This window comes from Pseudonaja textilis, chromosome 10 (assembly GCF_049901715.1).
Source record: "Pseudonaja textilis isolate UNSWEBS1 chromosome 10, rPseTex1.2, whole genome shotgun sequence".
Lineage (NCBI taxonomy): Eukaryota > Metazoa > Chordata > Lepidosauria > Squamata > Elapidae > Pseudonaja > Pseudonaja textilis.
In genome coordinates, this window is record NC_141999.1 from 1,796,376 (window position 1) to 1,937,897 (window position 141,522).

At 45.7% G+C, this 141,522-nt stretch overlaps 4 protein-coding genes across 10 annotated transcripts; 3 read left to right on the plus strand and 1 right to left on the minus strand.

Moving 5' to 3' along the window:
- Positions 1–3,184: 3,184 nt before the first annotated feature.
- Positions 3,185–16,671, plus strand: CCDC28B (coiled-coil domain containing 28B). Of its 3 annotated transcripts, none has more exons than XM_087939532.1 (6): positions 3,185–3,329; positions 5,344–5,530; positions 7,751–7,920; positions 10,361–10,515; positions 13,238–13,260; positions 14,830–16,671. In XM_087939532.1, exons 2-6 carry the CDS (start codon positions 5,373–5,375, stop codon positions 14,882–14,884), a joined length of 561 nt encoding a protein of 186 aa, XP_087795658.1. In that variant the 5' UTR covers positions 3,185–3,329; positions 5,344–5,372; the 3' UTR covers positions 14,885–16,671. The 3 variants fall into 3 exon arrangements, with proteins under 3 accessions (XP_087795658.1, XP_087795657.1, XP_026558508.1); XM_087939531.1 differs by lacking the exon at positions 3,185–3,329 and adding an exon at positions 3,427–3,551; XM_026702723.2 differs by lacking the exon at positions 3,185–3,329 and having other exon boundaries at positions 5,101–5,530.
- Positions 16,672–17,661: 990 nt separating this feature from the next.
- IQCC (IQ motif containing C) lies at positions 17,662–23,007 on the plus strand. 3 transcript variants are annotated; one of them, XM_026702722.2, is made up of 5 exons: positions 17,662–18,040; positions 19,033–19,176; positions 21,344–21,662; positions 21,881–21,999; positions 22,378–23,007. In XM_026702722.2, exons 1-5 carry the CDS (start codon positions 18,005–18,007, stop codon positions 22,414–22,416), a joined length of 657 nt encoding a protein of 218 aa, XP_026558507.2. In that variant the 5' UTR covers positions 17,662–18,004; the 3' UTR covers positions 22,417–23,007. The 3 variants fall into 3 exon arrangements, with proteins under 3 accessions (XP_026558507.2, XP_087795654.1, XP_087795656.1); XM_087939528.1 differs by lacking the exon at positions 17,662–18,040 and adding an exon at positions 18,045–18,336; XM_087939530.1 differs by lacking the exon at positions 17,662–18,040 and adding an exon at positions 18,613–18,745.
- Positions 23,008–24,225: 1,218 nt separating this feature from the next.
- Positions 24,226–37,882, plus strand: DCDC2B (doublecortin domain containing 2B). Of its 2 annotated transcripts, none has more exons than XM_087939527.1 (11): positions 24,226–24,619; positions 26,706–26,763; positions 27,836–27,912; positions 28,673–28,804; positions 30,446–30,592; positions 32,086–32,122; positions 33,180–33,233; positions 35,133–35,310; positions 35,990–36,093; positions 37,113–37,175; positions 37,699–37,882. In XM_087939527.1, the coding sequence occupies exons 1-11, from the start codon at positions 24,342–24,344 to the stop codon at positions 37,705–37,707; spliced, it is 1,137 nt and encodes a 378-aa protein (XP_087795653.1). In that variant the 5' UTR covers positions 24,226–24,341; the 3' UTR covers positions 37,708–37,882. The 2 variants fall into 2 exon arrangements, with proteins under 2 accessions (XP_087795653.1, XP_087795652.1); XM_087939526.1 differs by lacking the exon at positions 37,699–37,882 and adding an exon at positions 37,373–37,476.
- A 5,265-nt stretch (positions 37,883–43,147) lies between these two features.
- CSF3R (colony stimulating factor 3 receptor) lies at positions 43,148–86,901 on the minus strand. 2 transcript variants are annotated; one of them, XM_087939525.1, is made up of 16 exons: positions 86,774–86,901; positions 67,725–67,824; positions 67,303–67,605; positions 66,067–66,190; positions 65,605–65,789; positions 63,683–63,837; positions 63,209–63,359; positions 62,746–62,822; positions 61,814–62,027; positions 55,345–55,533; positions 54,949–55,050; positions 53,916–54,062; positions 51,805–51,945; positions 48,999–49,089; positions 46,996–47,077; positions 43,148–45,636 (listed from the first exon to the last, which is right to left on the minus strand). In XM_087939525.1, exons 2-16 carry the CDS (start codon positions 67,816–67,818, stop codon positions 45,121–45,123), a joined length of 2,571 nt encoding a protein of 856 aa, XP_087795651.1. In that variant the 5' UTR covers positions 67,819–67,824; positions 86,774–86,901; the 3' UTR covers positions 43,148–45,120. The 2 variants fall into 2 exon arrangements, with proteins under 2 accessions (XP_087795651.1, XP_026558607.2); XM_026702822.2 differs by lacking the exon at positions 86,774–86,901 and adding an exon at positions 72,017–72,138.
- Between the last annotated feature and the right edge of the window lie 54,621 nt (positions 86,902–141,522).

Consider the following 141,522-nt stretch of genomic DNA (forward strand, 5'->3'; position numbering starts at 1 on the left):
GGTTCCAGCCAAAGAAGCAGGCCTCCTCTCTCTCTGGGCAGCAGCCATGCAGGAAGATGGGGGAGGCAGACCGTCATTTTTGTCACCACAAGCAAAGGCATCTCGTAGTGAGGAGGAAAACAACGAAGGAAGCCTGTATTTTTACCAATTTTTACCACGTGGCTAAACAGTTTAAAAGTGATCGATGATATAATGCTGAATGATGCCAAAGCTGGAAATAATGAGGAAAAACTGCTGGACTAAATGGCTTGGGTATAAATCAGAAAACAATGTCATTTTATATCAAACTGAGATTTCTCAGAATAATGCCTAAGACAGAAATCAAACTGACTATATTGATACGTATTGACTATATTGAGAAATGAGAAAGTGCAATTGTAATAGCAAAACATGGACTGGGTTGACTGGGACAAATTGCAAGCTGCTCATATGCAAATTTCCAACTGGACTAAAGCAAAAGAATAAAGATTACTAGTTTCCACAATATGCTCTTCAACCCCTATTTTCAAAGACAACATCAGGAATCTGCTTTGAGTTCCTGAACTCTGATGTGTAACCGGAGGAACCATGGCAGGGTATCAAATGTGAAAGTTAAAACAGCGCTAAAGATGAAGAAACAGAAGAAGGCACGCTGGATGTCAGAACAAACTCTGGAAATTGTCAAGAAAAAAAAAAAAGAGGCCAAGCCAAGAAAGACAATATCTTGGAAAGACTAAAGAGTTTGAGAAAGTAAAGACAAGGCACAATGTTACATCTGTAACGACACTGAAGGTAGAAACAGACATGGAAAAAGATCTTTGAAGAGATCTCTTAACTCAGAAAGAGTTCAGATTGTGGTAAAGGACATCAGTGGACAGACAGACCTGATGGAAAGAAAGGTGGAAGCACAGAAGAGATGTGGAGATCAAAGTGGGTGGTCAACACAAAATGGGAGTGTTCAGAACCCTGCACCGCCGGCATGAAAGTTTGCCTACCAGTAAAGAGGGAAAAGAAAAGAACTAAAACACATCAAGGAAACCCTCAGAACCCTCAGTGTGTGATGACCCAGGGTGGTATACAAAAGCAACACAGTCACAAAAACAGGTGAAGTCTCTTTAATTCCTTCAACTTGGCTTTAAAGCTCCAATTATCATTGACTGGAGACAAAAAAACCACCCCCACAAACAGTAACAAAAAGGAAGAACTTCCGTTCAAACTCAAAATACATATAAAGTATAAATAGAAAAAACAACACAAACAGCACTGAAGCAATTACTGAGACAAGGCAGGATAGGGGCTTGAAGATGTCCACAGATATCAAAATGCACACACTGGGAAGGACGCCAAACTCAGATGATAATGGACAGACTAGAAATATTTTCACTTTGTTTCCAGCACTGGCCCATGCGCAGCCTATCCTTTTAAACAGTCCTCACAGCTGCAGCCCATGGAAGGGATCAGGGCCTTTTCCTCCTCCATAGACCACGCCATTCATGCTTCTCCCTTATCCGCTCCTCCCTGCAAGCCCTAGGATGAAGGGGGGGTGGGCCTGTGTCTTCCTCTGACTGCCCAGCCGGCCTGCGCCCTTCCCCAGTTTCCTCCACAACCTCCGGAGCCACACTTCCACTCCCTTGGAATCAGACTCCAACAGGGGCATGACACTGTGGCTATCCCAGCTGGGCCTTCATCAAATCTAGAGAAACCCAGCAGGAGCACCTCCATAACAGAAAAAGAAGAGAACAACAAAATGAAGCAACGTTGTCATTCCATACGGTGCAGAAATATCTGAAAAGCTCAGGAGGATTTTCAACCAACACGGCGTTCGTGCACACTTTAAACCCAAGAATACACTAATGCTTGTCCACTCCAAGTATAAAGTACCCAAGCACAATATGATATGTGCAATACAATGCAGTGAGACGTGCAGATCTGTACATTGGAGAAACAAAATTACAACCAACACATGGCTCTCTCAACAGCTGGGGAGGGATACAACCCCATCTACTATGTACAGCACGGTGCTTTCGGCAGTTTCCAAGAAGGCTCCATGGCCGTTTGCACTGTGGTTCAGGTGACCCTGAGGGCACAGATAGCCTTGCATGGCCACAACACACAGAGGGTGCTAACGACCAGATGGCTGCAAGGAATACAACTCCTTCCATTCCCCATCATCCAGTCAGAACTGAAGAAGCTTCTTAGACGAGAAGCAAACATTTTCAAGGAAAAACAAAAAAAACAGTTGCCTTTTGAAAAAGCTCCTTTAGGACAACCAAGACCAGGATGACAGGCGATGAAGTGAGATGAGTGCGAAAGAGGGCTCCAGGCTGCCCTCTGAGCAAGGCCAGGCAGGGCCTCCTCTCCTTATTGATCCAACCTGTATGCTGAATATATACAGATGGAAGTTGGACTGGAAGAAGCTAAGTGGGGTTTTAAAACTGGAGGAAGAAACGTTAACCCCGGTTGGGTTGAGAACATTGTGCAGACAGCTGAAGACCCAAAGGAACTGCCAGACCTAGTAAGGGAAGTAAATCAAGAAGCCCAGGGACGAAATGAGACCAAGATCAAAGTTGATACACTAGCAACAATTAAAGCAATCAACCTCAGGAACGGTTGAAATGAAGATTCTGAAATAGTTTTTGCCTTTTAGCATTACCCATCTGTCAAGGAACAGGCCGTCAAAAAACATACTAGTCCTCACCTTAATAGTTTGCTTAGTGACTGCTCAGAATGAGGATGGCACTGAAAAAAGTGACACGACCATTTTTCACACAACTGTTGCAGCCGCCCCCCCCCCCATTGTCAAAAGACTCATTTTTATGTCACTTGCAATGTCCCAGGGTCAGGTGATCACCTTTTGTGATGGACAAGTAAAAACTACCAGGAAGCCGTGATTCACTTAACATTGTGCTACTAACTTAACGACTGCAATGATTCCAGAGGTGGGATTCAGCCGGTTCTGACCAGTTCTGGAGAACCAGTAGTGGAAATTTGGAGACCCGGCAGATACCGCCTTGGATTGGCCCCACCAACCCCATCTCTTCTCTGCCTCCCATCGAGTCCCAGCTGATTGGCTGGGTCTCTTTTGGTTGCCCTGCACAGGAGAACGGAGCTGGAAAGCAGGTTAGTGGGGAGGGGGATTTTGCGGTATATCCTTTCCCCTGGCACGCCCGCCACGCCACGCCCACCACGCCCCGCCCACCGAACCAGCAGTAAAACTACATTGAATCCCATCCCCTGGTCCAGCCCCGCCTGCAGCTGCAGCGGCCGTCCGCTCGGCTGGGGACTCCCAGGCTCGGCGCCGGAGAACCGCCGCGAGAGAGGCCGGCGAGGCTGCCCGGGAGCCGTGAAAGGTTCTCTTTGTTATCCCAGGCGGGCGGGGTGGGGTCCTCTCCGCTCCCCGCCTGCTCTCAGGCCGGGCCGAGCGCCGCCCCCTACCCCCCCCCGGCTGCCCTGCCCTTGCCCGGACGCCGCGGCCGGATCCCGAAGCGGAGGGCAGCAGGAAGGCCGGGCTGGAGGGTGGCGGGCCGCTTAGCCCGGACATGGCCCTCGCGGGGAAGCCGGCGAGGCTGCGGGTGAGCTGAGCTGGCCGGACCGGGATTGACCCCGATCGGGGGGGGGGCTCCGGTGCCGCGTTCGGGCTGGCTGGGCCGGCGCCGCCAGGCTCTCCTCCGCGCAGCGACCCTTTCCGCGCTCCCGCCGGGGCGCGCGTGTCTCCAGCTGCTCCCCTGGCCGGCGGTTCGGCTTCCCCATCGGGGGCGGCGGGAGGTGGGGGGCGGCTCCTGCCTTTGGAAAGCGGCGCCTCTTTTGGGGGAAAGAAAAGGAGCGGAGAACCGGTCGGGGACGCCCGGGAAGCTTCAGGGGGGAAACGAGGCGGTGGGAGAGCTTTGCAGCCTTTGCTGGCTCACGTGAATCGGCCCTGCGCCCATCCTGAAGGGCTCCTGCCCCGGGCTAAGCTTCCAGGGACGCGGCTTCCTGGGCTCTTTCCTCGGGCGAGCCTATGTGCCAAGGAAACAGATCGAGACGGGAAGGTCATTTTGTGAAATTTGAACGTCCTGACAAAAAACCGGAGTCCTCTCATTCAAAGAGGGAACCTAGAGGCCAGCTTTCGGTCCCTTTGATCAAAGAAAAAGCAAGAGAAAAGTCGGGCAGGGCAAAAATAAGTCAGTTACATGGAGTTAAACGTTGCATGTTACAACACACCTGTGTCCATTTAAATGAGGTCTGACGAAAGTGGGGGCATAAATTTTAAGAGGTGAATGACAAAAAAAAAAGAGTCATAAAGTAGTTCGGAATTCACAGAGAGACAAATCAGACCAACTCCAAACATCCCATCCTATTCTGATCTGGGGAACAAAGACAGTTTTTATCTTGAAGCTTGGGAATGTTACAAGTTCTCAATTAAATCATTAGCATCATTTTAAAAAGAGAGAAAAATAAGTTAGATTAAAATACAAAATAACTATGTTAGTTAGCACTTGCAACAATACTACAAAATCAATGTTGATACTACAAAATCCATCCTGTGTAGATTTCACCCCAAAACATGAACCGCTGTATCCAAATCGCTGGTCACTATCAGTGGTGAGAAAAAGCCCTCGCCCCAGATTTAGGTGCAACCATCCTGTGGAAGCAGGTGGGCAGGACACAGAGAAAGAAGGTGCTCCATCTGCCCTGCAAACTCTCTCAGCTGTGTTTGCTACATGCCCCCCCCCCAAAAAAAAAACAATCCATAAAGGGAGGTGGTTGGACCACCCACGATTTCCAGAGGCCAGCTGTTCCACTGGTTAATTGTCCTCACAGTTAGGAAGTTTCTCCTTAATTCCAGGTTGTGTCTCTCCTTGATTAGTTTCCATCCATTGTTTCTTGTCCTGCCCTCCGGTGTTTTAGAGAATAATTTGACTCCCTCTTCTTTGTGGCAGCCTCTCAAATACTGAAATGATGCTATCATGTCACCCCTTATTCTTATTTACCTTAGATAACCCCAAAAGAAGGGGAAAAAGGGGAAAAGAGAAAGACACAAAAGTAGTGACTTTTCCCGACTTTTTTCAATGTAGTAAGATAAAAAAATATATTTGTGTCCTCAATCTTTTGCTAAACATTTCTAAATATTTCAAACCATTTCTGTAACAGCAAAATCATTCTAGTCATCAAAGCCTAGTGTTTTCATTTTTGAGCAAAAAGTCCAGAAGCAGTTGCCAGCATGAACTTTCCTCTTCAGAAAACGTTCCTAGTCCTCATTGTCCTTCTGATCCATGACCTGTGAGGCTTTCCTCAAGTATGGAATTCAGTGCAGGCTTTCCAAAGTCATCGTTCGGGGGTTACTTTCGCTTGGCCTCCTCCATCTTGCTTGCTCTTCTCTTCCAGGTTGGGTGACTGATAGGGAGACTTCCACAATGGAGGAGAGGAAGAAGAAGAGCCCGAAGGCTCACCTCACCCAGCCGGTGCCTGCGAGTGCGCTGCGCAAGCTGCCTGGTCCGGCCAGCAAGAGTGCCTCTTTCTCGCTGGGGACGCCACACCTCCCATCTCCAAGGCCAAGAGCCAAGTTTAAGAGGTCAGTGTGAGGACGGGGCAGAGCAGGCCTCTGAGGGCAAGGCCTGAGAGCATTGGGCCAGGCCAGGCACTGGCATTCTGGCAGCATTTTCAGGAAGGGCAGTGTCATGCCCCTGTTGGAGTTTGAATCCAAGGAGGAAGATGAACAGCCACCAGGGAGTGGGAGTGTGGCTCAGTTGGCTGTGGAGGAAACTGGGGAAGGGCAAAGTCCGGCTGGGCAGAGCAGGGAAGAGGTAGAAAAAGGGAGAGGGAATTCAGAGGAAGACCCAGGCCCACCTCCTGTTCATCCCAGGGTACGTAGGGAGGGATGGAGAAGAGAGCAATGTGGGTTGCATGGCTTACGGGGGAGGAAAGGGCCCTGATTCCCTTCATTAGCCACACCTGGGAAGAGAGTTTAAAAGAAATGCATGCTGAGTGTGGCATCTGCTGGGAGCAAACATTTATCTTGTGTTGACTTTGGTTATCTGCGTTCCTGGCATCTTCCCAACTGTGTTGAGTTATTGCTGTTCCTTCACGTCTGGAATTCTTGCTCCTGCCCTGCCAAACTAACTACCTCATTTTGCCTTGATTGGACTTATAGTTACAGTTTTTGTTGACCACGTTTTGGACTTGATTCTCTGCAGCCAAAGGCTGTTCTGGGGGGAGTTTTTCTCCAGCCAGAAGGTAACCAGGATATTGGGGGCAAAGTTGGAGCTAATAAAGGGACTCCGACTGATTGTCTGACTGTGTTGCCTTTGTGCCATGCCGCTTTGGGTCATCACAGGCAGATAGAATCTCACATAGATGGAAGATTCATTTATTTTCTATCGCTATTCCAGCCCATGTCAGAAGCTGGCTCAGAGCATCATAAAGCACTAGAACCAACCCCAGCAAACAAGGATGAGAACAAAAGGCAACAGGGAAAAGCATTTGACTATTTTAAACAAAAGCATAATAAGTAACAGGACTCTTTCACCTGGGGGCAGCCATCTGAGCTTGGAAAAGTAGCAGAGTCAGGGCTGGGTTGAAACTTCAGAATTGACAAAAACTTTTCAGAAGCCAATTAAAAACTGCTCCAGTCTTGCCACTAAGAAATCTTTCTAGTCCTGCTGATGAAGTCACGAGGAAACAACCCCAACTGGGGTGAGACACAGAGCTGAGCCCACATGGGTTCTTCCTCAGATAAGTGTTACTGACACCCGATGGGGCTCTGTGTGCATTTTAAACCATTTTGTGACTCACACTTGAGTTCTTGCCTTAGTGATGGGAATACCAGCATAACCTGCTTCAGATCTCATTGAGCAACCAGGGGTTTGAAAGCTCATCCTGCAGTGATGGGTTTGAGTCAAGGGTCTGAGGGGGCCCCTCAGCTCAGTTAAGATACTTCTTTCACATTCTCCTAGCATTATACAGCACAGCTGGCTGGAGAATTGTGGGAGTTGAAGTCCACCAGTCTTAAAGTGACCAAGATTGGAGACCCCTGTTTTAAATGAAGCATATTGCAAATGCATTATTATTACCACCTGAGTCTGCTCACATTTAAACTCCCAGCAAAGAAAAAGGATGTCCCGAAATCACAATTCCCAGCATCCCTCAGGGTTGGAACAGCTTCTTGCTGGGAGTTTAAATGTGAGCAGACTTCAGGTGGTAATAATAATGCATTTGCAATATGCTTCATTTAGAACAGGGGTCCCCAAACTTGGCCACTTTAAGACTGGTGGACTTCAACTCCCACAATTCTCCAGCCAGCTATGCATTATATAATCACAATTCAGTAAAAGAAAACTTTAATAGGGCCAGTCGGGTCCAGATGTATTTGCACAGCATGTTTGATGTGGTCACCAAGCTAGCTTCCTTTCTGAGTTTGCGCATTGCAGTGAACTCTATAAGTCACAAAAAACCATTCAGAGTTATAACCAGACAAGCCTAGGTTTGTGCAAATGCAGGTATATGTATGTGCAGAGTTGCAGGAGAGCAGGTGGGAACACGGAGGCTCAGCCAGCAGTATAAAAACACCCCACCAGCAGCTTTTTAATGGGCAGTCAAAATGCCAGTCCTTGCAAGTCACCCTTCAGGCAACTCCAAAGCTTTTTCTGCAGGGGACGACAGCTGCTGCACCAACCGGCCAGCCGCTTGGCCAGTATGGGGGGGCGGGGGGGGGGAGCCTGCTTTTGTCTCGAAGCCTGGCTGTTTTCCTGCCATTATCGCCTCAGAGTTCACCTGTCCTTGTTTTCTGTGGCAGAGCAAGCAAGGAGACATCACGAGCCCCCCAGCTTGGGGGCAATGCGGGGTCCGTGGTGGGCACCCCCCTGCAGCATTCGTTCCTGACCGACGTCTCTGATGTGTATGAGATGGAAGGGGGCCTCCTTAACCTGCTGAATGATTTCCATTCAGGGAAGCTGCAAGCTTTTGGTAAGGCCTTTGATGCTGGGATATCTCTAGGACAGAGGTCTCCAAACTTGGCCACTTTAAGACTTGTGGATTTCAACTCCCAGAATTCTCCAGCCAGAATTGAAGTCCACAAGTCTTAAAGTGGCCAAGTTCGGGGACCCCTGCTCTAGACTGTGCTATGCTGGGCAGAGAGAGAGGAGGCAGGTTTAAATCCTAAATTATCTCTAATCTTGTCTAGCTGGTTTAGAAAGGCTCTTAGCCATTTGTGAAATCAGAGATGAATTAAATGGATTATTTATTTATTTAGTCAAATGCTTACAATATAATAGAAATAAAAAAAACAGTAAGAATATAGGAAATAAGTACGAGTAAATGGGGACAATAGGACAGGGATGGTAGACACGATGTTGGGGAAATGACTTGTGGACTTTAACTCCCAGAATTTCTAAGATAGCCATGGCTGGTTCAGCAATTCTGGGAGTTGAAGTCAAGTCATAAAAGGGACCATAGTTCCCCAGCCCTGTTGTAGAATAAAGCTTTATTTTTTTATTTTTTATTTGTCAATTGCTTACAAGATAATAGGTATAAGTAAAAACATGGTTATGAATACATGGATACATATAAGAAAAATAAAAAATATATAAAAGAAACAATAGGACAGGGACTGTAGGAACATTGGCGCACTTATGCACGCCTCTCACAGACCCCTCAGGAATGGGGTGAGGTCAGTGGTAGATACTTTGAGGGAAAAGGAGTGGGGATGTAACAACAGAGTCAGGTAGTGCATTTCAGGCATTGACCACTCTGTTGCTGAAGTTGTACTGCAATCAAGTTTGGAGCAGTTCACCTTGAGTTTGTATCTGTTGTGTGCTCTTGTGTTGTTGCAGTTGAAGCTGAAGTAGTCATTGACTGGTAGGACATTGTAGCAGATAATTTTGTGTACTGCGCTTAAGTCCAACTGTAGGCGGCGTAGTTCAAGTTTGTCCAAGCCCAAAATCTCAAGCCTGGTGATGTAGGGTATTCTGTTGTGAGCAGAGGAGTGTAGTCCTCTTCTTGTGAAATACTTCAGGACTCGCTCAATTGTATTAATGTCTGATATGCAGTACAGATTCCAGAGAGTGGAGCTGTATTCAAGTATTGCTCTAGCAAAGGTTTTGTATGCCCTAGTTTGCAAATCAGTATTACCAGAGGAGAAGCTTTGTAATTAATTGGGGTTTCCTCCCTCTCCTTGGTTCCTCCCCTACCAATTCTCTTGTCTCTTTGATGTTAAATCTTGTTTGTCACTCCCTGGCCACCAATGCCCCAAACCTTGTCTAGATGCATTTCTATGTCAAACGGCTCCATTGTTAACCCACTTGTCTATGTGGAAGAAGCTGTCCTGTCTTTCTAATAATTCTCTTGCTGCAACAATTAGCATTCTTCAGACTTGACAGGGATAGAAACATTGTCCCATTATAAAGCTCGTTTGATTTTCCCCAGAAAATGTGGGAGAGCAGCTTTCCTTAGCAACTCACATATGGATTATATGGGGACATGTACACAAGCTCCAATGTCGGAGGAGGGAAATTTCAATCAAGTGCAAGGTTTATGCTCCTTTGATACTTTGGTTTTCTACTTGTAAAGCAGCATTTCTAAACCTTGACAACCATGTTGGTGGGGGAATTCAGAGAGTTAAAGTCCACACAACTTCAAGCTGCCCAGGTTGAGAATCGTTGTTCTGAGGATAATAGATATAGTTTGTGTTTTTACCAACGGATGCTTTCAATTTGTAAGAAAACGTCATGTTCTGTTTAATACACCTTGTGCCTGGTCTGGAGGCAATTATTGAGTTGAGTAGAATTATCACACTGTTAGCCATAAATGCCTCATATCCATGAGCTCAGAGTACCTTGCTCAAATAGAACCCAAGCCAGAAAAGTAGATTAAAATGTCTTAATTATGTACACAAGTAAGAAGAGGCACCTCACCGAGGAGAGGAGCAGCTTAGAACAGAAGAAAATCACTTTATATACAGTTTAAACTTCCTGGGTTTGGAACGAGTTTTCATTGGTTAGCATCATTTGAGATATCCCTGATGCAGCACACATGCTCAGTACCTTTAGTACGTAGCATGTAATATTCTATAGTACCCCAAAATATCATTAGTCTGATCTTGTTAATGCATATCCTCATATTCAGGAGGTTTTTACATTATAATGAGGCATAAAAAAGGTTGCAAGTAAGTAAAATTCAAGTCAGGGTCCACAACAGGTTTAAACCAGTTCTCTTATCAGACTGTACAGAACTTTCTTTGTTCCCTCAGGTACTGGAAACTTTAATCAAAGAAACTCCCAGTTGCTGGAAACATTTAATCAGTGCTGCTAGCCGCCACGAATACCTTTTTGGTAAGGCCAGCAGAATTAACCTTTTATTTCTTTCCCCACTCTTTGCTCTGCACCCCTATCCTCATCTGGGCCTGCAGGCAGGGAATGTTCTTTTGAGCAGCTGGAACATGTCCGGGAGATGCAGGAGAAACTCGCCCGCCTGCACTTCAGTCTGGATGTTTATGTGGAGGAACTTGTGGAAGACCAGAAGAAAACCGTAGCTGACAGGAATCTGGACCAGCTGCTGACCAATGTGAGTGTCCCAAGCGATTGACTTCTTCTGGTCTTCAGAGGACCCTTCCCTTTCCTGTCCTCCTCCTTTCTTTGGCTGGGGACTAAAATAAGTCTAAGGACCAGACTCTTCCCTCCTTCAGACGATAAGAATGAATTTTTGAAAACTGGCTATTTCAAAAGGAATTCTTTATTGAAGTGGAAAAAAGCAAGTCCACATTCAAAGCAGGGTCTGATATCCTTCTGGGCACGCAAGTAAAGGGAATTAGAACCCCTCCCCTTAGTCCGATGTGGATTTTGCCAGTACGCAGAAGCAAACATGTTATTTTCCCCTCGCCTCTGAGAACGTGGCTAAGAAGAGATTCCCGGGAAGTTTCTTTCCGTATTTATATGGCCATCTCTCCGAGGTGAGAAGTTTCCAGGCATCCGGGGCGCCAGACAAGGGCTGTAAATCGTGTCATACAGATTCAGTACAAGAGTTAGAATATTCAGGTTACATAAAAAAGAATTACTTGTATCAACACCCCCCCACTGCCTTCTTCTTCCATTGAAGAATGGCAGATACACGGATCTGACCATAAGTTGCGTGGTTCAGGATGACGGCTGGGCTTGATGGGAGAACAATTTGAAACAAAAGTGGACCTTGTCCTAGATGGGGGAAGGGTTGGGAGTGTCTTGTTTTGATGACCATGTCCTAGCTCCCCTCCAACCTGGAGAGAACCAACCGACCCAGGAAACCCCATCAGCAGTGCATCTGGGGGAAAGTAACCCCACCACTTCTCTCCGGGTCCAGTGCTTGCCTTCTCCGAGCTGTTAAATTGGTGGTGATTTATAGGTCCAAAATCCAGCCTTGTGATGGCATGTAGGGAGCGGGATGCCTAGGAGGGAGCGGGGTGTTCTCCAGAGGAGGGAAATGCTTTGGAACTTCGGGATAACACGTAGGCTGAGACGTTCGCCCCAAAAGTCCTGCCTCCTGATGAGGAGATATAATGGGATGGGGAAACAACCTCGGCAGACAGACACAGCCATGGCCGCAACCAGATAAAAGACAGCTTAGCCTGCCGCAGGAATGGAAGTGGGGCAAAGGGCTCAGAAGAGACCCACCTGCGATGAAATATTGTTGGGTGGATTCCCAGAGGGTGGATTCCCAGGACGGAGGGGGTGCATTCCAGAGGAGGAAGAGGCGATCCAGAGATCCTGTGTTAGAGAAAGAGGGTTCAGACAGCCCCACCCTAACTGTTCCCAGAGCAAATAGTTGATGCCAATGTCTTGCAGAGTCTGGCAAGATTCCATCCACAGACACGAAACAATAAAGAACTCTGCTTGGGAAAGTTGCCACATGCCATTCTTGGTTTTGGACTTGACATCCACCTTGCCAGATTCAGGACTCTGCTATTGGCATCTGCCATACAATCTGAGAACTCTTAGGGAGGGGCTGTATTCCCCCTCTTTCTCTCACACAGGATATCTGGGCTGGGTTGCCTCTTCCTCCTCTGGGATGCAACCCTCCGTCCTGGATACCCAACTCCTCACTCCCTTCCATCACAACCCTAGATTGAAGTGGGCTTGGTATTTTGTCACTTAGGAGGAATGCAACCCATCAAAACATAAAGTTGGGTTCACCGTTGCATGGATCCAGCAGCTCAGGATGAAATGGTGGGAGGCACAGCAGGGTGAGAGGAATGCAATCTCCAATGAAATGAAGCTAAAGCAGAGTTCAGATGGCTTCCTTTGAGGCAGAGCACGAGGAGGCCGGGTGAGCCCGGAGACGACGCTGTGCATTTGTGTCCTTGGCCAGAACAAATGGGATGCAATGAGACTGACTGGATTCCCACAACACCCTGAACATGCCCTAGGTTAGTCTAGCCGAGGATGGGTGGGGGGCTTAGACTGGCCCTGCAGAAGGGCCCTCCTCTAGGCCTCTGGAGAGGGAGCAAAATGGGCACCGAGAAGAGGTATGGGGAGGTTGCATTTTCTCTCCAGTTAACTCTGGTTACTCCAAACCCAAGTTGGCTTACCACATATACCACATAGGCAGTGATGGGATTCAGCCAGTTTGCACCACTTTGGGAGAACTGGTTGTTAACTTTCCGAGCAGTTTTGCAAACTGTTTGTTGGAAGAACTTATTAGGGCAGAGAACCGGTTGTTAAATTATTTTAATCCCACCACTGCACATAGGGCAATGATTGAAGGAACTGGGCATGGCTGGTCTAGTGAAGAGAAGGACCAGGGGAGACAGGAGAGCATCTTCCAATATTTGAGAGGCTGCCACAGAGAGGAGGAGGGGGTCAAGCTATTCTCCAAAGCCCGCCAAAGGCCAGACAGGAATAATGGATGGAAGCTGAACAAGGAGAGATTCAATCTGGAAATAAGGAGAGACTTTCTGACAGTGAGAGCAATTTAATCAATAGAATACCTTGCCTTTGGAAATTGTGGAAGCTTCATCACTTGAGACTTTCAAGGAAAGACTGGACTGCCATCTGTGAGAAATGCTGTAGGGCCTGCTTGGGCAGGGGGTTGGACTAGATGACCTACAAGGTCCCTTGCAACTCTGTTAATCTGCCCATATCTTTATCTTGTTTCGTTGTTTAAATTAAGCTCCTGGAATTATGGTCGGGAAGCTTCCTTCGTGCCTGTCCCTGCGCCTGGTGTAACGTGATCTTGGACAAGGCTTCTGGGGTTGTGCCTCTTGCATATGTTCACAATGCTTTTCTTTTTTTGCTTTTTCCATTTGTTTTTGCAGCTGGAAGAACTCAGCAATTCCATGTATCCTTTTTGTAGGGCCCAATGTGGTTCTCCTGGCAAACTGGCCTGGTGGTGGGGAAGGAAGAAGGATGTGAATGGGGTGCTATTTAAGAGAACAAGGTGGCTTCTGGGGAGGCAGTGCATGGGTGTCCATGGGGATGGGGAGTCCTTGTGTAAAGGACTTCATTGTGCTTTGCCCTGGACACTTACATCCAAGGGGCAGCCAATCTCTGGTCTACAACAATTAAGACAATATGACACAACATCTCTGCCACTGTACGACTTGTACAAAGTGTAGGTAGTTCTTGACTTACTAGCCTAATGTAGCCTGGAATTTCCATATGTCATGATGGTCATAAATTGAGACACCCACAGGATTTTACAACATTTTAAAGCAGATGCTGTGCCTGTTAAGATGCTGTGCCTTGTCCTTAAACTGGTGTTTACTGTCGTTTTCCAGTTTTTTAAAAAAACACAATAAATTGTGGTCACGTGACTGCAAACTGGCATAAACACAGGCTGGTTGCTGAGCATCCAAGATGCAGCCATGTGACTGCAGATAGGGACACAGCCATTGGAGCTCCAAATCTGGGTTGGAAGTACCTTTTTTCGAGGCTCTGGTACCTTTGAACAGTTGCTACTCAACCAGTTCTAAATTGAGGACTACTTGTGTTACAAGTGAGCCCCTTTCTCCTATCAACAACCCGCGGACAAAAATGCTGATTTATCTTAGAAGTTTGGTTACCAAGACATAGCAATACAGGCTAAAATGGCCCTGGGTGGCTCATGTATGGTGTGAGACCACCCACTCAATTGTTACGAGAGCCAACCTAGTTTAAGAGGGCTAAATTTTGCACCTGGTCATGGAGCTCACAGACTGATCTTGGGAACTGTCAGTGTGCAAACATTCCATGAGCCACGTCTGTGTTGCTTGGTCCTCCCAATTGGAGGACTAAACAATCTTAACAGATGTTAGTGCCCATCTTTTCAAGTAGACAGGTTGGTGTGGGTGTACTCTTCCAGGTTCCTCAATGTTAATGTTACATGCTCCAGATTCCATAGAGAGCTGCAATCTGAACTAAGTCAACATGGCTGATGTTCATAACAATATTATGTTTCATAGGATGAACCAATGGCAGAGACGTCCCTCGGTAGATGGGGTCAAATAGGCAAGACCAGCATTTCTCAACCTTGGCAGCTTTAAGATGGTGGACTTCAACTCCCAGAATTCCCCAGACAGCAAGTCTGTTGAAGTGCACCCATCTTAAAAGTTGCCAAGGTAAAGAAACACTAGTCAAGACAAGGACTGCAGCTGCACAATTGAAGCCTTGCCCTTTTGTTTACATGTATTGAATCTGTAAAAAATGGGGTGGAACTTTGGTTGTGGCTACCATCTTGGCTTTTTTCACCCCGAGATACAACCTTGCATCAGGAGTCCTTGCTGTTGGTCATTTGGACTGAGACTGATAGGAGCGGAAGTCCCAAACTTCAGGCAGCTGGTCTATCCGAGCTATAGAAGCCCAGAGAAAGTGCCAGGAGAAATGGCTGCTCTCCACCTTTTCCTGTTCATTTCTTAACCCTTTACCTTAGACAAAAGCTTCACCTGGCTGAAAATCCTGATGTGGAAGAAGCACCCAACGCCTAGAAGAGGCACTGGGAAGGGCCAGGCTGGCCCCCTTCTGATGAGGCCTCGAGATGGACGTCCCACAAAGATGTCTGCTTCTGAATTATTATGTAAAAACGTTAGGGGCTGCCAGATGGAAAGAGGCAGAAACATGTAAGCAGCAGGACTGGAGATTGGCAGGAGGCAGAAAGCTCAAGGGAAAAGAGCCTGTTCCGCATGGAAGAAAGCAAGGAAGGCAAAGGAGAAGGACCGGCTAGGATACTGATCTTCCACATTGGAGCCCTGAGTCGAGCTGAGAGACCCCCTTCTGTTCAGATTCACAAGAGAAGGAGGCTTCTGGTTTCCCTTTCCTTGCAGTGTCGCTCCAGGTTCCATAACTGACAGACCTTTCGCGAAATTTGATGAGCAGCAGACACAACACCAGTGGTGGCCTTGAATTCTCACTCCTCCTGCTGTATGAACTGGGCACCTCTCATTTTAAATAGTTTTGTTTTTGTAATGCTCCATGAGTTTGATCTCCTACATCCTGTGCCTTCTTTGCACATGGCCTTAGTCTGGGAGCTATGTATTATTCTTTCCAAGAACCCAATTAGTATATTAGGGGGTGGGACAATGGCTTTGGGGAGAGCTTGGAAAAAGCCCCCATTATTCATAATGATCCTTTTATGTTCCTCCTTTTTCACTTGGATCTATTGCTGTGGGGAACAGATGAATTCCGACCACATTGAACATGAAAGTGACTGGGGAATGCTTGTGCTAAGATGATTCTTGAGAACAGGATCTATCCGTGCATCCCCCCTGCCCCCGCTCCAGTCTCCCTGGCTGGGGACAGGCAGAGGCTGAGCTACTTGGTTTGCTTGTCAAAGGCTGTCAAATCAGGAAAGCCAGCGCAGAAACAGAGAGGTTGACTTGAGGACAGGTGGAGAGACCTTCTGTTCAGCAGTGGTCAAGCGCAGAATTCTGTCCCCAAAACCATTTGAATCTACTAACTAGCGTATTTCCAGAAGGCTTTGTCTGTATTGGGGACGATTTATTCCTTTGTAAGCAATTCCCAGAGAGAAGAGCTCTGCGTTGAGTTCGCTCCGAGCTGCAGACTCTGGTTCAAGTGAGCTAACAGTGCCATCAGTTCGCTTACAGAAACTCTTGGTCATAAAAGAAAAAAAACACATTTGAAATTATACTCTGTTTTTGGTTACTTTTATTGAGCAGGAGGGGGCTGCCCATTCTGAGATATTCCTGTAGAACAGGGCTGGGGAACTATGGCCCCTTTATGACTTGTGGACCAACTCCCAGAATTTATTTTCTGTTTTCTTTTGAATATTTTTATTGAACAATTTTCCTCATTTCATAACACAATTTTCGTTTTTTTTGCAACACTTCAGTATCGGTATACGTATGGTTTCCATACATTTTTGGTGTGTGTGTGTATACATATATATATTCCTTTATATATGTTATTCCACTAACTTATGTACAATATGTATTTATTATTCTGAATATTTTCCGCTTTTACGTTTTATAGTGCATATTTTACTATCCTACTGTAATATTTCATATCTTTATTTTTATATCTACTATTTATTCCAAATCAAATGGCATTCAGTTTCTCCTCTATTATTTCCATTGTCAGTCTATCCATCTCAGTGCACTGTAATACTTTATCACACTTTCCTCAGATGGTATAGTACCATTTTTCCAATTTTGGGCATAAACGACTCTGGCCGCTGTTATTAACTGTAGCATTAGATATTGTGTTTTTGTGTCATATTTCTTTGTTATTATGCCTATTAAGACTATCTTTGGTTTTAGCTCTACTTGTTCTTTGGTTATTTCCCCTATCCACATTCTTATCCTTATCCAATATTTTTTTACTACTGGGCACATCCACCACATATGATATGTTCCTGGAGTCTGTTTACATTTCCAGCATTCCCAGATCTTCCTGTAGAAAAAGGGCTGGGGAACTATGTCCCCTCTATGACTTGTGGACTTTAACTCCCAGAATTTCTAAGATAGCCATGGCTGGTTCAGCAATTCTGGGAGTTGCAGTCAAGTCATAAAAGGGACCATAGTTCCCCAGCCCTGTTATAGAATAAAGCTTTATTTTTTTATTTTTTATTTGTCAATTGCTTACAGGATAATAGGCATAAGTAAAAACATAGTTATGAATACGTGGATACATATTAAAAAAATTATATATATATAAGAGAAACAATAGGACAGGGACGGTAGGCACGTTGGTGCGCTTATGCATGCCCCCTACGGACCTCTTAGGAAAGGGGTGAGGTCAATAGACAGTCTTAAGGTTAAAGTTTTTGGGGTTTGGGGAAGAAACCACAGAGTCCGGTAGAGGATTCCAGACATTGACCACTTTGTTGCTGAAGTGGTATTTCCTGCAATCAAGTTTGGTACAGTTAACCTTGAGTTTCTATCTATTGTTTGCTCTTGTGTTGTTATGGTTGAAGCTGAAGTATTCATTGACAGGTAAGTCATTGCAATTTATGATTTTATATACTACGATCGGACCGAAGGCGGCGTAGTTCTAATTTTCTAGGTCTAGAATTTCGAGTCTGGTGACAGTATTCGATCATTTCTCTTTTTTATGGCTGGGAGAATTGATGGGGGGACGGGCCGCGAAGGGCTCTGCCGCCGTTGGAGCATTGCTGGCGGGGGAATTCTGGGAGTCGAACACCCCCCTCCCCCCCCGCATTTTAGAGTCGCCAAGCACAGCGGTCTCCAACCTTGGCAACTTGTGGACGTCAACTCCCAGAATTCCTCGGCCAGCTTGCACAAGTCTTAAAGTTGCCAAGGTTGGAGACCCCTGTGGCCAAGCAGCCTCTGCCTTCTGGCGGGACGTCGCGCGGTGAAGACGTCAGAAGCCGGCGCCCCGTCGCACACCTGATGGGCTGGGCCCTTCACACCCCCACTTTAGCCTGAAGAACCTGGCCAATTAGGGGGGGGGGTCCGGACACACCAGATTTCTGTGGACCCCCCATCCCTCCCGCTGGGAGTGATGGAGCCTGGAACTCAGCGCAGCTGGAAAGCGGACCCCCCACCCAAACAACCTCTGGCCGTGGGCGGGGCGCGTGTTCCCCTTCGCTGACGTCATCAGGGGGCGCGGTCGCCGTTGCTCGCGGGAGGATGCGGGAGGCGGAGGCGGCGGCGGCGCGGCTGCAGGTGGGCGGGGGAGGTTCGCGGCTCGGCCTAGGCCGGCGCCGGGGTCGGTGGACAGAAGCCCCGGCCGGGCTAAGCCCCAACGGGGCCGCCTCTGTCCGGGGCTGCGCCGAGGAATGGAGGGAGGGGAAGCTGCCGAGGAGCACCGAGCGAAAGGCAGCGCTGTGAGGCGCCGGGAGGACCGCCTTGGCTCTTCCGGCGGGCGCCGCACCCAGCCGCTGCCCTGGAGTGGAAAAGGCCTCCTGGCCTCTCCTGCCTCGCCCCGAATTTGTGGTCTCCCTCAAATTCTTCCGGGGAAGGTCTTTGTTTCAGCCCAGGCAGTCCTCGACATATAGCCACTCATTTAGTGACCGTTCGAAGATGGCAGCAGCGCTGAAAAAGTGACACATGGCCGCGTTTCACAGTTAGGACCGCTGCGGCTCTCCCACACGGCCGTGTGCGGAGAGTTCAGTCGCTTGGCAACACGCGGGCGCGTCTGTGTCTGTGTGTCGGCGTCTTTTGCGCCCTGACCAAGCAAAGCCGAAGGGGAAGGCAACGTTCACTTCAGAGCCACGTTCCTAACCTACCAACTGAAGCGATTCGCTTAGGAAGGGTAGCAAGGAAGATTGTAAAACAGCGCAAAACTCATTGCAACAACTGTGTTGCTTAGCAAGGGAGATTTGGGGCTCAATTGTAATTGCAAGCCGAGGGCTCCTTGTAGTAGAAATGGTGAGGGGATTAAAAGGTCCAGGTAACTGTAAAAGAGTTCTGGGCTTCCTTCCTCGCCTTCAGTATTTAAGAATTAGACCCTGGCATTGGAATGGGCACAGGTAAGGGCTGGCTTCCTCCTTGCCCTCGCTCCCCTGTCAAATGGCAGCTGAGAGAAAGAAAAACCACCTGTTAAGCATCTCCCTATCAACTCCTTTAATATTGGAGAAACGCAATCCGTGCTGCCTTGTTGTATGCCAAGACTGGTCATTTCTGTGCAGCTGTGATTGTGCTTTGTTCCCATTCAGGCTGTTGTCAGGGGTTACCTGATCAGGAAAAGGCTTCAAAGCGTAAGGAGTAAGTATGAGAGCATCGTCAAGGAAATTGAAGGGGACTTCGATTGGCTTCAGTGGACTGGCCATCTCTTCCCAAGACCAACATTTTCCTCAAAGGTAGGACTGTCGATAGGCTCATCTCTTAAGCAGAAGTGGGAGTATCGATCCGTTGTTGAAATGCTTCAGGGGGGAATTAAAGGTTTAGTGGTTAAGGCATCAGCTAGAAACCAGAAGGCTGTGAGTTCTGATTTTACCTTAAACATGAAAACCATCTAGACCAACAGATCCCAAACTTTGCAGCTTGGCAGCCTGGCTCGGGGGGAGGGGAAGAGGAGAAGTGAACTGTGCAAGCAGGCAAATACACACACAGCTCAATTGTGCGCTGGCCCAGCGTGGCCTGGTTGCAAATACACCACGGCCTGGTAATGGGCCAGAGGTTGGGGACCCCTGATCTAGATAACTATTTTTCAGTCTAATAGACTGTCATATTCCAGAACTGCAATCTACCTGGAGTGCCCAGAAGGTGTTCAGGTACAAGGTGTTCAGTGCTCAGAGCCATGGCCAGGGTAAGGAAGACTGAAACCCGACTGCCACTGAACAAGACACATAAGTTGAAACGGCAACTTTCTGGGCCCAGAAATATCCGAAGATAGATTTTTCAAAGATTTTATCTACTGATGGGATGAGAATGGCTCTTGATGGACCAAACAGATGGACCTGTGGCTGGATCAGTAATGGCCACAGAGCTCCACTTCGACTCAGACGCCAGTAAGGTGGAAGTGGGGTACTGAGATGGGCTGTTGTTATTAAAGATGAGCTAGTTGGACCTTTTCGGGTTGAAGATGCACTCAAAATCTACTCCCAAACCTACTTCCAGTTTTTAGAAGACACTTTCTTCAAGCAGTGGTTCAGGAAAAAATCTGCATCTTTCAAGAAAAACCATGATTTTTCTGCAGAACAATGCTCCGTTGCATGCATTGAAGTACTCCACTTTGTGGCTAGCCTGTCAAGGTCTTAAAGATGAAAGAATAATGACATGGTCCTCTTCCTCACCTGACCTAAACTGAGAACTAAATTGAGAACTTGTGGACCTCTCACAATTGGGAGATTTATGGGGAAAGAAAACAGTCCACCTCTCTGAACAGTGTCTAGGAGGCTGTGGTTGCTGTTGCACTAAAGGTTGACCGTCAACAAATAAAGAAATTGATAGACTCCATGAATGGAAGGTTTATGACTGTTATTGAAAAGGGTGGCTATATCGGTCACAAGTTTTATTTTGAAATGTCAGAAATGTTTATTTGTACCTTTTGAATTGTTTATTATTCTCAGTTTAACATATGCAAATAAATGAGTGAGATGGGCAAATTTTCATTTTTCATTTAGTTGCATGATAATAATTGCACACACAGATGTTTTTATAAGAAAGGCAAAACCTCAGTTTTACTTCCTTAAATATTCAGGTCTGAAGTTTATTAACATTTTGGATTGACCGAGAGCACTAGTTGTTCAATAATACAATTAATCCTCCAAAATACAACTTGCCTGATAACTGTTAAGATGGTAATTTGTGTTCATCCAACATGCTAAGTCAATGGTTGGTGCCTACAACATGCTGAGTTATGAATTACTTTGCATTAGACTAACATAATAAATGAACCAAACCGACCTTTTCATTATCTTGTCCTCAGATGACCCTATAAATTGAGTGAATGAGTGACTAAATCTCTGCTGTTTGAGCCGAAGCAGTGAAATGCAGCATTTTTAGGAGGCTTCTACTTGGTTTCTGTATTTCTGGGATGCCTGGATTGTCCTATTAAACTGGATGCAGAAAAGCACCAGACTTCTGTCTCTGGCATGAGGAAGTTCAGGAATTGGCTAGAACACTATGAATGTGGGGAGTAGGGGGTCCTGCTTCTTTCTGATGACATCGTTAAGAATTTTTATTGGTTTTTCTTTACTCCCCAATTAGGAATTGATAAATGCAGTTCTATCTTCTGTGTGCAAATATGTTCCCTCCACATAGAGATGAACTTCATGTGTTTGTTGTAACAAAACAGTCTGGTAGTATTCAGTATATAGAATACTGCCTTTGTTTACCATATACATTTTGCTTTTTGTTTGATGTGTAATAGGATGTGCAATGCTCTCTGCAACACAGAGCTGCACATTCAACTAGAAAATATCTTCCTCTGTACATAATGATCGTTCTCTTTTTAAGGGTAATCTTTTTATTTTGCATTATTGTTTTATATTGATGAATTTTATTTTTGTATTTTATTTACAGTCTTCTAAGAAATCAATAAAGCAATTCAACAGAGAAGAGGTTAAAGTTGACAAGCCACAAAAACAGGATGCACAATATTTTCAAGAGGCATCACAGCCTAAACAAATGTGTGACTTTGAGATGCAGTTTCCAAGCCGACTACTGCCTGAAGTGACGGCTGAACCCAAGATCGGCGAGGTAGGACAGCAAGCTCTGGATGCTCACTCAGGGAATGTCTGCAGCCTGCCAGCAGAAAATGAGGAAGGCGGGGAACCCAGCAATACCTCATCTGACTGGAGCAGCACAGTTCTGGGGATGGAGTCTCCCAGGTTGAGTCAGGGTAAGTTAGGTGCCGGAAGAACCCTGGACTTTGGTAGACTGAGCAGACAGTTACTACATCTGTACATCCAAGTTCCTGGATAGCATCAATCTTCTTCCTAACAACTTTACAGAAGCAGCATTGTGCGTGTGTGTGTATAAGTGAGATGGTTGCTTTGCCCAGCTTGAGGAGGAGAGAGGCAATCTCGTTTCTGACCGCCTTGTTCTTTGCTTCTCCAGAGTCTCCTTTCCCCAAAGCACCGGAAATGCCCAGAGGGATGCCTGACCTGCAGAACTACCGCAAGCACCTGGCCATGGAGCTGCTCTGGCTGCAGCAGGCAATTGCCAGCCGTAAGAATGTAAGGACACTGCCTTTGGGTTGCCTGTCGGACTTTTGTCTTGTGGAGCAGCCATAACCCAAATGCCAGCTGGTTTGGCCCAGTTCTTGTGATGACCGCTTCTTCTATAAGCTGATAGAGGGCAGGGGGAGGAGGAGAGGTATTTCGGCATTGTCCCGGGCTTGGGCAAAAGCGGGATCCCTGGGGGTGTGGAAGAGCGTGCATCTTTAAAAGTCAGAACTGTACTAGTAGATGCATTGGACAGGGGTTGAAACCATGAAGGGAATAAAGGTTCATGGTCTCCTTTGGAATATAGTGATTTGTGTCACTTTATTAGGATAGCTGCAACCTTTGATGTAGATTTTGTTTGCTTTCATTTGTTTTTTATTTCTCTCATAGTATTTGATCCTGAAGCGGAGATTGGGGAAACCAGCTTGAGAGCTCAGCAGATCTCACAAGTGATCTTTTCACACTGAACTGGAAGCTCACACTTTGACCTGCTACTTCCAGAAAGGAAGCAAGGGGCTGCAGGCAAGGCATCCGCCATGTCTCCTTAGAGAGGCCACAGTCGGAAGTCACCACTGAGACTTACAAAAGTAACTGTGAAAACTGGAGACTGCAAACGCTTTTCAAGGCTGGCAGACTTTTCGGAATTGCAGTTGCAGAAGCTTTTTTTGTGCTCTTTTGGTGGAGCAATGACGGAACGTCAGTTTTACCAGCATTTGCAAAGCTACAGTAGCTAGTAATCAGTGGGCCATGCAAGCTGCTGCCTCATGTGGCCTTTCGCCCCTGTCAGTTACATAAGAGCAGCTTTGACCAGATAGTTTTCAATTCCTGGAGATTATTCCAGGGTCCCGTATTGTAGCTGACTCCGGTATTCTGGTTTTTGTGGCTACTGACTGATTATTCTTAAAGTCTTTACTACATGGTTGGTTTTACTATTTTGCTGGCTTGTTTTTTAAAAAATTTGGATGCCCTCTATTATTAAATTATTATGAAGTTAAATAAAACATTTTCCTCCATGCCCCATTTTTGGCCTATGACTGTAAAATTAGGCAGTACCCCACATTTTTCAACTGTGCTGGGCAGTTTGAATCTGCCAGAGACATTATGGGTATTTCTCAATTTAGGATTACAATTGGGATCAGTTCCGTTGCTTAGTGGTTGTTAAATGAGTCATGCCTGATTTTAAGATCTTTCCGCCACATTTGTAAGTAAATCACTGCAGTCCCTAAATGAATCACGTGGTTGTTGAGGAAATCCAGCTTCGCCTGTTGACTTAGCTTGTTGGAAAGTTGCAGTGGGAAATTCTGGGAGTTGAAGTTCAGATGTCTTAAAAGATGCTGAGGTTGGGAAACGTTGCCCCGAATTAAACAAGGCAGTAGCAATACTCTAGTGTGATTTTTTGCCAAAGATCCCCAGGGTGGGTTACATTAGTTCAACAAAAGATGCCCCCTTCTGTGCAAGCTTGCACACTAAAGGAGAGAAAGCAAAAGAAAGCATTTAAAGAGAGAAGCTCCCCAAATGAAATTAGCAGCAGGAGTAATAACTTCTCTGGCAGGACTGGTCAGTCTCATCATCTTTTAGTTTTTTAAGGGCTTTTGGGAAGTTGCAGGATCTGCAATGAATATGTGGAACGGTGAGGGCCAAGAACAGAGAGGAGCCCTAAACACAGGCCACTGTTGCTTTATTAATACTGGTGGTTTTTATTTCCTTCCAAATCCACTTGTGTGTTCACAGTATCTGCAAAACAGATTGGCATTTTACATGAGCTGTTCACTTCAGAGTCATTTTGTAGCACTTGCATTTCCACCCTGGTGGCAGCACAAGGCCGCCCGTTGCGCCTGGGTGGGATGTGAAAAGCTCACTGACTGGGGAAAGCACTTCACGTTGTGGAGTTTATTATGTTTTTCGCCCAAGAACTCTCCCCAGACTGGGGCAGCCCTGGCTTACTCCCCAGCCATCTGCACTAGATCGAGCAGAGGCAGAAGAGTAGAGAGGAGCGTGTTACTGTCTTTGTAGTCCCACCTTCACTACGGCACCACCTCTGATCTCATGGACAGCGGAGCTGGCACCTCTGCTTCCAGGGCTGAAGGGGGTCCCGCTGTCATTCTAGAAAGAGGCTACTCATAGCTCCACAAAAGAGAACTTTCTGCCACAGACACACCCAAGTCTTTCACCAAGGGGAGGGCACGCCCTCTCTCTTGTTGAACCGACACTATGGAAACAGCATAGTTCTCCTCTCAGAAGGCAGCCTGGCACACTCAGAAGAGTGGTGCCATTTGGCTGCAGAAGCCCCCAAGGTGCCCCTCTGCCAGGGAGCCTTCTCAGACGAGCCGCCTGCGGTCTGCAGCCCGGGAGAGATGGTCTCAGGCACTGTGGCAGTGGCACCCCTTGCCAAGAATGTGGTGGTCTTTCGCAACGGGGATCCCTTTTTCCTTGGCCGGAAATTTGTTGTGAGCCACCGCCGGTTCCTGACTTTTGATGCCTTTTTGAATGAAGTGACCAGCACCGTCCAAGCCCCCGTGGCCATTAGGAGCATCTACACGCCTCGAGGGGGTCATCGCATCATGGAGCTGAGCGAGCTGCAGAACGGGTGCCAATACGTCGCTGCGGGTTTTGAGCGGTTCAAAAGGCTTGAGTAAGCAACCTAACCCCGTCCCTTTTTACTACAGTCATAAAAACTTAGAAGTGTATATATACCAGACATCAAGGGCGAGATGAGAATCTAAAATAGAGGCCATTAAAAAGATTTTAGGGGGGAAATGAAAATGTACTAGATTACAGAATACCCTAAATGTGGTAATGATGATTATGTAAAAGTACTATAATTAGCTGATGAATTTCGAACCTGATAATAGTGCCGAATGAAACGGCAGGGTTAATACACAAGAGCAGCCGAGGTGGACAATTGTTCTGGGCGCCCTTGCAGCCATGGCAGAATGAGGTAGAATGAGAGCCTCTGCAGTGGCAGCACCGGAGGAGGAGGAGGAGGAACACACGCTGTTCCTCCGCCTCCAGAACTGGGGGGTGGGGGAGGAGGGAGGGGCTTGCCACTCCAAGCCAGAGGCGCCTTCCTCAAGGACTGCTGGGGGCCAGAAGGGAGCAGGGGAGCGGGAGGGAAGAGGACCCATTCACTGGCATGAAGGTCCAAGGGAAAGATGGAGTAGATTCCGCGCAGGCTGTGACAGAGTGTGAGCCTGGCGGGTGGGGCAAGGAGAGGCCCTCCCAAGGCCCAGAGTTCCAGGGGAAGCCAAGCCAAGCCAAGTGCCAATCTGGCACCGGCAGGGGAACCAAAGCCCCTTCTTAGTAATTTACTTCTCCCTTGCAGCCAAGGACCAGTGAGAGAGACCCGAGTCAAAGCAGAACAGGCAGCCTGAGCAGGCTCTTGAAGCGCTGGGCTGTTCTCTAGAGCTGTCTGTCTGTTCTAGACTCCAAGGGAGGACCCAGGACCCTTGAATTATGACAACACCAAACTCCTGATGTCAGTCTTCAAGCAGCCCTTGTCCTTGTGGGAGTATCAAGAGGGCCGCCAGTATTTAAATTGCGTAGATACGCGGCAGCTTCTCCAGCACAAGATTTAAGTGGCCTTTGTTCAAAGAAGAGAGTCACAGCTCTGTAGAGCGCCTGGAATAGTGAAGAGAAGGCCTCCCCGTGGTGGAATCCTTCAAGTCCAGAATTTGGAGTTTAGAGAATTCATAGCCCTAATATTGTACATCTGGAAACCAGGTTGGAAAAAGCTGTAGTAGAAAGTTTCTATTTTTGTGGGGTTTTCTGGCATTGGACTTGAGGACATCTCCCCTTAAATCTCATTTCGTTCCTCGGTCCCAAAGCACAGAGAATTGCCTTGAGTCTTTTCACCGGTTGCACCAGAAGCCCCTGGCTTTGTTTCCAAAAAATGAGCAAAGTTTGAACTTCTACCCCTTGGACATCTTTCTCCAACCAGCCATTGTGGGGCCATTTTTGAGCTTGCCAGCCTACAGGGACCGACTCCTGCAGCAGGTGCCTAATTGGTGAAAGCTAAGGAATGTCGGCCTCACAGCCATCTCTTAGCTATAGTTTGGGATTAGTTGCTGTCTTACTGCACAGAATTTTGGGGTTGGTTGCCTTCGGCTGGCCAATTGTTTGAGCTGCCAGAAACATCATTTAAATCGTAAGAGTTGGGGGTTTGGGGTGGTGGAACTCTGCTTTTTTACTTCAAGAATGCATCACACGTGCAGCTCATCTTCCTTCTAGAGAAGGTGTCCATCCCACAAGTTTTATTGGAGTGTGTGTGAATTAAAGATAAATTCAAACTCTTCTTTGAATTAAAGATGTGTTGAAGGGACAGTATTGTTTGTCTTCTCTGGTTGATCCAGCTCAGTGTTTCCCAATCTTGGCAGCTTGTAGTATGTGGACTTCAACTCCCAGCATGGCTGGCTGGGAAATTCTGGGAGTTGAACCCCATCTGGAGCATATCTAATGACATTGGAGGTGATGGGAGTTGTAATCTAATCCATGTCTACGGCAAAGGATATGCTGGTTGTTTGACTGGAAAACACCCCTCAAGAGTTACTTTGCCTCACTCTTTGGCCACGTCCAGAGATGCAGCCACCAGGGCTTATGCAATTTGTCTGCAGCATTCATGGAAGGAATGGTTGGATATAGTAGTAGGTGAGTCTGCTCTGAACTGAGTCTTGAACTCAAAACCTCAGTGGCTCATGTTCTTCCCAAATCATTTTTGACAGCTATGCAAATGTTGGAATGAAGCAGCTGAACAAGCACCAGAAAAAAAATGGAGCCCAGGTGAGTAAGTGGCCACAGGTGGGCCAAAGCTGGTTTCAGAACGGAACAGTCTAGTTCTGCTTTAGGAAAGTCCCAGGATGAGCGGATTTTATGCAGTACCGGCCATTAAGTGAATCACGTGGTCATTAAATCCAGCTCTCCCCCCACCCCCCCATACACAGAGTTTGCTTGTCGGAAGCTGGCTGTGAAGGTCTAAATGGCCACCGTGTGAGTCTGGGATGCTGCAACCATGGTAATCACATGCCAGCTGCCAAGCGCCCGAATGTTGGATCACATGACCATGGGGTTGCTGTGAAAAAGGCCCTTTTTTCAGTGCTGTTATAACTTTCAACAGACACTAAAGCAGGGGTGCACTAAAGCCACATGTGGCTCCAGAGCTGTGGGCTGCCGACCCCTGCCCTAAACCCTTCTGGGGGCTCTGCAAAGGAATACTTGCAAATACAAAAGGCTCAACTATCGGGAGAGGCTTCGGATCCAGAAGCCGCCTGCCTATTGTCAAAGTGTTGTATTATGTACCAATATAATAAAAGCAACCTAAAAGAGGATATTCTGCCAAAGGAGGCAGAGGCAAGCCAGGGTCCTCTAAGGCCTTGAGCATGTTGGGCTTGGACTTTGGAGCCGGCTGGGGAATTCTGGGAGTTGAAGTCCATGTATCTTAAAGGTGCTGAGGTTAAGAAACATAGCATTAGAAGCAGTGGTGGGATTCAAAATGTTTTACTGCCGGTTCTGTGGGCGTGGCTTGGTGGGCATGGCAGGGGAAGGTTACTGCAAAACCGCCCTTCCCTCCCCCTCCCCACTAACCTGCTTTTCAGCTCTGTTCTCCTGTGCAGGGCAACCAAAGAAGACCCAGCCGATCAGCTGGGACTCAATGGGAGGCAGAGAAGAGATGGGGTTGGCAGGACCAGTCAGAGGTGGGATTGGCCGGTTCTTTGAACTATTTGAAATTCCCGCTACCGGTTCTCCAGAACTGGTCAGAACCAGCTGAATCCCACCTCTGACTAGAAACTACAAAGGGCAGATAATGATGGATTATTGTTGCTGCTATTGATGATAATGATGTTTTGGCATTCAGAATTATCCAGGTGTTCCTCAGAAGGTGATGGTTACGGCAGGATGGAAGCGGCAAACGAACCTTCCTTGTGTCATCTAGTGAGTGACTCTCCTTGGAAATTCCCTCTCGGGTTAGGAAAGGAAGAAATGGGGCAGCTCAGGGAAGGAGACCCACTTTGGTCCAGAGGTTAAGGTAGCAGACGAAACAAAGGTGGTGAATTCTACTCTCGCCTTAGCCATAGCTGGCTAGGTGACTCTGGGCTTGTCTCTCAGCCTGATCCACATCATGGAGTCGTCGTGGGGAGAAAGAGTAGGAGGAAGGAATATTAGGTATGTTAGCTGCCGTTTAAAATAAAGGCAGGATAAACATCTGACAAAGAAAGAAACAGCTAACTAAAGGCAGAATTGGCACAATTCATCGTCTCTGTAGCAGAAGAACAGAATTGTCACAGACCTGGAAGGGGCAGTGCTGAGTGGGGAGGTCCTCTTCAGAGGGTCTTCCCAGTCTTAATCCAGCCCTTACTGCCAGTAAAGCCTTTCCTGATAAGAAAAAAGAGGGCAAAGTGATCGGAAAACACAGGCAGGGTTATGAAAAAGGGACCAAACCCTTGTCCCCTCCCCCGGGTAAAGTTCTGCCAGAATCTGAAGTATAAATACAAATAAATTAAGACTCACAGAAGACTTGAGATACACTCTGCTTGTGGTGGAGTCCAGACGTTCACCTGTGCTCCATTCATACAATTGGATGAAATCCAGATCCCCCCACAGGTGAATGAGAGGGAAATAGGAATAGCTGGGAGTCTTCCCTTAGGAAGCTCCACAGGGAAGGAAGCCAGGATTTCTGCTTCTGCTATTCCAGCGTTTTCCGCAACGGAGACCTGCTGAGCCCCCCCTTTCGAATGGTCCTGGCCAGGAGCGCCTTGCAGGAATGGGGCATCGTCCTCAGCCGCTTGTCAGAAAAGGCAAATTTGCACACTGGAGTGGTGAAAAAGTAAGTGCTCTCCATGTTGTTTTACCATCCTTGTCTATTTCTTGGGGGGAGGGAGGGAAATCAAAGGCTCTGCCGCCCCCTTGCTGCTTCAGAACTAGGCTAGTTCAGCCCTCCAAATTCTCTGGCTTAAGGTCTGGAGGGGGCTGCCTCCTGGGGGTCTCTGTACACTGGGGTCCTGGCACTGAGTCCTGCTTCCAGAGAAGCGGAGGGACCTTGTCTTCCTGGGGTGAGGTGGGGGCATCAACACCAGCTGAGTATCATTTGGGGTCATTCTGCGCCCAGGGAGGTTGCTCACTCTGTGCTTTGCCAAAAAGCTTTATTTATATAAATAAAGCTTTTGGCATAGAAAGCAGAGTTGTGAAGCAACCTTCCTGGGCGCAGAATGACCCCAAATGATACTCAGCTGTGTTGATGCCCCCACCCCACCCCAGGATATATATATATTACCCTGGCTTTACTGAGTGGGGAAGAGCCCTTTTTTGGTAACAAAGAAGGCAAAGACTAGCCAGATTGCTCCATGTAGAGATTATTGATCCAGGGAAGAAAGAGGCTCGCGATTGCCCCCTCACACTCTTAATTGGAGATGGAGGAAGCAAGGAGTGGCCGGGAGGGGGTTCAGTGGTGTTGGAAGTACACCCCAAAAGGACAATGCCAGGAACCACTAAAGCAGTGTAAACAGCTTAAAACAACCCTTCCCCTTTAAGAATGTCAAGTTACCAGCAGAGGAAAAAACTCCAGAGAACTCAGGCTATAGAAAGTCTGGTGTACTGCCAAGAAGCACTAATGGCTGTTACAATGTCACAAGGCTTAACTGCAGAGCCAATTTCTGAAAACACTTCAACAGAGCAATAAAGATAAACAGGATTAGGCTAGAAACACAGAGGCACACCAGAACATTACCTTCCTGACAGGATTAACCCCATAAAGTGGGAAAAAACAAAAGGCTGTTGGAAGGAGATTTCTCCCGACAGACAGTTCGCCAAACTGCTCAGAAAGTTAGCTACTGGTTCTCCTGAACCGGTGCGAACTGGCTGAATCTCACCACTGAGCAGAGGGGTCATTGGATTTACTTTACGAATGGGTTTTTCTGACCCAAAGCTTTCTTGGTTTCCTCTTCAGTCTTTAAACAGGAGGAAACTTGTAGAAGATGTCATAGCCTTCTCTGGCTATGTTTACACAGAAGCTTACCTGGTTAGATAAAGCCCAGTAGGTGCCTTTGTCCATGTGATGAACTTGCCTAGTGTTCATCTTGGTTGGTTTGTGGAACCTAGGAGACAACTTAATATAGTTCCCCCAATTCAGCAATGGGTAAATTCAATACTCAGGTTAAGGGTATGTTTGCATACAATCCTTTTGTATGTAACATGTACGTACAATTATGCTGCAAAGTGCACGTAAGGGCCTAAAAGCTGATAACCATTGTGCTTCATATTACGGGAAATAGAGAAATTTGTCTGCAAGCTTGTACATATTTTCATGGAAGCTGGTCCCATGTACTTCAAATAAGCTTTCTTTAAGACTGCTTCTCAACCTTGACAGCTTTAAGTTGGGTGGACTTCAACTCCTAGAATTCCCCAGCCAGCCTTCCTCAGCTTCTTCCCACTTCTCATGAACTTGTTTCTGCTATGCTTTTCCTGCCAGGCTCTGCAAGCTGAACGGCGACCTCGTCTCCCGGGGGGAGGAGCTGGTGAATGGCGAATATTACGTGGCTGTGGGGCTGGAGAAGTACAAAGATTTGCCTTACTTTGAACTACTGGTGCCTCCCAAAATCCCTCATCGTCCCTTTCGGTAGGCAACTGAGGTGCCCCTGCTTAGCTCAGGAGAAAGATTGATTTAAATGGTAGCCAATCTGGCCCACATCCAGAAGACTGAATCAATGCGACTGAAATGCAGCCGCAGGCTCCTTTGTGCAGAATACAATTCCTTAGAACAAAAAGAAGAAGAAGAAGAAGAAGAAGAAGAAGAAGAAGAAGAAGAAGAAGAAGAAGAAGAAGAAGAAGAAGAAGAAGAAGAAGAAGAAGAAGAAGAAGAAGAAAAAGAAGAAGAAGAAGAAGAAGAAGAAGAAGAAGAAGAAGAAGAAGAAGAAGAAGAAGAAGAAGAAGAAGAAGAAGAAGAAGAAGAAGAAGAAGAAGAAGAAGAAAGCAGCATTGTCCAACCACATTCTCCAAATACCTCTGTGCTTCCAATCTTCCTTGTCCGAGAGAAACCAAATGAGACCTTGGGGAAACGTGGGAGGGCTCATACGTTGTGTTCCTTCAGGGGGAAACTGGTAAAAGAATGTTTGGGGCTCAGGATTGAACCGTGGGGTCCTTGGTGCCCTCTGACCTGGGTTGTTTTTCTTGCAGACGCTTCTTTACTCAATTAGGTAACATCCTCAGTGCTAGAAGGGAGGGGTGTCTTTTGCTGTCTTTTTATACACCAGTGGCTTGCCCTGTCAGAGTCAATCAAAAAACCAAAAGAAAACAAAAAACCCCCAAAGGCCAAAACACCTCCTCCTTGCCAGCAATCAATACCCAGATAAACACAGATCAACACCAAGTTCAATACTAGACCAACAATCAAGAAGCAAACAATACCCCAATGAGGAACTGCCAAACAAGCTAACAGTAAGCAACAGTGTCCCAAAGGTGCTTTTCTAAAAGACAGTTGGACTTTTTTGGTTTTTTTCCTCTTGAAAGCGTTTCTCTTCTCATCCAAGAAGCTTCTCCAGTTTCAGTTCTTCAGTTTTTTGGATGAAAAGTAAAACGCTTTCAAGAAAACAAACCCAAGAATGTCCGGTTATTTTGGGGGAAAGCAATTCTGGGACAACCATGACCTGGACGATTGAGAATCTCCCTAGGCAAATAAACCAATCAAGAAACTACCAAGAAGAGAGCCACGATCCCAGAGCAGGCATCTAGCACATGAAAAGGGAGCCAACGGCAGCTGAGAGACAGCGTGTGCTGGGCCTACAGACCCCGAGTGTCGAGGGAGTCCAGGCTAAGAAACTAGGGCCGTGGAGGGGTCGACTGTTTTTGCTGTCGCATCCACAGGATCTTGCAGGTGTGATTACGCTCCCCTGCCTCTTCCTTTTCTCTTCAGAAGAACTGGAGAGGTTCTTGTCTGAGTCGCTTCTCAGGCCACCCTCGTGTCCGTTCTCTTGTCCGTTGTCTGGGTAGCAACTCTCCCTCCTGTTCCTCAAGGTGATTCCTTCTTCCCATCACCCTGCAAGGTATCTCAGCGAGGTAGGAAAAACATCTTCAGTTGCTGTGGATATGAATGTGCTGCTTTTCTGCTCGTAGGAACTTTCCCGCTAACAGAAGGAGCTACAATCAGGGGGTAAGTAGCCATGAGAGCGGATTTCCTAAAGCAGCTCCTGTCTGAAAAGAAGCAAAAAATATGTTGCCTCTGGAGAAGGTGTGTGATGTGTCAATGTTCCTGTTAGACTTTTTTTTAAAAAGATATTCTGCTGTGTTTGGGATTAACGGATGGGACATATATGGCCCTGCCTCCCAGTGAGGGAAAATTCTTATGGCTTGAGCTGAGACAGCCCTGAAAATCATGGAGGAATTCCGCTCAAGTAGGAATTCCCCCCAGCCACATGGCTTCTCCCCCCCTTCCCAGGAGATCATGGAGCAGGCATTCCCACTCTTAGGAAAATCCCAGAAAAGAGGGGCCCCTTTTTTCTTCCCCTTACTAATGCTACTGCCCCTGGACGTGGTATTCGTTCAAATTAAAATGCTACAATAGATTGGAAGGCAAAAGGTTATAGTTGGTCTAAATGTTTTATTAGGTCTGGGGAAAAGCAGCATCTTGCAGAGCAAAGTGCCAGCCTCCATCACTGCAAGAGCTCCTGGGTCCCAAATGTAAACTAGAGCAGCCCCTGGCTCTATGTGCCCTTCCCCAGAAAGAGGGTCAAGCGAGGAGGGGGTGGTAGCACGGAGCTTTTGGCAGAGGGAGGCAAGATGCAGGGCTTGAAAAACAAGGGAGAGTCCATGACTTTCTCTGTGTACTGGTGGATGGGTTATGCATGCATGGTTGCCATTTGCCCTCTGCCTGTTCCAAAATTCCCCATAAGTAACCTAAGTTGTGCTGAAAGAAGAAAATTCATCTACAAGAGTCATTTGTCAGAGGGAGGGAAAAAATATGGTGGCCAAATATTTAATCTTTATCACTTGGAACTTTGGGAGGTTGTAGGCTGATACATTTCTTGATGTGCGATGATCACATTTTGTCTTTAAAAAAATAAGATGTGTACAGCATTATTACATTTCAGTATTTCATTATTTAATGTCTTACCAGTTTGGGGTTTTGCATTAGCTAAGATCAGAATCAGGAAAACCTCACAATGTTGTTTACCTGTTTAGTGATTTCTATTCCCTTCTATTCTCTCCAGGTGGTCTCTGAAGACGGAGCCAGCGACTCGGCACTCCTTGAGCCAGCGCAACAGGTAAAGTGAATTTGGAGGGTTTAGTCTGCCAAACTTAAATCAAAAAGTGCAGGATTTTAATGTTTCGTGTTGCCTGAAAGTGGGATTCTATATTCTCAAAGACCTCTAAATTACATTATATATGTATGTGTGTGTATGTATATGTATATATAAAACACTGAAGTTTCTGCAATAAAAATCTCATTTTGGGGAATATATTTTCTCCGCAATAAAAGGCTCGGTGGGCTAAATTCATTAATATTATGTTCAACCTGTGTATACTGAAAACCTCGAGCAAAGTTTGGGAAGTTGTCCTGCCTGCATCTTAAGATCTCCAGCTGATTGGCAGGAAATAAGGGGGAAGCCCTATTTCCTGAGACTTTCAGAAGTGGGCTCTTATCCACCTAGCCTAGGGCCCTTACATCTCCCTCACGATGCTGATTTGGGTCCAAATCGTAATCAGCAGGGGCATCTGCAGGCGTTTGTGGGTGTCCAAGAAGTCAAGATAGCAGCTGCAACCGCCTAACCAAGTTCCACCCTTTTAAGAAATACAATGCACCTAAAAGGGCTTGGATTTTGTAGCCACAGCTGACCTTTTGACTTTTCCAAATGTCCTGCTTTTTGTGTTCTTATAATTTTTATGAAAAGAAGATTTTACATTGTTAAGGGGTCATCACGTGACCAACCCGATTTTAGTTTTTTTGTGGCCGTTGTTAAGAGAATCATAATGGTGTTTAACTCAATTTGTGGTTGTTAAGTGGACCCCTGGTTCACCATGGGCATTTTTTGCTAGAAATTGGAAGTAAACATCAGTTTGTGGCAAAAAAGTCAATTGTGGTTATGTGACTACAAGAAGCTGTAGGTGGTTGCTGAGCATTTGAAACACAATTGTGTGACTGTGGAGGAAGGGGGCAGCCACTGTCACTTCAAATCTGGGCCCATCGTACCTGTTTTGGGGCCCATCATCACTTCAAATGGTTGGTAAGAAGTTGGCTGAGGACCACCTGTAGTAATAATTTAGCCTTTTGCGAAGCAGGGAGTCAGGCACACTTCTTTGGGCCTTGGGGATTGCTCACATCTGACTTGGGGAAGGGGGCTTAAAATCGCAAAGTGCTGGGCCAGAGCCTGTCCGGGGGTGGGGTCTCCCTAGAGCAGGTATGTCAAACTCGCGGCATCCTGGCATTGTCACATGACATATTGTGACTTTCCCCCCCTTTGCTAAACTGGGCATGGGCGTGGCCAGCGTATGATGCATGCGATCGAGTTTGACAGCCCTGCCCTAGAGCCAGTGGTAGTATTCAGCTGGGTTCGCACCGGTTCTGGTGACCTGGTAGCAAGGATTTGGCGTGGGTCGCTGAACAGGTAGTAACTTCTGGCTGGCCACACCCCTGACCTGGTCGCCCGGTTAACAGATAACAGATAATCAGAGTTGGAAGGGACCTTGTAGGTCATCTAGTCCAACCCACCACACGGTGATTACGCACGCATGTGGAGTGGGCGTGGGGGGGCGTGCACTGCCTTCTGGGTGCTGGCACGTGAGCGTGAACGTGCAAGCGTGTGCACAATTTTTGGCACAGGAGCCCCAAAAGGTTAGCTACCACTGGCCTGGAACAAGCATGGGGAAGCCGCTTCCCCTCCAAAGAGGCTTGGACTCCTTGCCATCCTTCCTGGCCTGGATGGAGCTGGGGGGCGAGTTGAAATCTCACAGCCCTGGGTGTGCGCCAGGGACTCCCCACTTTCCCAATGGCTACGGATCCAAAAGGAGGGGAGCTGTGGCACCTTTTCTGCAGGGAATGGCTTTTTTTATTTATTTTTGGCACAGAAAGAGATTGTGGAGTGGGGACGACTCTGAGAGGATGGAAATAGGAGCTGCTGGTGATGATTTGAACTGGCCCTGATGAACATTCCTTGAACTTCCAGCTGAAGCCTTGGCGGGTGCATTCCACAGGGATCATGCCTGCAGGAGACCCTCCGCGTCCCTCTGAGTCCAGGGCAGCTAAGAAATATCCTCACCAAGATAAAGCGACATCTGTCTTCCATGCCAAGCCAAGCCAGGTCAGACAAGTGAGCCAGGGCCCTGGCAACTATTCTGCCCAAGGTAAAAATAAATAAATGGAGAAGGAAAAACACGCATGTCTAGGCGTGAAAGGCGGAGGGTGGGCTATAACTGGTGAGGATGCTATGGTGATAGTGTCCGAAGTATGTTCATGAACTGGAAGAGAGCATGGTGACAAGGTCAGCCAATGAATAGACATAGCAACTAAGTCAGCCAAGGAGGACTGTTTGGAAACTGAAACTGGAAGTAGCCTTGGCGTGGCTCTGTATTAAGCTCTGCAGCTCTGAAGCTATGTTGGATGAACTTTGTTTCTGACTACTGAATGAGAATGGGAAGTTTCATTGGGACACTGACATTGATGTCCGCAGCGGCTCAGGAAAGTGAATGCCTGAAATGCTGGAAAAGGGCGAGCACAGACTCCACAGGGCTTCTCCCACAATGCCTTCAGTATCCATGGTTCTGTTAATCATGGTTTGTTTTGTAAACACAGGCAGGGCTTTCTTCTGCCAGATCAGTCATAAAGGCATCAAAGCTAATTTGTAGCCACCATCTGGATCTGGAGCAGGGGCGTCAAACGTGTGGCCTGTGGGTCACATGCGTCATGCGCTGGCCACGCCCACCCCTAGTTTAACTGGTCTGGAGCTTTCGCACAAGGAGGGAAGTGCACGTTATTCCGAAGGGATCTCATGTTGCCTTGTGTTTTATTTTTATTTTTTTTCAGAAGATGAAAGTGTTTATAAAAGGAGAGGAGGAAGGCAGGAGACGGTGGATGCGCAGGAAATTGGAGAGGATGAAAACACGCAGGTTGAATTGCCTGTAGACCAGGTAGGAGGATCTCTCAGTGCATGTATTTTGGTCTCCTGGCATTCACAAACAATCCGAATACAGAACACAGAATAACAAGAGTTGGAATTTCCGAGGGCAACTTCTGTTCCATTGGTTGAACAGAAAATGTCTCCTTATTTCTAGGTTGAGTCTCTCCTTGTTCAGTTTCCATCCATTATTCCTTGTCTGGTCTTCGGATGCTTTGGAAAATAGGTTCTCCCTGTGGCAGCCCTTCAAATATTGGAAGACTGCTATCATGTCTCCCCTGGTCCTTCTCTTCACTAGACTAGCCAGGCCCAGTTCCCGCAACTGTTCTTCATATGTTTTAGTCTCCAGTCCCCTAATCATCCTGCTTGCTCTTCTGTGCACTTTTTCTAGAGTCTCAACATCCTTTTTTATAGTGTGGTGACCAAAACTGGATGCAGTATTCTAGGTGTGGTCTTACTAAGGCTTTATAGAGTGATATTAGTACCTCACTTGATCTTGATTGTATCCCTCTGTTGATGCAATTTAGGATTGCATTGGCTTTTTTGGCTGCCGCCACACGATGCTGGCTCATATCTTTTACCCAAAAGGTGTCGAACCTTGGCAACTTTAAGATCTGTGGACAACTTCCCGAATTCCCTAGCCAGTCTAGACACCTGCCCTAAAGAATTGCAGTGCGGGTTCAGAGCTGTCCTCAGGCCTGGAAGTCTCTCTCTCTCTGGCTTGGTGGGCATGGCAGGGGAAGGCTACTGTAAAATCTCCATTCCTACCCCATCCCACTAACCTGCTTTCCAGTTCTGTTCTCCTGTGCAGGGCAACCAAAGAAGACCCAGCCAATCAGCTGGGACTCGGGAGGTGGGGCCAGTCAGAGGTGGTGTTGGCCGGTTCTCCAAACTACTCAAAATTTCCACTACCGGTTCTCCAAAACTGGTCAGAACCTGCTGAATCCCACCTCTGACCACAAGGGCAGCCTTCTCTCATTGCCTTGAATGGACGTGGCCTGAGTCCTTGTACCTTTCCCCCATTTTCCCCAGAAAGCTGCAGAGATTGTGGAAGAGGAAGTTATATCAAAGATCGAAGGAAGGCCATCCAAGAAGGTAATTAGCTTGTATTAATAAATACTTTAATCAAAGTGCTGGAGAGAAGAAAGAATAACGGGGTTTATACAACAACTGATTCATTTTAGTTTGCTGCAGGGAAAGAATGTGTGCATTTATGAAAAAACAAGCCAACTTAAAAGAAGGGCACCCTGTGGAGTCTTTAGTATGCTCTGAGCTGGGTGATTTTCTTGCAGGTATTTCACTGCCTGGCAAGGTAACGTCCTCACAGTATAGAAGGGAGCAAGTTTGTTTCCTGGTTATATGCCGTTTAACCCAGTCCAAGGACTTTAACCCTGAGCTGCCCAGAGTCTCTTCTGCTGAAGTGCAGTCTCTTCAGGAGAAAACAAAGTAGACCTGGTGTGCGTCCCAGCACAAATGTCTCTTCTCTGAGACTGAGCAACGGCTGATCCCACCTCACCCGGGAGTGCTCTAAATACCTTCGTTCCTCTGCCTTTGAAGTCAACAGACGTTCTCTCTTTGTCATTCCATTTACAATGACGAGACTCTCTCCTCTTCGTAGGGGTTGTAAGTGAGACAGAAGCTTCATTTGCAGTCACGGAGGAGAAGCTCTCGTGGATCTGAGAAGTGATTCTAATGAAACAGGCCAAGCAGGTTTGCCGGCGGGAATGTCTTGAACCAAATGTGTGGTAGTTTTGTGCAATTTTTGTCTACAGAATTTGTTCTTACAATAAAAGTAGAAACTCTATCTCCACCTCTCCGTCTGAAATGCTTATCTGAGACAAAGTTCCAGTGAGGGGCCATTGGGGGTAGGGTGGCGTGTCTGTCTCTGTGTGTGGGGAGAAACAGTCATGGGGATCAAGGGCTGACAGCTGTTCCAAGTTTAATGCAGAGGCCACCAATAACGGCATCAGGTAAAGAAGGTGCAAAAAGATTTCAGGTCCTGGAGTGGGGAAAGGGCTTGTCATGCCAGCAAACTGACACTGTTCAAACGCCAAAGGAAGGGAGCAGCGGGAAACCCCCAGGTGGGCTAGGACAGGGGTGTCAAACTCCTTGTCAACTCGTAAAATATTTCTATGGTCTTTTTAGAGTTGCCAACAGAAAGGGAGGAGGGAGAAGTGGGGCAGCTTGGAAATCGAAAGTGCATTCCATAAGTAGTTTTTCAAAGATAGTAACTAGGTGACGTAAGTTTCTGCCATGCAAAATTCTAACTGGAGAGCATGATGGATGACTCTGGGCTATGGATGTCTCTCCTTGGAGAACATGAATTATGATACGCCCAGGAGGTGGGGTGGGAGGGATAATCAGAGTCAAGGGTGACAATGAATGATGTGTCTCAGAGTCGGCTACCCCCAGGCAGTGCCGGACAATAAATCCTTTTGACGTTTCAGAAGTTTGGCTCAAGACTCATAATTTAATTGGGGGTAACTGCTGGAATCCTGACACTCCATTTCATGGAGGGCCGCATCGGGGTTGTGTTTGACCTCAGAGGTTGTGGCCTGATGCAGCCCTCTGCCAGCAAAAGCAGAGGTTGGAGTGGGGGCACCCTGGAGCTCTGTTTTCACTGGCAGAGGCACTGGGGGTTGGTCCTTTGATGTTTCCACAGGCCAGATTTAAGCACCCCGCAGGCTGGATCTGGCCCCTGGGCCTTGAGTTTGACACCTCTGGGCTAGGACGTTTTGCCTCCACCGCATGCTTGCGCCCCCTTCAGCCCCGCCTTCCAGTCACAGCCAATCGACAGCGAGTGTTCAGACTCAGCTGAGCCTCTTGCTGGCGTTTCTCCAATGCAGATGGACCCCCAGCCCTCCACCTTCTGCGTCTCTCATCACAGATGCTTCACTGAGCGACCATCGTACTCCACCGATTCGCCCCAAGGAAAAGCAGGCAGCCAATTGGGGCTCTGACGGGTGGGCCTCTCCTGAGCCATGGGGGGGGGAGTGGCAAGTGGGGCAGCAGCAGAAGCAAAATGCTTGGCCCAGGATTGGGCCTTCCGTGAAGGCGTGGTGGGGGGATGAGGACGACTGCATTAGTGGTTGTGTCTGTATATGTGTGACGATCCCCTTCCCACAGAGAAGGGTTGCCAGCAGAGAGAGAGAGTGTGTGTGCGTGTGTGTGTGTGTGAGAGAGAAATGCCACTGCCTGCCAACGCAGCCCCCTCAGCATCTTCACAGAGGGCCTGACCCTGAGGTGAGCATCTCACTACTGCCACCCTGCTTGCCGGCCAGCGCCTCCATGGCCTCAGGAGAGACCCACCCCTCAGAGCCTTGAGGTGTGATGGCTTGGCCTTGGGGTGAATCGCTGGAGTACAGTGGTCCCTCAGCGAAGCTCCCGTGCTGGGGGTGGGGGGAAACCAGAGGTCCATTGGTTTCGGAGAAATGCCCCCGGCAGAGTTTCGGCTGAATCTGAACGCTCGCTGTCCAATGGCTGTGGCTGGAGGGTGTGGGCGAAGGGGCCCATTCTGCCCACAGATGTCCTGTTTACATGGACAAAGGGGCTTTAAAGAAGAAAAAAGACGAAAGTGAAGAATGACTAGATTCTAGGTATGTTTTAAGTAGAAGGCTGGAATGGAGAAGCAACGTTCTCCATGGCCACCAGCCTCCTCTCCTGGTTCAATTTCAGTGCTAGAGTGCAGAAATGCCTGTGAGTTGGATACCTCCTTGCACAGAAGGAGTAAGGGAAGAAAGGCCTGCACTCAGGGGCATCACTTCAGTCCTTTTTATCCCCTTTGGAGGGGTGGGTCACTTGGGAAGAAGCCACATCGAAGGCCCCTGAGACAAGAGGCTGGGAGGTGTTACGAGTCCCACATTCTCTGACTTCAGGATGGAGAAGGTAAAAAACAAAATAAATAATAGTAAATAAATATTTTTAAAGATGGTTTAACAATAATAGACTGAAATGATAATGGAATCAGATATATTCACTGGAAAGGCAGATGGAACAAATATGGTAGTCATGAGGCTACCAGGAGACTAGAAAAGGGCTGATGTGGTTCCAATCTTCAAACGGGGGGAGGGAACAGATCCAAGAAACCACAGACCAAGCAACCTGACATCAACACCTGGGAAGATCCCAGAAAGGATAATCAAGCAGTAGATTTGTGAGTACCCAAAAACGAGCAAGACGATTACTAGAAGTCAACATGGGGTTGTCAAAAAGAAATCATGGGTGGGCAAACATTCTAGGGCTGATGTCTTTTTCACCTAATCCTTATCCTTCACTGGGCTGTATGATTAAGCCCCCCTTTTTATGTACAGCACAATAAAGCTCAATAAAACAATGCTTTTAGAAGACAATTTTTTGGGGTGGGGGAATCTCATCTGGAATCATAGAATCACAGGCCCGGAAGGGATTTTGGAGGTCTTGACCTCCCTGCCCAAGACAGGAGTCTTTATACCCTTTATAAAGCCTTAGTAAGGCCTCACCTGCAATACGTCATCCAGTTTTGGTCACCATATTACAAAAAAGATGTTGAGGCTTTGAAAAAAGTGCAAAGGAGAGCAACTTAAGATGATTAAAGGCCTGGAGATTGAAAAAAAAAAAGAACAGGGTTGCAGAAATTTGGTTTGGCCAGTCTAGAGACTGGGGTGGGAGAACGACATGATAGCAGTCTTCCAATAATTGAGGAGCTGCAGCAGTCCTGCACCACCGATCTTGCTCTCTCCTCTTGTGGCCTCATTGGAGGTTTTTAAGAGAAATTGGACAGCCATTTGTCCAGAATGATGTAGCATCTTCTGCTTGAGCAGGGGGTTGGACTAGAAGACCTCCAAGGTCCCTTCCAACCCTGTTATTCTATGTTCTAAAACTCCAAGAGAGTCTAGTTGCCTTTTGGAAAAAGCACCTTTGGGACATCCATGATCTGGATGCTTGAGAATCTTCGTAGATATACTCTCAGACTCTTCTGATTGGTTTGCTACTATTGTGAACATGGCTTATCTTCTGCAAAGCTCCTGATTTAAGGCTAGATTTACTACAGAGGTAAGACAGACAAACCAACCAGTTGGATTTCTACCCTATTTGTTGATGGAGACTTTTGAGACTTAGTCCAATGCGGGGTGGGGGGAATGGGGCACAGTGATTGCTAAGGATGCCTCAAGGAGCCAAAAGGTGATGCTGAACTCAGAGTTCAGGCCACATGACAGCATCTGTGGGCAGAACCACAAGCAATTGTGCTTGTTACCACCACGGCAGCTGACTCTGAGTTCCTCACTTACATAAATACTTGAAAGCATCATCATGACAATCCATTCTTTGGGACTACGGGAATTCATATCTCACGGAAGAAATATTCTGCAAAGAAACCAAATGTCAGCATTCCAATTAAATTCTCCATGCGATTCAAAACTCCAAGACAAAGTCCATCAAAGTAACTTTCTGACAAGCAAAGTCAATGGGGAAACCAGATTCAATTAACAACCTGTGACTAATTTTAACAACTGCTGTCAGTGTTCCAACTAAACTCTCCATCCTGATTCAAAACTCGGAGACAAAAGCCGTCAAAGTAAGAATTTATTAGAGAAGTCATGTTGGCACATCTGGGGCAAACCTGAATCTGAATTCCCGCATTTCCCCCCTCCACACTAAAACTCACACCCTGCCCCAATTTATGACTCCTCAGTCACATTGGCCAATCCGCCTCATTTCTGAACTCCCGCCAATTCCAGTCACTCCCCACCAAACTCCAGCAAGTGGTCCTTGATTTCTGGCGAAAGAACGTTGTGGCTTTCTACTCCCTTCATCGCTCTCCCGTTCCCACAGCTTGCCCGTCCCCTGTGGTGGCAGCCCTGAATCTGAATCAAGATGGATCTGGCGCTGACCACCAAACACACGCAGAATTCTTCTATGGTTCTTTTTATCAAACAGCCTTATCAACTCAAGTCAATTCATCCTAAAAGCATCCTAAAGGTTTTCCACCTGGGCTACACAGCGAATGGTGGGACTGCAGCTCCCCCTAGTGCTGAAATGAGTGTGGATTAAATTGAGCACCGACAGATAATAACAGAGGACTGCAGACCAAATGGAAAGCTTAAAAATATTTGCGCTGCAAATTGCAAAAAAGAGTTAGGAATTATACAGAAAACTAAGATTTTGCCTGGCTAATATAGTCATAGCTTCGAAGATACAGTGGCTAAAAGTATCAGTCACTGAAGGATTAAATAGAAGCAAACTGAATTCCAATGGAAATTTTTGCAGGATGAAGCTTCTATCCTATTTAAAAAATATATAAACCTCCTTCACACATTTATTGGTCCATTGGGAATGTATGTATTTATTTATATTTCTTAATTGCCCATCTCCCTTGGATAGGGGTTGGGTGTTGGTAAATGCTGTAGTATTACCCAAAATATTCTGGTGTATCCCCTGTGACATAGTGTCAGTTAAAGAACGCCCCCCAGGGACCAGAAAACAAACCTTCCCTGTAGCAGTACCTGCCCCCCGGGACACCAGTCCCTGAGCCCCACTTTAGCCTTGGTCTGCTGAGTCTTCGGACAAGCTTTCAAGATCGGATTCTGCTTTCAAGAGTGGGAATGGGAACAGTAACTGGAGCCTGCAGGGCACTTCTAATTCATTGGATTTGTTTTTTTTACCTTTGTGGTCTTTTTAGGCCAGGTGTCCCACTTGGAACCGGGCCCTGCAGACAGCGGGTGTGTCTTTGTGCACACAGCTCCATTTTCATAAGCGGCAGGCTCTCACCGCTGTGGCAGACAAAATGGACCATCATACGCACATGTGCGTGCCCCCCACCTCCGCTCACACAAACATAGCACTCATGCCTGCTGCTTGCATGGAGCCAAGTCCTCTCCCTCCCCTCCCTCCCCCACCCCCAAAGCCAGAAAGTTTGGGAGGAGGGACACTATTTTAGGCTTTGTGTATCAGTTGGTTCTTGTGGTTGATATTTTAATATTTTGTTGCCCAAAGTCACTAGGGTGATATGAGCAGCCATGAAAATCTATGTAAACCAGTGACGTGTCAACTAATTTGTAGCTATGTAACGGGAAGACAAGAATAAGTTTTCCTCAATTGAGGACAATCCAAGAGCACCTTTAATGTACAGTGTTTTATATACATGATAAATAATAGCAGCAGTGGTGGAAAAAGCACTTTGAAGGGATGAGGGAGTTCTCCACAGGGGCCTTACTCTTCACCATTCCTTGGAGTCCTTCTGCAACCGACCCGTGTCTTTGACAGTCCTCATTGCAAGCCAGTCAAAGTACATCATAACAACAGCCGTAGACTGCCAGGAAACCACTACTTCTTCCTCACCCTTCTCCACGCCCATTGCTTCCTTCTACTCCTTCCTTTATCAGGGATCATGCTGAGCTGTGGCTCTTTCTTGGCTGGTGCTTCTCCACAAGCAACTACATCATTTCAATAGGGGAGAGAGTTCTTCTGCTGACGTTTGGCAGTTTAGGGCAGGGGTCCCCAAATTTGGCCACTTTAAGACTTGTGAACTTCAACTCGTGCTGGCTATACTGGCTGGAGAATGCTGGGAGCTGAAGTCCACAAGTCTTAAAGTGGCCAAGTTTGGAGACCTCTGGTTTAGGGAAGGGTCCCCCTGATCCTGGGTAGCAGAAGACCCTCACTGACTTAACCAGTAGCCAAAATTGTACCAAAGTAATGGAGACGTGGCTCTTCCTGCCAAGGTAGCTGAGCTCTGCTGTCTTTTGGGATTCCGGACTGGGGAGTTCAGTAAATATTGGAAGTATCAATAGAATTTGCAGCTCAAGGTTGAACTGTGGAGTCCTTGGTACTCTCTGAGCTGTGGGCTTATTTGCCCACAGACATTTACCCAACCAGGTAGCATCATCAGCCTGGCAGCTGGGGATGTCCATTCTACAGGGGAGGCTTGTGGCTCATCTATTCGGAACAGAGCAGAACTCGTGAGAACGGAGGATATTCAGCAGGACTGAGCAGGTCTAACAGTTGCCAAAAGATGACGCAAAAGTGGCGGTGGGGAACTTACAGCCACTGGGCTTGTCAGAATATATTCATGAGCTGGAGTAGAGCCTGGTAACAAGGTCAGCCAATGAATAGACATAGCAACTAAGTCAGCCAATGAGGACTGTTTGGAAACTGAAACTAGAAGTAGCCTAGGTGTGGCTCTGTATTAAGTTCTGAATCTGTATTGAGCTCCGAGTCTGTCTGTGGAAAGTGAAACGGCTTCTCTCCTCTGGCTTGCCTGCTGAACTAAAGTAAAACAGAAACTAACTTGCTTGCTTGCTGAAGACTGGAGCTCTGCTCTGAACTTGCAACATGTTTCTATTTGAGTTTGCTCCCTGTTGGAGAGATCTACAACTGGTTTGTAAAATCTACTTATTATGTTTATAAAGACAAGCATCAGCCATCTGTGTTTATTTTTCTGGCGCTGAATTAACGCTGTAAAACTCTGAATAGGGCTGCATCTACAGCCCTTGCAGCACCATGTGCTAGACTCTGCAGTTTGGGAGTGCTGCAGCATTTGTATTTTGAAGCTGTTCAATGTGTTAAGACACCTAATTTTTACCTATCTCCGCGCTTCTTCCTAGCACCTCCAGATAGGCTGGTTCCCATCCCTGGAGACTCTCTCAGGTCACCTAGGTGCCTCTGGCAGCTTCTGAAGCAGAAATGAAAATCCAACACTCACACCCTCCCTGAGATGGCCTCCTGCTCCCCTCCAATCTTGGGGTCTCCAAACTTAGAACTTTAAGACTTGCGGACTTCAACTTCATGGCTGGCTGAGGAATTCTGGGAGTTGAAGTCCACAAGTCGTAAGTCCCAAGTTTGGTGACCCCCCCGCTCTAAACTAAAGCGTGGCTGCTTCCGAGTCTGGAGAAATGTGACTCTGCCCTGGGAACCCTGCCTACCTTTTCCACCTTCCTGGCCCCCTCACAGCCCAAAACACAAAATAGTGGCTGGCCAGGCCTCTCAGGGAGCGGAAGGAAGAAGAGAAGAATCCAAAGAAGAGTAGTCCACTCCCTTGTGCAGCCCTGAGACTCCAGCTGGGTCCTTATAGCTGTCGGAAGTTGCAGAGGTCTTCATCGCCATCAATTTTGAGCCCCTGCAGCAATGGGAAATCAAGCAGGGCCCCATCCAGGAAAACCGTCTCCTCTTGGAAGCTGGAGGGGGGGGCTTGCTCGGGCTGGTCACTGTGGAACCAGAGGTTCTTGTAGGGCTTTGGGCTGGGGGTCAGGCTGCGGAGCAGAGGCTGCCTGGAGCTGGAGCGTACGTAGATGGTGGGCGAGGAGGCTTCCTGCTGGGTGAGGTAGCTGCCCCCCAGCACCTTGGCATACTGAACAGGCTCTGGGTTGTTGATGTAGGAGGTTGGCCCTGGGCCCCCAGTTGGCGCAGCTCCTTTGGCTTCATGGGCCCCGGAGTCAGAGGGGGCTGCCGGACTGTCCTCCACGGCTGGGCTGGGCTCGCTTTTCCCACAGGAGAGGCACTTCTTCTCGTCTGCTTCAATCACGAGGATGGCAGAAACGATGATGGGGCTGAGCTCACACGCCTTGGGGGCCTGCAGAGTCTCCTGTGGAAAAAAGGCAGGAGAAGGGACGATGAATGATGGGAGGGCGGCCACTACGGAAACCTGGTCCTGGCTGAGGGCAAAGGAGGTGTGTGTCGCTGTGTGTGTCGCTGTGTGTGTGGGGTTCCGTCCTTGTACACCTTCGGTTGGGGCAATTCATTTCCAGCATCTCCTATCTATCACGGGGCAGGAAGGCTTTACAGGTAGTCCTTGTTTACTGACTGCCTTATTTAATGACTGTCTGAAGTTACAACAGTAGACCAGACAGTTTTGTGACCTGTCCTCGTGCAATGCTCACACGAGGGCTATTTGTGTGCTACACCACTAGCTTGCCATGAGCGAAGTTAACAGAAATAAAAGCCAGTTTGATCTAGTGATGAATATAGTTGGCTAGAAAGTGGGAGTCTGTGAGTTCAAGTCCTTCCTTAGCCACGAAAGCCAGCCAGCTGGGTGACTGTAGCCCAATCACCAGGAAGTGGTGAGTTCTAGTCCCACCTTAGGCATGGAAGCAGGTGGGGAAACTTTGGGCCAGTCAACTCTTTCTCACCTCACCTCACCTCACCGGGATGTGGTGGGGAAAATCGGAGGAGAAACGAGTCTTAGGTATGTCCCCCACTTTGAATTATTTGTAGAAATGATAAAGGTGGGATATGAATAAATAAATGTATAAGTTGTGGTCATGTAATGTTCCATTTAGCGACCAAACAAGAAATCAGGTCATAAGTCTGTCATGGTCACATGATTTTCCATTTAGCAATTGCAGGGATGGTCCCAATTGCAGCCACTACGTAACTCTCTGGCTATACCAGTGAGCAAGTCTTCAACAGACAGGGTTCCCTGGGGAAACTGGGGCGTCTCCAGTTCTTACTGAAGATGAGAATCGCTTGCTCTCTCTCAGCCAGCCTGCTTCATGCAGACATTATAAGAGTAGAAGGAAAGGACTCCACTTAACCTCCCGAGAAAGGACTGGATACACACGCATAAATAAACTGAAATAAAGCATCTCTAGCCTAGTATGCAAACTCTGCTTTGCAACTGAACTGGCCTGTATTTTACTTGTAGATACCCTGATTATTTCTGTATGCAAAACTCATCAGCACTGAATGATAGTCAATGCCCAGTATTTTGTATGAACACAGCTCAAGTAATTAGTTTGTGGCTCAGCGTGTTGTATGAACCCAGAAAACGGGGTTAATTGAGCTGTCAATCAGGACGCACAAATTTTGCAAATCCAGCAAATGGAAGTGGGCAGGGTCGCTCCCGGTGCTGATACAACCGGCTGGGTGGAAGGTTTGTAAAGCGGCAGCTGCTGCTGCTGCAGAAGGAAGAGCAGCCGTTTGCCTCGGTGGCTTCCAGATTTACCTCCTGCAGAACAGCGGGGGCCCACTTGCCCAGACTGCTGTTGGCCGGGTCAGGGACACTGGGCCAGAACTGCGTCTTCATCCTGGGGGAGAGTTGGAGAGGACAGAAGGAGAGAGAAGCAGCCGGTTAGTCTGGAGCTCTGATGGCCGGAGGGGAGTCAAGCTCTGTGCCCTGATATGGGCCATTCCCTGTTCTGCTCTTGTCTAATCAACACAGATGTCTGGAACATGGGTCAGGGCATTTCCTCTCAGGAGAAGTAGTTGTTTAGGAGGGAAATCCTGTCATACACACGCATAAACTCATACATACAGGGGTGGGATTCAATTTTTTTTAACAACTGGTTCTATGGGCATGGCTAGGTGGGCATGGCCATGTGACTGGGTGGGTGTGGCTTTTTTTCAGCATCCTGCCATTTCTTTTTGCTTCCTGGGCTTCAGTGAAGCCTCCGGGGGGCGGGGGGGGGGCTGTTTTGCTCCCAGGAAGCTTCTCTGGGGCCCAGGAAGGCAAAAAATGGAACATAGGGGGAGGGCACAGCAACCACCTGCTCCCCCCCACTTCCCCTTGCACACCCCTTTTTGCCTCCTGGGCCTCAGGGAAGCCTCCTGGGCGAAGCAGTAAGACAGCAAGGGGGATCCCAACACAGCTGATCATCGAAACAGCTGATCATTGGGAGGAAAAAAAGGAATGCCTTAAGGAGTGACTGGGTGGGGGAGAACGCAATCAGCAATGTCGCACAAGCGCGATAAGGACTGACTGGGAGGGGAGGGGCAAGCAGGGAGGGGCAGCAGGGCCAGCCAGGGTCACAATTTGCCAGTTCTCTGAACTGTGCAGAATCATAACAACCAGTTCTATAGAACCGGTAGAATACCATCCCTGCATACATATGAGTTTTGGATCTTGCCTTCACACAATCTGCAACACACACACACACTCTCTATATCATAATCTATGTCAGGTGTGGGGATCTATGGCCCTTTTATGACCTGTGGACTTCAACTCCCAGAATTCCTGAGGCAGCCATTCCCCACACCTGATCTATATCATCATCATCTAAAGTCACTCTCTCACAGTCACTTCTCTCAGACCAACTCTGCTCCTATGGCTTTTGTTGTGTGGAAAACAGGAGTAGGACGGGCTATTCCGTATGTTTGCTGCCTCAAATTACTTATAAAGTAATAAAAGTGGGAGTCTATGTGTGTATGTAACTGAGTAAGTTTGGGGTCTTTATACATTCTGGGTCGCACATATGACCTGTGATTTGACAAGTATTCTTTTGTTTTTACTAGCATTTTATTTTATTTTTAGCTTTTAGATAAATTCTTGAGAACATTTAGGGGCATTTAGTGCTTCCCCCTAAATTGTGGCACCAGTTTCTGTTCATTATTGGAGCCTCTCCTAAACTCCCCCTTACCTTGTTTCATGATTGGATGTAAAGAGGAGTTGATTTCAGTTTGAACGAAACATCAGGATGCTCCCTTCCCCTATGCCAGAGGTTTCCAAACTTGGGAACTTTTAGACTTGTGGTTTTCAACTTCCAGAATTCTCCGGTCAGCATAGCTGGCCAAAGAATCCTGCAAATTGAAGTCCACAAGTCTTAAAGTTGCCAAGTTTGGGGACCCCTTCCCTACGCTGTTATCCTTTCCTTCTAGGACTTGGCTAACCCTAAGTACCCCATGAAACAGGGAGATGTTCTGGCATGGGTTGACAACCCCCCACCCCACCCAGAGAGCATGTGGGAGTGAAGTTCAGGAGTGCCATCTCACTCTCTTTCAAAGAAGGACTGGTCCCCTCCTCTCTGCTGCCACCTTCCATCTTCACCTCCAAAGGGATCCAAAGGTCTTACGCAGCTATGGTCTTTGCCCTCCTCCACCTTTGTTGCTGTACAATTTTTTTCCTGCTCTGCCTCTGGCTTGCACCCTGCTGCCTCCTGCGCTTGTCTGTGGGAATCTAAACTCAGGTGCCAAAGCGACGCTCTGCAGCTTCTGACTTGCTTCTCCACATACCTTTTGCTCTTCTGAAAGCAGATGACCATGCCAATAACCATGGCCAAGAGCAGCCCAATGAGTAAGTACACAATGGTGATGTCCAGGTATTCTGGAAGAGAGAGAGAGCAAAGTGTTGGATGTGATCGTCTTCCACATATGGAAGTAAAAGTGGAACATTGCAGTGGGCCCAGTTCAGAGCATGTGTGTCCAGAGCCAACGGGCTGAATTGTTGTGTCTGCTGGTCTTTGAGCCAGTTGTCAGGCATCTGAATCTTGATCATATGACCGTGGGATTGTTGCAAGTCATAAAGTGTGAAAAACAGACACAAGTCACTTTTTTCAGTGCCGTTGTAACTTTGAACAGTCAGTAGACGAATTGTTGTAAGTCAAGGACTATTAGTGTTTACACAGATGGGCTTGTAACAACTGATGGATGTGAGTAGGAAGCCCCAGAGGAATTGGCCCCAACTAACTCTTCCTTTGAGCCTGAGAGTCCGCAGATAACAGCTATGGAAAAAATTCCATAACTCTTCAAGGATGCTATCTCTTTGGAATATTCAGGGAGAAAAAATATAATCTTGTTTGCTTCTTTCACAGTAAGAACAACAATATAAAAATGCTTTGGAAGACAACAGGATGAGCAGGCTTCAGTTTTGTGAATTTCTGATGCCTCCCAACATTTCTCAAAAGCAGGCCTCTCCAAACTTGGCCACTTTAAGACTTGGGGACTTCAACTCTTGGCATTCGCCAGCCAGCCAGTCTCCAAGTCTTCAAGTGGCCAGGTGTGGAGACCCTGCTGAAAAGCACCAGGAGAATGGGAGGATCAGGCTACGACTGACTCTCCCATTCAAGTGAGCCAGGCACATGGGGAAGGGAGGAAAGGGGGGCATTGTTATGGGGCACTGAATTAGAACCGTGAGCCATCTTTAGCCAACCATTCTGTAATCTGTTTTTGTTAAGCTTTTTACTCTCAGGATTCCTTCTCACTTTTAAAAATTATGAAGGACCCCCAGAGGTAGGATTCAAATTGGTTTACAGAGGGTGTGGCTTGGTGGGCGTGCTATGTGCACACACCCACAATTTGCTGCACACGCAGAGGTTTTCCTACTAACCTTCTGCACTCCTGGACTCTCCCTGTTTCTTTGACAGCTGATGCACGGCAATCCGCTGTGCCAGGCAATGCAGCTGAGTGTCAAAAGCAGGAAATAAAGGTCAGTGTGGAGCCGGGGCGAGCAGGTGGGCCCAGCAGCTGATTATCGGAGCAAACTGGTTTGCTCCCAGATGATCTTTGGAGCTACCAGTTTGGCTGAACCGGGCTGAACTGGTAGAATTGGCGAGGACACCCCCACAAAAGCTTTTGTTTGTACCAGTTATATTTATCAATATATACTGTATTAAAAATGTACAGGAACTGGGCCTGGCTAGTCTCGTGAAAATAAGGACCAGGTGAGACAGGAGAGCAGCCTTCCAATACTTGAGGGGCTGCCAAAGAGAGGAAGAGAGTCAAGCTATTTTCCAAGGCACCCGAAGGCCAGACAAGGAATAATGGATGGAAACCGATCAGGGAGAGATTCAACCTGGAAATAAGGAGTAAGAACACTCAACCCATGGAAGAGAAGTTGCCTTCAGAAGTTGTGGGAGCTTCATCACTGGAAGCTTTCAAGAAGAGACCGGACTGCCATTGGTCAGAGATGGTGTAGGGCAGGGGTGTCAAACTCAATTTTATTGAGGGCCACATCAGGGTTGTGTTTTATCCTAGAGGGCCGGGTGGACGTGGCCAGTATGATGACACTTGTGTCGGAGGTGGTGGCCCAAGTACTCTGCCAGTGAAAACAGGCTCCTGAGCTCCATTTTTGGCTGCAACGGCTTCCTGCAACCCTCTGCCAGCAAAAGCAGAACTTGCGTGAGCTCAGTTTTCAGCTGGGATGGTGTCCTGCAACCCTCTGCCAGTGAAAGCGGAGCTCGCAAGGGTCGTGCATGGCCCTCCTGAGCTCCATTTTTGCTGGCAGAGGCACAGCGGGCTGGTCCATCGCTGTTTTCACGGCAGCACCCTGGTCCAGATCTAAGCACCCCATGGGCTGAATCCGGCCCCCAGGCCTTAAGTTTCACATCCCTGGTGTAGGGTCTCCTGCTTGAGTGACCTACAAAGTCCAAACTCTGTTAATCTAATCAGGCAGGCAGTGGGGGCCGTGAGAGAACGACTTTCTTTAGTTCACATGAGGAGAAAGGGAGGGACGAAGAAACACACGCAGACCTGCAAGATTTGTCCATAGCGTCTCTCATAGGACTGGTGATAAAAAAGGGTGAATCCCACCACTGGGCAGCATCAAGGCTGGGGCTGAACCCGGGCCCAGGACCTTCAGCAATTCCAGCCAGATTTTCCAAGCCTTCCTTGATTTGGAGAATGAGGTGTCCAAAGCACCGCAAGAATGCTGCAGGTGGTGGCAAATGGTCCAGACTGCGGAAGGCCCCAGGCCTCCTATCCAAGCCCAGTGAGAGCTGTACTGCAGGATCAGGCTGGGGACTGATTACCCAGGACTCTGCTAAACCACCTACAAGATTATTTAACCATCACAACCAGGAGTGCTGGGGTAGCAGTCATGGAGAGAAATGGCCATGTAATGTCTCTAACGATCCCTTTGCTCAACGACCAAGATAGGGCCCCAATTGTAGTTGTACGTGAAGGACTACTTGCACCCTTTACACCTCTGGGAAAATCCTACACTCTCAAATGGCTTATTGACTCATAGGCCTAATGATTCTGGCTTTTCATTTCCATGGCCTTAGTTAACTTCCAACCCCTAAATGGCCAGGATTTTCCTTACCCATGTCCTTGGTGGTGATCGCAAGGCTGGTCCCATTGGTGCTCCCACCCATTGTAGAGGTCATGAGATGCAGGCTGTACATCTTGGAAGGCCGAAGACCTGAGATGGTCAGGTTGTTTACGGAAGCGTTCACAGCACAACCTGGAGAAAAAAGTGGGCAACGCTTTGTTATCGTTTCAGAAGCCAAAAGGAGGGCAGCCGAACAGTAATGATGGGAGGCCTCCTTTTATTCTTCAGACTCCTCCTAAAGGCTTTTCTCTCTCTGCTTGTGGTGATTGGGGTGGCATGAACAGCACCTCGGGCGGCAAAGTCTTGGAAAGATAGGGCAACCTCTAGCACTCCAGGAAATCATCTGTTAAAATCAATTCCTATCACCCTTAACCACTGGCAATGCCATACTCGTTAGTATCTTCTAACATATCTAGAAGACGCTATTCTTTCTCTTCTAATATTAATGACCCAAGCTGCTCGCTTATCTATTTATTAAATTTACATACCGCCCATCTCACTATCTAGAAATATTCAGTACAGGTTTTTACTGTCAAATCAGTTATTATCAAAAAGAGTGCAGCTTGTCTCTTTCTTACCCTTGGCTCCAGGCATGTCAAATGCCCAGGGCAAAGGGAGGGTGGGATGCCTGGTATGGCCCCTTATGACTCCTGGCTCCAGACTCCTCGGCCTCCTTCTTCCCTATGCTGCTTCCCCAATGCTCCTCCTTGCAAACTTTTTCTACCCCATTTCCTGCTCATTAGACCAGGGGTCTCCAACTTTGGCTTTGCTGGCTGGGGAATTCTGGGAATTGAAGTCCTCGAGGCTTAAAGTTGCCAAGGATGGAGACCCCTGCGTTAGCCTGAAGATATTTTTATTTGGACTAAGTTGCTTTCATCTGCTGCTTTTCCTCTGAGTTCACTTTTTGAAAAGAAAGATCCAACTTCGTAAAGGTAAATGTTTCCCTTGTCCAGTCATGTCCAACTCTAGGAGACATTATTCATCTCCGTTTCTTCACCGAGGAGCCAGTGTTTTCTGGAGAGCCTTTCTGTGGTCATCTGTCTAGCATGGCTACATGTCAAAGGCACCCAGAACACTGTTAAATTCCCACTTAAATGGTACCTATTTATTTACTTGCATTTGCATGCTTTCAAACTGCTAGCTTGGCAGGAGTTGGGACAAAGAATGGGAATTCACCCCATTGCCTGGTGCTCGAATCTAGAACCCAGATCATCAGCTTTCCAGCTGACAAGCTCAGCATCTTAACCACTGAGCCATTGTGCTTCCTAGTTCACTTTTTGAAAAGCAAAATTCAGTTTCTTCCTGCTCTTTAAATACATTGCTATCAAGTACAGCATGTTTATACATGTTGCAAACAATTTAGTAAGCAGGTTATGGAGGGGGAAATCTTTTGCAACTTCCTCTTTAAATTGATCAATGCCAGAGGAGGCGTAAATTGGTTTAAATCAACTTGATTGCATGAAATATGTTCATCCCTGAAGCACCGAGGGTCGTCTGCTTATTCATTTGGAGTGTATTCCTGGGGTGAATAAGCCAAGCTATCTTGACTGGTGCCGTGTGCCGAGGATTTCTAAGCAATCGGCCTTCTCCCCTCTTTCTCCACGCTCCTCGTTATTTGTTCTGACGAGAAATGTGTGGTTTGCAGATTATTGCACAATTCACACAGCTTTAGATGTCTTGGTGTCAGAAGCTCGAAAGTAATTTTTTATTGCAGAGGATGGAGGGAAGATTTCTGAGTTTATTTCTAAAGAGATATAAACATATAGAAGCAGCCCTGTAAGCCTTCTTGATAAGAGGGAAAGATAGACTGATTCATCCCATTTCATTTCAGGGGTCTCCAAACTTGACAACTTTAAAACTTGCGAACTCCATGCTAGCTAGGGAATTCTGGGAGTTGAAGTCCACAAGTCTTCAAGTTGTCAATGTTGGAGACACCTGCTCTAGGTCCATCAGACAAAAGGGGACAGAACTTCTCTTGGAGGCAGTGGCTGCTCTCTTCTTAGCTGAAATCCAGTTTCAGCAACTGATGAAGGGGTTGCCTGATTTGGGGAGGGGGTAAATCATCTACTACGCCGATAATTTCAGGGAGGGGCCAAACATACTTCTAGGTTCTTCATCCCGAGTGATCCAGAAGAGAGTATAGCCAGTGATGAACCCATTCCGGTCTTCAATAGGGAGAGGATTCCACCAAACCTCGGCTGTGGACACCCCAATGTTTTGGGGATGTACTTCTGGGCTGTTGGTTGGAGCTGTGGAGACAGGAAGGAATCAGAGGAGCATCAACCCTGGTCAAAGTGAAGAGTATGCTGAGGGTGGGTGGACCCATTGGGCAAACAGAAGAGACTAGACTTCATCTTGCCATGAGCAGAATAGAAGAGCTGGAAGGGACCTTGGAGGTCTTGTGTAGTCCAAGCTCCTGCCCAAGCAAGAGACTTTATACCATTTCAGACAAATGGCTGTCCAGACTCTTCTTAAAAATCTCCAGTGATGGAGCATTCACAACTTCTGGTAAACCATTTCATTGGTTAATTGTTCTCAGTGCAGGGAAATTTCTCCTTAGGTTCTAGGTTGCTAATCTGCTTGCTTAGTTTCCATCTGTTGCTTCTCGTCCTGCCCTCAGGTGCTTTGGGCAACAGGTTGACCCTCTTCTTCTTTGTGGCAGCCCCTCAAATATTGGAAGACTGCTGTCAGGTCACCTCTAGTCCTTCTTTTCCCTAGACTAGGCCTACCCAATTCCTGGTTTTCATAAGCTTTAGCCTCCAGGCCCTCAATCACCTTGGTTGCTTCTGAAGCGCTTCTGGTCACCCCTCCAAAAGTTTAAAACTGGATGAGCAAAAAGTTCTGCCTGAGTCAACTGACTACTTACTAAGAGTTCCTCATCATGCCATCCTCTGCTAACAGCAGTCAAAAGGGAAGATAGAATGCTTACATTATTATAATGTTGGAATTTAAGTTGATTATCAGGTTTAATTTGCATTGCTATTTTTCTTTACAACCCATTCCTAGAACAACAATACCTCCAGGGACGATTGGAAATTACCCAGCTTCCCCGCCCCCCTAATATAAAATTCAAACCAAGGACATTTTTGATTGAAAACCATTCTGATTTGGATGGATGCTGAGCTGAAGATGCACCTTTTTGCCGTGTGTAAGCTTCTATGGACTGCGGTACCCCAACTCGGTCTCTGTAGAGGGGGTAAACAGAGATGTTGTAGCGCTGGAAAGGTTTGATGTTTTCTGAAACAGAGAAGGGGCAGGGATTAGTACTGATTGAAGGTCTGGAGTGGGGGGGGGGGATACATTCCCTATTCCCACCTATTAAGCTGCTTGCTTTTACCTACAATTGATTGTAGGTAAAAGCAACGTTTGAAGGGAAGACAATGTTAACAAAGCAACAGGATGAATCCTCCTGGTTCAGATCTGACCAAAGTTGTGTAGCCAAGTTGGGAAACTTTGGCCTGACAAATGTCAGAGAGATTTGCCTTCGCTCCCCAAGGGTGCCCCCTCCTCCTTCCCCTGGGAGTAGATCACCTTGGATCAGGATTTCTCTGATGCTTCCGTTCGGTAGCTTTTGCCACCCAAAGTTGCGGTCTCTTGCTGCAGAGGTCACTTGGTGCCACTCAATGATGTAGCCAGTCGCTGGGGTCCTTGGAGGATCCCACCACAGCTGGAAGCTCTTCTCGTTGTGTGGGGTGGCCCGGACATTGAGCACAGGCTGACCTGAGAACAGTAGCAGAGAATGTAGCAGAAGTGAATTGAATTGAATACTTTATTTAGCTGAGTGAGATTAGATACAGAAAGATTTAGCGGGCTGGAGGCTAAAACATATGAAGAATGATTGCAAGAATTGGGTATGTCTAGTAAAAAGTAGGGGTGACATGACAGCAGTCTTCCAATATCTAAGGGGCTTCTACAAAGACGAGGGGGCCAAACTGCACCAAAAGGCAAGAAAAGAAACCATGGATGGAATCAAGGAGAGAAGCAACCTAGAACTAAGGAGAAACTGTTGTGGTTTGCCAGCAGCCGGTGCAGACGGCAACAGAATCGGACAGTGGGGAAGAACGGGGACCAGTCAGGTACTCTGGAGAAGACTTTGACAAGGGTTCTGTGTCCGATGCAGGGATGGGGCCAGGACCATCTGGGAGTGGGATGCTGCCTTTGGAGCCTTCAGAGTCTGGGAGCAGCGAGGCAGAGGACCCAGGGGAGCCTGTCCCCAGTGTGCGTGTGCACAGAGCTGCTAGAAGATGAGAGCAGCTGAAACAAAAGGGGTGACTCGGGAGTAAGGCTGGGAGGTGATTGCTTCTCCCATAAGGAATAAAGGACAAGCAAAGATGGCGAAACCTTTGCAGGAGGCAAAGTAGCTTGATCGGTTCCGAGTCATCCTTGAAGCTCTTTGTACTTTGGTTGGTTTTTCTTGTACTTTGGTCAGTTTCTTTTCTAGTTAATTCGATATTTCTGTTTTTGGCAGCATGCCACAGAACTGAAAGGTATGTGCTTATCTTGGGGGACTGTTTGAGATTAATTCCGGCTGGGAATGGAAACAATTCCCAGTGTTGCAATAAAATAGGTTTTGTTTTTAAAGCAAGTTTGTGAATAATTATGGTTTATGAAGCCTGGGTCAGAACAGAAACTTCCTAACAGTGAGAACAATTAACCAGTGGAACGGCTTGCAAGAAGGAGAAGGAGGAGGATCAGGATCAGGGTGAGATCACTGAATTATGGTTGCAAAGTATTTAAGTGATATCTACTTTAATCCCTAATCAGGTTGCCCTGTTGGTGAGCAGGTATGAGGGGCTGCAAGAGCAATAAATCCTTGCTGCTCGAAGCACCTTCTGCACACCCCTGGTGCATCCTGATGCCCACGGTTCCTGGGCTATGGGAGAAGCCAGAAAGCTCTTTCAGTTCAGGCCACTCGAGCTCAGCCCTCTGCCCATTACCTGCCATGTGATTTATGTGGAGGTGGGAGCTCCCCACAGAAGAGGGACTCAACCAATTCTCCAAAACGTCTAAAGGCAGAAGAAGAATCAATTGATCACTCATCACGGAGAGATCCAACCAAGAACTAAGGAGGAATTTCCTGTCAATGAGAACAATTAATCAGTGGAAGGGCTCGCCTCCAAAAGTTGTGGATGCTTCATCACTGAAGGTTTTCAAGAAGAGATTGGACAGCCATTTATCTGAAATGGTTTACGGTCTCCTGCTGATGCAGGGGGTTGAACTAGATAGAAGACCTCCAATGTCCCACCCCTCTCTGCTATTCTCTTATTCGGCCACAGAGGGAGCACTTGGGTCTTTCTGCAGCTGGGATGGGAAACGGCAGGTGCACAGAGAGAGGGCTAGGTGGAAAAGCCAGACTCCTTTGTGTCCCCACCCCAGGATGGTCCTTGAGGAGAAGACCCCCCCTAGACTCCTCCATATCTTCACTAATGACTTAGATGAGGGAATAAAAGGGGAACTCATCAAATTTGCAGGTGACACTTAGCTGGCAGGAATAGCCAACACCCCAGAAGACAAGCTCAGGATCAAAATGATCTTGACAGACTTGAACACTGGGCCCTCGCTAACTACATAACATTTAATGTGGAGAAGAGCAAGGTGTTATACTCAGGCAGGGAAAACCAAAGGTGCAAGTATAGATTAGGTGAAACCTGGCACAAAAACAGTAACTGTGGAGAGAGACCTTGGAGTCCTAGTGGACGATCACTTAAACATGAGCCAGCCGTGTTTAATACAATCCTCGGTTGTATAAACAGAGGCACAGAATGAAAGTCATGTGAAGTATTAGTACCGCTTTATAAAGCCTTAGTAAGGCCACACCTGGAAGACTGCATCCCATTTTGGTCACCACATTACAAAAAATATGTTGAGACTTTGGAAAAAGTGCAAAGAAGAGCAACTAGGACGATTAAAGACCTGGAGACTAAAACATACAACGAATGGTTGCAGGAATTGGGTTTGCCTGGTCTAGAGTAAAGAAGGGGACATGATATTCCAGTATTTGAAGGGCTGCTACTAAGAGGAGAGGGTCAATGTATTTTCCAAAGCATGAGAAGGAAAGACAAGAAGCAATGGATGGAAACCAACCAAGGACAGAAGCAACCGAGAACTAAGGAGAAATTTCCTAACAGAATAATCAACCAGTGGAACAGCTTGCCTTCAGAAGTTGCGGGTTTCCTTCATCACTGGATGATGCTTTTAAGAAGAGACTGGACAGTAAAAAGATAAAATACTTAATGTTACACATATTGACAGCGGTCAGAATAGCCTATCCACAAGTGTGGAAAGAACATATGGTCCCAACAGAAGAATTAATTTTACAAAAAATAGCAGACTTTGCTGAAACGGACATGCTCACACTAAAAATAAGAGAAAAAGAAGAATCTGAATACTACTCAGTTTGACATAGATGGTACATGTGGCTAAAAAAGAGAGATAAGAATTAGAAAGGATGAATATAAGAAAATTCTAAAGAAAGTGATATATAATGTATAAATGAATAGACAAAACGGTTAAAGATGAAAAAGAAGTAATTGTAAATAAAGGTAATATGTATTAATGATATGTACGACTAGATGATGGGAATGTAAGATAATATTATATGCTGACGCAAAAGCTGTTGAAAATTTAACTAAGATTTGTACTGGTGGAAAACCATAAAAATCTATTGTTAAAAAAAAAAGAGAAGAGGCTGGACAGTCCCTTGTCTGAAATAGTGTAGGGTCTCCTGCTTGAGCAGGGGGGTGGACTAGGAGATCTCCAAGGTCCCTTCCATCTCTATTCTGATTGATTGATTTGAGGGGAGGGCCATGCTTTGGGGTGACCAGTAGCGGTTGACCTTATTTCGGTCTCCCCCCAGATCAACCGACTTTCCCTTCGGGTCAAGGATAAGCCACAGGGCCCGGCATTCGACGCCGTTGGCTTCAAGAGCAAAAATGGCACTTTAGTATGAACAATGGCTGCCTCTCTTAGGGATGAGAGAGGAGATCAAGGCGATGCCACGAGGAGATGGCAGAGCACCGTTGCCTCCAGCACAGGCTTAACATGGATCAACACAAGCTCCTCACTACTGACAGAAAGCACAGCTTGCGGTCGACCAAGAGCCTGCCTACTATCTAGGAAAACTGGCTTGTTTTGAAAGGACAGGGCTCAGTTTCCTGTTTTGCTTCTGCTCCTTCTCATACATTGTGCAATTATCCCCTCCAGCAAAGCACATGGCAGAAAAACTCCCCCCCAGAGAGAGGCTCTTGGAAAATCATGCTTGGCTTTTGCCTTTGGCCTCTTTTCATTTGCACCTAGCTACGGCCTGAACAGATCGAGCCCTTTTTTTCTGCCACGGTCTTAGCAGGTTGCCTCCTCCTTGTCCCCAACTTCTACCAAAGCCTCTCCTTGACTCTTCCTTCATCTGTGGCTCCTCCATTCTCTCCCTCCTTAAACAGTGAGGAGCTGTGGGACTTTCAACGTGTGTAGGTACTGCAGATGTACTTTGCCAAGGACTTGGTCAGAAGGGGCAGCATCAGTCCAACGCCTATTGGGCATCAGAGGTTGGTGCAGGAAGCCCCCGGTTCCCTTGCTGTTCAGGGTGTTTTTTCAAGCATCTTCACCTGCTTTGGGCAGAGAGAGTCTGGTTCTTTTATATCAGCTTCTTTCTCTGAACCCGTTGGGTGTCTAGAAATCAAATCCACGGTCCAGCCTGGATTGTCTCAAAGAGCAGCTGGGGGCAGTAGGGGATGAAGCAGGAGAGAGCCAACTCAACTCTCCAACTCTTGTTTAGTGGGTTCTGAACATGGCTCCAGGGAACCTCAAGAACAGCACTGCATCCAAAAAACCCCACTGTGTCCAAAAACCCCCCTCTGATTTGCCTCAAGTATTGCCTCTAGCCTCATAATCTTTTGGATGTAGGTTTCACAGTCTTCCAAGGGAGAGAAATCCCTTTGGATACACCTGTAATTAATCTAAGCCTCACTACCTACATCCAATTTAACAACTGAATACTCCAGCAGATCACAAGAATACTCATGAACTGGCTACACAGAAGAAGCAGGTTGTCCTTCCCAGGATCAAACTCAAAATATTATCAACTGTGTTAATAAGAGAAAGCCTGTTCGGTATAATGGTGAAAGTGTGAGGCTAGAAAGGATTGGACCCTGAGTTCTCATCAGCCTTAGACATACAGCCAGCTGGGTGACCTGACTCAGTCAGGCTTTCAAAGCCCTTGGGGAGTAGGCAATGCCAAACCACTTTGGAAATTTTTGTCAAGAAAACAACCGGCAGTTGCCAATAGTCGACACATGCTCAAAGCCACAAAAAATAAAAATAAAATTAAGAAGCCGTTTCTAATCCTCCTAGAAAATCAAATTGAAAAGGGCACTCAGTGTTCATGTAGAGCAGAGGTCTCCAAACTTGGCAACTTTAAAACTTGTGGATTTCAACTCCCAGAATTCTCCAGCCAGCTGGTTGAGGAATTCTGGGAGTTAACGTCCACAAGCCTTAAAGTTGCCAAGTTTGGGGACCCCTGATGTAGAGAGTGACAAAAAAAAACCCCAAACCCCACCAGCTGCCTCCACCCCCATTTTTGATCACTCTGTCTTATCCCCAGACAAAAAAGATGCCATACTACAAACTCAACTTTATAGAAAACGGGTACACCCCGATCAAATGTTAAAACCTGCAGCAACCATTATCAGCCCACAGAATGAGGAGAGTAAGACTCCTTAGGTCTAGGGCACCCTACAGCTCAGGAACACTCTGAAGCAGGGGGCTTCAACCTTGGCCACTTTAAGATTTGTGGACTTCAACTCCCAGAATTCCTCAGCCAGCCATAGCTAAAGTTATCAAAATTGGAGTCTCCTGCTTTGAAGGACCGGATTTAACTACCTCCAAAATACACTCAAGAGCCCCCAACAGACACCCCAACCCCAATTTCATAAAACAATGTACTAGGACACAAAACAAAGAACAGAAAGAATTAGTATGCTAACAGAATAAGAATGTTATTCTGTATTCTGTTGGAAGGGAACATGGAGGCCTTCTAGTAGTTCAACCCCCTGCCCAACAGGAGATGCTATATACCATTCTGTCCAGTCTTTTCTTCAAAGGCTTCAGTGATGGAGCATCTCCAACTTCTGTAGGCAAGTTGTTCCCCTGATTAATTGTTCTCACTGTCAGGAAATTTCTCATTGTTTCTAGGTTTCTAATGCTGCCATAGATTTAAAAAATGTGTCAGAACACACCAGGAGATTATTCCACCCACTGGGGATCAAAGGTGGCCCACAAAACTGCCTGCAAACTCTGTGCAAAGCAAAAGACTGCAGTCCCCGTCCCCCAAAAACCGATATTGTATACAACTGCCAGGGCTGCAACCAAAATGACATAGGCCACACGTGAGATAGGCTACAACAAAGGATTAAGGGGCACAAGACTTCAATAAAGCTCGCTAGAAAATATCTCGAGCCTGTTGCTCAAATAAATGGGCTACTAATAGAGGCAATGAGTTGGGTACCGTCAGCCAGGCACCTAATTTGAAACTCCAGAACAAAACAGGTGAAGAAGGATCATTCATTCAACACTTAGATCTTCAAGACCAACTTCTGGGGTTTTCAGCCATGGCTGTGTTGCCAGCTGACAAATTCTGTGAGAAAAATTCTGGAGATCTCTTTGGTTGGGAATACATTATATGATCTGGAATTTAGTTATTCTTCAAAATGTACACGTCTGCAAATTTTACAATATTCATTAATTCAATAAAGTATGTATCTGAATAATGTCTGTATTCAAAAAAGGATGCATTTATTAAAATTAAAGTTACGTCAGGGAAAATCAGTTGTAGAAATTGATTGATTGCCACCAAGCAAGGTTTCAAATAAAAATATATATGTTTGGGGAAGTCTGTCAAAAGAGACAAAAGTTACAGTTCCCCCTCCCTTAAAAAAAAGGACCTGAAATGAAACAAACCAAATAGTACATTTAAAGAAATGGGATACTGAGTCAATCCACTTCCTACCGTTTTTCTCCAGCAAGAAGATTTCTGTGGGTTGAGATGCCCCTCTAGAGTTGTAGGCTGAGAGATAAACCCTTTTGGCTCCTGGGGGCATCAAGAATGTGCATTGCCTCTCCGTGGTGTTACACAGAGAGAGGGAATTGCTTGTGTGCTGGTTGATGCTGAGCGCTGCCCAATATCCCAGGATTTTGCCATTGGCCTCATGCGGCTTCATCGGCTGTAGAGCAAGATAAAGGCAGGTGGAAATGCAGCACATGGAAATCTGCAGCCTGTATCGTCTGCATTCACACAGTACATTTAATCAGAGGAGCAAAAGAGCTAGAATTTGCATTGGTTCAACACACAAACCTTTGTTTTCATTGGAGCCGGTCCTTTTATGGCTAAGTGGGTTTGTTTGGAGAGTTCAGGACATCGGACTAATTCATTTGTATGAACCAAGATTAGAAATGGGCTAATGCAATACAGGTAGTCCTTGACTTACAACCATTTGCTTACCGACCGTTCAAAGTTCCAATGGCACTGAAAAACTTTTCCATGAGCATTGCAGGTCGCAAAGGGTGACCACATGACCCCAAGATCATGTGATCTAAATCCAGAGTGTCCTGGGGTCATGTGATCACCCTTCGCAACCTTCTGATAAGGAAACTCAACGGAGAAGGCCATATTCATTTAACAATCATGTTACTAACTTAACAACTGCAGTAATTCACTTAATACCTGTGGCAAGAAAGGTCATAAAATGGGACAAAACTCATTTAACAACCGTCTTGCTTAGCAACAGAAATTTTGGGCTCAGTTGTGCTTGTTCACTGATTATCTCTAATACGACTACCCCATCTCCCTCCTGCTTGGCCGCCTGGCCAAGGTCTCCCACCCCAAGAGCAGCTGCTGGAATAAAGTTGCCTTCAGTCCTGCCTAGTGAGGCACCTGCTTACCTGCCACAGGAGTTGCACCTCCGTCCCCTCCTTTGCCTCTCGCAGTTCCCACCAGGCATCGAGCGTTCCTGAAGGTGCTGTGGGAGAGAAAGAGGCTTCAGCACCATCGGCATTCGGCTCCGACCCTTCTCCTTCTGGCAGCCCAGCTCTTCAAGGTCAGCTAAGGTTAGCCAGGGGCTCCCTAAGCTTCTGCTTGGAAAGTCACTCCCCCCACCCTGCCCAATTCTTCTTCACTAAACGTATTTGATAGTAAGCAGACATGATGTGATACGATCCTCCTCCACCGGACACTGTGTTCCAGTTCACTGAGATCGATGCCCTCTGGATATGATCAAAGGAAGCGGTTCCTCAACCTGGATAGGCCGACCTGTCCCAACGCCCTGGCTACCCCGGGGACTTCGAGGGCTTGGCTATCTGTGGGGTCAGCGGGTGGGAGAGACGCAGGACTCGTCCCCTTCCCCACCTTTCTCGTCTGTAGTGAAGAGCTTGGCTGGGCTCCAGCTGCTCCAGTAGCTGAGATGCAGGCGCCTGCAGCGCATGTGGAAGCGGTAGAGGCTGCCAAAGAGGAATCCACACTGCTGGATCCGCCGGCTGGAGGTGGTGATGTTGTGAACCTGGGATGAAAGGGAGAATGGGAGAAGCAGGCCCCCGGAAAACCTCCTTCCCTTGCCCCCTTCTCTCCCCGCAGCCCACAGGACCCCCAGGTTACAGGAAGAGGCCAGAAATGCTTTGAATGAAAAGGCCTTTGAGTTGAGGGCCGAGGTGTTATGGGTGGCCGTGGCCACCAGAAAGGGCCCAAGGCCTGAAGCACAGGGCTTGGGACAGGGATAGAAGGGGAAGCCATGCCAAGGGGGCCTTGGCTCTGACCCCCCACCCCACCCCCAGAGGGGTCCTACCAAGCAAAGCCATTCTGTTGTCAAGCCAAAGAGGGACTCACAAGGCTCCACTCCAGGCTGCCCTCCACCCGATAGCGCAGGTCGCAGGCCTGTTCCATGAGTTCGCTATCCTTCCCGGCCTCCCATTTGACCTCCATGCAGTCGCTCTCCTCGAAGAGGGGCCTGATGTCCTGGATGATTGGGGGCTCCAGCCAGGCTAGAAGGAACAATGTGCGGGTGAGAGAGAGCCTGGCACTTTGATGGAAGTATCTCAATGCCAACCTCCAAAGCTATGTCAAGGGGAGGTGGCAAGAAGAGTGAAATCACCACCTTGAACAACCAAGTTAAAAGGGTAACCTATATCAAGCAGTAACAGGAAGGGCTTCTCCCGGGGCCTGAAAAGATTGTGCCACCTGCACCAACGATACTTGGTGGCCTCCAAAGGGATGTCCATCAAAAGTGACATCTTGGATCTTTAGGGGGATTTGGAACAGATTTGATCCCCGCCTTGGCCTTTGGAAACCATAAATAGATCTGAACCTGCTCCAAGTTCCTGCTCCAAGTCTTGACTTTAATGAAGTTTCTCTCTTCTTTAGAGCAGGGGTCTCCAACCTTGACAACTTTAAGCCTGGGGGACTTCAACTCCCAGAATTCCTTAGCCAGCAGAGCTTGGAGACCAAGGTTGGAGACCTCTGCCTTAGAGGATGAAGAATGGAACACCCCCGAAAAGCTGTGTGACATTCAAAAAAGTGTCATTGCTGTTAGATATTAACATGAGATGCCAGGGCAGAGAGAAAAGAGAACAATAGCAACCAGTCTGCCTTCTTCCTTCCCAGAGGGGTTTTTTCTTTGTTGGCTGGGGAGCAGGGAGGATGGGGGTCTCTCTCCCTGGGCCTCCCAAAGGTGCTTTTTGAAAAGGCAACTGGACTTCCTTTGTTTTTCCTTAAAGACATTTCACTTCTCTTCCAAGGAGCCAGTTCTGAATTGTAGGAACTTCTTGGATGAGAAGAGAAACTTCTCCAAGAAAAAACAAAAACAAAGAAAGTCCAGTTGCCTCTTCAAAAAGCACCTTTGGGACGGAGGCAGAGGTAGGATTCAGCAGGCTCTGACCAGTCCTGGAGAACCGGTAGTGGAAATTTCGAGCAGTTCAGAGAACCGGCCAAACCCACCACTGACTGGCCCCGCCAACCCCATCTCTTCTCTGCCTCCCATGGACTCCCAGCGGATTGGCTGGGTCTCCTTTGGTTGCCCTGCACAGGAGAACAGAGCTGGAAAGCAGGTGAGTGGGTGGGGAAGCAGGGGTGGGATGCTACCAGTTCTGCCCGGCTCTGTAAGACCGGTAGCTCTGAAGAGCAGCAGACACAGAACCGGTTCTGTGTCTGCTGCTGCTTGGTCCACCCACCCGCCCGGGCTTTTACCTGACCTTCATTTCCTGCTTTTTCAACCTCAGCTGCTTTGCGTGACACAGCTGAGGCTGAAAAATCAATAAAAAAAGGCTTTTTTCAAATGATGCGCACCTGTGCGTAACTCTTATCAGCTGTCCGGGAGGCACGGCTTTTGTTGTATTACACACACGCATGCGTGAAGCCCGAATGCACGTGCAAAACGTAAGTACCGAACCGGTAGTAACACCGGTTGAATCCCACCCCTGGTGGGGAGGGAATGGGATTTTGCAGCTAACCTTCTCCTGCCACGCCCACCAAGCCACACCCACAGAACCGGTAGTAAAAATTTTTTGAATCCCACCCCTGGTTGGAGACTCTCGGGAGACAGTCCCCCCCACCCCCGGGCAGTTCTCTTGTGCGGAGTGATTTGCAAGGAGCATCTTTTCTTCCAGCTCAGGGAGGGACGGAAACTTTCCAGGCAGGGCAGGTTGCTTCTCATTTGGGCCTCTGAATATTGCAGCCCTCCCCGCTTCTCACAGACACCTAGGGATCCAGCCCCACTGGCTAGAAAAGAGGGTGCCCCTGCTCTCGGCACCCACCTAAGTCCATGGGGTCTGCACACAAGCGCTCTGAGGTCACGTTGCCCAGGGCATTTTCCACAGACACCCAGAAAAGCATTTTTTGATACAGCTGCAGCTCCAGGCGCTGAAAGGTGCAGGAGTGCTGGCCAGGCTCAGGAATGCAATCGGTGATGGGGGTCAGGGCCTTGCACTCCCTTGAGCTCCTGAAACACCAAGAACAGCTGTCAGGGGGGAGGGCTGGGAAGGAGCTGTGCTCTCTGTGATGCGCAGAGAGGCTAACAGAATGCAAGGCCATGTTGAAGGGAAAGGGCCCACCTCTTGCAAACCTTATTCCAAGGAGGAAGGGACTCTATTAAGCCAGAAATCCGGATTTCTTTTTTACAAGTTAAAGGTCAGGAAGAATGAGAATGAAGGGAAGCAGTCTACCCGCCTCCCTCATTGGCCCTCGCCTGGCCGCAAGGGCTCGTTTCCTGTCCTTACCGGAATCCCTTCAGGGCCACACGGGTTGGGAGGAGGCTGTCCCAGCCAGGGTCCCATTGGCAGGCCAGGCTCTTGGAGGTAAGGTTGAAGACGCAGGTGAGGTTCTGAGGTTGGCCTGGAGGGTCTGCTTGGCGTTCCCGTGGCAATGAGAAAAAAAGAAGCAGGAAAAAGTTTTCGGCATAATAATGACAATATTGCAGGCAGCAACAGTCCTGCGAGTGTGAGGGATTTACACTGAATGGTAGAGAATTAGAGTTGTCCTAACACAATCGACATTTGATGTTCCTTTCTAGTGACTTGTTCCAACACACAAGCCTCCTCACTTCTGCTGTCCCTCCTAACATCACAATTGGTATTTCTTTTTTTTATGAGCGAGAATTTCTTAGCTAACATACAACATCCACCAGTGAGAGCAGAGATGCCTATTTGGTCAATGGAAAATGTTTGAAGCTATCTCTGTGGCTTCGTTGCTACCTGGAGAATAACTAATAACTAGGGGTTGTAACTCAGCTCTACTCTCAACCAAATCACAAACATTCTAGAAAATATATCAACTGGCTGTTGCAAACCAGTACAAGCTGGGTCCAGCATGTGACTGGAAACACCAGCCCAACTCTGGAGGTTTTAAGAAGAGATTAGAGAGCCATTTGCCTGAGCAGGTGGTTGGAGGGGTGGGGTGGGCGGGGCGGGGCCAGCCAGGAGTGGGATTTGGGGGTTCTCTGAACTGCACAGAATCTTAGCTAAGGGAACCCCCAGGAGCCCACTCCTAGGTTGATCCCCCTCTTTATTTCTAGCAACCCCTCAAATATTGGAAGGCTATCATGTTTCCCTAAGTCTCTTCTTTTCACGAGGCTAAACAACCTAATTGCTGCAACCATGCTTTATATGTTCCAGGGCCCTTAATCCTCTTTGTTGCTCTTCTCTGCTCACTTTCCAGAGTCACAACATCTTTTTTGTATGGTGGTGATCAAATCCGGGTGCGGTATAAGGGAGTAGGAGTGTCTGCTGAGGGTCACAAAAAATGGTGACTGCAAAGATATGATCCAAACTACTTCGTGTCCACCATTTTGAGTTTTAAAATCACATCCCGCTTGTAAGGGATTTTGGTCCCAGTGTTGGATTATGAATGGTATTATTGATTATTACCTGTTATGATTCATAAACAGGCAATACAAAAGTTTCTTTATGATCGCTGCACAGTGGACACTCTCGTTGGATCCCTGCAGTGAGACTTACATCCAGCCTGGATCCGGGTAAGGTTCACAACCTGTGGGATATCATGTTCCTGCAGGCAGCAGCTCAGGGCAGTCACAGGTTCCTTGAAGGGGCCGAGGGTGATGTTGGAAACTTCCACTCCATCGCTTAAGCTGTACTGGGATCCTTGAAGTTGTTGGTTGCTCAATTTCCAAATAATCTGGATTTTGCTATCCTTTGCAATGGGACAGTGGTTTCTCCAGATGGTACAAGAAGCTGTGATGTTTCCTCCCAAGATGACAACTGAGGAGTTGACAGCCAAGTGACTGCAGGAGAAGGACCCCGCTGAAGATGGGGAAAAGATTTGGAAGCAATGAATGGCAAGGCGGGTGGCTGCCTGCCCGCCCAAGGGGGTGGCCGTCCCTTTCCCCAAGGCCGCCCCAGCTGGAGTCACGGGCACCTACCTCCTGGCATCCAGAGGAGGAAAAAAGTGTATCCCAGCATGTTTGCCCAGGAATCCCATGGGCTTCTCATAGTTTGGCTCAGGCAGTGTAACATTTAGTCCTGCAATTTACAGAAAGAGACATTCAGGCAGCTTCCAGCACTTTACCTTATGGCCTGCCCCTTGTGCAGGATTTGGTCGGCTGCCTGGTAGGAACATGGACTTGGCTGACTGTGGGGCCTCAAAGAGGAAAGTGGCAAAAGGCTCGGACTTCATCCTCCTTTTGTGTGCCACACAAAGGGGCATTAGCACCTTCTTGACAACATCTGTGCCTCTGCCCGCTGTGCCATCAAGTTTCAGTACGCTAAAAATATTGTTAAGTTGGTGGTTATACATTCTGGGGTTGCAGATTCAAGAAATAATAAAATAAAAATAATTATTTGTCTAGAATTTCAATAGAGTCACTGAATGGCTAGGCTAAACACATCCAACTTGCTTTTTTCTTTGATCCTTTTGTCTGCCCATCTCAGTCTGCAAAGCAGCTGTGGCTGGAGTTACAGAGCCTGGAGTGACCCTGGCTGCAGCTGCAGGACTGCTGTACTGACTGGACAGGAGCTTAAACAGGACTGGGTGGACGATTGGACTGTTTTTCGGTGCAGGGAAGGACCCTCTTCCCCATCCGCTACTTGACGTACAAATGTGAATTCAAAGGAGTGGTTTGTTTGGGGAAGCAGCCTCACCTGGTCCTGACCAAGGAGTCTTGTGGCTTATAGGCCTTCATCCTGGCAAGGACAGTGCCCAAGCTCCAAGAAAGCCTCCGGTTATGTGTGTGCAAGTATACCATGGAAACCTGAACCATGGACTGTGGACTGCTCTGTTGCATGTTTCATAAGGGGCAGTTCACCTGCTGGGCACACTTGCTGCGTTGATGCATGATGGCTATTATTAAGGGGCTTATATCTGGCATGGAGGCTGCTATGAAAATGCCAATCATCCTCCAAGAAAGGGGTTTTGGATCAATACCTGGTCTTAAGTGCTCTGATCCAATCCCATTATGAGCTGGTGAACTATAGCCTCCTGGATAAGAGGCTGGACACCTGTGTCGATTCTACCCTGGAGAGAAGAAGAGGCTGAATTGCTGGACCAGAGCGATGGGCTGCTGGGGTTTGGAAGTTGGAGGTTGGCCCACTGATGGTGAGAAAGGTCAGTGGCTCGCAACAGTCACCCAAATTGTTGGGTAGAAGAGCAAAGAGAACTTGAATCTGCAGAGGTACCAAAATTAACATAGAATCATAGAGATGGAAGAGACCTCAGGTTCTATTATATCACATGACCTAAAATAGACACCTAACATCAAAAACGTCATCAGAAAAGCACAACAAAGAATGTTCTTTTTGCACCAGCTCAGAAAGGAGCTGCTGATCCAGCTCTACAGACAAATTATTGAGTCTGCAACCCAACAAGACAGACACAGACTTCAGAGAGTAATTAGGACTGCAGAAAAAACAATGGCTACCAACCTGCCTTCTATGGAGGACCTGTACAAGTCAAAAAGAGGGCTGTGAAAATATCTACAGATCCCTCACATCCCGGACATAAACTGTTTCAACTCCTACCCTCAAAACGACACTATAGAGCACTGCACACCAGAACAACTAGACACAAGGACAGTTTTTCCCCAAACACCATCACTCTGCTAAACAAATAATTTCCTCAACACTGTCCAACTATTTACAAAGTCTGCACTATTATTACTATTAATCTTTTCATCTCTCTTTATAGCCCATCCCCTCCCACTGGTGACTGTATGACTGTAACTTTGTCGCTTGTATCCTTACGATTTATATTGACTGTTTCCTAGTATGATTTGATTGCTTGTTGTCCCCTATGACTATTATTAAGTGTCGTACCTGATGATTCTCAACTCTTGATTCTCTATCTTTTCTTCTATGTACACTGAGAGCATTTGCACCAAGACAAATTCCTTGTGTGTCCAATCACCCTTGGCCAATAAAAGAATTCTATTCTATTCTATTTTTTTAGTCCAATCTACTGCTCAAGGCAGGAGATCTTATACCATTCTGGTCAAGTGGTTGTCCAGCCTATTTTTGAAAACCTCCAGTGAGGGGGTACCCACAACTCTGGGAGGCAAGCTGTTCCATTCATTAATTGTGCTCAGTGTCAAGAAGTTACTTCAAGATCGGCGGCTAGGATTGTATTTGCAAAAAATTGGAAAAATGAGAAAATTCCATTGCAGGAAGAAGTTATAAAGAAAATATTGGAATGTGCTGAGATGAGTAGATTGACTTTTGAAATTAGAGAGCAAGAAGATAAACAATTTTATATAATTTGGGATCTTTTCTATCAATGGCTGAATGATGAAATACAAAAATAGAATATTTGAAATGTTAGACAATAAGGAATAATATTGATTTCATTTTTCTTCTCTCTTTTTTGGTATTGGATATTATATTTATATAATGGTTTTCTTTTTCTTTTTTTCTCTTATTTAGGATAGAACTGGCACGATTATATGATTTGTTTTAGAATAAATTACTTAAAATATAGTTATCTCACAAAGGCATGATCGAATAAAAGTATAGTCAAACTTCTTTTTCTTTAATAATGATATGATGATTTATAAGTTTGTATTGACAATAAGAGTTATTATATAAGGTAATTGCAATTGTGACTATGAAGTGAATGCACAAAACTGATGAACCAACCGACTCACTGTTTGTATATAAATATGGGAGAGCTGATGTTTTTATGTTTTGTCTGTTTGTTTGTATGTTAAAAAACAATAAAAAAAAGAAGTTACTTCAAGATCGCACCTCTCTTTAACAAGCTCCCACCCATTACTTCTTGTCCTGCCTCCTGGTGCTTTGAAGAAGAGACCGACCTCTTTCCGCTGGCAGCCCCTCAAGAACCGGAAAACAGTTATCGGGTCCCCTTAATTCTTCTCTTCAGTAGGCTAGACATACCCAGCTCCCTCAATAGTTCTTCAAATGGTTTAACCTCCAGAGCCCTAACCATCTTCGCTGCTCTTGTCTTCACTCTTGCTAGGGTCTCAGCATCTTTTCTTGTATTATGGTGACCAGAATTGGATGCAAAATTCCAAGTGGTGCCTCACTAGTGTAGTATAAAGCAGTATATCATTTCTCGTGATCTTGTTGCTGCCTCTTTATTGATGCTGCATTGGCTTTTTTGGCCTTTCCAGGACCTGCTGACGTGGACTTAAATGGTGACCCCCTAGGACCCTCTTACAGTTATGGAGGTTGAGCCATTCTATACCTGGGCGTCTTCCTGCCTAAGTGCAGGACTTTCTTTTCTCAACAGTGAATGGCAACGTGTGGCACAGAACTCAACCTGTCAAGATCCTTCTGAATGTTGAGCCTAGTAGCTGCTTTAATGAGAGAAAAGAATATATCTAGTTTTGTTCCGAATGCACTTGTAGGCTTGAGATCTTCACTCTTCACTTTGAGATTTGCTGTTAAATTAGTTTGTTGTTATACAAATGGATAGTACCTATTTAGCACCTAAAAGTAATTTTACTTTACTTTGTATTTTACTGTGCTGAAAAAAGTTTGGGAGTCAAAGCTTTTTTCATTTCCCCCTTTAGCCTATGCCTCTCCTTCCCGTTTCTTTCCCTTTCCAATTTCTTACTACCTTTGTTTTTATTTGTATTTTATATTATGACAATCTTAACCACCACCACCCCCCGCCCCGCAAAAAAAAGGAAGACAAGCAAAGAAAATTTGTCTGCTGATCGGAGCAACCAAGCTTTCCAATGTAGATGACCTGGAAGTGTGACTCCCCACATACCAACTACTAGGAGGATCCTGAGCAACACTTATCACCCACCCTTGAAAATGCTGTCAAACTGAGCCTCCATCCACCCTGCCCTTGCAACAGCAGCTCTCCAGCTGGAACCAGTAGACAAAGGGGCTCAGCCCGCCGCCCGCCCCCAGATGTCTGGTGTCAGCGTTCTCGGTTGGATGATCTTGCCAGAGGCCAGAGCAACTTCCCAGCTGCTCCTTGCCAGCCATTTTGGTTGCAATCTGGCCTCCTGGCATGCAGCACCCCCCCCCATCCCCATGTGGCTGTGGCTGGGCACTCAGGAAACGGGACCTTGCCAAACCCCTGCCCTCTGGCCACAGGACTGAGTCCAGCATCACGTTAGCGGCAGCTGCAGGCAAAAGGCACGCAGGCACCCCAGTTGGCACACAGCTACATTCTGCGCGTAGCCGTGGCCCTTAAAGCAGCGCGAGGGACCCTGGAAGGACGAAAGAGGCTGGGATGCCCAGCCCTTACCTTAGGCGAGCTCAGGTGCCACAACTCTGCTCGCTGGAGAGGACTCCTCTGCCAGCGAGCGGCCCCACTTCCCCTGGAAGGAAAATGATCCTCCCAACGCCAAAAGCTGTCGTTATTCTCTCTCTCTCTGAGCAAGGTGATTGCAAAATGCTGCTGAAAGCTTTTATCTGCCCAACTCTCAGGAAGGAAGGAACTCTGTGGCTGACCAGCTCACACGCGGGGAGTGTGCACACTCCTCCTTTGGCACCCACTCCCTCCCTCCCCCCGCCGGCTTTCATAGAGCCCGGCCCAGTCTCACTGGTGGAGCAAACCACACCTTTATGGCCCCCACAGGCTGGGCCTGCTCAGAAACCGAGAGAGCTGCCCAGGGGTGGGTGCCACGTGTCTGATGCTCAGGAAGAGGCTGGGTGGGCTGGAATTGTCCTTTCTCCCCAAAGCCCAACTACCTCACGGAAGTTAAAAATATGACAGGGAGACAAGGTAGCCCTCAAATTAGGGCTACAATTGAACCCAGACTTTCCGTTGCTAAGTGAGACAGTTTTAAGTGAGTTTCACCCCATTTTATGACCTTTCTTGCCACCATTATTAAGTGAATCACTGCAGTTGTTAAGTTAGCCACACGGTTGTTAAGTGAATCTATTTTCCCCATTGAGTTTACGTGTAAAAGGTCATCCCATGAGCCCTGGACACATGGCATATAGCAGGGTCTGGATTTTGATCATGTGACCAGGGGGAGGATGTAACATACGCAAGTATAAAAAATGGTCATAGGACTCTTTTTTTTCGGTGCCATTGTAACTTTGAACAGTCACTAAATGAACGGCTGTAAGTTGAGGACTACTTATAATTTGGTTGCGTTCAAATGAGACTGTCCTGTCCCTGTTGGAATCTGATTCCGAGGGGGAGGTTGAACAGCTGACAGGGAGTGGGAGTGTGGCTCCGTTGGCTGTGGAAGAACCCGGGGAAGGGCAAAGTCTGGCTGGGCAGAGCAGGGGAGAGGTAGAGCAAGGGAGAGGGAATTCAGAGGAAGACCCAGGCCCACCCCCTCTTCATCCTAGGGCACGCAGGGAGGAATGGAGAAGGGAGCAACAGAGAAGGGAGCAATGGAGGAGAAAAGGGCCCTGATTCCCTTCATTAGCTGCAGCTGGGAAACAGGATTTAAAAAGGGCGTTTGCGCACAGCACCTTGCTGGAAGCAAAGCATGAATTATCTTTGTTTGTGAAGTCTTATCTGGGTTCTGGCATTCTCCCAAGTGTGTGTGTTTCGTTATCTTTTGGAAGTCTGCAATTCCTTATCCTGCCCTGTCTCGTTAATTGCTGCAGCGTGCTTTGTGTTGGTTTTTATTTATAATTTATATGTACTTTGGGGTCGGACTGAATTTCTTCCCTTTAAAACCTGTTCTTGGGAGAGTTTTTTCTCCAGCAGATGATAACTGGACATTGGGGGCCAAGTTGGAGGAATTAAAGGGACTTTACCTACTTTTGTGACTTTGTTGCTTTTGTGCCACGCTTCTTTGTGTCATCACAGCGACCTTAACCAAGACAAGTCTGGATCCAGCCTATCCCAGCTCAGTAGGTGTTAAACTGAAAGGTTTTTATTACTTTTAGGCGTTGGGTGAATCTGGTCCGTCTGATTATTATCTGGCCATTCTAGAAAAAAAAAGATTTAATTCAGGAACTGGTTGTGTGAATGGAGCCTCGGCTGCCCTCAAATGCGAGGCTGTTGCTCAGAGGCAAGATGCAAAGTTAACCCTTGGCCAAAGGAGGAGGACAGAAGTCCTCCTGCCAGGATAGAACTGTGGCCGCAGAAGGCAGAGGGAAAGTCCAGCCCAAGGGACAAGCACCCCTTCAGGGCCTTCAGTGGAAAGGATGGGTTGTGATTGGGAAAAACAAGCTTATTGCCCAATTCCACAGGACTGTCAAACTTTCACTTCCTGAGCAAGAGGTTGTTTATTACATAATTTGGTGGTGTGCTCATTGCAGGCAGGAGTGGTTTCCATGAGCCTTGGAGAGAAAAGAAACGAGTTCTCATTGACCACTGCTCTGGGCTAGGCACACAATCAGCTGGTGCCTTGGCCAGGGAAGTGTTGGGTTCATCACGCGAACTCTGTACCTCATCCAAGAACTTTAGGGAAGGTAGCCTTTCCAAAAATACCGTGGATTCCATGCATGGATCAGATTTTTATAGGGACAGCAATACCAGACTCTTTGGGGGCAGTCTCTCTTATATTTAGTTTAGTATTTAGTATTTAGTTTACTTTATTGTCATTGCATCTCGTACAACAAAATCAAACACCATCTTCAGTGCACAACATGACTATGAAAATAAACACAAACATACATCCTTCACATTCTATATATTGAATTGAAAATCCCTTATATCGCATTAATATTGCACTATACAACAGAATTCAAAAGAGCTCCTGCCCTGGGATAGAAGCTGGTTTTCAGCCTATTTGTCCCTGTTTTTATTATTATCCTGTACAGTCTGCCAGATGGTAATAGTTCAAAAAAAGGGTTCCCAGGATGAGATGGATCTTTGAGCATGTTTTGAACTTTCTTAAGGCAGCGGGAGCTATAAAGCTCTTCCAAAAAGGGGAGAAGGCAACCATTGATCCTCTGTGCAATGACGGTCACCCTCCGGAGTGCTTTCCTATCTGTCGCTGTGCAATTGGCAAACCATACACAGGTGCAGTCAGTTAAGATACTCTCTCTGGTGCAGCGGTAGAAGGTCACCAGCAGTTTCTCACTCAGTTGTTGTTTCCTGATCAGGTTATATTATCTTTCAGGGAAGGAAAAAACAACAACAACCTAGCAGCCAGACAGAATGTTGGAGAAAAAAGAGCTGTTTTAAATATTGCCCTGACATGTCAAACTGAAAAAAATGCACATGCAGAAAATGTTCAGGTACTACCTTAACCATAATTTCAGGAAAAAAAAATTGTAAATTTTTACAGAAATGGGACATTCAACCTCTTTGGAGGAGCAATTCCCAGGAACCTGAAGGGCAGAGTCGATCTATTTCCAGGCCTAAATTGAATCTCACTTTTACACAGGGAGTTCTTGACTTATGACCACAACTGGGCCCAAAATTTCTGTTGTTAAGCAAGACGGTTGCTAAGTGTGCTTCCTCCCATTTTACAATGTTTCTTGCCTCAGTTGCTAAGTGAATCACTGCAATTGTTAAGTTAGTTATTAAGTGAATGTGGCTTCCTCAGGGGTGGGATTCTACTGGTTTGGACCGGTTTGAGTGAACTGGATGTTAAAGTTACATCTGGTCCGCCGAATTGGTATTTCAACTGACCGGCTGGCCCTGCCCCCTCCTCCCCCCCCAGGAGTCTCCATGCGGCCCATTTTCAATGGAGGTAAGTGCGGGGGCTGCGCGGAGATCTGGGAGGGGGGGGGAAATGGCCTTCTGGAAGTCCAGAAACAGGCCTGTTTCTGGAGGGCCTCTGGATCCTTGGAAGGGTGAAAATGGCTCAGGAAGCCCACCGGAAGCTGGAAACAGGGAGTTCTGGTAGGCCCCGCCCATCATGGCCTCGCCCATCCAATAACTGTGCAGCAAACTGGTTGCTGGGATTTTTGAATCCCACCCTGGGCTTCCTCATGAACTTTGCTTGTCAGAAGTTTACAGAACGGGACCACCTGACCCTGGGACATGGCGACTGTCATAAATACAAGCCAGTTGCCAAGGGTCTGAATTTTGGTCATGTCAAGAACTACCTGTAATCTAAAACCCTCCCTCCCTCACTGACGATCGTTGAAAGTTGGGGGTATGCAGAGAACATGTATTACATTGATTTGATTTGCCAGAACTGCTCTACCAGGGCTGGGATTCAAATATTTTTAAGACCGGTTCGGTGGGTGTGGGTTGATGGGCGTGCTTTGCACATGTGCACACAATTTGTGTGCATGCGCATGCCAAATGCGCACTTTGCGCCTGCGCAAAGGCGTTTGTGCAGGCACAGAGATGTTTTCTAACTCACCTCCTGCAAGCCGGCACTCTCCCGGTCGCTTCAGCAGCTGCCGCGTGCCACACAAGGCAGCTGCACTTCAAAAGCAGAGGATAAAGGTGAGTATGGGAGCCTGGGCAGGTGGGTGGGCCCAACAGCAGAGTGGCGGAGAGAACCGGTTCGGTCTCCGCTGCTAATCGGCACTACCAGCTCGGAAGAACTGGGCAGAACCAGTAGAATGCCACCACTGTACTCTACCGCTACTAGGGCCTAAGCAGGGGGTTGGACTAGAAGATCTCCAAGGTGCCTTCCAAGCAGGGGTGGGATTCTACTGGTTCTGTCCACCTCTGTAGAACCGGGAGCTCTGAAGAGCAGCAGACATGAACCGGTTCTGTGTCTGCTGCTGTTTTGCCCCCATCCCCGGCTCTTAGCTGACCTTTATTTCTTGTTTTTTCAACCACAGCTGTGTTGCACAAAGCAGCTGCAGTTGAAAAAGCAGGAAAAAAGTGCTTTTTCAAATGGTGCACACCTGCACGCAGCGCTGCTCAGCTTCCAGGCAGCTAGCTGATGACGATATACACGCGTGCGCAGCAAAACGTAAAATCACTGAACCGGTAGTTATATTGGTCGGATCCCACCCCTGCTTCCAAGCCTGTTATTCTGTTCTGTTATTCATAGACATCCCTCAAGAGATTATTTTAGCCACACTCTTTTAACTCTGATTTTTAAAATGTGCCTTTTTTCAGGATAATGAGATAATACAATGCAGAGATTTTGTGGATAACGTTAATCTCTTGAATGTGTGATGCAGAGGTTATGGCCAATTTCTCCAAGCCCTGGGTACAGTCCTCAGAGGTGTCCAAATTGATATGTTTAATGTGACAGAAGGGGAAAATGATTCTTTGGCTGAAATAATGATCTACATTGATTTTGATAAATGTAAACAAAATGAAATTTTGGCCCTACTTGTTATTTTTGTGAGTGCAATAAAAGGCAAGTGGACAGTCTTCCTTGTTTGACAGATTTGGTGCAGCAACTTTTCCAATGTGGAACACCTAAAAAAGATTTTATTTTAATACCTTTGGGAAAGGGATGCGCAGTTACTATGAAGCAGATATACAACACAGTGATAAGTTGCTCTGTGGGCAGACTACATCCACCTCCTCCTGGGCCAGACCAACCATCTGAATGGTTTGTAAGAGTAGCTCCCCACTGCAGTACAGAAAAGGTACAGGCAATCATGCCACAGCCTAGTTTTTTCAGAAATTGATGCAATTGTGACATTATATTGTGACATTAAAATGAAACTTTGGTCATTGATCATAGCTAGGGAATAAAAAAAAATACACAAATAGGCCTGCAACCCTATTCAGAAAAGGCAACATTCCTAATCTGAGACCATCAACAAAGGCCACAACACAAAAGACGCCTAGAACTGGGAAGAAAATGAGTGAACTTCAGCCAAGGGCAGCTAAGAGCCTCTATTAGGACTTGCCAAGTGGGGATGAGAATGGCAAAACATATTTACTTCTCTCCTGTGCTGCAGCTGCAAAAATAGCCACCCAGCAGGCCTCTTTCAGGTGACCAGGTCCCTTGTCGGTAAGGAAGAGCCAGGACAGCTCTTGCAGGGCCGCTATGAGGAATATTCCCAACCCTTGTCAGAAAAATCACTTTACTTCCCTCGGAGTTGGAGTCTGGCTACGCAGGTCCTTTGGAAGTGACTGAGACATATTTGGGAGCCCTGTTACTGGGGGAAGTTTAGCCAGTTGATCCTGAGGAAGGAGATGGAGTCTTTGTGGTTGTGGGTTGGCCGTCTGTGTTCCATCCCATTAGTTAAGGCCTGCCAAGAGATGGCATGTGGGAGGGACCAAATGGTAGCTAATGATTGTTTGAGAGAAGCAGTGATGCACCTCCTTCTCCCAAGGCCATCCTCGAAACCAAACATATATTATACAGTTTGTTCGGTCTCCAACCTTTTGGGCACAGGTTCTTGAGAAGGGGATTGGCTCGGAGGGTGAAATGAATTATTTCAGGCTGGGTTCAGGCTTGGATACCGTTCTGAGGCAGCCTTTTGTAGAGCTCAGGATGGGCTGACTCTCCTGGATTTCTCTGTGGTTTTCAGTGCTATCATCCATGGTTTCCTTCTGAATTGGTTTAGGGGTTGGGAAGTGCTGCTTTATGGAGGTTCTTCTTTTCCCACGGGAGGTTTCAGTTGAGGTGGGGGAAAGATTGAGCCTTAAGACCCTGCAATGTGGGGTGCTTCAGGTCACTGCCTTCTCCTCTAGCATCTCCACGAATCGTTTGATAGTTCGGGATGTGGTATCACTACTCACACTAATGGTATCCAGTTATCCACCTCCATCCCTGGCCAGCCAGGTGATGCTGTTGTGGTGCTGACTGAATGGCACAGAATATAGAATAGAATGGAATAGGATAGAATAGAATAGAATAGAATAGAATAGAATAGAATAGAATAGAATAGAATAGAATAGAATTCTTTTATTGGCCAAGGGTGATTGGACACACAAGGAATTTGTCTTGGTGCAAATGCTCTCAGTGCACATAAAAGAAAAGATACGTCAACAGTCAAGAATCATCAGATACAACACTTAATGATAGTCATAGGGTACAATAAGCAATCAAATCATAGTAGGAAACTCAGTATAAATCGTAAGGATACAAGCGACAAAGTTACAGTCCTACAGTCACAAATGGGAGGGGATGGGCAATAAGGAGTGATGAGAAGATTAATAGTAATAGTAGTGCAGTCTTTGTAAATAGTTGGACAGTGTTGAGGGAATTATTTGTTTAGCAGAGTGATGGCTTTCGGGAAAAACTGTCCTTGTGTCTAGTTGTTCTGGTAACAATACTCTCTAGTGTTGTTTTGAGGGTAGAAGTTGAAGCAGTTTATGTCTGGGATGTGAGGGGTCTGTAAATATTTTCACAGCCCTCTTTTTGGCTCGTGCAGTATACAGGTCCTCGCTTGAAGGCAGGTTGGTAGTAATTGTTTTTCCTGCAGTCCTAATTACCCTCTGGGGTCTGTGTCTGTCCTGTTGGGTTGCAGAGCCCAACCAGACAGTTATAGAGGTGCAGATGACAGACTCCATCATTCCTCTGTAGAACTGGATCAGCAGAACTTTGGGATATATGTTTTATGGTACAAGGAGTCTGCTTAATTTGGCAAGATTTCTGTCTACAGGTAGTCCTTGACTTACGACTACCAAGCCCCAAATTTCTGTTGCTAAGCGATGCAATTGTTAGGTTTTACCCCATTTTGCGACCTTTCTTGACACAGCTGTTAAGTGAATCATTGCAGTTAGGTTAGTGACATGTCATTAAGTGAATCTGGCTTCCCCATTGACTTTACTTGTCTGGAGGTGACAACAGGGGATCACATGACCCTGGGACGGACACGGCATCTGTCCTAAGTACATGCCAGTGGCCAAGCATCCAAATTCTGATCATGTGACCATGAGGATACTGCAAAGGTTGTGTGAAAAACGCTCGCAACTCACTTTACAGGACTACCTGTATAGGTGAGGAACAATATTATATAATATCTATATAATATTATAAGTATATAATATAATAATATATAATATCCATCTTAGAAGAATTTCAGTATATCTTTCTTGATCCAACCCTGACAAGACAGAGTGATTTTGGGGTTCTCCTTCCCCCTGGTGTTTGATGGTTTGTTGACTTTGAAGAAGGTTGACTTTCCCCACACTAAGCTGGTGTGGAGTTTGGGTGCCGTCCTGGACTTTGAGTGCTGCTTGACATGCAGGTGTCAGCCATGGCTAGTGGGATCTTTGCACAGGTTCATTGTGCAACAAAGGCATCCTTTCCTGGACTGAGAGGCCTCGTTCGTGGTCACTTGTGCCTTAATCTCTTCCTGTTTCGACTGATGTAATGTGCTTTACATGTGGCTACCCTAAAAAACTGCTCAGGATCTACAACTGACCAGAATGCGGAAATGCAAACAGTAGGGGGCACTTCTAATTCAGCCACGTTTCACTTTGGTTGCTACCAAAAAGCTCCCAGTTTAATTCCCGGTGTAATTCCAGGTGCTGATCATTAACTTTAAAAAACCTATGTTGTACAGGACCAAGTTATTTACCTCTCCCTGAGCATACCTGCCTGTCTTACCTGATTGGATAAGATAGGCACATTGCAGGTTGCTTCCCTGAAGTCTTGCCATCTAGAAGGACCTGCATTTCCTGTGGCTGCCCCATCTTATGGAACAATTCACCACACTGGGTTTTGTCTTGGTTTATGATTTTCTGTTTTATGGGTTTTCTTATAGTTCTAGGTTTTGTTCTTCTTGTAAACCACCCAGAGTTGTGTTTTAAGATGGGTGGCCATACAACTCTTTTAAAACCAACCAACCAACAAAGTGAACAATTCTTTCTTGTTTTGAAGAAATAAGTTTGAATAATGGCTCAAGACCCCAAATATTTAAACAAATTCTCCCCAAAATCCCACAGAGTTGTTGAATAGGAATTCTGTGGGACTTAGCATCAAACATTTCTTATACCATCTAAAGTAAGTCAGTTTTGTATGAATTACCAGAATACCTTGACCACTATTCCCACCCCAGCCTCCTCTTCTTTTAGGACACCATTCTTTTCACAAAGTGTATATCATCCTCTTCTTGTCCCAGATCTCAGGTATCTCAAGAGTAGCAATATCTTGAAGTATCTACCAGAATGTGTTCATTTGGTGGATTGCCACTATGGGAGATCTCAGACGCTTGGCATCGGGGGAAGTGTAAGCCGTGGTAGCCTTGTTCATGCTGCTCAGGATGAAAGGGAAGTTAATAGGTTCTGTGACAGAGGAAGGCAGGTGTCTTCAGCTAGCATGAAGAAAGCCAATTCATCCAGGTGAAGGAATTCCACAATCAAACTAGAACAGGGCTGTCAAACTTCCGGCCTGTAGGCCGGATGCATCACGTGCTGGCCCTGCCCGTTCTCGGTTTAGCAAAAGGGAAAAAAGTCTCGACACATCATATGATGCCGCTGTGATGATGTGAGTTTGATAACCCTGAACTAGAAGGAGGCATTGCAAACCAGTTCTGCACAGTTGTGAATAAGACTGTATAGATATGTCTCACAGGTGTTGTTTCAAAAGGAAAAAGAAGAAAATATTTTGCTTCTCATCCGCTCATTGGAGTCTTAGTGGACAACCAATTAAATATGAGCCAGCAGGGCGCAGCGGAAGCAAAAAAGCCAAATGCAGTCCTAAATTGCATTATCAGAGGTGTTAGATTGTAGGTTGAGTGAGGAGGCAGGATGCTTCGCGAAAGAAACCCTTTATTCAGCTCTGGTAAGACAAGACAAAGACGCAGCTGCCAGCAGCTTCCTTCCTTTAATGCGGCTGCCAGCAGCTTCCTGTCCAGCACTTCATCCACTGACATCGGTTCATTTTCCCACCTGGAAAATGAACCAATGAGTGAAGTCTTATATCAGACTTCACTCCCACATGGATACCTAACAAGAAGGATACAATCAAGATCATGTGAGGTACTAATACCGCTCCATAAAGCCTTATTAAGACCACACTGGATGCAATTTTGGTCACCACACAATAAAAAAGATGTTGAGGCTCTAGAAAAAGTACAGAGAAGAGCAACCAGGATGTTTGGGGGACTGGAGGCTAAAACATACGAGGAATGGTTGCAGGAACTGGGCCTGGCTAGTCTAGTGAAGAGAAGGACCAGGGGAGACAGAAGAGCAGCGTGCCAATATTTGAGGGGCTGCCACAGAGAGGAGGAAGGGGTCAAGCTATTTTCCAAAGCACCTGAAGGCCAGACAAAGAATAATGAAAGGAAACTGATCAAGGAGAGATTCAACTTAGAAATAAGGAGGAATTTTCTGACAGTGAGAACAATCAACCATTGGAACAGAAGTTGCTTTTGGAAGTTGTGGGAGCTTCATCACTGGAGGCTTTCAAGAAGAGACTGGACAATTACCTGTCAGAAATGGTGTACGGCAGAGGTGTCAAACTCAAGGCCCACAGGCCAGATCCAGCACATGGGGTGCTTAGATCTGGCCCGTGGGCCCACTCTGGAAACAGTGAAGGACTGGACTGTGGTGCCTCTGCCTGTGAAAATGGAGCAGCCTTCCCGAGGTCTGTTTTTGCTGGAAAAGGGCTGCAAGGAGGCCGTCGCAGTTGGAAAGGGAGCTTGGATGAGTGACACTGAGCTAGCCACGCCCCCTGGCCACACTCCCCTGCCCTCTCGAGGTCAAACACAACCCTGATGTGGCCCTCAATGAAATCATTTCCCCTGGTGTAAGGTCTCCTGCTTGGGCAGGGGGGTTGGACTAGATGACCTACAAGATCCCTTCCGACTCTTGTTATTCTGTTACTCATCCAAGAAGCTTCATCAGTCCTGGCAGAATGATGGGAGTGATGGAAGGATTAGTTCTGACAGGAAGGATTAAAAGGGTCATATTTCTTTGCAGTCATCTGGTTATCATTTGTATGGACATGGTTATAAAATTTACGTTCAGGCCAGGTGATGAGATCCTTAGATAAGAGGCATATCTCTAGCTATTGAGGAAAAAAATCAGTGCACACGATCCATCAAAAAACAGAACAAAACAAAACTGAATCATTCATGCTAGCTGGCATGAATGGTTGGGTAGAAGTCAGGTGAGAAATAACAGAAAAAATGAGTGAACCTCCGGGCGAGATGAGGAGGAGAATGCTGTTTGTTCTCTCCCTGCTACAGTGGCATCATTTGGACTGAGGGGGTGGTAACCCACATCACTGCATGGTTACTGGGTGCCTCATTAATCCCAACATAACAATGTATGTTTCCCAGAGTCCATGTGGCCATGATGGGAGATCAAGAAAAAGTCTGTAGCTCTTTTAATGCATAGCCAACAGGTACAGCAAGGATGCCAACTGGATCCAAAGCACTGCCACCTGGTTGGATTCAAATATGGTACACCTCCATTTTGATTTATGAATTTATAATTGATTTAATTGTTAAGTCTCAATGGATTATTTAAATTCATTTAAAATGATTCTAATAAGCCACAAAATCTATAAGATTGTTTCTTTGCACCGTTTAACTAAGACTACATCATCTTCTTTGAGAGGCCCATATTCATAACAATTTCTACTAAACAGAGTCATAGAGTCAAGATCATGTGAAGTGTTAGTAGCTTTACAAAGACCACACTTGGAATATTGCATCCAGTTTGGGTTGAGCAGAAAGAACCTTCAAAGAAGAACCTTTAAAGAACCTTCAGCAGGTTCTGATCAGTTCCGGAGAACCACAGTGGAAATTTTGAGTAATTCAGAGAACCGACAAATCCCACCTCTGACTGCCAGCCCCATCTATTCTCTGCCTCCCATTGAGTCCCAGCTGATTGCTGGGTCTTCTTTGGTTGCCCTGCACAGGAGAATGGAGCTGGAAAGCAGGTTAGTAGGGCGGGGAGGGAATGGGATTTGGCAGTGTCCTTCCCCTGCCACGCCCACCAAGCCAAACAACGGCCACCAAGTCACACCCACAGAACTGATTGTAAAAATTTTTGAATCCCACAAGTGATATTGAGACTGGAAAGAGCGCAAAGAAGAGCAACAAAGTTATTAAGGGACTGAAAGCTAAAACATATGAAGAATGGTTGCAGGAATTGGGTGGGTTTAGCTTAGTGAAAAAAAAAGGACTAGGGGTGATATGATAGCAGTGTTCCAATATTTGAGGAGCTATCACAAAAATGAGGGGATCAACCTATTTCCCAAAGCATGTGAAGGCAACAACGGATAGAAACTGATCACGGAGAGAAGCAACCTAGAACGAAGGAGACATTTCCTGACAGTGAAAGCAATTAACCAATGGAATGGCTTGGCTTCAGAAGCTGTGAATACTCCAATACGGGCGGCTTTTAAGAAGAGACTGGACGGTCATTGGTCCAGAATGGTATAGGGTCCCCAGGTTGAGCAGACCTTTCCAAGGTCTCTTCCAACTCTATTATTCTGTAAAAAATTATTAACTATATTAAAGGTGATTTTGAATGTGAAAATTGATACTGGATTTAATTTCCATTGATCCCAATAGAAATTGGAATCTGCTCCCATAAAACTCCAATTCTTCATTGTTCATTCATTTTATTTGTACACCATTAACAAACTAATCTTTAATCATAATAAAAAATGGAAAAAAGACAACGTCAAACATCAAATCAAATTAAGGGAAAAGAGACAGATAAAGACAAAAAAAATAATCTTATGCAGTATTTTATACTTATCAATAGTTGCTGGTTAACTAATGAATACACTATTATAAAATGATCAATGCAAAATGTTATTGTAAGCTATCACAACAGCCATAGTAACATAACATCAATTACTGAATTCTTCCACTAGTAGATATAGTAGATAGTAGATTTTGCCTTTTTCAGAACACTACCAAGAGCCAATCATTGATATAGAACATAGTTCATATAGTAGCAGAGTTGGAAGGCACTTTGAAAATCTTCTAGTCCCAACCCCTGTTCAAACGGGAGACAAATGGCTGTTCAATCTCACTGTCAGGAAATTTCTCCTCCGTTCTAGGTAGGATCTCTCTTTGATAAGTTCCATCCATTACTTCTTGTTCTGCCCTTGGGTGCTTTGGAAAATAGGTTGATCCCTTCTTCCCTATAACATCCCCTCAAATATTGGAACTCTGCTGCCACATTCTTCTCATTAGAGTAGACATGCCCAGTTCCCACAACCATTCATCATATGCTTTACCCTCCAGTCCTCTAATCATCTTTGCTGCTGTTCTCTGCACTCTTTCCAGAGTCTCAGTATCTTTCAACATTAACTTTAGTTTGTGATGAGGCATCCTACTAGGCCATAAAGGGTCTTCAAGATCTGAGTGAGGCTCCATGGGCTCTGAAGTCATCTATGGGGCAAGAGTGAACGGAAGATACCCTGGGAGACCACAGAACGTGCTAACTGGAACATGGAGTTGGCAAGAGGTCTTTTACAAGGTTTCCAACAAGGCAGCATGAGTCACTTCCCATAACAGAAAAACCTGTTGCAAGCCCCACAGCTGAAGAGCGCATGGGTCAAAGGCCATTTCTCCATTTGGGAAATGTATTCCTCCATGTCCATGGCTGGTTATAAGCACAAGCAAGCCACCCTCCACCTGAGACCTTGGGGGCTTGTGGGCAGTCTGTATTTCCCAGTATAGTAAAGCCAGTTGGATTTAGACACACTTAGTTGAGGTTTCCCCCCAAAGCCACATCAGACTGACCTACAGTCATGAAAGAGTAATCTTCCTTTCAAAGAAATACAGATTTCTAAAGTGGATCTAGTGTCCAATGTGGGGAGGCATTTAAAAGGTCCTTGCTATGAAGTATGCAGCCACAGCCCTTGGTCAGCCAGTCGACCCTTTCCCCTTGGCACTCCTTCCGATGGCTTCCCTCCCTACAAAACAGGGGTTTTCTTTCCAGGCTGCCAAACAGGTTTTTGGGACGAAAGTCACACCCATTTCCTACCAGACACAATTTCTGAATCGCTGCCTTTGTCCTCCAGCTGCTTTGTTAAGCGGGCTGAGGACAGGCACGAAGTGATCCGTGCTACTCTTCAAGCAGAGGCCCACTTGGATGCTCAGTGAAGCAGGGCAGCCCCAAAGCTTCCAAGTCAGAATCCCTGTGTTTTGGATGGGAAAATCTTGGTATTTGGTGGCATTGGGGTCCTTGGTGCTTTCTGAGCTTTGATGTTTTCTTGCAGACATTTGGTTATCCAATTAGACAACATCCTCAGTACTTGAAGGGCTTTGCTTTCTGTTTACATAACAAGCCTCTTCTAGCACTGATGATGTTATTACCTAGTTTGGTTAATGAAATGTTTCCAAGGAGACAGCCAAGGTCAGGGAGCACTGGGGATCCCTCATTTCAATATTCTCTTTTACTGGTGGTGTCGGCCAGCAGAGAGCATTGATTTCTTTATCTGACTTGATGAAAAGAAAACACAAGACTGTATTCATGTCCATCAATAAACTAACTCTCCCCTGAACTCCTAAAGGGGGCTTGGTCAGGATGTAACGCTGCAGCTACAAAACACAACATGCTCCAAACAAAACGCCAGTATGGAAATCAATTTCAGAACTGGCACATGGCAAGCGAGAGATGCTTAAACAGTCAGCAGCACCTCACATTCCAAGATCAAAACATGCATTATTCTGATGATATCTAAGTTTTACACTTTGAAAAACATTTTTTTAAAAAACAGATCCAACAAATTAGGCCCATTTTTCTGCAAAATCCACTAGGCCTCACATTACATATCCCCTGTCCCTTTCTGGTCTCCACATTTTCTCGTTGGGCAGAAATGAGTCAGTTTTGTAATTTGTTTGACTTAGAAAGTGATGCAATTTCTTGTACTTTCTTACAGAAAAAAACAACCCGCCCCCCAGTAACTATGGTGATGTGCATCATCCATCTCTGTGGGAAGAAGCTTCAAGGGACCAACTGCAGGGAAGTGTCAGATCAAAGAAACAGCACATAAACACACAAAACAAACATTGTTGCCTACTTCTTCCTCTTGCCTGGATTACAAGTAGAAAAAAACAATTGTTGTAAGAACATATGCCACAGGGGAAGTCCTATCAAAGGGGAGCCATAACCTGCGAGCAGCTGGATATAACGCAGTTGGCATTTCCATAGAATAATAGAATAACCGAGTTGGAGGGGATGTTGAAAGTTTTTTAGTCCAACTCCCTGCTCAAGCAGGAACATATGCAATTTCGGACAAAAAGTGTTGTCCAATCTCTTGTTCAAAGCCTCCGGTGTTGGAGCAGCTACGGCTTCTGAAGGCAAGCCGTTCCTTTAACCAATTGTCCTCACTGCCAGGAAGTTTCTACTTAGTTCTAGGTTGCTTCTCTCCTTGAAGAGTTTCCCTCAGTTGCTTCTTCTCCTGCCTTCTGGGGCTTCGGAAAATAAATTGATTCCCTCTTCTTTGGGGCAGCCCCTCAATATTGGAAGACTGCTAGGCAGGAGTAACAGAATAAAACGCAGAAAGAGTAGCTTTATTTTTGCCAGCTGATCTCATTGCTTAGAACTTCTCCCAGATTAACTGGAGAGGTTGTGCCTTTGAAAACATGAAACGTAAAAGGTCACCTGGCCAGATTTTTCATCTTTAATGGCAGCCCTTCCTCAGTCAACAGCAAAAGTAATGACCTTTGTCTGTGTCAGAGGTAACAATATTTTTGCTGTATCCTGGCCTTTAGATGAACAGGCCCAGCTTATTTTATTTATTCAGAGGATATCAACCCTTCATCAAACTGCCTCATTGCTATTTGCACTGCAAGAAATGATGTGCAAAAAGAAAGAGGATAAGCACAAAGAATGGTGAGAGAGTAAGTGCAGCCCGCCAACCACCCAGAGGTTGCTTCCACACAGCCAGTGGCTTCAGCTTTTCATTCGCTGGAGTATTTCCATACTTCTCCTTCAGGCAGGATGAGGTGAGCTCCTGCCAAAGAGAAACCCCCATTTACTGTCCCAAATGTGCTTTTCAAAAGGCAACTGGATTTCCTTTGTTTTTTTCTTGAAGGTGTTTCGCTTCTCTTCCAAGAAGCTTCTTCAGTTTTGAATGAATAGCAGAGGATGGAAGGATTTAAAAAAATCTCCACCATTCAGTCAGAACCGAGGAAGCTTCTTGGATAAGAAGTGAAATGTCTTCAAGGCAAAACAAAGGAAATCCACTTGCCTTTTAAAAAAGCAGCTTTGGGACAGCCATGATCTGGATGACTGAGAATCTCCATAGACACTCCATTTGTTGCTTCAACTTCAAAAGACTCTTCATTGTGTGAATTTTGAAGGTGATATGTAAGAAGTCCTTCAAGTTTGAAGATTACACACTGTGGTGCAGATAATCTGTGGACATTCAGGTGGCTCTCCACTCCCAGTCTGGAAGTGCAGTCTGTGCAACGGGGGCACCATTGTTGAAACAACTGTGGGTATTATCCTGTGATGCCACTCAAAGTTTTCTGGCTATTTTTGGCGGTGCCTATCTTCAAAACTGATGGAAGCTTCATAGCAGCTGCAACTTCCAATTCCCTTGGCTGGATTTTACAGTGGTTTAGGGTTTCCTTCACAGCACCTTTGTGTCACTTGCATGGACAGCCTCAAGGGCTTTTCAAGTCTCCGGTATATGACAGAGCAACTGGCTATCTATTCGGACGATGACATTCCACCCACTACTTCTAGGCTCTGATAATAAACAGGGATCCAGTGTTGGTGGACTGTGTGATGCAAGACCTCCGGGTTGGAGACAGAGTTTTGCTGACAAATGCCAAGGATGGAGCAAAGAGCATGTGGTGAAATTTCTCCAATTGTTTGTAGTGTCATGGATGAGTTCAGGATTCACTTCCATAGAGGAGGGAAAAGATAACCACAGCCCTGTAGACTTTCAGCTTTGTGGTAACATGGACACTGTGTTGATTGAGCACTCTAGAACAGGGGTCTCCAACCTTGGCAACTTTAAGACTTGTGGACTTCAACTCCCAGAATTCCCCAGCCAGCTGGAGAATAGCCAGTCAGAGTCTGGCTGGTCTTGTTGATTCTGGAGGCAATTTCTTTGTTCAAAGACCCGTTGCTTGAGATGATGCTTATCAAATATTTGGAGCTGTTTACATTGGACAGCTGGATGTAATCAACAGTGATTTTTGGTTTTACGGGGTTGGCATTTGGCATGGGCTGATAACATACTTCAGTCTTGTTCAGGCTGATAGTCAGGCCAAAAAGCATCAAAGATTTTCAGAATTTGTTTAGCATCAACTGTAGATCACTGTCTGTTAGCGCCATGATCAAAGATCATTAGCCCAGGAGTAAAAAACCCGTCTTGGAATAAGGCAAATCAGACCTGTATTGGTGGCCAGGATTATATTTCAGGATTCCACATTAAAGGCCTAGCAGTACCCCTGAGTGGTGGAGACAGTGGACTCTTTGTGAGTGTTGCAACTATTTTCTCTCTCCAAAAGTCTCTCTTCCAATGAAATTGTTGTTATTCTACACTCGGTGATGCCAGGGGCAGATCACACCCTAGCCCACCAAATTCATGGGAAATGCCTCTGCTGTGGCTGTCTCTGCTGTCTCAGTTGTTACTCATAAAAAGCAATTCATCCTGTCTGATTATACTTTTAAACTTCTCCTTAAAGTTGAACTATATAAAACTGCAAGATGTTTTTACTGATGTCATTTAATTGCATACATAATTTTACTGCTTGTGTCTCAATTAACTGTAGACCCTGAGTTTTCAAGTGTCATTTGAAAAAGAAAACAAAGGAAGGATTTGCAACAATATGAGGAAGCTACTTATCCTTGGCCTGGCCCTGAAGGATCCTTCCCTCTTGGGGGTGTGTGTGTGTTTGTTAACAGCTTTTCAAATGTTAATTCAGAAGAAGGAAGTGTGGGGGCACTTTTGTTTCTCAGAACAGGAGGGGCTGATGACACACGTGGCCCTAATCCAGGAAGAAGAGCCAGGTTTTGTGTGTTGGGAGGGGGCCAGGTGTATTTCTCCCTGTCACCCACATCAGTAGAAACCCCCAAAGAAGAAGTCATTATTTTCCACTGTTGCAGCATAGCAAACAATTGATGTGGCTTCCAGCAGTAAGAAATGTGGCAGTAACTTCTCATCAAGAAGTTGTGAATAAGGCTTGCAACAAACTTCTTCCCATCATGTATCACCACCAGAGGCTGCTGGTTTCCAGGATGTTACAATTCACTCCTTCCGGTCCTTTCAGCCTTGGTTTGAACATGTAAAATGTATCAGGTGATTCAAAAGCAGCCTCTAAAGTGGCCAAATGCTGGGTAGCCTCAACTCAAACCACAACTGAGCCTCCTATTTCTCTTGCCAAGCAAGATGGTTTTGCCCCATTTTACAATCTTTCTTGCCACAATTGTTACAGAAAGTGAAGCCCTGCTGTTAAGTTCATTGCCCAGTTGTTTAAGCGAATCTGGATTCCCCACTGACTTTGCTTGCCAGAAGATCACAAAAGATAGGATTGCCTGACCCTGAGACATGGCTAAACTTTGATCCTATGACCACAGGGAGGTTGCAATGGTCATCAGTGTGAAAAATAGTCATTGTTCACTTTTTCTCAGTGTTGTTTTTTTTAATAAAAGTTTTTTATTTTTTTAAATTGTATGCATCTTTTCAGGTTATAACTGTCAGCTGGTGCTCCATTCAAAATCCAAGAAAGAAATACTTAGACTCCATTAATTAGAGAAAAGATATCTTTTACTGGAAATCAAGTGGTAGCATCAAAGGAATTCTGAATCTGAGAAAATGACCGTGTAAATCACATATACAAAGTGATGGCAACGTTCCACCCGCAACGGTTCAAACTGTCCATCCAATAAAAAGTTGTGTATAGCATCATGTGGGCATCTCCAGGTGGTGATGAGGCCTCTGTCCGTTGACCTTGACATATTTTGATAAAGAGCTGTGCTTGCGCATAGCATAGGAAAGAAACATAAGCAAGAAACTTCCCCCTCAACTTATTCAGTTCTTTTTTGTAAAACCTCCAGCTCGCTTCCCATAACTATGTCCTCCCTCCTCCCCCTGATACTTATGACAGCCGAAAGATGCAAAGCAAAGGAAGGAAATCTTGAAGGCTGACATTCGGCCCACCTGCAAAAGAGATGTTAGCCATGTAACACAACAATACTATATTTTAGCGTTTGTCAGGATATTAGTACGAAATGACTTGATAAGCTTAGGAGCTTGAACATCCTTCTCATTCACCCATTCAGACTGGGAAGGAGGAAAATGTTTCCAGACAACTAAATATTGGAGCCGACCTCTTTGTTTCCTAGAATCCAAAATTTCTTTAATTTCAAAATGTTGCTCACCTTCAATTAGCAAAGGCACTGGGGGATCGATCTGAGCTGGTCTCAGGTCAGAGGTATGTTCAGGTTTTAATAAACTAACATGGAAGAGAGGGTGGATTTGTCGGAGGGTTTTGGGTAATTGCAGTTGGACTGCCACAGGATTCACAATTTGTTCAATTGGAAAAGGTCCAACATACTTAGGTCCAAACTTTTTTGACTTTTGTGTGGTCTGTAAATATCTGGTAGATAAGAAGATCTTATCCACCAGCCTGATATTGTTTTTGTGGAGCTCTCTTCTTGTCTGCAATTTTTTTATGAGCTTGATGGGCATAATCTAATGCTTTACAGGTTACAGGCCAGGTAAGCTGGAGTTGGGGTTATCCACTCACTTAATGACTGAATGTTAGGTTTCTCCTGTGGAAGCTCAGGCATGGGCATAAAGTCCTGTCCTGAAGCCACTTTAAATGGAGTAAACTCAGTACTACTATGAACCAAATTGTTCTATGTCACCTCAGCGAATGGCAGTAGGTCAGCCCAAACATCTTACTGATAATTTATATAACATCTAAGATATTATTCCAATACCAAGTTAGTTCTCTCACAAGCCCCATTGGTTTGGGGATGGTGGGCGGAGCTTAAGCCCTGGGCGGAGCCCAATAACTTCAGGAACTCCTTCCAAAATTTTGAGGTAAACTGGAACCCCTGTCTGAGATTATGTGTTCAGGAACCCCATGTAACCTGTAGATATGTAAAATAAACAGTTTAGCCAACATTTTCACAGATGGGATTTTCGCATAAGGTATGAAATGTACCTGTTTGGAAAACAAATCTGTTACTACCCAAATAACTGTATTTCCCCCACTTTCAGGTAATTCCATTATAAAATCCATAGAAATTTCTTTCTATGGAGCAGTTGGTCTAGCTACATTTTGTAGCAAGCCCGCTGGTTTACCAGGAGGCCATTTGGCTGATAGGACAACTAGCCACATAAGTTTCAATGTCCTTTTTCAAGGTAGGCCTCCAAAATTGCCTTTTAACCAAGTGTACGGTCTTTACGAATGCAAAAGGTCCAGCAGCTTTAGAGTCATGAGCTTGCTGTAATATTTGGTTTCTCAACTTTGCTGGCACATATAATTTGGTCCCCACCCATGCCAATCCATCTCTAACCGTACAGTTATTTGAGTGAGCCAGGAAACAATCATCAAGTTTCAGAGCTTCTTTTAACTGTGCAGATAAATCATTTGATAAATCAACTTCCTTCTTTTTCTGGGCTCTGGTAAACACTGGAACTGCCAACTGTTTGGTTGGGACAATAGGCCGGACCACTTCCGGCAGGTACTATTATATTGAGGTAATCTAGATAAAGTATCCACCATGAAGTTCTTCCCCCCCTGGAATGTACTTCAATGAAAAATTAAAGCGTTTGAAGTATTGCACCCAGCAAACTTGCTTGGGAGACAGCTTCCAAGGCGTTTTCAGCGCCTCCAAATTCTTATGATCCGTCCACACCTCAAAGGGGTGTTTTACCCCTTCTAGAAAATGCCTCCAGATTAACAGAGCCCAGCGAACTGCAAAAGCTTCTTTTTCCCAGATGGCCCATCTTCTTTCAGTTTCAGTTAGTTTATGGGAGGTATATGCACACTGCAGATTTCCCGTCTCATTTGCTTGTAGTAACACTGTCCCCACTGCTACGTCACTCGCATTGGCTTGGATTACAAAAGGGGCATCCACGTCTGGGTGCTTGAGCACCGGTTCAGTGGCAAAAAGTCGTTTCAGCTTCTCAAAAGCGGATTGTCACTCCATGGACCACTCCAGTGGTTTACTAGGTTTCGGTTTCACCTCCCCTTTGGTTTTTAGGATATTTGTAATAGGCAGAGCAATCTTCGCAAAAGCAGGGACAAACTGACAGTAAAAATTAGCAAATCCCAAGAAATTTTGCAGTTGTTTCCTGGTGCGGGGAGGGACCATTCCAAAATGGTGCGAACTTTCCTCAGATCCATTTCTATGCCATCATGTGATAGGCAATAGGCTAAATAGTCATTTTTTTCCTGGTGGAATTCACACTTGAACAACTTCACGTACAGTTCAGCAGCTCAAAGTTTTTCAGAACTGAACGCACTAGCTTCACATGTTCATCAGGAGTCTCAGTAATAAGAATATCATTAAGATAAACCAGCACCCCCTTGTATAAATGTTCATGAAAAACCTGATTTATCATTTGCATGAATACTGCAGGGGCCCCCTGTAGGCCAAACAGAAGAACGTTGAACTGGAAACACCCCATTGGGCAGTTAAAAGCAGCTTTCCATTCATCTCTTTCTTTAATTTGAACTTGGTAGTAAGCTTCTCTCAGATTGAGTTTCATAAAGAATTTCCCTTTGGCTAAGTGGGCCAACATGTCCTTCATCAAGGGGAAGGGGTACACGTTCTCCACCGAAATGGCGTTTAAGTTCCTATAATCCACACACAAATGAAGAGAGCCATCTTTCTTCTCACAGAATAATACTGGGGCCGCTACTCGAGGCCTAGCAGGTTATATGAAACCACGTTCCAAATTTTTATCAATAAATGACCGCAGCTCTTCTAGCTCCCGCGGTATCATCGAGTACAGTTTCGGTTTTGAGAGTTTCACTCCTGGCAAAATTTCAATACTACAATCTGTTGAGCAATGGCGGGGAAGCTCGTCTGAAGCCTTCTCACGGAATACCTCCTTTAAATCCCAATATTCCTCAGGAATTTTCTCCTCCCCCCTCAGATTCTCAGTGCCAGTGGAAGCCAGCTCTGTGGGATTCTGGGGTTTCTGTTGAGATTGCCCCTCCCTTTCTGGGGGTTGGTCAGTACGTATGTGCAGTGATTCCCCTCCTCCAGTCAGTTTGGGGGTTCCATTTCCGGAGCCAGGGCAAACCCAGTAGTAGGGGGCGCTCCATCCCAGGGGCAACAATAAAACACAAGGTCTCTCTATGCTTCCCCATCGTCATTTCTACTGGTTCCATTATGAAATGTGCAGGTCCGCCCCCAGCTACTGATCCATCCAGTTGGCAAAATGCTATGGGTGTTTTTAAAGTCTTTAGCCTTAAACCCATTTTCTCTACGACTTCTGAGCTGATTACACACCTTATGCACCCAGAGTCTAACAAGGCCAACATTTCCCCTTGGGCTCCCAATGTGGGTACCCTTAATCTCACTGGGATGGTCATAGGGCCCTTGTTTGGACTTACCAGTGAGTCGTCTTCCGATTCGGATTCACTCTCTTCAGAAGAGGTTGGAGTTCCCAGCTCCTCTCCTTTCGGAGGGGCGATCTCTACAACCTCTTCCACTTTAAGAGCCATTTTGCAAAGCTTGACTGGAGTTTTTTCAGGTTTTCTTCTTCCTTCTGGTGCCCACTTTTTCTCCAGCTTGGTATGACAGTCTACAGCCTGGTGACCTTCCTTCCCACATCAGAAGCATGCTGTAGTCTTGGGTTTTGCCGCCAGCCCTCCCTTTTGAGGTTTTGAGGCTTCTCAAGGGCTGGTGGGGGATGACTTGCTCCAACCAAGGCCACCCCTGCATCTGTTTCAGGTCAAATCAATTTCCACCTCTGCTGCCAACACATACCACAGCTGCAGCTCACTGGGGTCTCTTCTGGCAATGCAGCTCTGATAAACATCTTTGTTCAGCCCATCTTTAAAAGCTTCATCAGGGCTCCCTAGGACCAGCCTTGAATATGACACGCCAGCTCTCTAAATTCCTGGATGTAGTCGGCCACTGATCTCCGCTCCTGATTTACGGTCTTCATCCTAATTCTGGCCTTACGTTCAGCAAGTGGGTCTTCAAATCTGGCACACAGCGCTGTCATGAACAGATCATAATTCATCAGCTGGGGGGGCATTATCATTATGCAAAGTCACCATCCATTTTGCAGCTGTCCCTTCGAGAGCCCTGATAACACATCTGACTTGGGTTGCTTCCGAGGAAAAATCCTCCCCATATTCTTCCATGTGGCTCCAGACTTGTGCCAGGAAGAAACCTAACTCCTTGCCCCCACCCCCCCCCCATATTTTACTTCCAACGGAGGCACCTTTGGAGTTCTACGTCTTCTGGCAATCACTCCCCCCACTGGGGGGCCCTGGGCTGCTGCCGCCTGTTGTGCCGGCCCAGGTTGATTTATGGGGGGGTCGCTGCTTGGGCTCTCCTAGCTGAGGCTGCCTCCCCGTCTTCCCTCTCATACCTTTGATCAGTCTGAGTTCCTCGGGCAGCTTCATTTAGAAGATGCAGGGCTTGAGCTAATAAAAAATTCTTTCTTTCATCCTCTCGCCATGGCTCTTCTCTTCTACGCTGTCTGGTAGTGGTCACTCCTGGAGGGGGATCTTCCTCCGGATTCTTCCAGCCAACTCCCAGAGACCATTTGGGCTTTACAGTTGGTTTTTCATCAAGATGTAGTTCTGCTAACAACTCAGCTTCCCCTGCTGCTGCCTCTAACAGTGGGGAAGCTGGTCCTCCAGTTGCTCCCAGGTCTTCTTGGTCTCTGGCTGGATTTGACGTTGTGTTCAGACCCCCTCAGAAGAAAATTTATTATTTCTCTGGGTGGGCTGGTAAAGTGAGATTCAGAATAATGTCAGCTGGTGCTCCATTCAAAATCCAAGAAAGAAATACTTAGACTCCATTAATTAGAGAAAAGATATCTTTTACTGGAAATCAAGTGGTAGCATCAAAGGAATTCCGAATCTGAGAAAATGACCGCTTAAATCACATATACAAAGTGATGGCAACGTTCCACCCACAACGGTTCAAACTGTCCATCCCATAAAAAGTTGTGTGTAATGTCATGTGGGCATCTCCAGGTGGTGATGAGGCCTCTGACCGTTGACCTTGACATATTTTGATAAAGAGCTGCACTTGCGCATAGCATAGGAAAGAAACCTAAGCAAGAAACTCCCCCCCAACTTATTCAGTTCTTTTTTGTAAAACCCCCAGCTCGCTTCCCATAACTATGTCCCCCCTCCTCCCCATTACTTATGACAGCTGAAAGATGCAAAACAAAGGAAGGAAATCTTGAAGGCTGACAATAACACTTGCACATAGTCATACTTTCATTTCCATTGATCTTATATAATATTAACTCATATCATTATCCATTTCACTCATCTTTAAATAAATTTGCACGTCATGTTTCAGTTCGTTGATTCAATATCAATATCATTTTATCCATATATAAGTTTTCAAATCTTTATCCCCTATTATTTCCATTTTCAGCTTACCACCTATTTTATTTTACATTACACATCATTATTATCCTTAGTTTTCTCTAAGCCGATATATAATAAACAATCTAAGAAGTAAAAATATAGATAAAACCAATATATTTAGGATCCACATGGTATTTTCCATTCCCCTAATTTAATCATAATAGCATAATTATATAATCAATCAACTGTATATATAGTCAACTGTCATATATCCCTTCCAATAAATCACTAAAATAACTTCTTAATATCTCTCATTTTGTCTTCACTTTATTATAATCATTGATAATCATTTTTTTTTTCATTTCCATTCCCTTGTTTTGATCCTCCAAAAAAGAAAAGGATTAATAACAACACATGTTATATACAGTTAATATTCATATATATATATGTAATTACACATTCCTAAGATATTTCCATACAAGTTTTAAATTAAACGCCAATATATGTTCCATGTGGTATCCCCCTTACAGAATCCCTAACCCTTACCTCTAAATTTTTGGCTTTATTATTTATTTTAATTTTAGCCAACTTTCCCTTTTCTAAATTTCCTTGGTCTTCCTTCTTTCCTTCTAGCATTTCACCCATCCCCATTCCTGTTCTCTCTTTTGAAGTTTCTTCTTGTATAATTTCTTCTTCTTTTGTTTAATCCTGGGAGCATTTTCTCTTTTATTTATTAAGTCTGTCATCAATATCATAGTTTTAATTCCTTTAGTGTCTTTTGGCGATGTCTCTTGTTCTCCATATCTGTCTGAGCCTCTTTCTTCTTCCTTTAACTCCGCCTCACTGAAATTTCTTTGTCCTTCAACCATCGCCATTATTTTCTTTTCCAATATTTCCAATAATTCCCTTCTTTCTTTCAACATTCCTTTTACCATTGTGATTCCAACTTAAAGTCTTTGCTTATTTCTTCCATTTTTATAATAAATTATTAATATTCAGTCTTCTATTGCAATCCTTGCCAAAAGTCTCCTTTTATCTTTATTTCTTTTGTTAATCCTTCTGTCTCTGTCACAATCAACACCCAACAGTCCCAGGAAGTTTGTTTATTTATTTATTTATTTATTTATTTTGATTTGTCAATCACTTACAAGGTAATTGGTGTCAGTATATATGTAGTTATGAATACATGAAATGGGTACGTATAAGAAAAATAAAAGAAACAATAGGACAGGGATGGTAGGCACTTGGTGCGCTTATGCATGCCCCCTACAGACCTCTTAGGAAAGGGGTGAGGTCAATAGTAGACAGTCTAAGGTTAAAGTTTTTGGGGTTTGGGGAAGAAACCACAGAGTCAGGTAGAGTATTCCAGACATTGACCACTTTGTTGGTGAAGTCATATTTCCTGCAATCAAGTTTGGTGCGGTTAACCTTGAGTTTGTATCTAGTGTTTGCTCTTGTGTTGTTATGGTTGAAGCTGAAGCATTAATTGACCAGTAATTCATTGCAATGTATGATTTTATATACCATACTTAGATCAGACTGAAAACAGTGTTTTTTTTGGTATATCCTCTTGGTAAAATTTCTCCCCCTTTTTTCAAAAATTCTGGGGTTCTTATTATTTTATTTGTCTTTTATTTCATAACAATTAGAAGTCCAGGAAACTTCTATATAATTTTGTAGGAAAAAAAGTATTTGACCATTAGATGGCACTCTGTATCACTTTCCACTTTTTAAAGTTCTTTTATTTTCTCTTTTAATTATATTAAACATTAATTTCCAAACATTTCCACAATTAATTTTCTTAATATTAACCAATTCCAGGCTAGTCCAGCATTTAATCCAATGCCTAATTAATGCCAGTTTATATTATGCAAAGTTTAGTCTCTAATTTCATTGTAGCTTTTTATGAACCAATTTTGTTTACCTTGTATTTTCCTCTTTTTTTTCTGTTCGCTGCTATGTACTCTTACGCGAGGGCACTTTCTTTTTACTTCTCGGAGTTGTTAAGAAAAAACCAAGTTCTTTTATCTGGTTGCACGTTGCTCACCACTTCACCACTCCAGCGCAAAACGTAGATCCCGGCAGCTTTCCATCTTCAGGGTGGCCATTTTAGACTGCTGTTTCACTCTGTCTTCCAGGGAAGTAATACCTAGCCAGAGAGGGGAGATGTAGCTCCCCTCAACCCAGCTGGCGGTCTCCCCCTCTTCACCCACCTCTCTGAGGTGAGTCAGGATGACACCGGTCCCGTAGGGACCCTTCCGACAAGGGAAACACGGACCCGAGCCACACACAATAGCGGTCTCTGACTGTCTTCAATGGAAGTGCCACCGGAAGTCACTTTTTCTCAGTGTTGTTATACTTCAGTGCTTTTATAACTTTGAACAGTCATATGAAGAACGTTCATAGGAACTGGGAATGGCTAGTCTAGTGAAGAGAAAGACCAGGGGAGACATGATAGCAGTCTTCCAATATTTGAGGGGCTGCCACAGAAAGGAGGAAGGGGTCAAGCTATTTTCTAAAGTGCCTGAAGGCCAGAAAAGGAATAATGGATGGAAACAGATCAAGGAGAGATTCAACCTAGAAATAAGGAGAATTTTTCTGACAGTGAGAACAATCAACCAATGGAACAGAAGTTGCCTTTGGAAGTTGTGGGGGTTCATCACTGGAAGCTTTCAAGAAGAGACTGGACTGCTATCTGTCAACAATGGTGTAGGGCCTCCCGCTTGGGTGGGGGGTTGGACTAGATGACCTCCAAGGCCCCTTCCAATTCTAATTATCTGTTATCTGTTATCAGTCACTAAAAACTGTTGTAAGTGGAGGATTGCCTGTAGTCATCTCAGAGAGACAGAGGCCCTGAGAAAAATTATCTGCAATAGCTCTAGTGTAAACCTTTTGATGGCCTGCTGGTTTTTGGGAATAACCGACCTCTTTAATAACCCCGGTTAAAGTCAAACATTGGGGGACATTTCTCCTCAGCAAGATGGTTTCTTAACAGCCCTTCTCTTAGGTGTCTATAGAATAATAGATGATCTCTGGGCCGCTTCAGTTCCTGCTTCTGGGGCTGAGGCATATGGCTCAAAAAATCCAATTTCCTCTTGTTTTTGTAACTGGAAATGAAGAAAGGAAAGAGCAAGAAAGGTGCTCTCTAAATGCTGTGGAACTCCACCCTTTTCAGCCGAATATGGACACCCCTAACCAGTCATCTGGGATTATGGGATCCAGCAGCAGAGGCCAAAATAGTTCCTTCCCCTGAACAGAAGTCTGATGACATCCCGGTTGTTATTTAACACACCACTACTTACACAAAAGAAGAAGTAGGAGGAAGTACGTGTTTTCATCCACAGCTCGGCCATTTGTGCACTGATTCAGGCCACAATGTGGGTTTATTCTAAAAACTGGCCATCTTATGTGAATCCAGCCAATCTGTTTTGAAAGTCATGTTTTCTGAATTAGGAAAGTGTCATTCATTGAATAAACCATGTGAAGCAAATCCTAGCTTAGTACAAGGCATCAAATCAGTCATTATAAAACTTGTATCTTTGTAGTCTAGAAGATGCATTTTCAAAAGGCAGCTGGACTTTGTTTCTCCTTGAAAAAGTTTCACTTCTCATCCAAGAAGCTTTTTTTAGTTCTGAACCGAAGAAGCTTCTTGGATGAGAAGCGAAATGTCTTAAAGCAAAAACCAAGGAAGTCCAGTTGCCTTTTGAAAAAGCACTTTTGGGACGACCATGACCTGGATGACTGACTATCTCCATAGACATTATATCATTGTAATTTCTACCTTCAAATCAACGTTGACTCCTGGCAAGGTTTTTCTGAAGTGGTTTGCCATTGCTTTCTTCCTAGGGCCAAGAGAGAATGACTGGCCCAAGATCGCCCAGCTGGCTTTGCACCTCAGGGCTTTGCAGGCCAAGAACATAACAGTCCCTTGGACTCTAACTTGGTGCCTTAACCACCACACCAGAACAGCTGTCTTGTAAAATTTTACTTATTCTGTACAATGGGGAATTTTTCACGGTTTTTCCTAAAGACAATTTCGATGCCTCAAAGCCTTTTGTGACTGGAGTGCAACTGCCTCATCTGTCCAGAACCCAAACTCAAAACAAGGCTGACTCTCCCTAGAACCGGGGTCCCCAACTTGGCAACTTTAAGACTTGTGGACTTCAACTCCCATGCTGAGCTGTGGCTCTTTCTCAGCTGGTGCTTCTCCACAAGCAACTACATCATGCCCTAAACTGCCAAATGTCAACAGAATAACTCTCTCATCTATTGAAACGATGGAGTTGCTTGTGGAGAAGCACCAGCTGAGAAAGAGCCACAGCTCGGCATGGGAGTTGAAGTCCACAAGTCTTAAAGTTGCCCTAGAACAACTCTGGAAATGCTGTGGGCTTCCTTCCCTCATTGGCCACTAGATGGTGGCGCTGCCCTACTATTTGCTCCCAAACCCAGATACGCTCAATCCTGCATGCTGGATGGGTGTTCTAAGCCCCTCTGGAGATGTCAGCGCCATTGAAGGTCTGATCCTGTCTTCATCATACCCCCCACCTTAATACAATGTATACAAGCAGGATAAAAGGACTAAAAATCTCTTCCAGTGGTGCCGGTCTTAACCAGCAAGCAACAAACCGTACAGGGAATCCTTGACTTCTGACTGCAATTGAAATCAAAATTTCTGTTGCTAAGTAAAACAGTTGTTCTGTGAGGTTTGCTCCATTTTATGACCTTTCATGACACAGTTACTAAGTGAATCAATTGTTACAATTGTTAAGTTAGTAACATTCATTCTTTGCATTGGACTTCATGCAAAAAGAAACCCAACCTACCCAAAATGTAACTGTAAAAGACAGATTGGAAATAAAAATTAAAATAATGAAATAATGATGATGATGATGATAATAATAATAATAATAATATCTGCAAACATCTAGAAACAAAGGGAGTTATACCTGAAAGCCAGCCTGGGTTTGTTAAAAACAGATTTTTCCCTTTCTTTAATTTGATGTGTGAAGTTGTATTTTTCCCATTTTTTAATTAGGTGACCTGAGGCAAGATTATTTTGTTAATGGTGTACAAATAAAATAAATGAACAACAAATATTTGGAGTTCTAGGGGAGCAGATTCCAATTTCCATTGGGATCAATGGAAATTAAATCCAGTATCAACTCTCACATTCAAAGTCACCTTTAATATACTTAATAATTTTTTACACAATACAGAATCATAGAGTTGGAAGAGATCTTGGAAATCTCCTAGTCCAACCCCTTGCTCAAGCTGGAGACCCTACACAATTCTATACAAATGGCTCCCCAATCTCTTCTTAAATGCCTCCAGTGATGGAGCGCCCACAGCTTCTGAAGGCAAAGCTCTTCCAGTGGTTGATTGTTCTCACTGTCAGGAAATTTTTCTTAGTTCTAGGTTGCTTCCCTCCTTGATGAGTTTCTTACCTTCTGATGCTCTGGAACATAGGTTGATCCTCTCTTCTGTCTGGCAACCCCTCAAATATTAGAAGACTTGCTATCCTATCGCCCTTGGTGCTTCTTTTCACTAGACTAGAAATACCCAGTTCCTCCAACCTAATTCCTGCAACTTATCCTGCAATTTAGTTTCTCCATTGCCCAATCATGGACAGGAACTCAAGGACTTGCTCCAACATGGTGCTTCCCTTCCTATCTGTTCCCTTCCATTTGCCAAAAGGAATGCCCTCCTTTCCTGCTCTCTCCTTCCTTAACACGTGCATCCTCATTGCTCCCTCCAATGCTGGTCCTAGTTCTGTCCTGTCAGGATGCTGATTCCTTCCGCGCTCTGCCTCATCTTCTTTGATTCACTCAACCAACACTTCAGGATCTAGGCCCTGGTCAGTTACTTCTGGCCACACCTCCCTCACAAAAATGACATTTCATGTGCATTCTGTTGCTGATCTGTTCAATTTCCATGGCTAGATGATGTGAGCTTTCCATTACATCACAGAAATCTGTCTGAAAAGAACCCAAGAATGTCATGATTATCACTACTCAGGCTGCTGCTTGATTAAGCATGACTCAGTCCTGATGAACTATTATTTGAATAAACACATGGATTTTACATGATGAAACTAAGAGCCAGTGAAGGTGACCTGAGGCAAGATTTTGGATAAGATCCTCATTAACAAATCCAGGATAAGACAAGAAATGCAAAGGGGAAAGTCTCTGTGTGTGCCTTTCCCCGCCTCAGAGGACGGGTGGCTGAAAAGAAATCATTAAAAAAAGGCCTGTATCAAAGGAAGAAAAGATGATATGCACTGTCCACAGAGAGAATTGGTCCAGAGCGAGCAAAGAAACCTGATGGCGCCAAATTGGCGCCTGCAATTTCATAGCTCTGTCTCCAGAGCCACCGGGCTATTTGTTCCCTCCTCCTTCTCCAGCGATTATGAGCGTGTCTTGCACTCACATTTGAAATGCAGCAGAGGCTGCTTGCTAATGTTTGTCGTGCACCCCGAATCGAAGAAGAATCCTCTGGATTTCATCATGCGGAGGTTTCACAGGCAGCCTCTTTTGTATTCCACAACCCTGCTGCTAAAATGCAGGGCTGCTCTCCCAGCCACATCCTGCGTGGGGAGGCAGGAACAGAAACGATGTAGCAGCTACACCCTGTTATCAGCCTAAGTAAAGTGTCACCAGCAATTTCTCCTACCTGCCAGGTAATGAGAGCTGGCAGGCTGCTGAGGCAGAAGCTTTTCACAAATGAGAAACTGTAAGCAAGCACAGTGGGAATTCGGGGGAAGGGAGAGTCACAGCCTTGAGGTGTCGTGGGCTTCATTGTTTTTGGCAACCTGAGTGGCCCTCAAGGGCTTTACAGGGAGGTGCCTGAAATGCTTTCAGAGCAGAGGAGCTGCTGAGCAGGAACTGACCGGGGTGGGTGGGTGGCATGAAGTACATTGTCCGTCTCCTCTTTTCAGATCAAGAGGGTTCCCAGCCTCACCTGCCTTCGGGGATTTTCTGATATTCACATGGAGAGAAAAATGTTCTCCATCCTCAGCAGCCTAACTTTTTATAAACCATAGCTATGATCCCGTAGACCTGATTGTCAGTATAAATCAAGGCCTGTTTCCTAGCTAGGTAAATGTAACCAGTTAAAACGTGATGCCTAATTTGAGAGCTCTCTACAGTTTTCCAGCATGGCTGCATCATAGACTGGTTTGTTTCCAATCTCCTTTTCAATTATTCCGAGCATAGAATCTCCTCCTCCTCCTCCTCCTCCTCCTCTCCCTCCACCCCTGAGTTAACAATGTCCTTGTTATGTTAATTTATATTGAATCACATTTGCCATTTTAATGCTTGTTCGGTCTCTTTGAAGACATCCTCCTGGCATTCTTTGCAGCCTGCTCAGATTTTCTCCTGAATGATCTGGTCTCATTTTCTCATTTACCCTACAAGACTCCCTTTGTATGAGCTGTGTGTGTGTGTGTGTGTGTGTGTGTGTGTGTGTGACTGCAGGGTGTTTGTGAAATTATGTTAAATAAGTGGCCCAAATAGTGTTGGCTTCAGGTCTCCACTACTTGCTTTCGTCCACCTTGCAAATAGCCTTATTTGTTCCCATCACCACTTTCATGTTATTTAACCAATTTTTTATGTTGTCCATGGAGATTCCAGGTCATAGTTTTTTTCCAAAGGGACTTTTTCAGGAGGCAACTGGACTTTCTGGGTTTTCTTTAAAGATGTTTCACTTTCCATCCAAGAAGCTTCTTCAGCTCTGACTGGATGGTGGGGAATGGAAGGATTATTTTAGCGAGTAGTTGAGGTCACCTGTAGTTGACCCCTATGTCATCAGGGTCACCTGTATAGTACTGAGAAGTAGTACTGAGTGGTACTCACTGAGCAGTGAGTAATCACCTGAGAGAATTTTAAAATCTCTGAATTCCCTTTCTTAAGAAAAAGCCCCCTCCCCCTTTGCTCCTCTTTTAATCCCTACAGGAGGGGCCATTCACCAATCACCTGTGGCCTTACTCCCACGCCAACCCTTAGTTCGTAATTGTTCTTTTCTTTTGGCAGCTCTGTGCATGTGCAGGCTGGGAACCGGCTCCAGCTGCTCCCCTGCCTCATAGCTGTCTGATTCTGAAGGCAGCTGAAAACTGCCAGCCTGCCCTGGCCCCACCTCTGCCTCTGACGCAGAGCCCTCGTCTGAACCTTCCTCAGCCTCCAGGACTGGCCCAGGTTCCTCCCCAACCGCCTCGCTGTCTGACTCTGCTGTCAGCTCTGCTGGCCACAACATTATTGCCATGACTTACAACCATAATTCTGGGCTCAATTGTGGTCGTAAGTGTAGGGCTTACTTGTACTGCATAGCATCCCCCAGTCTGATATGTTTATGTTTATATCTTTATATTATATTTACACTCCCCAGCTTCATATTGACCTTTGCCATAAGCACAGCCTGCATAAACTTCAGACACAGTGCCTGGGATTTATGAGAAGTGAAGTTCAATGCTCTGGGGGATATTTACTCAGATGAAGGGGGCACGGTGGCTCACTGATGAAATACGCGAAGCTTGTCAGCTGGAAAGCCCGCCAGTCTGGGTTTGAGATTCACACCATGCAATGTTCCTGCCCACCTTGCTTTTGCTATGGTCCGTATAAACTGCAACCAAGATCTTTGCAAATACTCTGCATTACTAAATAGCAGTTGAACTTGAGCCTAGCCGTGTTCTTTCCCAGGTGCCTAATGTTATTATATACCCCCAGCTCCTTTCATGCCTGCATCGATGGTCTTATTCATGTTAATGGCTTGAATCACTCGTTTCAACATCAGTTAAATCCTAGGTTCTTCTGGGTACATCCTTACCCAGTGTAAGGATTGCCTCTCCTTCTTACTTAAGAAAGTGAAGACTCTTGAAACAAAGGATTTCAAAAGGAACCTTTTATTTAGCAGAAGTGAAAGCATGCCATTCAAAGCAATGTCTGGCTACCCTGAGGCAAGACAAGCAGAATTAAAGCAGTAGGGACCCCTCCCTCTAGCCAGATGCGGATTCAGCCAATCCACAGGTGTGAAGATGTTATTGTACCAGCTACTCTGAGAAAACAGATAAGCATACATTCCCATGGCCATCTTCCGCTGGCTATTAAAGGAAACAACCCACATGGTCCCCCCTATCCATCCCCCCCAAGAGATGAGAAAATCTCAGGGGGCTCCTGAGCCAGGATACAAGTTATAAAATACCAGTTGTCACAGGCAATACTAATGAATCCAAGCCCCACCCCCTTCTCCCAATTGAATGGCAGCATCACTTTTAGGGATTGGACACCCAAGGAGATCTCAGAGTTTTCTGCTGTAGCCCAACATCCAACATCCATCTAGTAAAATGAGATTCTGTCATGACCGATTTGTCCTTTCACCTACATTCTGCATCAGGAGTTCTTCTTCTGGATTTGCCAACTGGGCAGTTGACAATAAACCAGCTCTCTACCTGGACTCCACCTCCAGGCTAACCTCCAGGAGTTCAGCAGCTTCGAGATGTTGGCAACTGACAAAAAGGCAGATGGGGTGCGGGTGAAGGCAGAGAAAACCCCCTCTCAAGAGGCTCTGCAATGCCTCAAGTCAGAGCCAGGGTGCAAGTGATTGGCATATGCCCCCAAACAGAAGGCTGAGAAGCTGGAGGAGGAGCTGTCCATGCTCACAGGGGAAAGAGCGATGGAGGGACCCTATTGGGCCCCAAGTGGATGAGCAATGGGGGGAAGGCAGCTGAACTGATGTGGGGGAACAAATGGAAGTCCAGGCGAGTGGCCGAATGGGACAACCCAAGTGGAAGTTCCATGATGAAGGGACTCCGGAACTGCAAAACCCGGAGGCTTTCATGCAGGTGCTGAGAGACAGGTTCAAGGACCCCATGGCAGCCCAGCAACAGAGAACCTCATTCACTCCCTGCAGCAGGGCGAAAGACCATTGGCAGAGTACATCCAGGATTCTCACAGGCTGGTGGCTCCCCTGAGAGATTGGCCCAAGCTTACGCTGGTCCACCAATTCCGAGAGGGGTTGAACAAGGAGCTGTATCACCCACTGCCTACCCCAGGGGGTGCCCCGTGACTTTTGAGTGTGTGACCAGCTGCCAGGAATGCAGAGTTTGACCTGATGGAGTACTGGGCATACGCTGCACATGAGAACTGGCCCTACCAAAGTCTGATACTCAGCACCCTGGGGGGGAAATGGGGGGCTTGCTTCCTGCCACTGGAGAAAGGCTCCTCTGGGCCCATGAGCATGCTTTTGGTGTCGGAAGGAAGGTCACTGCATGGCCAATTGGCTTGCGCTGCAGCCAGCATCTGCACCAAGAGTCGGCCGAAGCTGAGAAAACTACCTGCGAAGCCGAAAGAGAAAATGCGGGTGGCTCAACGGGTCGGGGAGGTCTCTCCCCAATCCAGAGTGGGTGGGTGGGAAATTCTGACCCACATCAAGCCTGGCTTGGCTTTCTATGAGAGCAACAATAAAGCGGAAGAAGAGACTATTGGTTTTATTATGGCTCCTGGAATGAACCAGAGACAATGGTCCTAGGACTAGCCTGGTTGAGGAAATGGAACCCATCAGTAGATTGGGACAGCAACAAAGGGGGAATGAGGAAAAAAGTGGCTAGCCGGCAGGAGCCATCAAAAAGGTCAAAAAGATACTTGATTCCAGATGCCACAAGGGACAACTACAATACCTAGAGTTGTAGTGTTGTAATGTACCCATTAGCAGACACTGAGTGGGTGGTTGCTCCAGACGTTAGGCTGGCTGGCTTAGTTAAGAGGTTTCACATTAAATACCTTCACTAAAAACCACACTGAACACCCTTTTTCCAAGCAACAGAGACAAATTGCTTTATTCCTCTCCAATAAGCATCCCCATCAGAGGTGGGATTCAGCTGGTTCTGACCAGTTCTGGAGAACCGGTAGCAGAAATTTTGAGAAGTTTGGAGAACTGGCCAATCCCACCTCTGACTGGAGATTTTACAGTCTCCTTCCCCTGCCAGGCCCACCAAGCCACGCCCACAGAACCATTAGTAAAAAACCATTGAATCCCACCACTGATCCCTAGGCACAATGGTAGCACACTGACACTAAGACAGAACTTCCAGGTGAGAATTGTATTGTGCAATTGCCTGACTCAGTCTCCCCACTATTTGTAAGCCATTCCCTTCCCCATCCCTTTCCTTATCTCACATTCACACACATTGGCTAAATCAGTGAAAGGGAGTAATGAGGCATAGCTGTCCAGCACCTTCCTTTTAGTAATCCTGGGAACAGCCTCCATCTGGTAGCACCTGGAATGAAAACACCTGCTGGTTATTGATTCACATCCAATAATTGTTGGAGGCTGATAGTGTTGGGCAGACGGTTCTTTGGAAGCAGGAATATTTTTGTTTGTTGATGAAGCTTGATAATGGTTCATATATATATGAGGAAAATTAAGACCATTCAAATATCCAAGTGCTCAGAGTTTTGTGTTTTGGATAAGAAACACCTTCGCCCGGACTATTTAAAGAGTTATTTTTTTTAATGAACAAATTGATATATCTGCCTGAACACCTTCCAGCCAAGCCTGAGGCAGGGGGACAGGTTTCTGCTTGCTTGTGAGGGTTCTCAGCCAGGCTGCAGGTTCAGGAGCTAATCATACAGCAAAAACGGGCATTTTCCAGACCTGATAAGGCTACTAGACCTGAAAAGGCTCTCTGGAGCCAATGGCTTGATGCTTAAGAGACTGCCAAGTGCAGGAAATCAGGAGCTAAGGCTGTTCAAATGAATACCGGTTTATTGTATGCTAACGCTCTCTACAAGAATCTGAACTACTAATGGTCAAAGGGCATTGGAGGTAGGTAAGAGTCAATGGAATTCAAGATGGGCTGGTCTCAGTCAACCCTTTGATTTCTCTGCCTCACGGGAGACAGCTTGTACCTGGGTTAGCCTGGCTCCTCCCGCCTCCTTCCTCTGCCTTTCCTGCCCTCTCAACCTACCAAACAAGCAGAGCTATTTTCTTCTCCAGGTGCCTGGCTGGGCCTGGGGGAGGGCAACTTGAAAGAGGAGAGCAAACGGTGGTAACACCATGCTTTAGGGCAGCCGCTTCAAACTGGGCAACTTTAAGGCTTGTGGACTTCAACTACCAGAATTCCTCAGCCAGCCATGAAATTGAAGTCCACGAGTCTTAAAGTTGCCCCGTTTTAGAGTGAGTGATCGAGCAAGCAAGAGGTGTTTATATGTGCGTACATGTTTTTGCACTGTGGTACCTAGAAATCAAATCAATTGGGCAAAATAACATCTGTAACAAAATACTATTTTCTAAGGCATGACAAATTTTATAACAAACCGCACTCTCTGCTACCCATTTCCCCTCTCCCGCTACTTCCCTTTCTTTCTGTACAATGTTTTCCAGGCTAGAAGTCTGGTTTTTATTTTCATAGGAAAACTGCCTTTCAAACTGGAGGCCAGGTATCAGTGGTTCAAAAAGAGTAAGGGGAAAAGAATCCTACTTTGATTAGGGATACAGGTAGTCCTTGACTTATAGCCATAATTGAATTGCTATGGTCATAAGTTGAGGCACCCATGTGACAGAAGAGAATATTCTAGTCTTTTTCACAGCAGTTGTTGACTGAAATGCCACATTGTTAAGCAAACCAATTCATTGCACATCACAGTCACATGATCATTATAAAGCGGACTTGTCTGGCATGTGGTCACATAACCAGGAGAAGGGGGTCATAAGTGGCTAACAGTCCAGCAGATAGGCTAAAGAAACAGAAGGATCTTGACAGACTTAAACATTGAGCACTATCTAACAAAATGGACTTCAATGGTGAAAAAAAGTAAGGTTCTACATATAGGCAAGAAAAACAAAATGCACAGGTACAGTATAAGTGGTACCTTGCTTAATAGTAGTAACTGTGAGAGGGATCTTGGAGTCCTAGTGGTCCATCACTTAAATATGAGCCAGCCAAGTTGTCAGGTGACAGAACTTTTCCCATTCGATCAACTAGAATGAACTTCTGGAAACATATCAAAAAGGAATCCCTTATTGAAATGAGACAATTCATGTAGGGGTTAAAAGCAGCGTCTAAGGTCTCTCAGGCATGCAGAGATAGATAAGGGAGTTTAGAACCCCTCCCCTTCTCTCAATGTGTATTTTATGAAACAAAAGCCAGTATGTTTATTCCACCCCCACCCCTTCTGAAGGAACGATCTTTTCCAGTTTCCCAAGCATACATCTCACTGGAATTTTTATGGTCTTCTCGTCTCCTGGCTGTGCCTCTCAGAGGTGATAGGTTCCGGCCATCTGGGATTCCTCCCTCCATTGTAACATGTCTGGGTTATACAAATTTGATACAAGATTGAATGTATTCAGGTTACATCAAGAATGGATTTCTTTATCATCTCCCCACCCCACCTTTTCTTCTTCCACTGAAGAAATGACAGATACATGGATTTGACACGAGGGCTGCAGCTGTTAAAAAAGCCAACACAGTTCTAGGCTGCATAAACAGAGGGATAGAATCAAGATCACGTGAAGTGTTAATACTACCTTATTAATGTCTTGGTCAGGCCACACTTGGAATACTGCATCCAGTTTTGGTCACCACGATGTAAAAAAGATGTTGAGACTCTAGCAAGAAGAGCAACCAAGATGATCAGTGGACTGAAGGCTAAAACATATAAAGAACAGTTGCAGGAACTGGGTATATCAGTCTAATGAAAAGAAGCACTAGGGGAGACATGATAGCAGTCTTCCAATATCTCAGGGGTTGCCACAAAGAAGAGGGAGTCAAGCTATTTTCCAAAGCACCCGAAGGCAGGAAGGCAGAAGCAATGGATGGAAACTAATCAAGAAGAGAAGCAACCTAGAATTATGAAATTTTTTTCCTGACAATTAGAACAATCAACCAATGGAACAGAAGTTGCCCTCGGAAGTTGCGGGAGCTTCATTACTTGAGACTTTCAAGAAGAGACTGGACTGGACTGGATTTGTCTGGTGTAGGGGGTCTCCTGCTTGGATGCATGGTTGGACTAGATGACCTCCAAGGTCCCTTGCAACCCTGATTATCTGTATCTGTAATTTCTGATTTCTGATTTCTATTTACCGGTCGTTAAGGGAGGACTACCCCTTTCACATTTCCTTTGGTAAGAGATTCACAGAAACCTCCCTGCAGCCCAAAGCTGTTTGGCAGTTTTACTTTTCTATCCCTTGCTTAAATGTGTCTTTATGAATATTTCACTAGGGTGATACCAAACAGTAACCCAAAGACAGCTCTAATCGATGCTTTGTAAGATGGCAAATTGTTCTTGACAAAACATTGGAAACCATTTAGGAAAGGATGAATAAAACATGCTGGAGCCACGTGCCAATTAGACATTTTGTGATGTTAGATTTTGTGAAAGCTATTCATCCTGCAAAGTCTGCTTCTGATTCTTGTCAAAAAAAATTTGCTCTTCACGACTGAGCAGAGGGCACCCTCTTTTTCCCGTCTCTTTCTCTTCCCCTCCATGCAGGCACTTAAATGCTCGGTATTTTGACAGCTTCTGCTCATTGCAATAGCAACAGCTTAATGAGAATAGGCAGAGGCTCCAGATCCTTCAGGTGAGAGAGGATGCTCCAACCCTCCTGGGAAATGTGAATGTGGCGCCTTGGGGTTGGCCCAGAGTGGGGCTCATTCCCCAGGCTGCCTTTCCTTTCCTGAAGTTTGGGCAAGTTGAGGCAATGCCACCCCACTCTCAGCTTTGCCCCTCACATTTGTAAGGTGGTGATTTGTTACAGTTCTTTCAAGTGATAGCTGCCGGTGCAGTCAAGGGAAAGGGGCGAGGTAAGGTGGGATGGTAGAATCTACCTAGCTTCATGGTTATGCCACAATTCATTCTGCCTTGGTGCCTCAGCATCATGCTGATGTTCCTACAGAAGGAAGCCAGTCCGAATAGCAGCTCCCTGGGACCACGGCTGGGGACTCCGTGTCTTGCTGGCCCCGAGGACAGAGCGGGTCTTCCTGGTTGCTCACTGTCCTTTCTTCCATAGCTCACTCATAGGTAATCCCAGTCGATCCCCTTTCGTACTCCATCGGCACCACTGGCCAATCAACAGGGGCTCTTTTTGGAAATGCATCTAGTGCTCTTTCAGGAAATGTCTAGAATTGTGTCCAGGACAAATTAATGATGTGAGGAAGAGTTGCATTGAGTAGAAGCATCGGGATTGCCCCCTTTCACTCCCCCTTGCAGCCCCCACCCTCAAACTACGGTTCCTGCTCCCCAAAAAACCAGGTGAAATCTACCACCCACTAGGTTCAAGCCCTATTAAGGAGACCAATTGGGGGTAGATTTACCATAGGAAGGTGATGCTTGCTGGGAGACAAAGCAACATCTTCCTCCACTTGTCCCAAAGTGAATTGGTCAGACAAAACCAAACTGGGATCCATGACTGGACTGCACCATGTCTGCTTCCATCCTCTCCTGCTGGTTCAAGGCTCAGTGAAGAGTTTTTGTATGTACTTTGGGACAGTGGCGGGATTCAATTTTTTTCTACTGGTTCTGTGGGCGTGGCTTGGTAGGCATGGCAGGGGAAGGATACTGCAAAATCCCCCTTCCCTCCACACCCCACTAACCTGCTTTCCAGCTCTGTTATCCTGTGCAGGGCAACCAAAGAAGACCCAGCCGATCAGCTGGGACTCGATGGGAGGCAGAGAATAGATGGGGTTGGCGGGGCCAGTCAGAGGTGGGATTTGCCGCTTCTCCAAACTACTCAAAATTTCTGCTACAGGTTCTCCAGAACCGGTCAGAACTGGCTGAATACCACCTCTGTTTTGGGGAGGAGTTCTCAGATTTTTAGAGTTGGTTTTCTGGAATTTCAATTTCTGGTGCTCCCCAATGCAGATTCGGGGTTAAAGTCTTGAAAGTTTAAGTCTCCTCAATGTAGGCTTCCTTGTCAGACATTTGGATTACAAATAGAGGCAGTCCTTGATATACAGCTATTCATTTAGCGACTGTTCGAAGTTACAACGGCATTGAAAAAATGTGACTTATGACCATTTTTCCATTTATGATCATTGCAGAAGTCCCATGGTCACTTGAACAACATTCAGATGTTTGGCAACTGACTCCTATTTATGACAGTTACAATGTCCCCTTGGGGTCACATGATCCCCTTTTTGCGACCGTCTGAGAAGCAAAGTCAATGCGGAAGCTGGATTCACTTAACAGCTGTGTTACTGAGTTAGCAGTGTTCCACTGAACAACTGTGGCAGTCATAAAATGAGGCCAAACTTACTTAACAAGTGTCGTGTCCCTGTCGGAGTCTGAATCCGAAGAGGAAGATGAACAGCTGACAGGGAGTGTGTGTGTGGCTCCGTTGGCTGTGGAGGAAACTGGGGAATGGCAAAGTCCGGTTGGGCAGAGCAGGAGAGAGGTAGAACAAGGGAGAGGGAATTCAGAGGAAGACCCAGGCCCACCCTGGGAGGAAGGGAGAAGGGAGCAATGTGAGTTGCGTGGCTTACGGGTGAGGAAAGGGCCCTGATTCCCTTCATTAGCCACCGCTGGGAAGAGAGTTTAAAAGAGATGCATGCTGAGTGAGGCAGCTGCTGGGAGCAAACGTGAGTTTATCTTGTGTTGACTTTGCTTATCTGCGTTCCTGGTGTTCTCCCAACCGGGTTGAATTACTTCACATCTAGAATTCCTTCTCCTGCTCAGATGGACTAATCACCTCATTTTGCCTTGATTGGACTTATAGTTGCAGTTTTTGTTGACCACATTTTGGACTGGATTCTCTGCAGCCAAAGCCTGTTCCTGGGAGAGTTTTTCTCCAGCCAGAAGGTAACCAGGACATTGGGGGAAAAGTTGGAGCTAATAAAGGGACTCCTACTGATTATCTGACTGTGTTGCCTTTGTGCCACCCCACTTTGGGTCATCACAACTATTCTCACTTAGCAATTCTTGGGTTCAACTGAGGTCATCAATTGAGGGTTGCCTGGAGCAGCTTGCAGAGAAGGCAGGGAGAACCAGCCCTGCATGGACCCCAAACCTGCTGGCCTACAAAAAAAAGGCAATTTCTCACTCCATTTCATTTCCCCCTACAGCCAAGAGGCAGGCGAGCAAGAACCAACCCAGAGGTCAGATCAGGGCCTCCCTCCAAGCATCAGGCTACAGGGACCTGGAAACACAGGAGCTGATTGCTTCAATGGCAGAGGGCCTCTTGACATTAATTACTATGTAAATCCAGCAGATTAACATTGTTGGATGATGAGTGACATTTAGAATGCATGTTTTCAGGTGGAAGTTGCCATGGCAATCTTCTCCTTTGGAAAAAAAATATTAGGAACAGAAACACCATCTTGAGTACCAAAACATATGGTGGCCAACAATGCCCAGATGCTACGGATGGCCTTTTCGGAAGGATATTGTGATGTTATGTGTTGCCAAGATCCAACCTTCCTATGTCCCATGCTCTTCCCTCTATCTTATCAAATGACAATGTCCTTGAAAAAGAGTCTCAGTTCATTCTTTCTCAGCTTTGTCTGATCACAAGGAGTTGAAGTCCACAAGTCTTAAAAGTTGCCAAGTTTGGGGGCCCCGGCCTTAGAAGCTCAGCTCCATCCAGCTGCAGGACACCCCCTGTTGAGCTACAGTGAACCTTTCCCTTTTTCTTCCTTTCCCAAAGGTCTGTAAAGAACATCCTCACTTTCAATCTCTTTAGGTATCTGAGGTAAATTAGCATTCTGTAAGTACTGTTTAACTCTTTCATCATCAATATTCTCTTGCATATATAATTTCCCATAGAAGTCTCGAATGATTTCCTTCTTCTCTTTACTACCATAGCAAACTTGGCCTTGGTCATCTGTTAATTGCAATATTTTCCTTGATTCTTTCTCCTTTCTCAGTTTGTATGCTAACCATCTACCTGGTTTGTTTGCGTCTTCAAAGTAGTTCTGTTTAGCACCTCTAATTTTCTGTGCTAATTCTTCTTTTTCTATTTGACCCATTTTATGTTTGGTTATATCCATTTTTAGCTTGATGTCCTTTTTCTCTGGCATTTTCTGTAGCTCTTTTTCAAGTCTTTTATACTCATCCTCTAAGGCCTTAGAGGCTAGTCTTTTCATAGTATTCCTTTTCCTTATATAGTCTATTATCAAGCCTCTACCATATGCCTTCATTGTATCCCATACATTCTGCATTGATGTGTCTTCTTTTTTATTTTCTCTAAAGAAAAAGGCCAGTTCTTTCTCCATCCTCTGTACAAAGTCTTTTTCCTTTAATATTATTTAACGTCCATCTAGATCTTCTTTTTTGTCCTTTCCATTTAATTGTCATTGGATTGTGATCTGCCCAAGTACTTGTTTCAATATTTATGTCTTGAATATTAGTTATTAATTCTGTTGACATCCATATCATATCTATTCTGGACCATGATAAGTGTCTATTTGAATAAAAGGTGTATTGTTTAATTTTAGCATTTCTTTCTCTCCATGTATCTTTTAAGTTTATTTCATCCACCATTTTAAAAAAAGATTTAGGGAGAGTCTTTCTGTTTTGCTTTATTGTTTTCTGTGCTGTATAGTCCAATTTATTGTCTACAATTCCATTAAAATCTCCCATCATAACTGTATTAGCATAGTCCAGTTCAATTATTTTCATATGTAATTTTTTGTAGAATTCTTCTTGTTTGTCATTCGGAGGATAGTTTGCAATCAGGAGTGTTTTCGTATTATTGTCCATTATTTCCACCATTAGTATTCTTTCATCATCAGTATAAATCAGTTTTGCTGGGGTGGCCTCTTTAATATATAAAACCACTCCTCTTTTCTTTTCAAGGAAGTAAATATTTTCCCTAATTTTGGCTGTATCAACAATTGTTCTTATTGTTTTTTAATATGTCCTTGAAAAAGAGTCTCAGTTCTTTCTTTCTCAGCTTTGTCTGGTCACAGGGAAATAGAATATTTTCAAGCCTAGTTGGCAGTGTTACAAAGTTTCTTTGCTCTCACTTTCCCCCTCCTTTTCCAAGCAAGATATAATAAGAATTAATAAAAAAAAGAAAAATATATTTTAAAGAAAGAGATAACTAAAGGGAGCCTCTAGCCTAAAATATTACAAAATAAAAAAGGAGAAGAAAAAAAAAGATGTAAATGAAAAAACCAGTCCAGTTTCAAAATACAAGATCATGTATAGAAAATCCAGCAATAAGAAAAAAAAATACTTTGACATTCCTGTTTAAAATTGCCGCTTAATCACTTCTGTCAAAACTTTTACAGATTCTTTCTTTTCCTTAGGGTGTCCATTCAGATCTTAGAATAAAGAAAAAGTTCTCACCAAACCAGCACACTCTCTCTTTCTGTTCTCTTCCGTTTCAGAGCTGTCTCAACTTCAGCAGCTTTAATGGCTGCCTCTTTGCCGCTGGCAAGAAGAGCTTCTCCTGGATCTACCAGGGACTTTGCGGTATCCCTGGGATCGACAGGATGCACTCTTCACTTTCACTGTCTCTTCGGGATGGTTTAGATCCGATAGGACCGTCCAGGAGCAAAGATATCGGCAGCGATCTCAGACCTCCAAGATCGCATGCTGTATTGTTGTGACACCAGCTCCGCCTCCATGCAGCCAACTGGATGAGTCACACACACCTGTGCAGCAACAGTTTGATGCTGGCTTCTCTTGGTATTGGTTAATGACTCTTCTCTGAACTTTTCTCAGTTCCAGCCGCTGATCCAGGGCATCCAGAAAGCAGGACTGTGTATCACAGGGGCTGATATTGTACATGCTAATGTTCCGACCCAACCCTGTTACCAGCAAAAAAATCTCAAACAAACTCAGCAACTCAAACCTTCTCAGCTTTAATCTACAAATAACTTCTTTGTAGATAAAAGATGGCTTACAGCCAATTAGTCCAACCAGAAAAGCCTTGACTCCGGCTTATCTTCAGATAAGCTGGAGTCTCCACACACAATGCTGAGTCCGTAGAACATTTTTGCTTTCTGGAAAAGCCAAACCTTTTGAAACCAGGCTTATATTCCCTGGAGGGAGGGGCCATTACATTGCATCCTTACTCCCAAGTTGCCTGTTCTGCTCCAGCTGTTCTCTTCTACGAATCATCCTGCGCTCACGCACACTTGACACAGGCTCCTCGGGAACCTCCTCCTTACTGCTGCCAGTCCCCACAATCCCTGAAGGCAGCAGTCCACTCCCTGATGGTCCTGGCCCCTCATCTGAGTCCTTGCTCTCCTCAGTCATCTGCACCTGCTGCCAGCTAACCACAACAACTGAACAACCCCAGGAAGCCCACCATAGCGCCCTCTGCTCTTGTGAACTTTAGGCCACTGTTTGCCAGCCTGCCTCCCTCTTCACAAGTCCCCTCAGTCAGCTGGTTGGCAATGAGGGATGCGGGGCTGAAAACTGGCTCACTGGATAATATTGGCAGCAATGGAGGAGTTACAGTTGAGAAAACAGAGCATTGAACAGGTTTTCAGTGAGGTTGCCAACTGAGAAACCACATGTGCTCTCTGGAATTGAGATTTTTCACTTACAAGCAGGCCAAATAGGAAAGATAATGATGACTAGCTAAAAATGGAGTGGAAGATTTTTTAAAAAATACTGTTTGTATTAAACATATTTTGCACATGATTCGGGAGGGTGTTCATCATCAACAACAGTAAAAATCAATGAGGACCACATAGTGAAGCAATGTAAAAAAACCTCCACAATGCAAAATAATGACATAGTTACACTAAAGTGCTGGAAGACACACACACACCCAGCAGATTCTCTCACATTCAATACTTGGAAAAAGAAATCTTGATCCTGAAGGAGAAGGACTGGTGTGGTGACATGATAATAGTCTTCCAATAGTTGAGGGGCTGTCACAGAGAAGAGGAGGTCAACCTTTTCTCCAAAGCAGGTCAAGAAGCAGTGGATGGAAGCTAACCAAGGAGAACAGCAGCCTCAGGAGAAACTTCATAACAAGTAATCAGTGGAGCAGTTTGCCTTCAGAAGTTGTGGGTGCTCCATCACTTGAGATTGGACTGCCATTTGTCAGAAATGGTGTAGGATCTCCTGCGTAGGTGTGGGGTTGGACTAGATGACCTACAAGGTCCCTTCCAACTCTGATTATCTGTAAATCTGTAAATTAAGGTAGCAGAGCTGAACTAACCTATGGTTAGCACCTCTTAGGGAAGTGCTGTGCTGCAACTATAGCAGTTTGGGAAGAGATTGCTCGTTTAAGCAATCCCTCCTGTTTGCAAGGGAGGAATTTGAAGGAGGGGAAAAAATACAAATACAAAAAAATCCTTTCCAAAAACAACCAACCAACCCAGGTGAGGCAGGCAAGGGATATTTGCAAAATCCTCTTGTTAATCCTCTTGTGATTAACAGTGTTTTGCACTGTGCTTGTTGCAGAGCCTGAGACTGATTTGGTTGGGAAGGAGGACCTGCATAAGGTCACTATGCTATCCCAGGAATTCTGGGGTCATTCCTGGCAGGTTACAGTTCAATGAATCGGACCTTGAGGGTGGAGATCAGAGCAACTTTATTCTGCAGGCAGAAGAGGCACCTGGACATTTTTCCTCCAAGCAGGTGCAATTCCAATGAAAGCCACCAGCTTTTACGTCAAGGAAGCATCCTGTGGTCTTAGAAGTTAGCAGGTTAGAGGTTTACCTTTCTTATCAGTAAAACAAGTATATCTCACACCAGGTATATAGCACCTAGGCTGTAAAAAGCTTCAATCAGTCAACTCTTTTTTTTTCCACCCCAAATTTTTATCATCTCCTATCCCAGCTTTCTGTAGCAATCCAATCAAATCAAGGCTAGATCACTTTATGATTCTAAGTCAGGGCTCTTCCCACTTGGCAACCGTAAGACCCATGGACTTCGACTCCCAGATTTTCCCAGTCAACAAGCCTTAAAGTTGCCAAGTGTGGAGACCCCTGCTCTACTGTATTACTTTACAAAGTGATTCTCCTGGCTGCCACTGTGCCAGCTTCTCTCTAAGTGGTGGGGAAGATCATACAAAACACTAGAATGTCTGTAAAAACCAGAATGGCTGAATTCTGGTTCCTCAACCCAGCTGGTTTCTCTATCCAGGGGGGCGAATAAAAGTTGGACTTCCCCACTCCTGGCAAACCACCTTAGCCACTCCAGCACACCGGCTTTCTGAATAGGGAATTCTAAAAAGGTGCAGGCAAGGTCTTCTAGGAGCAGCATAACCACTGTGGTGGCCAAGCAGTTCCCCTGAATGGAGAAGATACTCTATGCCGGGCAGCAATGAAACTCTATTTGAGTGGCTGTTCCCAGGACTAGATCCACACTATCCACAGAGATTTCATATTGGGACCATGTCACAAATGAGGAAATTCTACAAATAAATAATTCCTAATTCCCTAAGATAGTGCCAGAATGAAGAATGTGCTTTGTGGACAGTTGCATGAGTGAGCAACGTACAGCAAAGACCGCCATCAGCTGGATACTACCATATTGTTGGAGAATAACAACAGGATGACAGAGTTGGAAGAGAGCTTGGAGGTCTTCTAGTCCAACCCACTGCTCAAGCAGGAAACCCTAGACCAGGGGTGTCAAATTGGTGGCCTGTGAGGTGGATGTGTCATGCGCAGAAGACACCCACTCCACCTCCATGAAGGGGGACAAATGTCGTGATACGTCTTGTGATGGCAATGCGACTCTGTGTGTTTGACACCTTATACCCAGGGGTGGGATTCCAATTTTTTTAACAACCAGTTCTGTGGGTGTGGCTAGGTAGGTGTGGCTAAGTGGGCATAGTCATGTGACTGGGTGGGCGTGGCTTCTTTTTTCAGCACTCCCCCCATTTTTTTTACTTCTGGGGGGGTTGCTCCCAGGCGGCTTCCCTGGGGCTCAGGAAGGCAAAGAATGGAGCTGGGGAGTGGGGACGCGGCACCCATCTGCGCTCCATTTTTGAGCCTCTTGGGCCCGAGGGGAGCCTTCTGGGGGGCATTTTCACTCCCAGGAAGGCAAAAAAGTGGGGAGTGGGGGGGCACAGCTCCCTGGGCCTCAGGGAAGCCTCCTAGGTGAAGCAGTAAGACAGCGAAGGGGATCCTGGCACAGCTGATCATCAGAACAGCTGATCGTTGGGAAAAAAAGAAACACAGTAAGGAGTGACTGGGGAGAACACAGTCAGCGATGTCGGGCATGTGCACAATGTTGCCTATGTGCGGTAAGGACCGACTGGGAGGGGAGGGGAGGGGAGGGATGGGCGGAGAGGGGCTGGGCCAGCCAGGGTCACAATTTTCTGGTTCTCCAAACTGCACAGAATCATAACAACCGGTTCCATAGAACCGGTGTGAACCGGTACAATCCCACCCCTGCCTATACCATTACAGACAAACAGTTGTCCAATTTCCTCTTAAAAGCCTCCAGTGATGGAGCATGCACAACTTCTGGAGGGGGAGCTCTTCCCTTGACTAATTGTTTTCACTGTAATTCTCCTTAATGCGAGGTTGGATCTCTTTTTGATACAATTTCCATCCGTTACTTCTTGTCCTGAGTTCAGATGCTTTGGAGAATTTATAACAGCCCCTGAATTATTGGAATTTTCTGTAGGAAAGAAAAAGCAATCAGTTATTTCACAACAAGTGACAGAAGGACAGGGGGCAGGGCCAGCAGCACTTCTCTATTAGTACTGAAGATTTTACACTAGTTGATGTTTTTGCATTCGTTTCCTTGCCAAGAAAGGAGGGAAAGGAAACCATGTGGCCAGGTATGTATCTGTTCTGACCCAAACCTTGTTCCACATGAAACAGAGATAACAGCAAAACCTTTTAATGATCCTTTACAAATTCCGTTCCTTCCTGGTTAAAACTCTGATAAGATTGAGCCTTGCCAAGGTTGTGCAAGGCTGCCAAGAACACTAGATAAAGTTGCCAAGAAGTATTTCAAACACAAAGAATCTCTAAACACCAACCAAGATTGTCCGAACGTCCACAAGGCTGGAGTGCAAAAACTTCTTTGCTTCCTGCAAAGCTGGCTTTTATATCTTAAGGGAGGGGCCATTACCTTGCAGCCTTACTCCCGAGTTGCCTGTGCTGCTGCAGCTGCTTTTTCCTTCAAACAGCCCTGTGTGCATGCACACTTTCCCGTTGGCTTTTTTTATTAAACTTATTTTTCTTGGTTTTTCTCATTTTTCTCATTTTCTTCTCAGACACCTGTGCAGATTTAGAGTGGGTGAAGGACACTCTGCTTCTGTATCCACTTATTGTTGTATCACTAAATACTGTACAATGTTATACAAGAAGTCCTTTACTTACAACCACAACTTAGCCCAAAATGTCTGTTCTTTAAACAAGACATTTAAGTGAGTTTTGCCCCATTTTATGACCTTTCTTGCCACAGTTGCAAAGTGAATCACTGCAGTTGCTAAAGTTAGTGATATGGATGTTAAGTGACTTTGGCTTTCTCATTGACTTTGCATGTCAGAAGGCGGCAAAAGGGGATCACACGACCCCTGGGACACATCGTAAATGCGAACCAGGTGCCAAAACACCCGAATGTTGTCCAAGGGATCGCGGGACTTCTGCAACGGTCATAAGTGGGAAAATGGTCATAAGTCACATTTTTCAGTGCCATTGTAACTGTGAACAGTCACTAAACGAACGATTGTAATTTGAGGATGCCTGTTCTATCCAGTAAAACACATTTAAAAACGATATACATGTCAGCTTTTGTTAATGTTCCTGGGACCTCTGCTCTCTTCTCCCTCCTCCTATTTTGCTGAAAAGATTACGATCATTATTTTTGTCTGGCTTCAGGTTTTGGGGAGTAGCAAGGCAGAATCGGAAACAAAGATATGACAATTGTTCTCTTCTTTCCATTATATCAGTTTTTTTTCCCCATCCTTTGTCCTCTGTGAACAAAACAGAGAAAGACAGGGGCAAAGGACGCTTGGAACGATTCAGCAAATGAAGGGGTTTTTACAGCCACAGGCTGGCAGGCTTCATGTGGGACAGTGAAAGGGAGCACAGCGGCCTCTGCTATGAATGCTTAGCTGGGCTCCATTATTATATTTAATTAGGGTAGAAGCATAATTACAGATAATCGATGCAGGGAAGGGACACAATGGACAATTAACCATCAAGAAGTCCCTCATTAACCTACCAGGGGGAATGTTTTTCTCTTTTCTTTGGATGACCCGTTGGAACATGATTTCTACTTCTGGATCGTTCCCAAGGCTGGGCCCTCTTCCTATTGAGGAGTCATTTAAAAAAGGTGAAAAAGGAAAATATGGGGCTGTCTTGACATTCAAGTTTTCAAGGACTTTGGGGTGTCTTTCCAAGTACCTTTTTGAGTGTACTGCTAGAAGCTTAGAGGTATAGCAGAAGGTCAAAGGAAGCTTCCTAACAGCAGATTTTAATTTCGTTCAGTTTAAGACAAAATTAGAATACATTTATAAAACACCTTGACATGTATAAAACCCTAGTAAGACCACATCTGGGATACTGCAACCAATTTTGCAGTCACTAGACTGTAAAAAAGAGACTGCAAAAAGTTCAGAGAAGAGCAACTAAGGTGATTGAAGGCCTGGAGACTAAAACATATGAAGAACAACTGCAGGATTTGGGTTTAGCTAGTCCAGAGAAAAAAAGGATGAGGGGAGACATGATAGCAGTATTCTAGTATTTGAGAGGCTGCCACAAAGAGGAGGAGGTCAAATTATTCTCCAAAGCACCAAAGAAGGCAAGATAAGATACAATGGGTGGAAATTAATCAAAGAAAGAAGACAACCTGGAATTGAGGAGAAACTCCCTAACAGTTAGGATAATGAGCCAGTAGAACAGAAGTTGCCTTCAGAAGCTGTGAGTGCTTTGTGACTGGAGGCTTTTAAGAAGAGTCTGGACAGTCGCTTATCTGAAATGGTATAGGTTCTTCTCCTGCTTGACCAGGGGGCTGGACTAGAAGACCTCCAAGGTCCCCTCCAGCTCTATTCTATTCTAAATAGTATAAAACAGGATAGTGTAGAAAGTCAGCACCTACCCCTCCTAGAAGAATGAAATATTTTGGGAAATGTTAAAAAAAGGCAGAATATTATATTTCCTGAAAGGGAGAAATGGAGAAACATGTTGTTTTAGAGGCAGAAAGCAGCCCCCACTTTCCTTAATAGCCCACAGCAGATGTCACCAGTTAAGAGATAAAGAGGAAGACAAGTATCTAGATAGCTCTATTCATAGGCAAAACAAATACTGCAGGCAGAAATCCATTCAAGACAGGCTATTTTGAAACAATAGCAAAGTCTGAACAAAGGCAGAATGGTAGGATTAGAAGCAGCCCCCTCACCCAAGATCCAAAACAGGACAAAAGCCATTAAGCCACAATGGGAATTGTCCAACATCCTTTCAGAACTCAAGCCCCTTCATTGCACCATCCCAGAACAGCCCAAACGTCATCTGGGAGCTGAGATAAACAATAAGCCAGAGGTTGACCAGATTAGCTCAGACAAGCACCAGAGGTGGTATTCAGCAGGTTCTGACCCATTCTGGAGAACCGGTAGCGGAAATTTTGAATAGTTCTGAGAACCAGCAAATCGCACCTCTGACTGGCCCCACCCCCATCTCTTCTCTGCCTCCCATTGAGTCCCAGCTGATTGGCTGGGTCTCCTTTTGTTGCCCTGCACAGGAGAACGGAGCTGGAAAACAGGTTAGTGGGGTGGGGAGGAAATGGAGATTTTACAGGACCTCAGGGATTGGGGAAGCCCTGGGAGGCTTGGTGAACAGGCAGGTCCTCCTGCCCTGGGCCTCCCAAGGTCTCCCCCGTCCTGTCCGGCCCCCCACTGCTCTGCTCCCTGCTCCTTGGGGTTCCCGCAGCTCTCAGCTTTCTGTAGGAAAGTCTCTCTAACTTTTATGAATGAGATACTTTTGCATCTCTTGGGAAAACTGGAGCATTCCATTCAGTATCCATTTTACAGAAAGCCAGACAGCTCCATTCATAAACAAAACGCATTCAGCTACAGCTCCCACAGAAGGCTGAAGCTGATGGGATTAAAAGCAAAAAAGCAAAGACTCCTGAACTCTACATTCTCCCCGGTGGTGGGATTCAATTTTATTTTACTACCGGTTCTGTGGGCGTGGCTTGGTGGGCGTGGCTTGGTAGGAGTGGCAGGGGAAGGATGCTGCAAAATCCCCATTCCCTCCCCACCCCACTGACCCGCTTTCCAGCTCCGTTCTCCTGTGCAGGGCAACAAAAGAAGACCCAGCCGATCAGCTGGGACTCGATGGGAGGCAGAGAAGAGATGGGGTTGGTGAGGCCAGTCAGAGGTGGGATTGGCCGGTTCTCCCAACTACTCAAAATTTTCACCACCGGTTCTCCAGAATTGGTCAGAACCTGCTGAATACCACCACTAATTCTTCCCCCTCTCCCCCAGCTCCAAGGACAAGGCACGACCTCCCAGCTACAATGGTAGTCAGCCAACAATAATTAGAATACTAAAAGGGCAGACTCAAGCCCAGGTCAAAATACATTGCACAGGAACAAGCATCTCAATCAAAAAGCCCCAAAGTCCCACCTAATCTCAACCCCATTTTGGCATGCTGCTATCACTAGTTTCTGGCTACCAAGTGAACAGAATCCTTCTTTCTTTCAGCCTGACTCCATTTTATTTCTGCGTCCTTCTCCCAGCTTGGAATAGGATCTGATTTTAATGCCAACATTTCCTCCAGAGGCTGCCTCATAGTAACCTTATGCTATAAGCCGGTGCTATTCTTGCGGTTCTCTAGCAGACTCTGTTTTTTTTAAAGAAGGCTCTGGAAACTCTACAAACAAATTAAGATCACTGGAGGGTGGTGAGAATAGCACTTGCCTGCAGAGTAGCACAGGGCTGCCACAAAGCCCTGTGTGTCAAGTATCAAGCTTGGGAAAATCAGGAAGTTCAGGCAGTTCAAATGAACATAAAGGTTTCTTGCAAGCTTATGGTCTCTACAAGGCCATAGCAATTACTAGTAACAGTCAAAGCAAATAGACGATAGATAAGAATCCGTGGAATTCAAGGGCGGCTGGATAGATCTCTTGGGGGTGCCAAGGGTGTGTTTGATCCCTCCCTTGGACTCAGCCGGCTCATCTCCTACGGGCAGCCTCTGGAGGAAACTGAGCCTTGTCCTGTTTTGCATCCACCAGGTGCCTCTGCAATAAAGCTGGGTGTTTCTGGGCTCCGGAGTTGTCTGAGGAGCAGACAAGTTCCTGCAAGTCTCTGGGTGGCCAGATGGAAAGCAGATCTTAGCCTCCAAGCTGTGAAGACCCCACAAGCTGGTACTTTCTGCTGCCTGGGTTTAGGCTCCCTTGGATAGCTGAGTGGCCTAGTTGGGAGCTAAAGTCCTGCAGGGAGCTGGTGGGATGGGTGGGGGAGATAGTGGGGAGGCACTGACATGGTTGTTTGTATATGTGAATAATTGGGGGAGGGGGGCACTGCGGTGGCCATAACTTTGAAACTGAATCATAAATAGCCTTTGGGGAGTCTGTCATTCTGGCTGCGACAGAATCTCTAAATGTTGCCAAATGAAAACTACCAAATGTGTGATGTGCTAGGACTCTGGAATTCAATATTGTCTAGATCTTTCTTCCATACTGAATAGAATTCTAATTCTCTTAAAGACAGGGGTCCCAAGAAGCAAGCTGTGTGCTCTTGTTTGGCCGCCATCATGCCACACCTCCTAGCTTATCCTAGACGTGATGGAGTGAACGGTCCTTTGTCCTTCAGCTTAAAGCCAGCTTGTAATGGAGCACATTTCCAGATGCTGTGAGAGATCCATCAGGTTCCACGTTCTGTCAGTTCAAATTGCTTCCCAAGAGTTTTATGTACAGTTTTGTTTGCTCAGTTGAATTGTTTGCTTACTAAGGAACACGCTCACTCTACTGAATATACTCTTAATGTTTCACATTCATTTTCCCTCACTTGGATCTGAACTTCAAAGTTTTAATTAGCTGCTGAAGTCTCTCAGGGCTTTGCAAAACTGCTTGGAACTCACGGGGTGGAGAAAGCTTTTCTTGCAAAAGAGAAAGAGGAGGCAGCCAAACATGATTCAAAGGCAAGTTACTGTGGAAGGACTCTCACCTTTCAAGAGAAGGACGGTATCCTGCTGGGACAAAAGCCTCTGGTTTTGCAGCAGAAACTCACAGGGCTCTGCAAATAATTATGCCTCGAAGCAAGATCTTCCTCATTGACTTCCAAATTACTACTGATGAAAAATCCTTGGGAAGGGAATTCCAGAGCTAGGTGCAGGCACCAAAAGTTCTTCCCTATAGTCCAATGAGTTCTTAAAATATACAGTAATTATTTTATTGCAAACTGAAGGACAAACTGAGGAACAAAAGAGACAAGTATTAAAAAAAACGGGAAAAGGGGCACATAAGTAGAACAGAATACCAGCCAATAGCTCAGTTCTACAAGAACCAGAGTCGGGAAAGATAAGACTCAGTTCCAATTTTCCAAAGGAGAAAAAGGGAATCCAGGAAACTGTAGACCAATCAGCTTGATATCAATCCCTGGGAAAATATTGGAAAAAAATAATCAAACAGCTGATTTGTGAGTACTTAGAAATGAATAAGGCAATCACTAGAAGTCGGCATGAGTTTGTTAAAAACAGATCCTGCCAGATCAACCTTATTGTATTCTTTGACAAAGTGACTAAATTAGTGGATGTAGTAAACATGGCATTTGACAAAGTAGACTACTTTTTGGTAATCTTCTTTTTGGTAAGATAGAAAAATATGGGACAGACAGCATCACTACCAGATGGATTTGTAACTGGCTGACAAACCACCCTCAATTTGTAGTCCTTAATGGAACTACATCTACATGGAAAGAAGTAAGCAGTGGGGTACCTCAAGATTCTGTCTTACACCTAGTCCTCTTCAACTTCTTTATAAACAATATAGATGAGGGCCAGGATAGGATGCAAATATTTTTACTACCGGTTCTGTTGGCATGGCTAGATGGGAATGGCTAAGTGGGCGTGGCCATGTGACTGGGTGGGCATGGCTTCTTCTTCTTCTTCTTCTTCTTCTTCTTCTTCTTCTTCTTCTTCTTCTTCTTCTTCTTCTTCTTCTTCTTCTTCTTCTTCTTCTTCTTCTTCTTCTTCTTCTTCTTCTTCTTCTTCTTCTTCTTCTTCTTCTTCTTCTTCTTCTTCTTCAGCCCGCCCCCCCCCGTGCTCCATTTTTTTGGCCTTCTATGCCTCAAGGAGTCATCCTGGGAGGCAGTTTTTGCTCCCAGGGGCTTCCTTGAGGCCCAGGAGGCAAAAAAATGGAACATGCCCCCGCCCCACCACGCACAGCATCTCCCATGCCCCTTTTTGCCTCCTGGGTGAAGCAGTAAGACAGCAAGGGGGATCCCGTCACAGCTGATCATCGGAACAGCTGATTGTCGGGAGAAAAAAAATACCATAAGGAGTGACCGGGGCGGGGGGAGGGTGGGAGGGGGAGAATGCAGTCAGTGATGTTGCACATGCATGATAAGCACTGACTGGGCAGGGAGGGGAGGGTGAAGAGGGGCAGGAACAGCCAGGGGCACGGTATGCCAGTTCTCCAAACTGCGCAGAATCGTAACAACCAGCTCTACTTAACCGGTCCGAACCAGTAGAGTCCCACCTCTGGATGAGGGGATAGAAGTGAATTTCATCAAATTTACAGATGACGCTGAACTGGGGGCAATTGCTAACACTTTTACATTTATATTGCACAAGTGAGGTCATACTTGGAATACTGCATCTAATTCTGGTCGCCATGGTGCAAAAAGATGCTAAGATCCTAGAAAGAGTGCAGAGAAGAGCAACAAAGATGATTAGGGGGCTGGAGGTTAAAATACAGTATATAAAGAATGGTTGCAGGAATTGGGCATGCCTACTCTAGTGAAAAGAAGGACCAGGGGCGACATGATAGCAGCATTCCAATATTTGATAGTCTGCCACACGGGTGGGATTCAACCGGTGTTACTACCAGTTCGGTGACTACATTTTACATTGTGCTGCACGTGTATGTAAAAAACCTCTATGTTATGCTGTGCGCATGTGTAAAAAACCTTAAGCTGTGCTGCCTGGACAGCTGACAAGCGCTGCGCTCGGATGCGCAGCGTTTGAAAAGCCACTTTTTTCCTGTTCTTTCAACCTCAACCGTGCCATGCAAAGCAGCTGAGGTTGAAAAAGCAGGAAATAAAGGACTGGTAAGAGCCCGGGTGGGCAGGTGGGCCAAATAGCAGCAAACACAGAACCGGTTCGGTGTCTGCTGCTCTTCAGAGCTACAGGTTCTTTAGAACTGGGCAGAACCGGTAGCATCCCACCCCTGATTAAGGACTACTCTTTGAGTATGGTTTGTCAGCCAGCTACAAATCCATCTGGTGGTGATGTTATCTATCCCACTTTTTTCTAGCTTATGAAGAAGTAGGTGGTGATCTACCTTTGTCAAATGCCTAAGTATATTATGTCCACAGCATTTCGCTTGTCTACTAATTTAGTGACTTTATCAAAGAATGAAATCAGACTGGTTTGGCATGATCTGTTTTTAACAAACCTGTGCTGGCTACTAGTTCGAACTCTACAGTTGGTAAGCCTATATCAGTGTTGTGTTGACTTTTGTATATTTTATTATTTACATGGTGAGAAAATAATCTCAAATGTTTTTGCTTACAGTTTGGAGGCACTAAACCATTGTTGTTGGCTCTAGCAATAACTGTTAGCACTTTTCAGACTTTGGAAACCCCAAATCTAGTTAGTAAAATAGTTCTCCAAGGCAAAAGGTCCAATAGGAAATGCCCTCCTGAAGAATTGGGGGGCGGAGGGGGGCAATATTTTTTCTTCCCTCCTCCTGGAAGCCAGTAGCTGGTAGAGCCAACGCAGGGAGCTGGTCCCACTGTTTAACAGAAGGGATTGGTCACCCACAAGCACCATCCCACAACCGTTTCTTCCCTCAGCCTTTCTTTTTCCTCTTGCCGCCACAGTGCAGCGGTCCCCCTCTTCTGTCAGCACCGAGTCAGCCAATCTGGAGAACTGGCTCAGTCCGGACTGAACATCAGGCACAATCAGGGCTATTTACCTGCTACCAAGACGGATGGCCTTCCTAGAAAACCGTTTTCCATAATTGCCAGGGCTGGGGTTCTGTCCTTCTCCACAGCTCTTGCCTCAGTGTGGAACAGCTTAATTCCACAGCCAGATGCTCATTAAGGTCAATTGTCTGCTATGCTGTGATTACCTGAATTACCTCCAGGTGACAGGTCTTAAGAAGGCAATTCATACTTTCCATTTAGCAGCTTGAACTTCAGGAGCAATTTCTATGACAGTCTCGTTCTGGCAGCATCTGATTGTTATTCTTTGGCAGCCTTGAAAAGCACAGCGGTGGATTTGCAAATGATTTTCTTCAAGACTCAACAGAAGCTGTTTTTTTTTTAGTGCCACTGGGCTGACATTAAGCACTACTTGTATCTGTAAACAAAACAGACAATATTTTACAGGAAATCAAGAGTTAACTCAGCAAAGTTTTGTTGCTGCTTTGAGAAATATTCTTTTAAAGCTTAAACATGCTTTCTTTGGAGTTATGGATTATTTTAACATCTCTGTGCCTAAAGATGGATTTATAAAATATTTGGAGGGAGCATTTTCAGTAACCACGGCAGAAGCAAAGAACAAAAGTGAAAGATATGGGTGGGGAATTGCTGGGCTGGGCTTTGCCTGGGTGGCAACAAAAAATAGAACAGAATAGAATTCTTTATTGGCCAAGTGTGATTGGACACACAAGGAATTTGTCTTGGTGCAAATACTCTCAGTGTACATAAAAGAAAAGATACAACCATCAAGAGTCAAGTATCATCACACTTAATAATAGTCATAGGGTACAATAAACGATCAAATCATACTAGGAAACAATATAAATTGTAAAGATACAAGCGATAAAGTTACAGTCATACAGTCACAAGTGGGAGGGGATGGGTGATAAGGAGTGATGAGAAGATTAACAGTAATAATAGTGCAGACTTTGTAAATAGTTGAACAGTATTGAGGGAATTATTTGTTTAGCAGAGTGATGGCTTTCGGGGGAAAAAACTGTCCTTCTGTCTAGTTCTGATGTGCAGTGCTCTATAGCGACATTTTGAGGGTAGGAGCTGAAACAGTTTATGTCCAGGATGTGAGGGATCTGTAGATATTTTCACAGTCTTTATTTTGACTCGTGCAGGATACAGGTCCTCAACTGAAGGCAGGTTGGTAGCCATTGTTTTTTCTTCAGTCCTAATTACTCTCTGGGTTCTGTGTCTGTCCTGTTGGGTTATGGAACCAAACCAGACAGTTATAGAGGTACAGATGACAGACTCAATAATTCCTCTGTAGAACTGGATGAGCATCTCCTTGGGCAGCTTGAGCTTCCTGAGTTGGCACAGAAAGAACATTCTTTGCTGTGGTTTTTGATGATGTTTTTGACGTTAGGTGTTTTTCTGTCTTCTGCACAGTAGGGGATTTTTAAGCTGTGCAGATGCAGATAGATAAACTCAACAAGACGTCCATAAGTACATTTATTGGTTCATCAGGTATTCTCATAACTCACATTTGTGATGAAGTTCTTCTTTAATGACCAATCCTTTACATATCTGCCTTGTAGTAAAAGATGGTTATCTCCTAACCCATCTCGTAGCGATAGAAAGCAACTGCCATGAGTTAGGGTGTTCAGGCAAAAGTGAGGAAAACTCCCCCAACCCATCAAGGATCAAATTAGTGACCAATCGGGATTACAGATGTTGCCATGTGACATGAACTACATTTCCAGGATACCTTTAACTACATTTACCATGATGCATTCCCTTAAGGGGACAGCTCATAATTCCTAAGTAACTATCCAATTCCCATAGACTGGCTGGGACAGCACACTCCCCTCCCCGCTTTGTAAATTCTACTATTAAGAGAAGAGAAAAAAATTAACTATAAACTAAGATAATCAGTAAACAGTAATACTATGAATAGCAGATAACTATATCTAAGATAAACAGTTAGCTATATAACTAAGAAAAACAGTAAACATTAATAAAGCATCAAACAAAGCATAGCATGCAAAGCTTGGGGTACAATCTTCAAGTTCGGCCTCTTGGTGCAAGTCTGCTGGTCTCCTCTGGTGGCCTTTTAGGGTGTACAGGTACTCTTGGTGGCAAAGGTGAAAGTCTGGTGGTCGCTTCTGGCGGCCTTTTAGGGTTAGAACGGTACTCTTGCTTCCACAGTGTCAAAGGGTGTCAGGAAGCTGTAGGAAAGGGTGTTGCAGAGGCATATGCCCGTGTTGAGCATCTTAGTGGATGTCTGGTGGTTGTTGGTGGCCGTTTAGGGTGTCCTAGAGAAAGTGTAGTGATTGGTGGTGGCCTTTTAGGCTGGAATATCATTCTTGTTTTCGATGGTGCTAAAGGGCGTCAGAAGGCTGTTGGAATGGATGGTGCTAAGGCATTTGCCTGGGTTGGAGCCTGCATCCGATCGACACTGACAATTCCTACGATCCCTCATCCTAGTGGAGATTTGATGGCCACTGGATCTAGAGTGGGAAAGTGATGAGCCAGGTGTGATGTGATCGAGACAGGTGAGTCCCGGTAATTTGGGATCCCGTTGTGCCGTTCTCATCTGGACAAGTATGTTAGTGAGGTCTATGATGCATTGAGGCTTGTTGATAGTAATTTTAGGAAAACTGTTGAGGTTATCCAAGAGTGTTGCTTCCACTGTCAGTAGAATTTCAATACTGCAATCTGTTGAACGATGGGGGGGAACCTCATCCAAGGCCTTTTCACTGAATACCTCCTTTAAGTCCCAATATTCCTCCAGAATTTTCTCCTTCCGCTTCAGGTTCTCGGTGCCAGTGGAGGCCAGTTCAGTGGGATTCTTGAGTTTTGGTTGAGATTGCCCCTCTGGGTGCTGGTCAGTACGTATGCGCAATGACCCTCTCCTCCAATCAATGTGGGGTTCCATTTCCGGAGCCAGGGCAACCCCAGTACTAGGGGCCGCTCCATCCCAGGAGCCACAATAAAACACAAAGTCTCTCTATGCTTCCATTATGAAATGTGCAGGACCACCCCCAGCTACCGATCCATCCAATTGGCAAAAGGCTATGGGCGTTTTTAAAGTCATCAGCCTTAAGCCCATTTTCTCCACTACCTCCGAGCTGATTACACACCTTGTGCACCCAGAGTCTAACAAGGCCAGCATTTCCCCTTTGGCTCCCGACGTGGGTACCCTTAATCTCACTGGAATGGTCATAGGGCCCTTGTTTGGATTTACCAGTGAATCGTCTTCTGATTCGGATTCACTCTCTTCAGAAGAGGTTGGAGTTCCCAGCTCCTCTCCTTTCGGAGGGGCGATCTCTACAACCTCCTCTGCTTTAAGCGCTGTTTCGCGAGGCTTTGCTGGTTTTTTTTCAGGTTTTCTTCCTCCTCCTGGCGCCCACTTTGGCTCTAGCTTGGCATGGCAATCTGCAGCCCAGTGACCTTCCTTCCCACATCGGAAGCAAGCAGTGGTCTTGGGCTTTGCCACCATTCCTCCCTTTTGAGGTTTTAAGGCTGCTCGAGGGCTGGTGGGGGAGGATTTGCTCCAACTAACCAACCCCCCCGGCATCTATTTCAGGTCAGATCAATTTCCACCTCTGCCACCAGCACATACCACAGCTGCAGCTCACTGGGGTCTCTTCTGGCAATACAGCTTTGATATACATCTTCATTCAATCCATCTTTAAAAGCTTCTATCAGGGCTCCCTGGGACCAGCCTTGAATATGACACGCCAGCTCTCTAAATTCCTGGATGTAGTCGGCCACTGATCTCCGCTCCTGATTTACGGTCTTCATCCTAATTCTGGCCTTACGTTCAGCAAGTGGGTCTTCAAATCTGGCACACAGCGCTGTCATGAACAGATCCTAATTCATCAGCTGGGGGGGGGGGCATTATCATTATGCAAAGTCACCATCCATTTTGCAGTTGTCCCTTCGAGAGCCCTGATAACACATCTGACTTGGGTTGCTTCCGAGGAAAAATCCTCCCCATATTCTTCCATGTGGCTCCAGACTTGTGCCAGGAAGAAACCTAACTCCTTGGGATCCCCTCCATATTTTACTTCCAATGGAGGCACCTTTGGAGTTCTACGTCTTCTGGCAATCACTCCCCCCACTGGGGGCCCCTGGGCTGCTGCCGCCCATTGTGCCGGCCCAGGTTGATTTATGGGGGGGTCGCTGCTTGGGCTCTCCTAGCTGAGGCTGCCTCCCCCTCTTCCCTCTCATACCTTTGATCAGTCTGAGTTCCTCGGGCAGCTTCATTTAGAAGATGCAGGGCTTGAGCTAATAAAAAATTATTTCTTTCAGCCTCTCGCCACGGCTCTTCTCTTCTACGCTGTCTGGTAGTGGTCACTCCTGGAGGGGGATCTTCCTCCGGATTCTTCCAGCCAACTCCCAGAGACCATTTGGGCTTTACAGTTGGTTTTTCATCAAGATGTATTTCTGCTAACAACTCAGCTTCCACTGCCGCCTCTAACAGTAGGGAAGCTGGTCCTCCAGTTGCTCCCAGGTCTTCTTGGTCTCTGGCTGGATTTGACGTTGTGTTCAGATCCCCTCGGAAGAAAATTTATTAATTCTCTGGGTGGGCTGGTAAAGTGAGATTCAGAATAATGTCAGCTGGTGCTCCATTCAAAATCCAAGAAAGAAATACTTAGACTCTTTTAATCAGAGAAAAGATATCTTTTACTGGAAATCAAGTGGTAGCAATAAAAGAATTCTGAATCTGAGAAAATGGACGCATAAATCACATATACAAAGTAATGCCAACATTCCCACCCTCAATAGTTCAATTGGCTCATCCCATAAAAAGTTGTGTATATCATCATGTGAGCATCTCCAGGTGGTGATGAGGCCTCTGACCGTTGACCTTGACATATTTTGATAAAGGGTTGCAGCTGCGCATAGCATAGGATAGAAACCTAAGCAAGAATCTACTTCCCCCCAGTTTATACAGTTCTGGTTTGTAACACCTCCAGCTCACTTCCCATAATCATTCCCCCTCCTCCCCGTTACTTATGACAGCTGAAAGAAGCAAAGCAAAGGGAGAAAAATCTTGAAGGCTGACATCTACATCTTCGGAAGCACCATACATTTCGGCAAGCCTTTTCCATGATAACCACAGGGCAGCGGTTGGGTCGCCTAAGTGGGATGCATAAAGTGCCCTCGGTATTTCGGCAGACTGTGGCCCTAGCCATGCTATCAAGTGTCCGATTATTTCATCAGGGTTCAGGTGTGCCACCTGAACGGGGTGCAGGAAAAGTTTTTTCCATCCTAGATACTCGCTGCCAGGCTTGTCAGAGAATTTGCAAGCTCCGTTGGTGCACAAATTTAGCTTTCCACTCTGTACAGCCAAGTTTCTCCAGTAATCTTCAGCATTTGCTGAGTTGGGGGGAGGTATTGACATAGACGGTTCTCCCCCTGGATTCTCATAGGGTGGGTTCGGGTTGTAAGTCAATGAAGGGTTATAGTTTTGCTCCCAGTACTTATGGAGGATGTCATTTGCCCATACTGGGGACGATGGTCGAGCGTCACGCTGCTGTATAGGCTGGACACGGTTACCTTGTGGTGCCTGGGAGCCAGATTGGTATTGAGGTTGTGGCAGAAATGCTGCTGCCTGTGAATTGAGTGTGGCAGTTGTTGTTGATGGCATGTCAACTTGTCGAAAAGTTGTTGTAAGAACTGGTGGGCTAAGTTGCTGGGCAGCAGGGTGCGAGATGTTGCAGTTGGGTGGCTGGTGCTGGGAAGAGAATCTTGGATGTTAGTATGTACAACATCAGTTGGGGAAGGTTTGCTGTTTGTGGGAAGTGAATCTTGTACTTTAGGTCGTACAGCATCAGTTGTGTAACTGACGTGTAGAGTCTGTGTTTGAGATTCAGCCCTGTGCTTCCCTGGTTGTGGGAGACTGTTAGGCAAATGAGGTAGTTCCGTCTGCTCATTTCAAAGCGAGTGCTGCTCATCCATGTAGGCCTTGACCTGTGTATCTGGGCTCTCTTCTCCCAAGTCTTTGAGGGCGAAGTTGAGGGAGACAGCGTTGGCTGCCTTCTGCCATTCTGCGGCCCGTGCTGTTTTGGCTGCCGTCTCTCTTTGTCGTTCAAGTAACTCCACTTGGGCCTGAGCTTTGGCTATTTCTGCCTGTTGTTTGGCCATTTCTGCTTGTTGATTGGTCATTTGAGCTTTCTGCCATATCATCTCTGCCTCTGCTGCTGCAGCTTCAACTTGGGCTCTACAGCTTATTTGGCATAACTAGCTGCTTTGGAGGCCTTAGATGCACCGCTACGATGGGAGGGTGTTCTGGAAGGATGGTGAGAGCTGGCAGCAGAGAATTGGCATGAGACACTAGAACCTGCCTGCGATCTAGCCAATTTGGGATGGAGGGAGGAGGCTTTCTTTGAGTGGTGGGAAGAAGATGCATGTGGTCGAGGAGCTATGTCAGATGTGGCCTGCTCCCTTGATGCTACTTCCTGGTGGACCGTGTTGTGGCGTGCTGCCTGGAGGGCTGTTTTCTTTTCCTCGATGCAGTCTTCACATTCCATGTGAATCTCCTCAAAGCATTGGACGTGTTTGAGGAGTCTTGGGTCACCCAGTCTTGACTGGATGGACTTGAGGTTGTTTTCACTGCGTCTCCACCGTCCGAAAAGGGCATCTAGATCATCTAGCAATGTGCGGAATTTCTCGGGGGACAGCTTGTCTTTTGGGGTGTCACAGATCTTCTCAAGCTCCGCCCAGGAGTCTGCATAGTGGCGATATTGCTTCTCCCACTCGTTCTTCAAGTGTTCTTCCATTGGTTCAGTAAGCTTCCTATTCTTTCTGAGGTCATAGGCTTTTGGAGGTATCACTGCTTCCGTAGAGATTTGGACATCTGAAACTAGATTTCGGGAACCAGGTTCCATGTTTACAACAAGGGTGGGTGGAGGATTCAGGTCTTCTGGTACATCAGAGACATCTGTCATGGCTGAGGAAGTTGCCATGCTTCAAATTGGCCAAGGGAGAATTTTGGAAAATTTAGTGGTTTTCTGTGTAATTCCTTTTGTTGTACTAGGGGGCGCTATGTGCAGGTAGTGGAAAGTAGGATTTCTGCTGAATTTAGTATTTGAGTACGTAGGTAGCGCTGCAGAGCCTGGGCGATGCTAACACAGCACACAGTATGGCTGTTTCTAGGGTGCATTGTGAGCTTGCAATACAAGGGGGCACTAGAGGTTGTGTTGCGAAGTCTGAAGACTTGAGGGATGAATGCAGAAATAGGCATGCTAGTGTGGCTTGCTCCACAAGGAGGCACTAGAGGTTGCGTTGTGAAGTCTAGAGACTTGAGCGCTAAATGCAGAAATATGCCTGTTAGAGTTGCTTGCTCCACAAGGTGGCAGTAGTGGGTCTGGAAGACGCTGTTGCTACACCCATGTTAGGTTGCAGTTAATCTTGGAACCTTGAATTAAATTGATTAAATTGTCCACAATAGTTGCAAAAAGGGATTATCATTGGATAAACACGTATTGGAAATATATGGGAAATTTCTCCTTGACCACCAGCTGGTGCTGTGGGCTGCTCTGCTTGAGTCTGGTAGGTTGCAATTAATCTTGGAACATTTGAATTAAATTGATTAAATTGTCCACAAGAGTTGCAAAATGGCGTTATCATTGGAGAAACACTCTGGTCAATCTTGAGAGACTTTCTAAAAAAAAAGTCATATAAGAATTTTTTTTGACCACTAGATGGTGGTAGAGTCTAGCAGTTGAATGGCAATTGAAAACACAACTACGGGTTGCTTTTAGATTGCTACTAATTTTGTTAAAGGAAAAATCCTTATTGACTTCATCAGGATAGCAAAAGGCAAGATGCTGACTTTTTTAAAATAATTGCTAGATTAAGTGTCTCTCTTCAGGGGGAAGGAATGTGCCCATTGCTCTGAAGACAGATTTGGCCCGAGGAATTTCTATAACCCTAGCTTCTTTATTGTTTTGTCCGCCTTCCAGATGAGCAGAGGAAGATCAGCTTTTGTTTTACCGACAAGCATATAGGCATGATTTCTCAGAGTCTCTCACTGCATTTGTAGAAGGTTTAAAGACAGATGTTTGATTTTCCTTTGAGAGCTGTGAAATATCTGACTCTCCTTGTTATGCAAATGGAGTCTTTGAAATAGCAGGAAAACAAATTGAACAGAGACGAGGGCGGTGGGTGGGTTACTGGTTTTCAACTCTGTGGTTAGAAAGTTCTCTTTGTTTCTAGCATGAGGGGAATTCCAACCCCTCCCACCATCCAACCAGCACATAAAGAGTTCCAATGCTCACAGAGAGAGAGAGAGAGAGAGAGACGATGCATATTCATACCTGGCTCCAATATTACTTTGCTTTATCAGAAATCCAAATTAACAGTCTTTATACTGATGGGCTTCAGGAGATCATCTTTTACTTTTCTGTCTCCTGCACAGTAGTGGATTTTTAAGCTGTGCAGATGAAGATAGATAAACTCAACAAGACGTCCATAAGTACATTTATTGGTTCATCAGGTATTCTCATAACTCACATTTGTGATGAAGTTCTTCTTTAATGACCAATCCTTTACATATCTGCCTTGTAGTAAAAGATGGTTATCTCCTAACCCATCTCGTAGTGATAGAAAGCAACTGCCATGAGTTAGGGAGTTCAGGCAAAAGTGAGGAAAACTCCCCCAACCCATCAAGGATCAAATTAGTGACCAATCGGGATTACAGATGTGGCCACGTGACATGAACTACATTTCCAGGATACCTTTAACTACATTTACCATGATGCATTCCCTTAAGGGGACAGCTCATAATTCCTAAGTAACTATCCAATTTCCATAGACTGGCTGGGACAGCTCAGGTGTCCTGAGGTCATCAGGCTGAGGTCATCAAGGAAGGCCCTGTCCTGAGGAGTTACTGTGGGCCACCAAACCATGTTCAGACGACTGGGAACCTCAGAAGCCTAGGAGAGTGTCAGGTCCCAGATATTTCTATAGGACATTGGCATTTTGGTGGGATGAAGGGGGGGAAGAATGAAATGATCTGCAGGTGAAGTTTCTGTTTCCTGCATTACTGTGCTAATCTAAGTTTCTGTTTCTGTTTCCCTGCAATGATGTAGTGTGGGAGGGGTTTGGTTCAGGGGTGGGATTCAATTTTTTTTAACAACCGGTTCTGTGGGCATGGATTAGTTGGTGGACATGGCTTGGTGGTCAGGTGACTGGCTGGGCGTGGCCAACTCAACATCACTCACATTGAGGCACGCATCTCCTTGCCTGGCCTCTCATGACTGTGGGGATGCTGCAACAGTCATAAGTGTGAAAAATGGTCATAAGTCTTTTTTTCAGTGCCATTGCAACTTTGAATGGTCACTCCACACAAGCAAGGTATCAGCAAAGGAGGGGGAAAAAACTCCAGAGAAGTTCCTGGGATAGGAAGTTTAATCCTGCCAAGAATGTAATAAGAGTTAACGGAGAGGCAGTATCTGTAAGCAACACCAGAATGTTTCCTTCCTGCCTTCCTTACAGGATTAGGCCAATAATTTCTTCCAACAACCGGTTCTCCGAACTTCTTAGAATGTTAACAACCGGTTCTAGCGAATAGGTGCGAACTGGTAGACTCCTACCCCTGGTTTGGTTAACATTGCTTCAAATAGCTGGTTTTAAGTGAAAAGCTTCAGTTCTTGCCCAGATCTCTGGTTATCACAAGACTTTCAATAAAAGCTCCTTTTGGAACGACTGCAGTTTCAAGAGTCCTGCTTTCATGGGAAGATTGGAGAGGTAAGCCCTTACAGAGAGTCCATGAAACACTCCCCACCACCAGAAATCCCAGTCGGCTTTATTTGCCATCCAATTAAGAATAGTACATTTCAGAATGTAAGACCAAACTGAAGCCACCATAATGAAGATGAATCAGTCATGTAAGCAGAGGGATCAAAATGCCAAACCAGACAATGAACATTGTGTGAAATAGATAAGTATAATCATGTAATAAAGAGAAGGGCTAGGGGTGCTATGTTAACTGTTTTCCAAAATCTAAAAGGCTGACTCGGAGAAGACAGAATCAACCTATTCTCCAAAGCACATGAAGGCAGGACAAGAAGCAATGGATAGAAACTTGTCAAAGAGAGAGCCAACCTAGAATAGAATAGGAGCCTTGGGGGCACAGCAGGAGCTAGAATGTAGTATTGTAGGCAAACTCTGCCCATTGCCTGGATCCTGATGGGGCTCAGGGTTGACTGAGCCTTCAATCCTTCTGAGGTCAGTAAAATGAGGACCCAGATTGTTCGGGGCAAGATGCTGACTCCGTCAACTGCTTAGAGAGGGCTATAAAGTGCTATGAAGCAGTATATAAAGAGCTCTTGAGTTGCAGCTCTGCCATTGATCAGCCATTGACTTTGTGGTTCTATGGAGGGAGCGAAGCATTTCCTCCAACTGCTGGTCTCTGCCTAATTCCATTTCTCCACCAGTTTTCAGGGGTAGGACACCATTGCTTAGAGCATGAGTGGCCAATCTGGTCAACTTTTAAGATGCGTGGACTTCAACCCCCAGAATTCCCCAGCCAGCCATAGGGAATTCTGGGATTTGAAGTCCACAAGTCTTAAAGTTATCAAGATTATGAATCCCTGGCTTAGATCAACATCCTTGCTCCCCTAATTGGAGTTTCATGTCCTGCCTTCCAGCGCTTTGTAGATGAAGTCAATCCCGCTATCAGGATTCCAGCAAACGCTCTAATTAAATGATTCTCAAGCCAAACTTCAATAAACATCAAAGGATTCATTAGAGGCGACATACTGGCGCTGCCTTCTATGAAGCCAACTCTGGCATACATAATTTACAGTCACCTGTGACCCTGTTTCCCCTCTCCCTCCTGGGTGTGCCATAAATAAGATTCTCCAACAGAGCACGTTCACAGACTGGGTGTCATCATTCACGTTCTCCAATTATATATATTTGCAGGCAAAAACTCTGGTATTTTAGTTACAATCTTTTAAAGATAAGAGTTGGAATGTACTTTCGCTTTCCCCCCTTTTTGATGGCAACTACTAAAACAGGCATAGAAATGAATTGACACCCCTCTTCTCTATGTTAGCTTCTTATTGAAAGTATTCATCAGCCAATTGGGTAACACCTGGTGTTACAGTTTGTCCCATCCCATATTGTTCTATCCAGTGGTGCGATTCAACTGGTGTAACAACCAGTTCATTGCTTGCACACTTTGTGCACGCGCACGTCAACACATGCTTCGCAGCATTTAGAAAATACCATTTTTAGCTCTAATCCTTACTTTCTGCTGCATCAAAGAAGTAGAGTGTGGTCTTATTGCTTTACTGAAGTGCAATTAAACTATGTCCACAGCATTTCCTTCATCTACTAATTCAATCACTTCATCAAAGGAGGCAAATATGGTTTGTTTGGCATGATCTGTTAATTTTAACAGCTTCCTGTAATCGCCTTGTTCATTCCTAGGTGCCAACAAATCATCCACTTGATTATCTTTTCCAAGATTTTTCTAGATATTGATGTCAAGCTGATTGCCCTATAATTTCCTGATCCGTTCCATCCCCCCCCCCCCTTTGTAGACTGGAACCACAATCCCCTCTTTTCCAGCCCTCAGATGCTTCTCCTTGTACTCCAGGAGCTTGGAAAGGTTTCATTCAGTGGTTCCATTGACCAGCCCCTTCAGAACCTTTCGATAGAAATCATCTGGTCCTGGAGACCTGAACTTGTCCAAAGTATATACTAATTTCTCCTACCAATTTCTTGCTTATTTTGATCTGCAATCCTGTTCTGTCTCTCCAAATGCTGCTTTTGGTAGGTTGGACTATTTTTTCCTTTGGGGGTAAAGAACTGAGGATTTAGTTTGTGGTTGGTTCCTCTCAATATAGGTTGGAGTAAATTTTAGGCCATCTGTGTCAAACGATTTTCAATTTATTTTTCAATTTAGTTTGAGGCATATTTTAAAATTTATTTTAGAACTACACGTAGGGTCTTTGTAAGGTCCCAAACAAGGACTGGGAGACTGATTATTCCTGCATTTCATTTAAAGAATTTCTGCTTCTCAAACTTTATTTGATAATTCATTATAATTCAATATAGATACATTAAAATACTATTTCCAGACAGATTAATGAAATACTAATGTTTTAAATTGAAATTGATTGGGCTACTTTGATTGATATTGATATAGAAGAGATATCAACCATCCTTGTTTCAATACTATGCAGAATATTTATGACAATATTTGAGCCCAAAAGTTATGTTGCTAAATGAAACATTTGTTAAGTGACTTTTGCCCCATTTTATTAGCTTGCTTGCACACAGTTGTTAAGTGAATCATTGCAGCTGTTTAGGTAGTACCCTGTCTTTGGTCCCTAAATGAGGACCAAGCCTTAACCACCCAGAGATGGTATTCAGCAGGTTCTGACCGATTCTGGAGAACCGGTAGCGGAAATTTGGAGTAGTTTGGAGAACCAGCAAATACTGCCCCCATCTATTCTCCACCTCCCATTGAGTCCAAGCTGATTGTCTGAGTCTTCTTTGGTTGCCCTGCACAGGAGTACAGAGCTGGAAAGCAGGTTAGTGGGGTGGGAAGGGAATGGAGTATTCTTCCCATGCCACGGCCACCAAGCCACGCCCACAGAACTGGTAGTAAATTTTTAAAATCCCACCACTGTAGCCACCTGTCCCTTACATGGTCTTCCTCATTCCCAGCCTGCTTCCAAAGTCATCCTTCTATGCAGGGTCTAAGATGACTTTCACGGATCTTGCTTAGGAAAATGGTCTCATCATTTATTACTGATTGCCATATGGAGTAAGGAGAAAAGGCATGAAAATCCAAGCTGAACACCAGACATCTTTTGATAGCGACACTGAGCTCTTCTGGGTCATTATTCCATCACTGTTGCATGGAACATACAATGAATGCTTTTCTATTCCTTGCAGAAATTCAAATATATTTTTTTTGTTAATGTCAGTAAGTAAGCAAAATTTACAGCTGTAGTTATCATGAAGAATAGACTAGAACAGGGATCTCCAAATTTGGCAATGTGAAGCCTGGTGGACTTCAACTCCCAGTATTGAAGTCCACCAGGCTTCAAGTTGCGAAGGTTGGAAACCTCTGGACTAGACGATCAAAGAAGCAGTGAGTTCTAAGGAATTGTGTGCTCACTTGTGATGCGTCAGAAGGTTGTCTGATTGTTACCCATTGTGGGCGATGGAGTGATTGCTTCCTACAGAGTTTGCAGAGACTGCAAGAATACAAGGAAGGCAGATTCAACTGAGCACAGAGGGAAAGCAAGCAGGAGGTTTCAAAGCAAGTTCAAAGGAGAGTTTCTTCTAAATTTACAATTTGTACTTAATCAGTAGAGAGTTTGAGAAGACACAGGAAGAAATAAAAGCCCTCTACCGATGGTGTCTGAAGGAATAAAGGTAAGGAGGGGTATACGGTGCTTGTAGCATGCATGTGTTACTGCCTGAACGAAAATGACCTTGATTATATTTGTAGAAAAGACAAACTTGCAGCAGTTCTGGAAGAAAAATGCAAAAGATTGGAACAGCAAGTGGTCCTATTTTAACTATTATTTTAAAATCTGATTTATGGCCGTTTGGTACGTAACAGCACTT

What these genes read in the sequence shown, in the direction of transcription:
- CCDC28B (XM_026702723.2), top strand. Translation starts at nt 5,232, where the DNA reads ATGACCTGTGAGGCTTTCCTCAAGTATGGAATTCAGTGCAGGCTTTCC. An exon ending in CCAAGAGCCAAGTTTAAGAG is followed by an intron (nt 5,531 to 7,750) that starts GTCAGTGTGAGG and finishes TTTCTGTGGCAG; the next exon opens with AGCAAGCAAGGAGACATCAC. An exon ending in AGGGAAGCTGCAAGCTTTTG is followed by an intron (nt 7,921 to 10,360) that starts GTAAGGCCTTTG and finishes CTGGGCCTGCAG; the next exon opens with GCAGGGAATGTTCTTTTGAG.
- IQCC (XM_087939528.1), top strand. Translation starts at nt 18,154, where the DNA reads ATGGAGGGAGGGGAAGCTGCCGAGGAGCACCGAGCGAAAGGCAGCGCT. An exon ending in CTCAAATTCTTCCGGGGAAG is followed by an intron (nt 18,337 to 19,032) that starts GTCTTTGTTTCA and finishes GTTCCCATTCAG; the next exon opens with GCTGTTGTCAGGGGTTACCT. An exon ending in CAATTGCCAGCCGTAAGAAT is followed by an intron (nt 22,000 to 22,377) that starts GTAAGGACACTG and finishes TTTCTCTCATAG; the next exon opens with TATTTGATCCTGAAGCGGAG.
- DCDC2B (XM_087939526.1), top strand. Translation starts at nt 24,342, where the DNA reads ATGGTCTCAGGCACTGTGGCAGTGGCACCCCTTGCCAAGAATGTGGTG. An exon ending in AACCTTCCTTGTGTCATCTA is followed by an intron (nt 27,913 to 28,672) that starts GTGAGTGACTCT and finishes CTGCTATTCCAG; the next exon opens with CGTTTTCCGCAACGGAGACC. An exon ending in GAAGGAGCTACAATCAGGGG is followed by an intron (nt 32,123 to 33,179) that starts GTAAGTAGCCAT and finishes TATTCTCTCCAG; the next exon opens with GTGGTCTCTGAAGACGGAGC.
- CSF3R (XM_087939525.1), bottom strand. Translation starts at nt 67,818, where the DNA reads ATGTTACACTGCCTGAGCCAAACTATGAGAAGCCCATGGGATTCCTGG. An exon ending in CTTCTTGCTGGAGAAAAACG is followed by an intron (nt 55,534 to 61,813) that starts GTAGGAAGTGGA and finishes TACTGTTCTCAG; the next exon opens with GTCAGCCTGTGCTCAATGTC. An exon ending in TCGGGATGAAGAACCTAGAA is followed by an intron (nt 51,946 to 53,915) that starts GTATGTTTGGCC and finishes TTTTTTCTCCAG; the next exon opens with GTTGTGCTGTGAACGCTTCC.